Genomic DNA, 144179 nt, shown 5'->3' on the forward strand with positions numbered 1-144179 from the left:
TAAAGCATTCCCATTTTTCCTCTGTGGTCAGTGATCCCAGGGTTTGGTCCCAGTTTACCCTTTCCATCAATGAGTACAATTTTGGAAAGTCTGCCCTTCTGAAGTTTAGGGTTCTTATGTTCCCCACTTGCCTTTTTATATTGTTATTTAGACTAAATGTGATCATCCTGTGATCGCTAGAGCCCAGGTTGTCCTGGACTCCTACCTCCGAGATTAGGTCTGGGTCATTAGTGATCAATAGATCCAGGATAGCATTCTCTCTAGTAGGGGAATCCACCAACTGCGACATGTAATTATCCTGTAAGGTTTCCGTGAATAGCCGGGCCTTATGCGAGTGTGCAGTCCCCTCTTCCCAGTCAATGTCGGGATAATTGAAGTCCCCCAATATGATGACTGATCCTAGTTTTGCCGCTTTACCTATTAGTGCTAAAAATTCCAGCTCTACCTCCTCCCCTTGGTTAGGTGGCCTATAGCAAACCCCCACAACTACTTTTCCCTTATCTTCTTCCCTATCGAGTTCAACCCACACAGATTCTAAATCCATGCTCATCCCATCCGTAATGTCACTCCTTTCTATGGTGGGGAGGCAATGCTAAACAAAAACTACCATGTTTGCGAACCTGTTCCACAGGTGCACACCTTTACAATTTTTGGGCCTCCTTCAACACCAGCTCTTTGGGGTTATGGTGGGGAGGCTATGCTAAACAAAAACTACCATGTTTGCGAACCTGTTCCACAGGTGCACACCTTTACAATTTTTGGGCCTCCTTCAAAACCAGCTCTTTGGGGTTATGGTGGGGAGGCTATGCTAAACAAAAACTACCATGTTTGCGAACCTGTTCCACAGGTGCACACCTTTACAAATTTTGGGCCTCCTTCAACACCAGCTCTTTGGGGTTATGGTGGGGAGGCTATGCTATGCTCCCCCTCCCCAAAAATTGTAAAGGTGTGCACCTGTGGAACAGGTTCGCAAACATGGTAGTTTTTGTTTAGCATTGCCTCCCCACCATAACCCCAAAGAGCTGGTTTTGAAGGAGGCCAAAAAATTATAAAGGTGTGCACCTGTGGAACAGGTTCGCAAACATGGTAGTTTTTGTTTAGCATAGCCTCCCCACCATAACCCCAAAGAGCTGGTGTTGAAGGAGGCCAAAAAATTGTAAATGTGTGCACCTGTGGAACAGGTTTGCAAACATGGTAGTTTTTGTTTAGCATAGCCTCCCCACCATAACCCCAAAGAGCTGGTGTTGACTCAGTCGACCGTTTGACATTCATTAAAATGAATCAGTCATGGATATCAAGCTTTGATGCACCTGATGCAGACCATGTAGACTAGGCTATCGTTGTGATGTGGCTGCTGAGCCTCAGTTTAAGCCTGGACCATGGTGCCACCCTCAAACCCTACTCTCATTCTCTTTACGTTCACAGAACCTCATTTTGGTTATAACAAAAATACCATGTTTGCGCACCTGTTCCACAGGTGCACACCTTTACAATTTTTGGGCCTCCTTCAACACCAGCTCTTTGGGGTTACGGTGGGGAGGCTACGCTAAAGAAAAACTACCATGTTTGCGAACCTGTTCCACAGGTTCACACCTTTACAATTTTTGGGCCTCCTTCAACACCAGCTCTTTGGGGTTATGGTGGGGAGGCTATGCTAAACAAAAACTACCATGTTTGCGAACCTGTTCCACAGGTGCACACCTTTACAATTTTTTGGCCTCCTTCAAAATCAGCTCTTTGGGGTTATTTCTCTCATTCTCTTTACGTTCACAGAACCTCATTTTGGTTATAACAATTTTTGGGCCTCCTTCAACACCAGCTCTTTGGGGCTATGGTGGGGAGGTTATGCTAAACAAAAACTACCATGTTTGTGAACCTGTTCCACAGGTGCACACCTTTACAATTTTTGGGCCTCCTTCAACACCAGCTCTTTGGGGTTATGGTGGGGAGGCTACGCTAAAGAAAAACTACCATGTTTGCGAACCTGTTCCACAGGTGCACACCTTTACAATTTTTGGGGAGGGGGAGCATAGCATAGCCTCCCCACCATAACCCCAAAGAGCTGGTGTTGAAGGAGGCCCAAAAATTGTAAAGGTGTGCACCTGTGGAACAGGTTCGCAAACATGGTAGTTTTTGTTTAGCATAGCCTCCCCACCATAACCCCAAAGAGCTGGTGTTGAAGGAGGCCCAAAAATTGTAAATGTGTGCACCTGTGGAACAGGTTCGCAAACATGGTAGTTTTTGTTTAGCATAGCCTCCCCACCATAACCCCAAAGAGCTGGTGTTGACTCAGTCGACCGTTTGACATTCATTAAAATGAATCAGTCGTGGATATCAAGCTTTGATGCACCTGATGCAGACCATGTAGACTAGGCTATCGTTGTGATGTGGCTGTTGAGCCTCAGTTTAAGCCTGGACCATGGTGCCACCCTCAAACCCTCCTCTCATTCTCTTTACGTTCACAGGACCTCATTTTGGTTATAACAAAAATACCATGTTTGCGAACCTGTTCCACAGGTGCACACCTTTACAATTTTTGGGCCTCCTTCAACACCAGCTCTTTGGGGCTATGGTGGGGAGGCTATGCTAAACAAAAACTACCATGTTTGCGAACCTGTTCCACAGGTGCACACCTTTACAATTTTTGGGCCTCCTTCAACACCAGCTCTTTGGGGTTATGGTGGGGAGGCTATGCTATGCTCCCCCTCCCCAAAAATTGTAAAGGTGTGCACCTGTGGAACAGGTTCGCAAACATGGTAGTTTTTCTTTAGCGTAGCCTCCCCACCGTAACCCCAAAGAGCTGGTGTTGAAGGAGGCCCAAAAATTGTAAAGATGTGCACCTGTGGAACAGGTGCGCAAACATGGTATTTTTGTTATAACCAAAATGAGGTTCTGTGAACGTAAAGAGAATGAGAGGAGGGTTTGAGGGTGGCACCATGGTCCAGGCTTAAACTGAGGCTCAGCAGTCACATCACAACAATTTTTGGGCCTCCTTCAACACCAGCTCTTTGGGGTTATGGTGGGGCGGCTATGCTAAACAAAAACTACCATGTTTGCGAGCCTGTTCCACAGGTGGACACCTTTATAATTTTTTGGCCTCCTTCAAAACCAGCTCTTTGGGGTTATGGTGGGGAGGCTCCGCCAACACCAAAACTACCATGTTTGCGCACCTGTTCCACATGTGCACACCTTCATAATTTTTACGCCTTCATTCAACACCAGCTCTTTGGGCTTACAGTGGTATGGCTCCACCAACACCCAAACAACAATTTTTGCGCACCTGTCACACAGATGCATATCATTGTAATTTTTTTCCTTACAAAGGCAATTATTGCCTTCATGACCAGCACTTTCATAGGGTTATGGTGTCAAGGCATTGTCGGCACCACCAAAGGCCCAATTTTTAAGCATCCTTTACTTCTATTCAAAGTCAAGAGACAACAGTATTCATCCAAAACATCTCTAATCTTGTTCACTCTGCACTACATTGTGGCCCCTACCCCTAACCCTAACCCTCAATGTATCTGTGCATATATGTCTGTTTCTTGTGAGAATTCAAGTTAAAGTGCACCAAACACCATTTTACATGAAATAAAGTGCAACTACATACATCTTTGGACTTCTTGAAAACATTTGGTAATAATAACCCCATTGTGGAAATACACCCGTTAATTATATGCACATTTAAAGAGACAGCACCTTTTTCCAAAAAAAACTCTAATCTTGTTCCCAGTGCACTGCATTATGTCCCCATCATACACATTGGCTGTGCCGTTGATTAGGAGCAAAAGAAAGGTGCGGTTAAGCAAAAAAGTCATTTTTGAAGGTTTGGTATGTTATAATTCTGGTTCTGGACATGCTACAGAGCTGAAACTTCACAGGTACACCCTTTAGACCCCCCAGACACTAAATCCAAAGAAATCTCTCTTTTTTTTTTTTCAATAATTAGCTCTCTATCAAAAACGACAATTTTTAAGAACTTTTTTTTGTGTGATTAATAGTCCCTGGGGCATGACCCAGAACCCTAGGCACTTTTTAGGGGCATTTATTGGGTTTTAGGGCTTCAAAATTGTGTTTTTTGATTACCGAAGTTCGGGTCCCATTGATTTCAACGGGGTTCTGAAATCCGGGCCGAACTTTCGGGAAGTTCGGGTGTTCTGGTCGAACCGAACTTTTCAAAAGTTCGATCATCCCTACTACAGAAGGATTCCACTCCACTGTGGATTCTGCTGAGTGAAGTTCAATACTTTTCGTTTGGCAATAATTAATTCCCTTCAATTTATTACTGAATTGGTTATAGATATCACAAGGCTCCTATACCAGCTCACTAATAGCCCCTCATAGAGCATGCCAGAGCAAAAAGTCTCCTCTGCCCCATGTAAATGGCTAAAGTGTGCTTCACATCCACATAGTTGGGGTTTCCATACAATAAAACAGCAACTACAATAAAATACATTTCCAGAATGAATTGGAGTTAAAAGTTTATTTTTATTCTCTTTATACATACATAGCAAAGCTTAGCGGTTACAGTATAAAATCTCTGCACCTACAGGGAAGACATTCTTGGTGGTTTCACTGTGTATTATGACACGGGGCACAAAGCTTGGTGGTTTCTTCTGTATGTACGGGACTTGGGTCTTAGTAGGCGATGGGATGTTATGGAACACACAGTTGATCCAGAGGAAGGCAAAAACCCTTGTGCAGCATGATATAATTTGCTTCAACTGGGAAAAAATTCCTTCCTGACCCCCGAAGGCGATCGGATTATTCCCTGGATCAACCATCCATGGTAGAGTAAACATTGGCGCTCTTTATATAAAGTGTTCACCTTTTCCATCAGACAAAGTCCATGTAGTAAATTGTCCCATGATGCTAGGAGCTTCCTAAACCTAGCAATGAGGCCCAACTGGGCACCCCCTCTTTACTGGGGAACAAACTGAACTCTACTACATCCTCGCAATAGTTGATTTACGTTAATGCTGGAAGGGGCTTCAGGGGCGTGGTTAAAGTCAAGCAGCCGTGTCTGAGGAGCAGGGCCAGGATGGTGATGATCTTGTCAGGAGAGCTGTCAGGCTGTGGCACCTGTGGTCCTGATGATTTGGCTTCTCTTGTAGGGTCCCGCAGGCTGGTAGTTGGTCTGTGAGGCAGGGAGCAGGCAGCAAGCGGCTGTGTCTGCAAAGCAGCCCTGGCATGTAGTTGGGCTTGAGTAGAAGAGCTGTCACAAAGTGGTGAAGCGCAAATCGCATCCCGTGGTTGCAAGACAAAGGCTCGGAGGTTCCCAAGAATGATGTCAATATGCCCCCCAGCATGCTGATGTCATTCTCAGGAAAATATTGGAGCGTTTGCCGAAAGCCTCCGAAACTCTCGGAAGGGAGAGTAGTCAAAAAGTGGTGGAGCACAAGCCGCATCCTGTGGGTTGAGAGGCTTTTGGTAAAGGCTCAGGGATTCCCAAGGATGATGTCACCACGCCCCCAACGTGGTGATGTCATCCTCGGTGGGATGCAGATTGCGCTCCACCATTTTGTGAGAGTTTTCTTTTCATTTTATTTCATTGCTGCAACAGTCTACATATAGATGGGTGCCCCCCCTCCTGTCTGTTTTATAAGCCTGTGGATATGCTTTAATGGCCCTCTGATGGTGCTGGAAATGAAGCCATTGGCTACGGATTCAGACTTTCGCTGATGTAGGAAAAGCCTACAAAGTTCTCCTGGTCCTTCATATCTATCTTCTTCTCGTAGTTGTTGCAGATCAAAAGTTGCGCTAGATTTATTCTTCCTTTATTCACCTCTTTCTTGGGAATCTGAAATGGGAAAAAGACATTCATTAGTGTTTCTGATTGATACAGGAAAACGGTAACAAAGCTTGGTGAACCCAACCCCCGATGGGCAGTCAATTCCCCCAAGAAGGCTCCTTCAACCACATCTCCCTCTAGTGGTCAGAAGTCTTACACTGCATTATCACACCCAAGGACCAAAAGGTCACATATTCCTGTGAAGTCCTTAGATGTGGGGGCTGCATTAGCTCTCCTTGTTTCTTTCAGGCTTAGTACAGGTATAGAAAAATACCTGGTAATCCTGTCAGAAATTCAGTGTCCTTGTAAAGCAAGCTATAGATTATACAATTTTATTTCCTTCCACCACCCAAGTGCTAAAGGAGAAATCCCTCCTACTGTAGGATTGTGTTCTGCTGGTGGGGAGCCTTCCCTGCTGGCAGAACACAATGATCACTGCTGGTGGCTATAGCCGCTCTCAGTGATCTCATGCAAAATATCAGACAGGCTGGTTGTATGGATCAACTTCAGTAAAACCAGTCTGCCCATAGATGGATGGAATCTCAGCTGTTCCCTGCTGAACGGGCTGAGAATCGATCTAAGGCCGGCTTAAGTTCCTGTGCACTGAGCTGAGATCTTAAACATCATTATCAGCTTTCTCAGCTATCGTCTGTAAACTACAAAGCAACACCCCTCTATGCAATGAAGAGAAGAGGAGAGGTGCAGGTGTTTATAGTTCTAATTAGGAAGGCAGGCTGGGGTGACAACGCTTCTTCTCCATAGAGGCAGTGAGTGTGTGTTGTCACCCTAGGACAGGAAGTGTGTTAGTGGCGGGATCACAAGGTAAATAATAGCAGGTCTAAGCTGTTCGCCTGACCCATACACAATAATTATCACCAAGAATAAGCTGAATTCATTCCTGGGGCTGACCCCCCCCCCCCCCCATGTACATGGACTCCTCCATGATTTATATACTTACCATATCTGGTGGAAGCGGTGAGGGTGATTTTCCTTCCTCTATTTCCTTCCAGTCGATGGGTTTGAAGAACGGGTGCTTTCTGATGTCATGTACCTGGAATGCCCGTCTTCCCGGGTTTTTTTGTAAGAGCTGTAAAGGAGAAAGAAATATGTTTAGAAACCAGGAAAGAGCAACAGACATATGTGAACGATAGAACCCCCGTTTTAATTTTGAATTCTTACAGTGACATATTTCAACTTCCATGATTTTGCTTTGATTCCCCCTACTATGTCATGCTTGGATCGGGTCGTAGTATGGAACCTTATTGTGTAATATTGGCTCGGGAGTTTTTAAAGGAAAACTAAACATTTCACCTAAAAATAAAACAGGATATTTGGCAATGAATTGTTATGAAGAATACATTTTATAAAATGATCTTTCACTGCCAATCACTGCGCTGCACCTGAGGATTAGTGTGATAGCAGCCTAATAGTTGTTAACCATTTTATAGGTGCTAATATGGCCGTTGTATGTGTTTAATACACTGACCTCCTTTTTCCTCTTCGCTCTCTAGGCTGCTGGAAAGGTCCCAGGAGAAGTCCATTGATATCACTCTGCCTGGGACCAGGACCACTGATAAGGCAGTACAGCCAGCCCTCCTGTACTGCACCCGGGCCCCATCAGTTCAAAAGGGGGGGCCCAGGCACCTGCTGACCTGGGGGGCCGGCTGTACTGTCTTATTGCTGACACTTGTGGATCTAGTCCTAGTAGCTGAGGCTGCAGAGAAAGGAACTGATAAAACTCTGTCCTAAGTCCTTTTCTCTATCTCAATTGTCAAACATCAGGAGTTTGTTTAGAACCCTGATATTTCACCAAAGCCCCCCACCCCCCAACAGGGCAGTTAAATAATTGTAAAAAAAATTAACAAAAAATAAAATTCCCAAAAAATGTATTGTAAAAACTTTACAAACTTATTCAAATGTTTGATTTTGCCTCCCCGCTGCCTGCTTTATCCCCACTAGCACACCACTTCTGCTTGTTTTGCACGTGATTGCGGGGGACTTGCAGAGCAGCACTATTCAACTGAATAGGTATTCACGGATAAGGGTATAATTTCTGCTATGGCTGAGAAGCAGATTATCACAGCCATGTCAGTTTAGCAAAAATATAATTTTATATTTTCAGATGTGGGGGGGGGGGGGGGGGTTGTCAGGCTGTATGGGTCCACGTGACTTCTAACAGAAGGAAGCGTTGGCTTATGCGGCTCCTGCACTCTTCGTGGCTCCCTGCCCAGATTGCGTCCAACGGGTTGGTGAACCCAGGCATGCGCTTCCCTGGTTTGAGGTCACGGGACACATCAGAGGGCTCTGTGGGCCACGGGTTGAGCACCCCTGCACTAAGCAGTCAGCATGCTGACAGTACTGCTTTGACCCACATGAATGTGCAATCATGTTTACTAAAATCCTAACAAGGTATATATAACCTGGAAAGGGTTTTGTCTGTTAGGAGAAGGTAAAGCTCTGTGTATACTTACCCTAGATATGAGATCCTGGATGGGAGTCTTTATCTTCTTCTTTATATATAACGGGGTGTCGTTATCGATTGCTTTCCGAAGGTCCTTCGTCTTCTGATTCTCATTATAGTATGGATGCTCGCCCTTGGCCATCTCGTATACTATCACTCCCAGGGAGAAATAGTCTGCTATGGTGTAGTACGGTATACCTGAAAGGACCTGTAAAAACATAAGAGAGAGAAAGAAGGTTGAGCAAATTTGTAGGCCAGGCAGAGGACAGAGATGACTCCATGCTGATATATGATGACAGAAGCCTCCCAGGAGTCCTAACATTGATATCAAACTAGGGCGGAGCTTGTGAATATTGGAGGAGGGGCTTAAAGTTTATGTATAGTCACAATTTTTTTTTTTTTTGGTTTTGGATAGAGTACAAAAACAATTGAGTACTGTCCATTTATTTATTACAGGTTCTTATATAGTGCCATCAATTTTACGCAGCGCTTTACACATATATATTGATAAATTCACATTCGTGATACTTTTTTTTAATTTGCACTAACATCCAAATTTTCAGGGCTTTTGGGGTATTCCCCCTTCTTCAAGGCCAAGTACTGTTTGGGCATTGAAGAAGGGGGCACACCAGAAAGCTTGTCATGAAAATGTGGATGTTGGTGCAAAAAAAAAAAAAAAAGTATCACAGACCGTAATCAATTGTTCTTGTTGCAAGTGTACTAATATGGCTACAATGACCTCAAGCAGGAAGGGTTAATACCCCTGCTAGTTTATTTTTGCTCTCTGTGTACCATTGAGAAAAGTTTCCTTCACTTTCTGTTCCAGAGATGCAAGAGGAAGTCAAAGGAAATCACCACAGCGAGGAACTTTCTACTCTTAAGAGTCTTGTAGCCATCATCGGAAGACTTTCCCTCTATTCCTGTTCTTGGGACAGCTTTACTATTTTGCATTTCCCTTCATTTTCTCGCTATCAATGGTCACCAGTACAGATAAAGAGTGTGACTCCCCATAATGAGGACTCAGACACCAAGAAATGCCTAAGAGAGGGTCTACCTGTGCCTAGAGGTACACTTTAATTGTGCCTATTAAAGAGGGCAGATAAAGATGTACTGACCCCAATAGCTCAAATTTCACAAACTCTCACCATGGTAAAGAGAAGGAGGAGTACAGCAGGTGAGGAGCTCAGAGAACTTTTATCCCATTTATATGTGTGAATTGGGCTGGACAGATCTATCCATCTACACCCAGCCTCAATGTCCTCCACAAAGAAGCTCCAACACCGCTGTAACATAGAACTTCCAACCTTTTGTTGGATATAGACAAGAAATGGGGAAGAAAAAAATTGGGATTTTTACCCAATGGGGAAGAAAAAAATTGGGATTTTTAAGGTGCCGGTAAATTGAATATCAGAGCATTATTTAAAACATACAGGTTTTATTTTAATAGTTAAAAGAAATTAACCAAAAAATAATAGACAAACATACAATATAATATAAACCAATTATTGCAAAAATTAATATATATATATATACATATATATATATATATATATATATATATATATACGATAATGTCATGGAGTAGAATCCCAATATCAGAAAGGAGTTTCTCTGTGCATAAGGGTCAAGGCTAGAAAACCATACTGGATGGCGGTGATCTTTGGGCCCTTAGACGGCACTGCGTCACATACAGGAATGCTACTGTAATGGAAATCACAACATGGGCTCAGGAATACTTCCAGAAAACATTGTCGGTGAACACAATCTACCTTGCCATTCGCTGTTGCCGGCTAAAACTTTATAGGTCAAAAAAGAAGCCATGATACAGAAGTGCAGGCGTTTTCTCTGGGCCAAAGCTAATTTAAAATGGACTATGGCATAGAGGAAAACTGTTCTGTGGTCAGACAAATCAAAATTTGAAGTTCTTTTTGGAAAACTGGGAAGCCATGTCATCCGGACTAAAGAGGACAAGGACAACCCAAGTTGTTATTAGCGCTCAGTTCAGAAGCCTGCATCTCTGATGGTATGGGGGTTCCATGAGTGCGTGTGGCATGGGCAGCATACAAAGGAAAGGCACCATCAATGCTGAAAGGTATATCCAAGTTCTAGAACAACATATGCTCCCATCCAGACGTTGTCTTTTCAGGGAAGAACTTGCATTTCCCAACATGATAATGCCAGACCACATACTGCATCAATTACATCATCATGGCTGCGTAGAAGAAGGATCCGGGTACTGAAATGGCCAGCCTGCAGTCCAGATCTTTCACCCATAGAAAACATTTGGCCCATCATAAAGAGGAAGATGCAACAAAAAAGACCTAAGACATTTTAGCAAGAATGGGGAAACATTCCTATTCCTAAACTTCAGCAACTTGTCTCCTCAGTCCCCAGACGTTTGCAGACTGTTAAAAAAAGAAGAAGGGAGGCCACACAGTGGTAAACTTGGCCTTGTCCCAACTTTTTTGAGATGTGTTGATGCCATGAAATTTAAAATCAACTTATTTTTTCCTTAAAATGATACATTTTCCCAGTTTATACATTTGATATGTCATTTATGTTGTATTCTGAATAAAATATTAAAATCTGAAACTTCCACATAATTGCATTCTGTTTTTATTCACAATTTGTACAGTGTCCCAACTTTTTTGCAATCAGGTTTGTGTTTTGTGTGTGTGTGTGTGTGTGTATATATATATATATATATATATATATATATATATAATGTATACAGCAAACAATAATTGGTTTTAATTATGTTGTATGTCTGTATGTTATTTTTTGGTTCATTTCTTTTAACTATTGAAATGAAACCTGTATGTTTTAAATAATGCTCTGATGTTCAATTTACTGGTACCTTAAAAATTCCCCATTTTTTTCTTCCCCATTGGGGGTTGATTTTCTTGTCTATTTACATTGGGATGTGGTGCCTTTGAGTCACTCTCCAGGCATCTCCTTTTCTTGCATATCTTTGTTGGATATAGTTCCAACCTAGAGACCCACTGGACCCCATGGAGGAATTCTCTATTCATTGAACGGGGAGCCCTCTTTATCTCTTCTCTATATATCCCATAATAAGCATTACAACTAAGTCTAATATCAGGAAATCACCAATCTTACCTCTGGAGCCATGTATAATTCTGTACCCGCATATCCTGTGGTCTTTTTGGACTCGGAGACTCCAATCTCAGACACGCCAAAGTCAGCGATCCGTACGTGACCGGCGTCGTCTAGTAGAATGTTTTCCGGTTTGAGATCTCTGTGAAGAAAAGAAATGAACAGTTAGATTAGGCAGAACATGACATGAGCAGGGAGACTTCTGCAGCAGATGTAATGAGACTTTATGGGAGGCAACACAACTGGGAACTCTGGTGGAAAGTCTTCCTGATTCATTATAAAATAACAGAAGCCAAGGGGTGATTATTTGTCAGATAATCTGATACTTACCTATGGATGACTTCATTAGCATGCAGGTACTGCAGTCCACAAATAATCTCAGCAGTGAGACCTCTGAAGGAGAAAGAAAAACATAAATTAGCATTCAAAATCATTACAGACTAACAAAATCTAAAGTTGAAGTGACTTCTCACTATAGTGCATTGGGGTATGGATGGACGGGGCTCAGTTGGAGGTGCCTGGCTGCGTCATTGCCTAGTCTCAGTGGCCAGCCACCCCCGACTCCGTCATGGCCCTGTCATTGGACTTACCTTATGATGTCAACGTTAAGGGGTCTGTAAACGTCTATCAGTTTCCAAAGATCCCCTCCACCGAGGCATTCCATGACGAAGAACAGATGATTCTGTGTGAAAATAAGAGATAAAGGTTACATTAGAGACAAATAGGATTTCATTTTGTGGAGGAATATATGAAGACACACACACACAGACAGTGCAATGTGAGATTTTCCTTTAAGAGTTTGTGAAAACCAAAGAAAGAAAATACGTAGGCCGCTATGACTGGACGATCCTGATCACAATACTAGTTTTGTCTGGATGTTAGGGTAAAACCTGGTGTGGGACACAAGTGAAGCTCCCTTACACCTCCTCCAATTCATCACTTAGTGCCTAAAGGACTAATTGACGGATCTAAAGACCATCATCGGGGGAAGAGGAGATGCTTAACCACTTAAGCCCCGGAAGATTTTACCCCCTTCCTGACCAGGGGTTTTTTTGCGATTTTTTACTGCGTGAATTTAACGGACAATTGCGCGGTCGTGCGACGCTGTACCTAAACGAATTTCATGTCCTTTTTTTCGCATAAACAGAGCTTTCTTTTGGTGGTATTTGATCACCTGTGCGATTTTTTGATCATGCCCTATAAACAAAAAAAGAGCGTAATTTTTGCAAAAATAACAATATTTTTCACTTTTTTTTATATGAAATTCCCCCCCAAAAAAATGCAAAAATCGAAATTTTTTAACATTTTCGGCCAAATTGTTTTATGCTATGCTATTGTTTTAGGTTTGGTAAAAAAAATCGCAAAAAGCGTATTTTGATTGGTTTGCGCAAAAGTTATCGCGTTTACTAACAAAGGGAAAGATTTTTGTCATTTTTGGTGTTTTTTTTTTAAATGAGTAATGGCGGCGATCTGCTATTTTTTTTGCGATACTGCGACATTGCGGCGGACAGATCGGACCCTTGACTGACATTTTTGACACTTTTGGGGGTACCAGTGACATTACTGCAGTAATCAGTGCTATACATATGCACTGTTACTGTAAAAATTACACTGGCAGGGAAGGGGTTAACTGTATTGACAGGGAGGGGTTAAGTGTGTCCTAGGGGCGTGTTTCTAACTGTAGTGGGACATGGCTATTGGTGTAAAAACAAAGATCAACGGTTCTACATAGTAGAACCGTCTGATCTTCATTTTTACACAGGGGAGAATGACAGGCGGCTTGTTTACATAAGCCGCTCTGCCTTTCTCCTGCTGTACCGACGATCGGCGAGTGACCGGCGGACATCGGGTCCGCCGGTCACATGCCCGCACTCCTCCCTGAACGAGCCTCAGCGGGCGCGCGCTCGCCCGCTATTGGCTCCAATCCCAGTGACAGGCGAGCGACGTAGATCTACGTCACTCTGCCTGGCCGGGGCTGACTGCCGCAGTAAATATATTGTACGCAGTCGGCAACCGGTTAACCTTGTAATCGCGTCGACTCCCAACAAGGTTGTGATTTGAATAACTATTAGAGGGTCTGATCAGTAGTGGAGCACAGCACAGAAAAGAGATGAAAAAATGAAAGATGGAAATACTTACCTTTGTCTGAAATGTTCCAAATAGATGGGTGATATACGGATTGTTCTTGTAGTTTATCAGTATGTGATGTTCTTTGGTGGCCTGGCTGGGATCCTCATCAAGCAGTGTTCTCTTTTTAATGATCTTCACGGCCACCTTCTGTCGAATGGCGGCATGGGAGGCCAACACCACCTTCCCAAAGGAACCCTCTCCAAGTATTTTATGGAAATTAAATTTTTCCAAGGATAGTACGCATGGCTGTTTCACTGTGGCATGTCTTAATGGGACTATTGGAGCTGCCAACTGTTTTTTACTCTCAATGTTCTCTTTGAACAGGAGTTCATTTGATGAAGATTCTGAAAGTTTTTCATTCCCTCTGGTTAATGGAGGAGTTACCGGTGTATGCTGATCCTTGAGGGAGAGACCTGGTTGAATTGACTGATCCTTGGTGTTTAGAGATACCTGTGTTTGCCTGTTCTTGGTGATTGGGATCACCTCTATTTCCTGGACCATATTGAATTTAGGGACATTCACCTGCAGACTTCTGTTTTTTGTGGATCTTGTAATCTGCGTTCCCTGCTCCTTGGTATACAGTGACATATGTGCCCCCTGCTCCTTGGTATACAAAGACATATGTGTCCCCTGCTCCTTGGTATATGATGACATATGTGTCCCCTGCTCCTTGGTCAATGGGGTCACCTGTATTTCTTGGTCCATAGTGGATGCAGGCACATTCACCTGTATTTCCCTGCTCATTGTGGGTGTAATAATCTGCGTTCCCTGTTCCTTGGTGAATGGGGTCACCTGTATTTCTTGGTCCATAGTGGATGCAGGCACATTCACCTGTATTTCCCTGCTCATTGTGGGTGTAATAATCTGCGTTCCCTGTTCCTTGGTGAATGGGGTCACCTGTATTTCTTGGTCCATAGTGGATGCAGGCACATTCACCTGTATTCCCCTGCTAATTGTGGGTCTTGTAATCTGCGTCCCCTGCTCCTTGGTGGACGTTGACATACGTCTTCCCTGCTCCTTTGTGGATGGATCTACTATCACTTCTACTTCCTGGCCTTTGGTTGATGGAATCACGATCTCTTGTATTTTCTGGCTCTTGGAAGATGGAATCACTATCACTCGTGCATCCTTATCCTCGGTGGATGGAATCACTATCACTCGTGGTTTCCCGTTATGGGTGAATGGAGTAACTTGTCTTTGCTCATCCTTGGTGAATGGCATGACTTCTGTCTCCTCCGTGGTTTTAGCGTGCGATGCTTTCCCAGCTTCTGTGGTAAATGGAACCACTTGGGTTTCCTCACTGATGGAGTCAACCAGTAGAGTTGATCCCATTTCATTGGGGGTTGGGTTATTATATCCATCTGGGGAGAGAAAAAAAAAAGATTATTATTATTCCTGCTATTTCATTATATTATATATTTTCATTATATATTCATTTATTGATGTTACACAGAATGTGTGGACATTTGAGGGGGTTTCCATACATATGTAAGTGAATGTCATCTGTGTTATGGAAATGATCTTCTGTGACACGTTTCTCTTTATAGGAATTCTATATAAACATGGAGAATATGGGGGTTCACGGCCCTGGGAGTCCTTTCTCAGTGCACGGCTATCTATGCCAATACAAGTGTAAGTTGGAGTCCCTGTGGAATCTCTTACAGCTATTCACCCCGTATACCCAGACTTCAACCTTCTGTCCACCAAAAGGAAGAAATCCTAATGGGATCTCTCACTGCGCTGAGATCTTGGTGATAATGACCACCGATCTTCTACATTACACATGCAGGCTGTGCTTCCTGCTTGGTAGTGCTTGTGATTTAACCACTTCAGCTCCGGAAGATTTACAAATAGAGCTTTCTTTTGGTGGTATTTAATCACCTCTGCGGTTTTTAGATTTTGCGCTATTAACAAGAAAAGAGCGACAATTTTGAAAAAAAAAAAAAACAACAACAATATTTTTTACTTTCTGCTAAAAAATATTTCCAATAAAAAAATTTAAGAAATCCACATTTTTTTTTATCAAATATGCAAAAAGTATTGCAGCGCTCAAATAAAATAAAGTGCAAAACATATTAAAGTGCATCAGTTGTATACATTGTCCCCGTGATGGGTTGTAACATACAATATAACGATTGTTCATTCAAAATATTCAAAAGTTCATAAAAATATCCCAGTGTTTAAATGATGAATCGTAAAAGTTCCCCCGGCGGCGATCACGCCTGCTCCTCCCGCGGTCTGGCTTCCGTTGTGTTTTATCACATGCACATAATCGCATAGATCTTCGTGATCTGCCGCAGTAAATCTGCGTGGGGCGGTCAGCAAGTGGTTAAGCCAACAGGGCTGCTGTTAGGAATCATGGGGCCCCAGTCCATACAGTGGGTACCGCTGTCTGTTCAACAATGGCCGGTCTAATGATCGGCTTCCATTGAACAGTCCTGCTGGAGAAGCCGCATTGATCAGTACATGAAGCCAATGGCTGCAGCCCTAATCTGTGTGTTCCTGGGGGAGTCCCAGCCGTGGGACTACAATAAGCAGGAGACATCCCTACAGTTTTATCGCTTGTGTGGATGTGGGGATCTGTCAGTTTTTTCATCCCACTGCGGTGAATGAAATAAAACTGCGCATGAATACCCAGCTTAACTCCTCCTCCCTCTCAATGTAAGCTCATCGTTCTGCTTATCCTAATCAATAAAGATTTCAACATTTTGTATTTGGTTTTATCTCAGCATTTGCACAACAAGGGTGCGACCTGAACTCTGCTGATACTCTGGAGGCTGAAATATGTATAGTGAACTCATTAAAATGATATACTTAAAAAATATAGAGTGGTGGTTCTGCAGGAGCAGGGGGATGAGTCCGGTGGGCTGCTATGTCCTGGTCACTATATGATAGAAGGAATCTTCTTCTGCTCCTGCAGCCCCCATACAGAGCCCAGAACACGACTGTCCACATGACTACTTCCAGTTACAATGATGGGGGTGACAGTTATTGGGACAGCAGCTCTGTCAGCCTGCCATGGGCAATGCTTTAGTTGACAGTTGGGCTGCCTGTCAGGTCTGTGCATCTCCTCCACACCTGATACCTGTCACCTTCAAACCTGATTGGCTGCCCAATGGTCAACTGAAGAGTCAGGCAACTGTCACATTCTGGCTGTTAATTGCAAGCCAGTTTAGTTTATTTTCAGCCCGCCAACAGGAAGGATCCCAATGCAGAGATTTCCCTTCATTATCTGTTCTGTAAACGCAGCAAGACTTGGGAAGAAATCTCTCCAATGTGATCTCAGTCCCCATCCTAGACCGTTGTCACCGAATGCCATGTCCCCATCAGAAGATTTCCCCTCTATCCCTTTTCCATTTCTCTACTCTATCCAGTGACCCCAGTGTATATAGTATATACAGTATGTGGGGGGCATTCTGTACATTATATTCCTCTACAGTGCCTGCATTATATACCTCTATTATAATACTTACCTAAAGCATCTTTTCCCGCTCTCTCCGGTGTTGATCTCTCTTGGATGATATTCAGAGGTTCAACGCTATTTTTCATATTAGGCCGCCTATCTGCCCTTTGCTCACCCCTTTGTGGGGCAGTAACCAAGGGCTGTGCGGCTGGCTGGGGGTCCTCGGCCGAGGATCCCGCCCCTTTCTCTAATGATCCCTCTTGGTTGGTGTACAGAGGGTGAGCTTTGCTTTTTTTCTTTAAAAGCCGTCTAATTGCCCCAAACAGACCCCTTCGTGGGGCAGTAACCGGGGTCTGTGCGGCTGGCTGGTGGTCTTCCATTGGAAGTCCAGCTGTCTCCTGTGCTGGCTGATCTTGGATTATTTGCACAGGTAGATCTCGGTTTGGTTTAAACCACTTCATCTCTCAATATATGATAAGATTGAAGAGCAACACAAAACGCTTCCTTCTCTCTCAGAGTCTAAACACTCTCTGAGCTTCCAACTGCCAACTCTCCTTTTTATAGACCTCACAGGTCACATGACTTTGGCTTGCTGCCAATTTCTGGGAGTAGCTGGGGATGTCACCATGGCAACAGCAGGTAAACACCAGCTTGGGCCGTTCTATTTTTAGATCACCAACTGAAAAATTCAAATCTGCTGGCAGGAAAACAAACCAGGCAAACAGCCATTTTTTTTTTTAATGAGAATTTCTGCGGCTGAAAATAAGGATTTGTAACCACTTGAAAGCATTTTTCTGACACTCTTGTTTAAATGTAGAAATCAGCATTTTTTTGGGTAGAAAGTTACTTAAAACCCTCAAACACTATAATATATATAATATTTATTTATTTATTTATTTCTATTAGAGGCCCTAGAGAATAAAATGGTGGTCCTTGTAATGTTTTATGTCACACGGTATTTGTGTAGCGGTTTTTCAAACACAGCTTTATTTTTTTTTTTTTTAAATGCATTTTAATTAATTCTAATGCAAAAACACTATACAGGTGCATCTCATAAAATTATAATATCATCAAAAAGTTAATTTATTTCAGTAATTTAATTCAAAAACTGAATTTCATATATTTTATAAAGATGTGATACACACAGAGTGATATATTTCACGCATTTCTTTTTAGTTTTGATGATTAAGGCTTACAGCTAGTGACACCCCAAAATTCAGTATCTCAGAAAATTTGAATATTACATAAGACTACTGTAATAAAAAAAAAGGGATTTTTAATACAGAAATATTGGATTAGTGAAAAGTCTGTCCATGTACAGTACAGTATGCATTACACAGTGTAGTAAGACAACATTTCTGTATTAAAAATCCCTTTTTTTTTATTAGTCTTATATAAAATATTCAAATTTTCTGAGAAACTAAATTTTGGGGTGTCACTCGCTGTAAGCCATAATCATCAAAATTAAAAGAAATAAATGCTTGTAATTTATCACTTTGTGTGTAAGACATCTATATAAAATATAGGAGTTCACATTGTATGTTACAACCCATCACTGGGACAATGTATACAATTGATGCACTTTAATATGTTTTTCACTTTATTTTATTTGAGCACTGCAATCCTTTTTGTATATTTGACATTTTAGTGTATACAGTAAACCCCCCTCCATTGCGGGGGTTACGTTCCGGACCCAGCCGCGAAAAGTGAAATTCCGCGAAGTAGAAAAACCCTATTAAAATGCATTGTAGGCATGTTCATTTTACTATCACTGTACGTGTAAAAGCATTTTAAGGTCTTTAAACACACTTTTAAAACAATATAAACTCATTTAAACACATAAAAGATACTAAGAGACATAGCAAGAGCTATGGAAAACACAAAAATATTTCATTCTTAATGATTTATATAGTAAAATAACATTACAAAAAAAACGCGAATTACCGGGACCGCAAAAACTGAACCGCGATGGAGCGGGGGATTACTGTATATTGTGCACTTTTTTGCTAGCAGCTTTTCACTTGGATCATAAGCGCTGATTCACAATCTTACATTTTGACAATGATGGGGGTGGCAGTTATTGGGACAGCAGCTCTGTCACCCTGCCATGTGCAATGCTTTAGTTGACAGTTGGGCTGCCTGTCAGGTCTGTGCATCTCCTCCACACCTGATACCTGTCACCTTCAAACCTGATTGGCTGCCCAATGGTCAACTGAAGAGTCAGGCAACTGTCACATTCTGGCTGTTAATTGCAAGCCAGTTTAGTTTATTTTCAGCCCGCCAACAGGAAGGATCCCAATGCAGAGATTTCCCTTCATTATCTGTTCTGTAAACGCAGCAAGACTTGGGAAGAAATCTCTCCAATGTGATCTCAGTCCCCATCCTAGACCGTTGTCACCGAATGCCGTGTCGCCATCATAAGATTTCCCCTCTATCCCTTTTCCATTTCTCTACTCTATCCAGTGACCCCAGTGTATATAGTATATACAGTATGTGGGGGGCATTCAGTACATTATATTCCTCTACAGTGCCTACATTATATACCTCTATTATAATACTTACCTAAAGCATCTTTTCCCGCTCTCTCCAGTGTTGATCTCTCTTGGATGATATTCAGAGGTTCAACTCTATTTTTCATATCAGGCCGCCTATCTGCCCTTTGCTCACCCCTTTGTGGGGCAGTAACCAAGGGCTGTGCGGCTGGCTGGGGGTCCTCGGCCGAGGATCCCGCCCCTTTCTCTAATGATCCCTCTTGGTTGGTGTACAGAGGGTGAGCTTTGCTTTTTTTCTTTAAAAGCCGTCTAATTGCCCTAAACAGACCCCTTCGTGGGGCAGTAACCGGGGTCTGTGCGGCTGGCTGGTGGTCTTCCATTGGAAGTCCAGCTGTCTCCTGTGCTGGCTGATCTTGGATTATTTGCACAGGTAGATCTCGGTTTGGTTTAAACCACTTCATCTCTCAATATATGATAAGACTGAAGAGCAACACAAAACACTTCCTTCTCTCTCAGAGTCTAAACACTCTCTGAGCTTCCAACTGCCAACTCTCCTTTTTATAGACCTCACAGGTCACATGACTTTGGCTTGCTGCCAATTTCTGGGAGTAGCTGGGGATGTCACCATGGCAACAGCGGGTAAACACCAGCTTGGGCCGTTCTATTTTTAGATCACCAACTGAAAAATTCAAATCTGCTGGCAGGAAAACAAACCAGGCAAACAGCTATTTTTTTTTTTTTAATGAGAATTTCTGCGGCTGAAAATAAGGATTTGTAACCACTTGAAAGCATTTTTCTGACACTTTTGTTTAAATGTAGAAATCAGCATTTTTTTGGGTAGAAAGTTACTTAAAACCCCCAAACACTATAATATATATATTTATTTATTTATTTATTTCTATTAGAGGCCCTAGAGAATAGAATGGTGGTCCTTGTAATGTTTTATGTCACACGGTATTTGTGTAGCGGTTTTTCAAACACAGCTTTTTTTTTTTTTTTTTTTTTAAATGCATTTTAATTAATTCTAATGCAAAAAAAAAACACTATACAGGTGCATCTCATAAAATTATAATATCATCAAAAAGTTAATTTATTTCAGCAATTTAATTCAAAAACTGAATTTCATATATTTTATAAAGATGTGATACACACAGAGCGATATATTTCACGCATTTCTTTCTTTTAGTTTTGATGATTATGGCTTACAGCTAGTGACACCCCAAAATTCAGTATCTCAGAAAATTTGAATATTACATAAGACTACTGTAATAAAAAAAAGGGATTTTTAATACAGAAATGTTGGATTAGTGAAAAGTCTGTCCATGTACAGTACAGTATGCATTACACAGTGTAGTAAGACAACATTTCTGTATTAAAAATCCCTTTTTTTTATTAGTCTTATATAAAATATTCAAATTTTCTGAGAAACTAAATTTTGGGGTGTCACTCGCTGTAATCCATAATCATCAAAATTAAAAGAAATAAATGCTTGTAATTTATCACTTTGTGTGTAAGACATCTATATAAAATATAGGAGTTTACCTTTTTGAATTGAATTACTGAAATAAATTGACATTTTGATTATTATAATGTTATGAGATGCACCTGTATGACCCAATTTTTTGGTAAAATATAAAAGATGTTACGGCGAGTAAATAGATACCTAACATGTTACGCTTTAAAATTGCGCACGTTTGTGAAATGGAGACAAACTACAATTCTTTAAAAATCTCCATAAGCGATGCTCTAATAAATGTTACATGTTAGCAGTTTAGAGTTACAGAGGAGTTCTGGTGCTTAGAATTATTGTTCTCTCTCTAATGATCACATGTGTGGTGCAAACACCGTTTACATATCCGTGTGTGACTGATGTATGCGTTCACTTCTGCACGCAAGCAGATTGCGATTTTTCTACACCGTCCCTTTCACTACTTCCCGCAAACTGACGTACCTGTCCCTGTCCCTATAGAGATTTTTAACCACTTAAGCCCCGGAGGATTTGGCTGCTAAAAGACAAGGGGTTTTTTTGCGATTTTTTACTGCTTGACTTTAACGGACAATTGCGCAGTTGTGCGACGCTGTACCTAAACAAATTTGACGTCCTTTTTTTCCCACAAACAGAGCTTTCTTTTGGTGGTATTTGATCACCTGTGCGATTTTTTGATCATGCGCTATAAACAAAAAAAGAGCGTCAATTTTGCAAAAATAACAATATTTTTCACATTTTTTTATATGAAATTCCCCCCAAAAAAAATTTAAAAATCAAAATTTTTTAACATTTTCGGCCAATTTGTTTTCTGCTACATATGTTTGGTAAAAAAAAGTGTATTTGATTGGTTTGCGCAAAAGTTATCGCGTTTACTAACAAAGGGAAAGATTTTTGTCATTTTTGGTGTTTTTTAACGCGTAATGGCGGCGATCTGCGATTTTTTTTGCGGTACTGCGACATTGCGGCGGACAGATCGGACCCTTGACTGACATTTTTGAAACCTTTGGGGTTACCAGTGACATTTCTACAGTAATCAGTGCTATACATATGCACTGTTACTGCAAAAATGACACTGGCAGGGAAGGGGTTAACTGTTTTGGAGAGGGAGGGGTTAAGTGTGTCCTAGGGGCGTGATTCTAACTGTGCAGGGACATGGCTATTGGTGTAAAAACAAAGATCAACGGTCCTACATAGTAGAACCGTCTGATCTTCATTTTTACACCAGGGAGAATGACAGGCGGCTTGTTTACATAAGCCGCCTGACTTTCTCCCTTCACCGGAGCGATCGTGAGTGACCGGCGGATGATTGGGTCCGCCGGTCACACGCACTGACTTGTCAGTGAACGAGCCGGGGCGGGCGCACGCCTGCAATTGGCTTACAAGTCAGTGACAGGCGAGTGACGTACCCATACGTCACTCTGCCTGGCCGGGGCTGACCACCGCAGTATATAGTCGTGCGGCGGTCGGCAACCGGTTAAGTACTGAAGTTCTTCGCCATTCCACGAGTGTGCGTAATTTTAAACCGTAACATGTTCGGTATCTATTTACTCGGCGTGACATCATCTTTCACGTTATACCAGAAAATTGGGCTAACTTTACTGATTATTTTTTTTTTTAGGTCAGTGAAGTGCATTTTTGTTCCAAAAAAAATTGCGTTTGAAAGACCACTGCGCAAATACCATGTGACAAAAAAATAGTTCAACAAACGCCATTTTATTCTCCAGAGTCTTTGCTAAAAAAAAAAAAAAAAAAAACGATATAATGTTTGGCGGTTCTAAGTAATTTTCTAGCAATAAATACCGCTTCTCTCCTAACACACAGTCACTGAACGTTGTCACCCCAGGACAGGAAGTCTGTTGCTAGCGGGCTCAGCTGGGTAAAATAATGGAAAAAAGCCTGAAAAAAGTAAACTAATGCAGGCACCCCATGTAAGGCCTGGTAAGCTGCAGTATATTATATTTTTGCTCTTTGGTATAGATACTTTAAATGCCTCTGGGATAGATTTTAGCACAAGCTGTTATCGGGTGGAGTTCTAAATGGGAGGAAATCGCCAGCTTTATGACTATAATAAAATGGACATAAGAAGTCCTGAATGGTGTGCAGATTTTATAGAATGTTTTTATACTAATGAGCTAACAAAATGAAGGCTGAAGAAAACCTTTTTAACCACTTGCCGACCGCAGCACAACTATCTACGTCGGCGGTCAGCCCCTCACAGGCAAAGCGACGTAGGTCTACGTCGCTAGCCTGTGAGGGTCTAGGGAGCGAGCGCGCGCCGCCGGAGGCGTGCTCCCGCGTGGTCACGGACCCCCCCGCGCGTGTGACCGGTGGACCCGATGTCCGACGGTCACTCTGCGATCGTCGGGGGAGAGGGAGAAAGTCAGGCGGCTTGTGTAAACAAGCCGCCTGTCATTCTCCCCGGTGTATGAATGATGATCATACGGTTCTACTATGTAGGACCGTTGATCATTGTTCATACATCTCAAGCCACAGCCAATCACAGTAGAAAGCACGCCCCTAGGGACACACATAGCCCCTCCCTCTCAAAAAAAGTTAACCCCTTCACTGCCAGTGTATTTTTACAGTAACAGTGCATATATATACCACTGATTACTGTAGAAATGTCACTGGTACCCCCAAAAGTGTCAAAAATGTCAGTCAAGGGTCCGATCTGTCCGCCGCAATGTTGCAGTACTGCAAAAAAATCACAGATCGCCGCCATTACGCGTTTAAAAAAAAAAACAACAAAAATGACAAAAATCTTTCCCTTCGTTAGTAAACGCGATAACTTTTGCGCAAACCAATCAAAATATGCTTTTTGCAATTTTTTTTACCAAACATAGGTAGCATAAAACAAATTGGCCGAAAATGTTAAAAAATTTTGATTTTTACATTTTTTTGGGGGGGAATTTCCTATAAAAAAATGTGAAAAATATTGCTATTTTTGCAAAATTGACGCTCTTTTTTTGTTTATAGCGCATGATTAAAAAATCGCATAGGTGATCAAATACCACCAAAAGAAAGCTCTGTTTGTGGGAAAAAAAGGACGCCAAATTCGTTTAGATACAGCGTCGCACGACCGCGCAATTGTCCATTAAAGTCACGCAGTGCCGAATCGCAAAATACCCCCAGGTCAGGAAGGGGGTAAAATCTTCCGGGGGTTAAGCGGTTAATGTTGAGGACCCATCCATGTCTCACTCCTCTGACACATCAATATTTTCTTCCAGGTTCTGTTCAGCGGCCATTTCCTTTGCCTGCTGCAGACTGTCACTTCTTTCTCTGGAGACGTCCTCTGATTCCATCCCTCCGCTGTTCATGGGCAAGGTAATTCTGTACAATCGGGCCGCGAGCATTCGCAGGACAGTGTTAAATTGACTGTAAAAAATGTTTTCTATTGAAATAACAAACATGGAATACTTACCTGCTCTGTGCAGTTGGTTTTGCACAGGGGAAGCCCCTATCCTCCCTGGCTGGAGCTCCTGGCCCCTCCCTCCTGTTGAGCACCCCCACAGCAAGCATCTTGTTATGGGGGCACCAGAGCCGAGCCGCAGCTCTGTGAATTCATTTAGCATGGAGCTGCTGTTCTGCTCCGCCCCCACTACTGTGTCTCATCCAATCAGGAGAGATAGTACCGGATGAAGCACTTGGGGACATCGTTGGATAGAGATAGGCTCAGGTAAGTATTAGGGGGGGGCTGCTGCACACAGAAGGCTTTTAATCGTAATGCATAGAAGGCACCTTCTGCCTTTACAACCACTGGAACCACTTCCGGACCGCCCACCGTGTATGTCGGTACTTTGATGTTAAAAAAAGGCCTGGTCTGGAAAGTGGGTGAACCTTCCGGAGCTGAAGTGGTTAATCAATGATAATCAATGCCCCTGGTGTAACCAAACCCTAATTGTTGATTCTCCATTACTAAGAACCCATACAGGGAGCATGAAACCATCATTTGGAATGGTAATGACTAGAGCAGAGCAGAGCAGAGATCCACTGCTGACTCTGATCCACCATGAAAGCAGTTTAATTAGAAAACTTTATTCCGAAAGCAATATCTCTTATTAAAAAAACAGAATATAAAGAGAAAGCAGGACTTTAAAGGGCTAAAAAAGGGGAGGGGGATGTCTATGAATAAAGCACAATTAGTTATAAAAACAGCATTTTATTGAATTGAAAATTAAAACCTATACATGTACATAGTATAATAAAATAAAGAATTGCTTCATATTAAGATGTTGATACAAAAATACCACGTAGATAACCGTGGTCACAAATGGAGTGTAGTCTGGCGCCCCCCGGTAAGCCAACGCATTTCACACTTGGGGCTTCTTCAGGACCAAAGAAAAGACCACAGAGAGGGGGGTGAAGTATTCTCACTTTTTAAAATATATGATTCTATCTTTTCATGTGACAAAACTGAAGAAATGACACTTTGCTACAATGTAAAGTAGTGAGTGTACAGCTTGTTTAACAGTGTAAATTTGCTGTCCCCTCAAAATAACTCAACACACAGCCATTAATGTCTAAACCACTGGTAACAAAAGTGAGTACACCCCTAAGTGAAAATGTTCAAATTGGGCCCAAAGTGTCAATATATTGTGTGGCCACCATTATTGTCCAGCACTGCCTTAACCCTCTTGGGCATGGAGTTCACCAGAGCTTTACAGGTTGTCACTGGAGTCCTCTTCCCCTCCTCCATGATGACATCACAGAGCTGGTGGATGTTAGAGACCTTGCGCTCCTCCACCTTCTGTTTGAGGATTCCCCACAGATGCTCAATAGGGTTTAGGTCTGGAGACATGCTTGGCCAGTCCATCACCTTTACCCTCAGCTTCTTTAGCAAGGCAGTGGTTGTCTTGGAGGTGTTTGGGGTCGTTATGTTGGAATACTGCCCTGCGGCCCAGTCTCTGAAGGGAGGGGATCATCCTCTGCTTCAGTATGTCACAGTACATGTTGGCATTCATGGTTCCCTCAATGAACTGTAGCTCCCCAGTGCCGGCAGCCCCAGACCATGACACTCCCACCACCATGCTTGACTGTAGACAAGACACACTTGTCTTTGTACTCCTCACCTGGTTGCCGCCACACACGCTTGACACCATCTGAATCAAATAAGTTTAACTTGGTGTCATCAGACCACAGGAGATGGTTCCAGTAGTCCATGTCCTTAGTCTGCTTGTCTTCAGCAAACTGTTTGCGGGCTTTCTTGTGCATCATCTTTAGAAGAGGCTTCCTTCTGGGATGACAGCAATGCTGACCAATTTGATGCAGTGTGCGGCGTATGGTCTGAGCACTGACAGACTGACCCCCCCACCCCTTCAACCTCTGCAGCACTGCTGGCAGCACTCATACGTCTATTTCCCAAAGACAACCTCTGTATATGACGCTGAGCACGTGCTCACGCTGCACGAGCACTCCTTTGGTCGACCATGGCGAGGCCTTTTCTGAGTGGAACCTGTCCTGTTAAACCGCTGTATGGTCTTGGCCACCATGCTGCAGCTCAGTTTCCGGGTCTTGGCAATCTTCTTATAGCCTAGGCCATCTTTATGTAGAGCAACAATTCTTTTTTTTTTCAGATCCTCAGAGAGTTCTTTGCCATGAGGTGCCATGTTGAACTTCCAGTGACCAGTAGAGATGAGCTCGGGCATGTTAAAGTTCTTATGTGCCCAATCCCGCCAGGAGGTCGACACTGCACTCCACTAATCACAGGCAGTGAGACATTTCCCGATATGTGCAACTGCGGATCGGGAAATGTCTCACTGCCTGTGATTAGCGGAGTGCAGTGTCGGCTTTCTGACGGGATCGGGCACGTACGAACCTGAACACGCCCAAGCTCATCCCTGGTGACCAGTATGAGAGAGCGATAACACCAAATTTAACACACCTGCTGCTCCCAATTCACACCTGAGTCCTTGTAACACTGAGTCACATGACACCAGGGAGGGAAAATAGCTAATTGGGCCCAATTTGGACATTGTCACTTAGGGGTGTACTCACTTTTGTTGCCAGTGGTTTAGACATTAATGGCTGTGTATTGAGTTATTTTGAGGGGACAGCAAAGTTACACTGTTATACAAGCTGTACACTCACTACTTTACATTGTAGCAAAGTGTCATTTCTTTTTTTTTTTCACATGAAAAGATAGAATAAAATATTTACAAAAATGTGAGGGGTGTACTTATTTTTGTCAGATACTGTACATAGATTGGTCCAAGTTAGAACAATGTAAAAAATGCCATGTCTGGAATTTATCTGTAAAACTCAGTTAAACTCTGTAAGGAGTTAATGGAATAAAGTTTTTATTGTTGAATAGGGAGGAGCTGAACACATGATGGCGCTAGAGTACTGTATACAAAGCATTCAGTGTCTGGAGGAGAAGGGAGGGAGCTGGCTTACAACTTTCCAGCTAAAAACAGAAAAATGTAAATAAACACTAGCTGTACGAATATTGTATTTTTGTTTTTTATTACATACTATAGATCCATCTGTCAAGATTAGGAGAATTCAAATTTCTCTTACATCCTCCGACAGTCGCAGCCCACTCATACAGTCTTCACCAATGGGGTATTGACTTCATCTCCACAGGAGTAACTAGGCATAAAACTTGTTAAACAACAAAGCATCTACATAGACACACCCATGGGGGCTGTCCCACTGGTCCAATACCCCCCTGCAATCAGCCATCCCAACTCAGTTTTTCTTCTGCCTAGTTAAGGAGTAAGATAGGCTTCCCTGTGCTGGGACTTCAGTCTCAGCCTTCTTCATCGGGACAGGTTTTCGGGGGTTCTATTCGAATCTGTTCCCCGTGCCCAGAAAGGAGGGCAAGGTGCGTCCGATTCTGGACTTAAAAGCTCTGAACCGCTTTGTACGCATTCGGAAGTTCCGCATGGAATCCCTCCGCTCGGTGGTAGCCTCCCTGAGTCCAGGCGAGTTCCTGGCCTCTATCGACCTAAAGGACGTGTATCTGCACATCCCCATTTTGGAGGGTCATCAGAGTTACCTCCGATTCGCCATTGCGGAGGAACACTATCAGTTTGTGGCGTTCGGTCTCGCTTCGGGTCCAAGGGTGTTTACCAAAGTGCTGGCTCCAGTTCTGGGCCTGTTGCGGGCTCAGGGCATTGCGGTCTTGGGATATCTGGACGATCTCCTGTTAAGATCGAGTGTCAGCCAGAGCCTGCTGTGCGATCTGTCCACTACAGTTCAGACGATTCAGGAGTTCGGATGGACCATCAATGTACAGAAGTCGACTTTGTCTCCTTCAGTTCGTCTCCCATATTTGGGAATGATTCTGGACTCTGCTCAAGCGAAGGTGTTTCTGCCGGAGGACAAGCTCCGGACCCTACAGAACGAGGTCAGTGCCCTCTGGGACAACGAATCCTCATCACTCAGGACCTGTATGCGGGCCCTGGGGTTGATGGTGTCAGCCTTCGAGGCGATACCGTTCACTCAGTTTCACACAAGGTCTCTCCAAGCGGAGATCCTGAACACCACGATTATAGGCCAGGTATCTGCGCTGGCAGTCCTTTTCCAGCGCCCTGTGGCATCTGATTCTTTGATTCGCACCTTCATTCAAGGTGTGCGTCACTTGGTCCCTCCTCGAAGGGAACCCTTACCTCCATGGGACTTGAACTTGGTCCTGTCCGTATTGCAACGTTCCCCCGTTTGAAAACAATCTGTATAAACAAACTGTATCATCCCTTTTCACCACAGGATTTCACCTGGTGACTTTTCCAGTGCCCTGCCTGTGCTTTTCCAGTTATTTGTGCCTGGAAAATAAAGAACGACCATGGCGTCCAAAAAGCGTTTTTTTGCGCAAAAGCGCTTTTAGACGAACTGGAAAACAGCGACAGTGAAACGAAGTTACTTCAAGAACTGAGCGATCGCGATTGGTGGGAAAATTCGCCATCAGGTACGGAAAGTGAGGACAGCGAGGATTCTGATGTCTCTTTCTGGCACATAGATGTGGAATTCGGGAAGAATAGAAAATGATTCCTCTGAATTTCCAACGGAGCGATGTGCCAGAAAGAGACATCAGAATCCTCGTTGTCCTCACTTTCCGTACCTGATGACCAATTTTCCCACCAATCGCTATCGCTCAGTTCTTCAAGAAACTCTGTTTCGCTGTCGCTGTTTTCCAGTTCATCTAAAAGCGATTTTGCGCAAAAAAAAACTCTTTTTGGACGCCATGGTCGTTCTCTGTTTTCCAGGCACAAAGCACTGGAAAAGCACAGGCAGGGAACTGGAAAAGTCACCAGGTGAAATCCTGTGGTGAAATGGGATGATACAGTGTAATCCCATCACAGCTTTCTATCATCTCATTTGGTGGATTTACAGTTTTGAAATTGCCGCCGGTTCCACCCCCCTGCGTTGCAACGCTCGCAGGGAATGGACCCGGAAGACAGGTGACGGCATCGACTGAGGACAGCGGGAGGACGGCGGGGGAGGTGAGTTTTAAAATATAAAACAACAGATTTCCATGCAAAACAATGTAGCGCTTTTAGCACAGAAATCCGGACAAAATCAGACCGCCAGGGAGGATAAACGAGACTTTACAATCACCTTAAATATTTTACATAAAAATCTATGCTGCAGATTTGTGAAATCTATAACGTATGTTTGCCTCCAGGTTATGATCGCTGTCACTCTGATTTCATGCAGAAATATAGAAGTGATTCTGAACTTCCTGTCTTGCAGATAAGTGTCACCTCCACCAGTCTGTCTCTGAAGAGTTTATGAAGTTGCTCCCCATGGCGTTCTTCAGGTAAAGCCGGAGGATCTTTCTTTTGCTGGTGGGATGGTTTTATGAGAGGTGCCACTGCTGACTGGTTTATAAAATCGCATGCTCCAGCGCTGTCATTCTGTGTGTCACCGCTGACCTGGAACAGCCATGAAGATCAGGCGCGGTGACACTTATCTGGCGATTTTACCTGTTCCAGGTCAGCAGCTCACTAAGTAATTCAAGTGAAACTTTACCCATAACAACTTGATAAAAATAATGTTCTTTAGCAAGGAACACACATTAATAATTATGTTACAAATGTTAGTGTCCAATCACAGCGGGGGCGGGTCGCTGGCGGCGCATGCCCGCCCCAGACCCAGAAGTGTCATATCACATACTATGTACATGATCTGGCACAGAGCGGCCATCTTGCCGTAGTGTATCTGCCTGGGGCGGTCACTAAGCGGTTAAACATGTTTTTTGTAGAAGTTTGTGCCTTAGGGCAATGTTTCTCAACTCCGGTCCTCAGGGCGCACTAATGGCGCTTTTCCACTGCATGGTACGGCTCGCTTTGGTGCTTTTCCACTGCATGGTACGTGTTAGAACGGTTCGGCACGGTTTGGTACAGTGGCGCTTTTCCACTACATGGTACGGCTCGCTTAAACACTACCACCTTGGTTGAGGTTCCAAGCGGGCCGTACCTATACCATATCCCACAATCCTTTGCATGCAGCCTTGATTGTTTGCCACTACTAGCCACTGATTGGTCAGAGAATCGTTGTAATCCCACCCACTTACTACTTTAGTGGAAAAGCAAACTGAGCCGAGTAGAGCCTATACAGTGCTGAAAGGTGCCGACTCGTACCACGCAGGGGAAAAGCAAACCGAGCCGAGCTGGGCCAAGCAGTGCCGAGTGGAGCCGAGCCGGTACTCGCAGTGGAAAAGCGCCATAACAGGCCAAATTTTAAGTATTACCAGAGATGCAGACTAGAATACTGCAATCACTGAGCAGCAAATGATATCACCTGGGATGGATTTCAGTTTTCTTGCAAACCTGGCCTGTTAAGCCCCATACACACGCACAGATTGTTGGCCAACTGATCGGCCAACTTTTGTCCAGTGTTGTTTGTTGGTTGAAATGTGCTCTAGACTTGCACTGGACTTTTGTTGGCCAACAAAAACCAACTTCAGAAGTGATGTCATGTTCTGGTTGACTTTCAGTGTGTTTTTTCTTCTCTTATCATGCCCAGTCTTGCTCATCTGATTTTTGTCTGCCGAAATCTGTTCTGACTGAGGAACAATGAGCCGTTCTTTGTTGGCCAACAAAAATTTTATAGCATGCACACCAAATTTTTTTCGGCCGAAAATTCGCAGTTGGTTGTCGGAAGCATCATACTAACAAGCCTACAATCGGCAGATCGGACGTTGGCCAACAATTTACGGCCAACAATCTGTGCGTGTGTACGCGGCTTAAGTGTGTCCTGAGGACCGGAGTTGAGAGACACTGACTTAGGGCAATGTTTCTCAACTACAGTCCTCAATTACCCCCCAACAGGCCATGTTTTCAGGATTTCCCTCAGATGAAACAGATGTGGTAATTACTAAAGCTGGCCATACATGTTCAATTGTCTTATACAATTTTCCTTTAGATTTACCAAAAACCATATAATATGAGGTCAAACAAACCAAACAACTTTCATTTGTATCCAATTAGGCAGGCCCTTACGCTACAGCCTAGATCAACAAACCTAAAATCAGCGCAAATCTACTCTTCCCTATTTTTAGTATTATAATATCCAGTTATCTCACACAGAAAAGTGCAATAATCATCAAAATTTCTAATGATTAGTAAAAAAGAAAAAATAATCATATATATATAAAAACTAAAAATTCATATCAGTGAAAAAATCCAGTCAAATAGGTGTTGAAAAATTCAAAAATTCATAAACAATGTCCTTAATATTATAATATCTAATTATCTCCAACAGAAAATTGAAAGTCCAATAATCTTAATGAATAATAATAATTATCAAAATTTCTAATGATTAGTAAAAAAATGAAAACATTTAAAATAATCATATATATAAAAACAAAAACAAAAAAACAATTCATATCAGTGAAAAAATCCAGTCAAATAAATAGGTGCTGAAAAATTCAAAAATTCATAAACAATGTCCTTAATATTATAATATCTAATTATCTCCAACAGAAAATTGAAAGTCCAATAATCTTAATGATTATTATGATAATAATTTGATAATAATAATAATTTATAATAATAATAATTTGATAATAATTTTGATAATAATCAAAATTTCTAATGATTAGTAAAAAAGTGAAAACATTTAAAATAATCATATATATATAAAAACAAAAAAAAAAAAACAATTCATATCAGTGAAAAAATCCAGTCAAATAAATAGGTGCTGAAAAATTCAAAAATTCATAAACAATGTCCTTAATATTCCTGAAAGTCCCAAAGAAATCCAATAAAGTGCAGAAAAGTGCATAAATTCTGTGCAACAAATCTTCTGTGAATGAAAACCTCATGGGGCCCTTCCACCAATCACCCCAAACTGACTCACCAGATGGAGTGGCTGGTAAAGTTATAAACCAGTTAGGGCCGGTTCACATTAGTGCGATCACAGAGATCGCATGTTTATTCGGAGCGCACTGCTCCTAAATCACATGCGATCTCTGTGCAGTGCGAATTTCAGCCACACAGTTTGTAGGGCTGAATTCGCACCGCAATCGCACTAAACTCGCACAGGACCCTTTTTTTTTTTGGTCCGCAGCAGAATCGGATCGCATGGTGGTTCACAGTAGTGCGATCCGATTCTGTGCGAACTTGCAGATCGCACTGCGATATGCGATCGCAACTGGAGGTGATGTTAACTCTTAATTGACACCCCCTGCGTATCGCATATGGCAGTGTGAACTGCCTGAGGTACGGATGCGATGCGGGAACATGCAGTATATTCGCAGAGTTCCCGCATCGCACAAGTGTGAACCGGCACTTAGTTCGCCTTTTTTATAACATATCCAGCATACAGGTCCACAATCCCCTCTATGTTGTCCCCGTCATGCAGGCACTCATGGGGGCAGGTAGGGATGTGCCATGTTTTGGGAGGAAAGAGGAGTCCACATAGCGTAATTCCATAAAACAACTCACTCATTTATTAAAAGTAAATAAAACTCACATTTACCAAGTGTGTCCCCGACACCAAGGGTTCCAGCGTGTGCGTTGAAAGCTGAATATTGGCCTGGGCAGGAAAGGGATGAAAGGGGGTTATGGTGTCACACACGGGGGAGACACGTCTTAAATGGGAGTTTTATTTACTGTTAATAAATGAGTGAGTTTTTATTTTTTATATATATATATATGATTATCTTTTTTACTAATCATTAGAAGTTTTGATTATTATTCATTAAGATTATTGCACTTTCATTTTTCTGTTGGAGATAATTGGATATTATAATACTTTAAAATAGAGAAGAGTAGTTTTGCGCTGATTTAGGTTTATGATCTATTTTTTTTATCGTCACATTCCTGCAGCCAATTAGCAGCAACTACACATCACACATCGTATTCCCCAATAACAGCTTAGAGCCACTGATTGATTTTGGCGCCAGATCCTTTTTTTTTTTTTTTTTGCACATACCTTTGTTTAAGTTTCTCAAGTCTTTTTATGAACACTAGCTTCCATTAGCCACAAGGGTACACTCCTTGCTGTGCTGCTAACATTATCTATGTATATTATACACCTTCTTTTCTATAGTGAGTATTGAGGAAAATAACGTATTTATTATATTTGCCTTCTCCCTGTCACTTGTAACCAACGTCCCCTGACTATCTTTTTTGGGACCAATTTTCTCGGATTCTGCCTTTTTACTAGGTATATATTTAAAAAAATATTAGCGATTCTTTTTACTCTCGACTGCTATATGTCTCTCATAATCTATTTTCACAGCCCTGATCGCACTCTTACATTTTTTATTGCACTCTTTATAGTGCTGGAATGTTGGCTATGTCCCCTCAACCTTATATTTTCTAAAGGACAGTTTTTTCTCTTTAATGCGCCTTTTTACGCTCAAATTTAACCCCCCAGTGTTTAACCTTGGTTCTTTTATATTTGTTGCCTGCCCATTAGAATACATTAACTAATGCCATTAATTAAAATGTTCTTAAAGCACTCCCACTTTTCATCCGTGTTTTTTTCCTTTTAGAATATCTTCCCATTTAATGGTATGAAGTATGGAGCACAGTTTGGTAAAGATGGCTCTCTTGAAATTTGGTGTACATGTTCTATGCTCCTGTCTGCTTTTCCTGTTACATATAGTTACATAGTTACATAGTTTGTAAGGATGAATAAAGACACCAGTCCATTCAGTTCAACCTGTGCGGGTGTGTGTGTGTTCATGTCAACAATATTTAAAAGGTAAAAGAGATGTATGTGTTTTTAATTTATTTATTTTTTTTTTATATTTGACCCCTCATATTTTACTAACCCCTGAGGATTTCAGACATAGGCTGATGAAATGGCGTTGGGTGGTGTTTGAGATACGTTATTTCCGGTCAGCTGGAATGCAGGTGGAGCGCAAACCGGCGATTCCTATACAATACAAGCTGATCCCTGGCTTCTTTGATGTAAGTGCAATACCACCTTCTTTTTTAAATAAATGATTTAAAATACTGCACCATGAGAGTGTTCTTTCCTCTCCCTCTCTATACGGCAACACTGGAGCTTTAAACACGCTATTTATAAATATTGAATGGATGACAGCAGCGGTTGAATTCATTCCTGTGACCTCGTGTATGACATCTCCATCTTGGATTTTCTCATATCCGTAATTTGACTCCATGTAATATGGGTCAATTAAGTCTGGTGAGTGTATAGTGTGTCTGCATGCTGGTGGAGAGGAACCTTTCCTATACTCACTTAGGACAGTATTTATGTGTGGGATTTATACATGGACTTCACAATTTTTATGTATTTTCTATTATTTAAATGAAGATGTATTTATTTATTTGTTTATTCACTATTGTTTACTCACTATGGTGATATGTATTTTATGATATAAGGGCGTGTTTCCTCTGCTTCTTTTCACATTTCTACTTTAGTGTCAGTTTAGTGTGAATCTAGTGATAGTGCAGTGTGAGTGTAATGTGACCAATCATTTTTACTTTAGTGTCAGTTTATTTTGCCAAGGCAGGTTTCCTGCAGTATATTTCAATGAGTTAGTGCACGTTTAACGCAGTATATTTCAGTGAGTTAGTGCACGTTTAACGCAGTATATTTCAGTGTTTTGGTGCAGGTGTACAGCAGTATATTGCAGTGCGTTAGTGCACGCTTACCGTAGTATATTTCAGTGCGTTGGTGTACATTTACCACAGTATACAGCAGTGCGCTAGTGCACGTTTAATGCAGTATATTTCAGTGCGTAAGTGCACATTTACCACATTATATTGCAGTGCGTTAGTGCATGTTTAACGCAGTATACTTCAGTGAGTATGTGCACGTTTACAGCAGTATATTGCAGTGCATTAGTGCACGTTTAACGTAGTATATTTTCATGCGTCATTGCACGTTTACTACATTATATTGCAGTGCATTAGTGCATGCTTAATGCAGTATTTATTCAGTGTGTTGGTGTATGTTTAAAGCAGTATATTGCAGTGTGATAGTGCACGTTTAGCGCAATATATTTCGGTGCATAGGTAGGTGCACATTTACCGCAGCATATTGCAGTGGGTTAGTGCACGTTTAGCGCAATATATTTCGGTGCAGTATATTTTAGTGCATTAGTGCACGTTTACTGCAGGATATTTCCGTGCAATATATTTTAGTGCATTTGTGCTAGTTTACTGTAGTATATTGCAGTGCGTGAGTAGTGCATTTTTAACGTAGCATTTTTCAGTGCATTGGTGCACATTTAATGCAGTATATTGCAGTATGTTAGTGCACGTTTACCACAGTATATTTCAGTGCAGTATATTTTAGTGTGCTAGTGAACGTATACCGCAGTATATTGCAGTGCGTCAGTACAGTTTTACTGCTGTATATTGTAGTGTGCCAGTGGAGTGTTTGTGTCGTGAGAACTCAAGGTAAAGTGCATCAAACACAACTTTTCATTTATTAAAGTGAATCTCCTTACACATTTCCCCATCTTGATTACATATTGATAATAATCCCCCCCCCCCCCATCATGTCTGGGAGGCCAGCAAGGAGGGGCAGACGTTTCTATGGCACTGTGAAGGGGCCAGCAGCGTATGTGTCCACAGGTAAAACTGGATGTGGCCCGTGCTCAGGCAGGGCATAATTTCCTCTGTTTAGTGATGTTGCTCATGCTATCCAACCACAGCATGCAGAGGTAGTGGACTAATACTAAAAAAAAACACGCTAGAACACCTGAAAAAAAAAAATAAACAGCTGCAGCTAAAAGTGGGAAACACCTAGACAAATTAAATAAAATATAGCTGTGCTAAATTTGATGAATAGATAAATGATAAATGATATACATATATAATTAGTAGTGTTCGTACCGAATAATTGGATTTTTGTTACCCGAACACGGACCAGAAAACTTTACTGTATGTTCGGGTAAAAATCTGTGTTCGGTCATTTTATTTCCGGGTTTGTATGTATTGGCACGCTTTTAATGGCGGGCTTTCAACAGCCAATCAACAAGCGTTTAACTGGTGTGCCTTAAGCCATCCCAGCCATGCCTACAAATGTATTAGTAGCTGTGATTGGCCATCTGAAGCATGTGACCAAGTCTTTATAAGTTTGAGACCGAGCGCCGCTGCGTCATTCTGCTGTAGTTCAGGGACAGAGCACACATCATACGTGCTGGCTGCTGATTAGGGACAGACAGTCATAAATTATATTGTGTCCGAAAAGAATTCAGAATCAGGGACAGGTCGGAGTGCTGCAGGCAGGGCGAGTTGTTAGGGCATTTTAGGGCGAGGCTGGAGATAGGCAGCTGTTAGTGTTCTACAATCGATTTTGCTGTGTGGGGGGGGGTTTGCAGTGTCGGCAGTGACCGATCTTATCGATCATTTTAGGGCGAGTCTGGAGATAGGCAGGGTCAGTGTTCTACAATCGATTTTGCTGTGTGGGGGGTTTGCAGTGGTGGCAGTGACCAATCTTATCGATCATTTTAGGGCGAGTCTGGAGATAGGCAGGGTCAGTGTTCTACATCGATTTTGCTGTGTGTGGGGTGGTCTGAACACAATCTTTTTGCCCGCTGAGGAGGAGGGAGAAAAAAGTCTTTTTTATCAGTCAGTTGTGTGCAGCGTTTTTCCTTCAGTGCTGCTGACTGTGACAATAAACTGCTGTGTTCACATGTGCTATTATTGAAGGATTTCAAAATGTATACACGTTTTTCAATTCCACTATTCAATATACACCCTTTTGGGTTAAAAAAATTAAATTGTGGCATAGTCTGTACTAATCTATTTAAAAATTACAAACTTAAAAGGGGAATTTTCTTTTTTTTTTTCCCTCCATAGCCTGCAGCAGAGCTGACTGATATAAGACACTGCTGTTCACATGTGCTATTGAAAAATCACCAATTTTATATCATATTTTCTATTCCGCTATTCAATCTACACCTTTGGGGTAAAAACAATTAAATTGCGGGATAGTCTGTATCGGTCCGTGTGAGATACACCTTTACAATTTTTGGGGCGCATCTCATACCGCCGAGGATTGCAGGGTGCTTCAGTGTGCCTCCTGCCTGTTCCGAACTCCTCCTACTCATCATCCTGCCTTTGGGGGTACAAAAAATAGTAATTTGGGCCTAGTCTGGGTCTGTACGTGTGAGATACATACACCTTTTGATATCATATTTTCTATTCCGCTATTCAATCTACACCTTTGGGGTAAAAACAATTAAATTGCGGGATAGTCTGTATCGGTACGTGTGAGATACACCTTTCCAATTTTTGGGGCACATCTCATACCGCCGAGGATTGCAGGGTGCTTCAGTCTGCCTCCTGCCTGTTCCGAACTCCTCCTACTCCTCATCCTGCCTTTGGGGGTACAAAAAATAGTAATTTGGGCCTAGTCTGGGTCTGTACGTGTGAGATACATACACCTTTTGATATCATATTTCTATTCCGCTATTCAATCTACACCTTTGGGTTAAAAACAATTAAATTGCGGGATAGTCTGTATCGGTACGTGTGAGATACACCTTTCCAATTTTTGGGGCGCATCTCATGCCGCCGAGGATTGCAGGGTACTTCAGTGTGCCTCCTGCCTGTTCCGAACTCCTCCTACTCCTCATCCTGCCTTTGGGGGTACAAAAAATAGTAACCTGGGCCTAGTCTGGGTCTGTACATGTGAGATACATACACCTTTTGATATCATATTTCTATTCCGCTATTCAATCTACACCTTTGGGGTAAAAACAATTAAATTGCGGGATAGTCTGTATCGGTACGTGTGTGAGATAAACCTTCCAAATTTTGGGGGCGCATCTTCCACCGCTGAGGATTGCAGGGTGCTTCAGTTTGCCTCCTGTTCGGACCTCCTCCTACTCCTCATCCTCATCCTGCCTTTAGGGTACAAAAAATTGTAATCGGGGCCTAGTCTGTGTTTGTACGTGTGAGATACACCGTTTTGTAAAATTATTTATATTCCGCTATTCAATATACACCCTGTTTGAGTGTAAAAAATTTAATTACGGCATAGTCTGTATCGGTACATGTGAGATACACCTTTTTAAATTTGTTTGGCGCATCTCCTTCCACCGCCGAGGATTGCAGGGCGCTTCAGTTTGCCTCCTGTTCCGAACTCCTCCTACTCCTCTTCCTCATCCTGCCTTTAGGGTACCAAAAATTGTAATCGGGGCTTAGTCTGTGTTTGTACGTGTGAGATACACCGTTTTGTAAAATTTTTTCTATTCCGCTATTCAATATGCACCCTGTTTGAGTGTAAAAAATTAAATTACGGCATAGTCTGTATTGGTACATGTGAGATACACCTTTTTAAATTTGTTTGGCGCATCTCCTTCCACCGCCGAGGATTGCAGGGCGCTTCAGTTTGCCTCCTGTTCCGAACTCCTCCTACTCCTCTTCCTCATCCTGCCTTTAGGGTACAAAAAATTGTAATCGGGGCCTAGTCTGTGTTTGTACGTGTGAGATACACCGTTTTATAAAATGTTTCCTATTCCGCTGTTCAATATACACCCTTTTGGAGTGTAAAAAATTTAATTACGGCATAGTCTGTATCGGTACATGTGAGATACACCTTTTAAATTTGTTTGGCGCATCTCCTTCCACCACCAAGGATTGCAGGGCGCTTCAGTTTGCCTCCTGTTCCGAACTCCTCCTACTCCTCTTCCTCATCCTCCCTTTAGGCTAAAAAAAATTGTAATCGAGGCCTAGTCTGTATTTGTACGTGTGAGATACACCGTTTTTTATCCTTTTTTCTATTCCGCTGTTCAATATACACCCTTTTGGGGTAAAAAAAATTAAATTGCGGCATAGTTCGCATATTTGACTGTGACATACACCCGTGCGATACTGTTGTTGTTTTGTTCCGCTATTCAATAAACACCTTTCTAGGGCAAGATCATAAATTACAGAAATATGAGGAGACCGTCAAATAGGGGCCGTGGCCTGGGTCGTGGTGCTGCTGGTAGCGCTCCTGTTGCAAGGAGAGGACGTGGTCGATCTGTGCCAGCTACACGAACAAGTGAAACACCTTCCTCAAGTGTGAGTAGGCGACAGAACCTGCAGCAGTATTTGGTAGGGCATCATGCGCCTCTAGAAGTGATGAGGCCAGAACAAGTAGAGGCGATAGTAGATTTTTTTCTGACAGTGCCTCCAGTTCCTTCACATTGTCTCCCACCCAGTCTACTGCAGAAAGGTCAGAGTTGGCACCTGCAGCCAATGTCCAACCATCTTTCACCTCACCCCCTTGCAAATCAGGCAAGCAGTCTGAGCCCCAAGTCATGCAGCAGTCTCTTCTTCTTTTTGATGACTCTGTCAGCAGGGTTTCCCAGGGCCATCCACCTAGCCCTGCCCCAGAAGTGGAAGAGATTGAGTGCAGCGATGCCCAACCACTTATTTCTCAAGATGAGTACATGGAAGGACCATCGCAGCACGTCTCCGATGATGACGAAACGCAGGTGCCAACTGCTGCGGCATTCAGAATTGTGGAGACCGACAAGGAGGGCAGGGGTGAAGACTGGGTGGAAGATGATGTGGAGGACGATGAGGTCCTCGACCCCACATGGAATGAAGGTCATGCAGGTGACCTGAGTAGTTTGGAGGAAGAGGCGGTGGTCGCACAGAGCCACCAGCACAGCAGAAGAGGGAGCAGGGTGCAGAAGCGGAGTGGCCGTGCCCTAGACACTACGCCTGCTACTGCCCAACGCAGCAAGGGAATGAGCGCACCAAAGCCAGCTCAAAGGTGTTCTCTAGCGTGGAAGTTCTTCAGAAAATGTGCTTATGACAGGACACGAGTGGTTTGCACCCTGTGCAATCAGAGCCTGAAGCGAGGCATAAACCTTCTCAACCTGAGCACAACCTGCATGATCAGGCATCTAAGTGAAAAGCACGAGCTGCAGTGGAGTAGACACCTTCAAAACCAAGAAAGGTCTCTGGCTCCTCCTGCTTCCTCTTCTGCTGCAGTCTCGGCCTCTCCATCCACATCTGTAGTGATACCGGCACCTGCCACCCCGCAAACAGACGATCTGTCAGCAACACCACCACCTGGGTCACCAACCATCTCCACAATGTCCCGTGGAAGCGTTCAGCTTTCCATCTCCCAAACACTTGAGAGGAAGAGGAAGTACCCCCCTACCCACCTGTGATCCCTGGCCCTGAATGCCAGCATTTCAAAATTCTTGGCCTTTGAAATGCTGTCATTCCGTCTGGTGGAGACGCACAGTTTTAAAAGCCTTATGTCGGTGGCTGTCCCACAGTACGTCGTGCCCAGCCGCCACTACTTTTCCAGGCAAGCCATCCCTTCCCTGCACAACCAAGTGGGGGAAAAAATCAGGTGTGCACTGCGCAACGCAATCTGTGCCAAGGTCCACCTAACTACCGATACGTGGACCAGTAAGCAAGGTCAGGGGCATTATATCTCCCTAACGGCACACTGGGTAAATGCAGTGGCGGATGGGCCTGAGGCGGATAGCAATTTGGCGCACGTCCTTCCACCACCGAGGATTGCAGGGCGCTTCAGTTTGCCTCCTGTTCCTAACTCCTCCTACTCCGCTTCCTCATCCTCTACTGCCTCCTCATCCGGTCAGCGTAACACCTTCACCACCAACTTCAGCACAGCCAGGGGTAAACGAAAGCAGGCAGTTTTAAAACTTGCCTGTTTGGGGGAAAATCCACACACCGCGCAGGAGTTGTGGAGGAGCATGGAACAGCAGACAAATGAGTGGTTGCTGCCAGCGAGCCTCAAGCCCGGCCTGGTGGTGTGCGATAACGGGCGAAACCTCATAGCAGCTCTGGGCCTAGCCGGTTTGACGCACATCCCTTGCCTGGCGCATATCCTGAATTTGGTGGTGCAGAGGTTCCTTAAAAATTACCCCGATATGTCAGAGCTGCTGCAGAAAGTGCGGGCCGTCTGTGCGCACTTTCAGTGTTCTCACCCTGCTGCTGCTCGCCTGTCAGCGCTGCAGCGTAACTTCGGCCTTCCAGCTCACCGCCTCATATGTGACGTGCCCACAAGGTGGAACTCCACCTTGCACATGCTGGAAAGACTGTGCGAGCAGCAGCAGGCCATAGTGGAGTTTCAGCTGCAGCACGCACGCGTGAGTCGCTCTGCGGAACAGCACCACTTCACCACCAATAACTGGGCCTCCATGCGAGACCTGTGTGCCTTGTTGCGCTGTTTTGAGTACTCCACCAACATGGCCAGTGCCGATGACGCCGTTGTCAGCTTAACTATCCCACTTCTATGCTTCCTTCAAAAAACGATACGGGCGATGATGGAAGAGGATGTGGCACAGGATGAGGACGAGGAGGATGAAAAGGTAACATTTCCAAGGCTTTCAGGGCAGTCATTCGCAAGGGGCTCCGAGGGTGGGTTCCTGCACACACAAACACCAGGGACACAATTGTCCAGCAGGGGCACAGTTCTGGAGGATGAGGAGGATGAGGAGGAGGAGATGGAGGAGGAGATGGAACCATGTTCACAGCAGGGTGGCACCCAGGCCAGCTCATGGCCATCACTGGTGCGTGGCTGGGGAGATACAGAGGACACAGACGATACACCTCCCACAGAGGACAGCCTTTCGTTGCCTCTGGGCAGCCTGGCACACATGAGCGATTACATGCTGCAGTGTCTCCACAACGACCGCCGAGTTGCCCACATTCTAACTTGTGCTGATTACTGGGTGGCCACGCTGCTGGATCCCCGTTACAAGGACAACGTACCGTCCTTAATTCACTCACTGGAGCGCGATTGCAAGATGCGCGAGTACAAGCGCACGCTGGTAGATGCGATGCTGCTGGCATTCCCACCTGACAGCGGGACCACAGTGGAAGCACAAGGCAGAGGAGGAAGAGGTCGCCAACGCAACCAGGGCACCGCTAGCACCTCAGAAGGCAGGGTTAGCATGGCCGAAATGTGGAAAAGCTTTGTCAGCACGCCACAACAAACAGCAGCACCAGCAGCTCATATGGAACGTCTTAGCAGGAGGCAGCATTTCACCAACATGATGGAGCAGTATGTGTGCACACGCCTACATGTAGTGAATGACGGGTCTGCCTCCTTCAACTTCTGCGTCTCCAAATTGGGCACATGGCCTGAACTTGCCCTTTATGCCTTGGAGGTGCTGGCGTGCCCTGCAGCCAGTGTATTATCTGAATGTGTATTTAGCACAGCTGGGGGCGTTATCACAGACAAGCGCAGCCGCCTGTCCAGAGACAATGTGGACAAGCTCACGTTCATTAAAATGAACCAGGCATGGATCCCACGGGACTTTTCCATACCTTGTGCAGAATAGAGATGGATACCGACCTTACCCAGCCATTGTTCTATTTTTGATCTTTCTTACTGTTTTGGGGTGTACCCTCATTTAAAATGACTGAAAAAAAGCATTGTTGGCTACCTCGTCCTCCTCCACCGCCGCTTCCACCTACACCGCCCATAGGTGTGCGCAGCCTATTGCATTAGGGTGTGCACCCCAAAGTTTAAATACACATGCATGTGTTTGCCTACATGTATATGGCCCCGGTACATTACTCTCCCTGCTGGCAAAGTGAAATAGAAGTGTGTGGCACTTCTCTTATGGCAGAGCAGGTCCAAAGGAGATCTTTCCCATCTCCTCACTGGCAAACAGAGCGATAATGCTAATGTGCCCTAGGTGATTAGGGTGTGCCCAGGCACACCTAGCACACCCTGTGCGCACACCTATGACACCGCCACATCCACCACCACCTCAACCTCACTCCTACTCCACATGGGCCTCGTCCTTCAAAGATGAAGAACATTGTTTTATTTTTCTGTTTTTTTTTTTTTGTTGTTTTAAGTTATTTCCCTATCCACATTTGTTTGCAGAGCACTTGCCATGCTCTTAACTACGTTTTGCTGCCATTTGCAGCACTCTAACCCTTTCCATTGGTGTTTTAGAGCCATTTTAGTGCCTGAAGGTTCGGGTCCCCATTTACTTCAATGGGGTTCGGTGTCCGGATAAAGTCCGGGACACGGACCCGGACTTTTTTTTCAAGTTCGGCCGAACCCGCTGAACACAGACATCCAGGTGTCCGCTCAACTCTAGTTGATATCTGTTTCAGGATTACCAATGCACAGAGAAAACACACATTACCAGTCCCTGCGCAGATCCTGGAGATTGATTCTCAAGCTGGGGAATCTTGTAATATGGCCTGTGGTGAAACACATGAATGAAGCGTGGCAGCTCTCCTAACCCTCCATGGGATATGAGGCAAAGAAGCTGTACAAAAAATAAAGGAACAGAGCGCACACCGCCCTAGTGTAACACCATTTATTTGAAGTTAATAGAAGCCATAAAAACAGGTACTCACAAACAGATAGGAAGTCATGCATGGAAATAAATATCCCCCGATGATGTTTACAGGGCTCTCTCCTTCTAGCCTCGGTGGCTCAGCTGTTCGTCCTGCACTAGTCAGTGAGTATCGTACGGCTAAGCCAACCGCCTCGGATTACTCAAGGAGACTCGATGTGGTGAGCCTGCGCACGGTCCAGCCGCCGCCGCACACCCTCCAAGAGCCGGATGCTATAGCCGCTCAGAGAAACTGACAATGCGGTTAAGCAGAGGGAGACTCCACGATCGGGACCCAGAGCATGACTTGCATGGGGTTGCTAAGGACAACGTTTCGGAGGCGTAGCCTCCTTCTTCAGATCTCAACACCCCAGAGATCCTTTGCCCTCATTTATATAACAATATAGCGGCTCCTCCCCTCACTATTTCTTAAACATGTTGTCAGCATATATATATACATCTTCCTCATCTCTTATGGTCTTCTATGTCAGTGTACATATATGTTGGCATGTGTGTTCCTTTATACGCACCCAGTATCAGTATACGGGAATATTTTGAGATACATATGCGCACATATATGGTGTTTATCTTGTTTTGTTAGTCTAGTCTCCACAGTGTCATGTAGGTTTATATATGTATATTATATAAACATTTTTTTTTTTTTTTTTTTTTTAAAGTATTTATTGTATTATGAACTTATTCACTTTTATGAAAAATGTTATTAGATATGTACAATTCATGGATATATATGAATGTTTGGATATTATTGCCCCTGACTACAGGCTCTCTATTGTCATGTCCCTTTAAGAAATAGTGAGGGGAGGAGCCGCTATATTGTTATATAAATGAGGGCAAAGGATCTCCGAAACGTTGTCCTTAGCAACCCCATATATAGTTACATAGTTACATAGTAGGTGAGGTTGAATAAAGACAATAGTCCATCCAGTTCAACCTGTGTAGGCATGTGTGGCTGTAATCATCTCCCATACCCCTGAATGTTCTGATCCTTGAGATGTAAGTCTAAGAGTCTTTTGAAAGCCACCATACTACCCGCAGAAACCACCTCTTGTGGTAGAGAATTCCACAATCTTGTTGCCCTAACAGTAAAGAACCCCCCGCGTTGCCTGAGGTTAAAACGCTTCTCCTCTAATCGCATTGTATGCCCTCGAGTCCTCATGCAATCCCTTCGAATGAACAGCTTTTTTTCTAAGCTGGGATCCCCATTAAGATATTTATAAATTGCTATCATGTCCCCCCTCAGACGTCTCTTCTCCAGGGAGAATAAATCGAGCGATTGTAGACGCTCTTCATAGTCAAGGTCCTCCAATCCCCTAATTAGTTTAGTTGCCCTTCTCTGGACTCTCTCCAGCTCCAACACATCCCTCCTGAGGACTGGCGACCAGAACTGGACGGAATACTCCAGATGCGGTCGGACCAGAGTTTTATAAAGTGGAAGGATTATAGTCTTATCTCTGGAATGCATCCCTTTCTTTATGCATGCTAATATTCTGTTGGCTTTGGAAGCTGCCGCTTGACATTGCATGCTGTTTCCTAATCTATCATCAACCAATACTCCCAGATCCTTCTCCATTTTTGATTCCCCCAAGGGCTCCCCTCCTAACGTGTATTGTGATTTTATGTTTTTAGTCCCCAAGTGCAAAACCTTACACTTCTCCACGTTAAACCTCATTTGCCATGTCGTTGCCCACTCTGTTATTTTGTCCAGGTCATTCTGCAGGATATCTGCTTCATGTTGTGAAGTTATTGCCCTGCCCAATTTTGTGTCATCTGCAAAAACTGATATCGAACTACTGATCCCGACCTCAATGTTGTTTATGAATAAATTGAACAAGGTTGGTCCCAGGACTGAGCCTTGGGGGACCCCGCTTACCACCTCAGACCAGTCTGAGTATGCGCTGTTTATTACTACCCTTTGGACCCGCCTTTTTAGCCAGTTCCGTATCCAAGAGCAAACCCTGCTATCGATACCTGCAGACCTTATTTTATAAATTAAGCGCTTGTGGGGAACTGTATCAAACGCCTTAGCGAAATCCAAGTACACCACATCCACTGGTCTCCCCCTATCTAGCTCACCGCTCACCTCCTCGTAGAATGTAAGGAGATTGGTTTGACAAGAACGCCCATTTGTAAACCCGTGCTGATTACTGCTGATGATGTTGTTGTCCTTAGCAAACTCTACAATATAGTCCCTTATCATCCCCTCCAGAAGTTTACATACTACTGATGTCAAACTGACAGGCCTATAATTTCCCGGGATATGCCTCTGGCCCTTTTTGAATATTGGAATCACGTTAGCTTTCTTCCAATCCCCTGGTACATCTCCTGTCCTAATACTGTCAGCAAAGATCAGGAACAGTGGTCTCGATATAACTTTACTGAGTTCCTTGAGTACTCTCGGATGTATGCCATCCGGTCCTGGTGATTTGTTTGTGTTAAGTTTATCCAGCCTTTCCCTGATTTCCCCCTCTGTTAGCCATGGTGGCAAGTCCTGTTTATTACTACTAACCATACAGTCATGGTCAGTGTACCCCTCCTTTTCCTGTGTAAAGACTGACGAGAAAAAAGCATTTAGCACGGTTGCTTTTTCAGTGTCCTCTGTAACCATCCTCCCATCATTGTTAATTATGTGTGCAATATGCTCTGCCTTAGTTTTTTTGCTGTTGATATATTTAAAGAATTTCTTTGGGTTTTTTTTACTATCCTCCGCTATTTGTCTCTCAAAGTTGATTTTAGCCATCTTGATTTCTTGTTTACTTTTCTTATTTGCCTCCTTGTATTGCTCGAAAGCCGATACTGTGCCCTCTGATTTATACTTCTTGAAGGCCAATTTTTTCCCCCTAATAAGTTTTATGACGCTACAGTTTAGCCAGCCAGGTTTGGCTTTGTCTCTTCTAAATTTATTTCCCATAGGAATGCACTGCAAGATGCCTTTGCCTAATATGTTCCTAAAGCATTCCCATTTTTCCTCTGTGGTCAGGGATCCCAGGGTTTGGTCCCAGTTTACCTTTTCCATCATTGAGTACAATTTTGGAAAGTTTGCCCTTCTGAAGTTTAGGGTTCTTATGTTCCCCACTTGTCTTGTTATGTTGTTATTTACACTAAATGTGATCATCCTGTGATCGCTAGAGCCCAGGTTGTCCTGGACTCCTACCTCCGAGATTATGTCTGGGTCATTAGTGAGCAATAGATCCAGGACTGCGTTTTCTCTGGTGGGGGAATCCACCAACTGTGACATGTAATTATCCAGTAAGGTTTCCGTGAATAGGCGGGCCTTCTGTGAGTGTGCAGTCCCCTCTTCCCAGTCAATGTCGGGGTAATTGAAGTCCCCCAATACGATGACTGATCCCAATTTTGCCACTTTACCCATTAGTGCTAAAAATTCCAGCTCTACCTCCTCCCCTTGGTTAGGTGGCCTATAGCAAACCCCCACAATTACTTTCCCCTTTTCTCCTTCCCTATGGAGTTCAACCCACACAGATTCTAAATCCATGCTCATCCCATCCGTAATGTCACTCCTTTCTGTCACCTTTATATTGTTCTTGACATAGAGACATACCCCTCCCCCTCTTTTTCCTACCCTGTCCTTCCGGTACACCGAATACCCTTGGATATTGGCCAGCCAGTCATGTGAGGGGTCGAACCAAGTCTCTGTTATTCCCACAAGGTCTATGTCCTCCTCATGTACTAACATTTCCAACTCATCCATTTTATTAGCTAGGCTCCTGGCATTAGCATATACACCTCTTAGTTTTAAGGAAGTTAAGCGCAATTGGCGGTTATGTTTATTCCTGTTTGGTCTGAGGTTCTCCCGCACAGACCTGCCAATTGACCTTGTGGACCTACTGTCGCTGCTGACACTACAGCTGCCTTCAGTCCTCTGCTTCCTCCTGACTGAATCTACTTCTGAGCCCTCCCCCCCGTCTCCTAGTTTAAAAGCCCCTCCAACTTGGTGGCCATCTTTCTCCCCAAAAGAGCTGTACCGTCCCCATTAAGGTGCAGCCCATCCTTACTAAAGAGCCGGTAGCCGACTGAGAAGTCAGCCCAGTTCTCCATGAACCCAAACCCCTCCTTCCTACACCAATTCCTCAGCCACTTGTTAAGTTCCCTAATCTCCTTCTGCCTCTCCTGTGTGGCTCGAGGTACAGGCAGTATTTCAGAGAAAACCACCTTGGAGGTCCTTTTCCTCAATCTATTACCTAAGTCCCTGAAATCGTTCTTAAGGATCCTCCACCTACCTTTAACTTTGTCATTAGTGCCCACGTGCACCATGACCGCTGGGTCATCCCCAGCCCCGCACAACAATCTGTCTGCCAGATCTGCGATGTGCCGAACTCGGGCGCCCGGTAAACAGCAAACTGTTCGGTTCACGAGATCTTTTTTACAGATTTCCCTCTCTGTCCTCTTGATAATTGAGTCCCCCACTACCACAACCTTTCTAACCTTTCCTGAGTTACGGCCCCCCTTCTTCCTGGAGCCGTCCCTCCCCTGGCAGCTGGGGGAGGGTGCATGCTCCAGCTCTGTCACCCCTGAGCTGATATCCCCCTCAACCTGCAACTCGACAGATTTGTTAGGGTGTACCAACTCAGGATTGGCCTCCCTGGCTCTCCTCCCTCTACCCTTCCTAACAGTTACCCAGCTGCGTACCTCTGCTTCTTGCGTCTCCTCTGTTCCTCCCTCCTCTATGCTGGCCCCTACCAGCGCCTGATAGGTAATGTCCAAGCTCCTTTCCAGGTTGTTGATGCAAGTCATGCTCTGGGTCCCGATCGTGGAGTCTCCCTCTGCTTAACCGCATTGTCAGTTTCTCTGAGCGGCTATAGCATCTGGCTCTTGGAGGGTGTGCGGCGGCGGCTGGACCGTGCGCAGGCTCACCACATCGAGTCTCCTTGAGTAATCCGAGGCGGTTGGCTTAGCCGTACGATACTCACTGACTAGTGCAGGACGAACAGCTGAGCCACCGAGGCTAGAAGGAGAGAGACCTGTAAACATCATCGGGGGATATTTATTTCCATGCATGACTTCCTATCTGTTTGTGAGTACCTGTTTTTATGGCTTCTATTAACTTCAAATAAATGGTGTTACACTAGGGTGGTGTGCGCTCTGTTCCTTTATTTTTTGTACAGGATTACCAATGGAATGGTATGCTGACGCCGTAAGAGTTGCCTCCATTGGAACTAGGGGCCAAGCCCAAACCTTGAAAAACAACCCCACACCTTTGGGATGATTTCGAGCAAAGCTGCAAGCCAGGCCTTCCCTCCAACTTCAGTGCCTGACCTCACAAATGCGCTTCTGGAAGAATGGTCAAACATTCCCATAGACACACTCCTAAACCTTGTGGATAGACTTCAGAGAAAAGTTGAAGCTGCTATAGCTGTAAACGGTGGGCCAATTCAATATTGAACCCTATGGACTAAGACTGCAATGCCATTCAAGTTCATGTGCGTGTTAAGGCTGGTGTCCCAATACTTTTGGTAATATAGTGTATCTATACAGTATACTGTATATCACATTTGAAAGATGAAAGGATTGTCTTATGAATACCAAGTTTTCATAATATATACCGACCAGCCATACCACTGACAGGTAAAGTAAATAACATTGATTACCTTGTGACAATGACACCTGAAAGTAAGTGGGATTTCTTAGGCAGCAAGTGAACATGTTGTCGCTGAAGCAGAAAAAAGGCCAAGTGTGAGGATTTGAGTGACTCTGACAAGGGTCATATTGTATTGGCTAGAGGACTGGGTCAGAGTACCTCCAAAACTGCAGATCTTGTTGGATGTTCTTGGTCTGCAGTGGTCAGGACCTACCAAAAGTGGTCCAAGGAAGGAAACCTGTGAACCCGTGACAGGGTCATGGGTGGCAATGACTCACTGATGCATATGAGGAGCGAAGGTTGTCCCATGTAGTTCAATCTAATAGAAGGGCTACTGTAGCTCAGATAGCTGAAATAGGTAATGCTAGTTCCAATAGAAATGTGTCAGGACACACATTGAATCACTGTTTGTTACATATGGGACTGTGTAGCCGCAGACCAGTCACGGTGTCCATGCTGTCCAATGTCCACCACCAAAAGCACATTCAGTGGGCACATGGGCATCAGAGCTGGTCCAGGAAGCAAAGAAGGTCACTTGGTCTGATGAATCATGTTTTTTATTTTACATCATGTGGATGGCCAGGTAAATGTCTGTCACTTACCTGGGGAGGAGGTGGCCCCAGGATGCACTATGGGAAGAAGGCAAGTTGGTGAAAGAAGTGTGATGCTTTGTTTAGTGGAGCCCATACCCCACCAGGGGTCCCACTCAATATGAGGCTGCTATTACAAACATATGTCATGCTGGGTGTGTATTCCCAGGTGCTAAGATAGGACACCTGTTATTCACTCACCTAGCCATAGCTTATTGAGGAAACACCCCTTACAGCAATACAGCTCACCTTGGGCCTGAGCTCTTCCTCTTTTTTATAGAATACTAGAATACTCAAATTTTTTCAACTGTGCTACACCAAAAATTTGAAAGCTGTGATTTTCATTACTTGGTAACCCTTTTGGGTCAGTGTTGAAAGACCGGGTGTTGTTCCCCATGGGCCTGGCAGGCTATCTACTATTGGTACTACATGTGCTCTCCTTGCAGTACTTTTTAGAGGATCTGAGGCCTTGATGAAGTGGGTTCTCCCTCAAAACGTGTTGGCTAATAAACTGGATCCCAAGGCCAATATAGATACCCATGTGGATGCTCTATTTGTAAATATGTTTTTAAAACTTTTATTCTTTGTGATATCCAATAAAACTGTTATAATTGTTTTACATATTTTTGTTGTTTGTGTCTGTTACACTCCAGAACGTACAATCAAAGTCCCATACTACTTTTTGGTTTCCATGAATAAACTTTGGGGATGGTTCTAGAGGGTTGATCATACCTAACACTCTTCCCCCAAACACCAAATTTTGTCAATATTGGTCATGTTCCCCTACAGTTTTTAGTTTGGGACTTTTAGGGATCCATTTATAAAGCATTGGTATCCCCTAAAAATAAAGTAAGGCTCTGTAGGTATATTAGCCACTTGCCGACCACCGCACGACTATATACTGCAGCAGTCAGCCCCCTACAGGCAAAGCGACTTACCGGTACGTCGCTCACTCCCGCCCCTCTGGGGCACACACACACACACTTAGATAGGCACATTTAACCCATGATCGCCCCCCCAGCTAACCCCTACACCCCCTGTCACAACACACACTGTATACTGTATATAGCAGTTTCCTATATACCCGTATAAGTGTGACTTGTGACTAGGTTTAGCGCTTAAGGCCCTTCCTTTTACACTTAGGATACCCACCACCCCCCCATAAAGATTTAACCCCCTGATCCCCCCTGATCACCCCCAGTTAACCCCTTCCCCCCTGTCACATTGCACACTAATAAACAGGTAATATAGTGTTTTACTGTATTTTGTATTAGTGTGATTGTGACTTGAGTTAGCGCTAGCGAGTTAGTTTCTGTCCCAAGGAGGTTTGGGGTCCCCGCCACACTGTCCCAATAAAGATTGAACCCCCTGATCCCCCCCTGATCACCCCTACACCCCCTGTCACAACACACACTGCATACAGTATATAGCAGTTTCCTATATTCCTGTATCAGTGTGATTTGTGACCAGGTTTAGCGCTTGCGGTCGTTCTTTTTAGTGTTACGATACCCCCACCCCCAATAAAGATTTAACCCCCTGATCACCCCCAGTTAACCCCTTCCCCCCTGTCACATTGCACACTATACACAGGTAATATAGTGGTTTACTGTATTCTTGTATTAGTGTGATTGTGACTTGAGTTAGCGCTAGCGAATTATTTTCTGCACACACACATACACTTCCATTACAAGTATAGTGTTTGAACAGATCAATATCTGATCTGATCTGATCAGAACTATACTAGCTTCCCCATAGTTTAGGATTCCCAAAACGCGGTGTTTGCACGATCAGCACTGATTCCTGCCAGCACCTGCGTTTAACCCCTTCGCCCAGCCCAGCCCACCCCACCCCACCACACCCCACCACACCCCACCCCGGCAAGTGTAGTGATCAATAGATTACTGTCACTTACAAAAAAACACAACACACAAAACTGCTGTGTTAGCAGAGTCAGACCTGATCACTGCTAGCATTAGCAGTTTTTTTTGGTAGCAGTTGAAATAGTCCTTGACAACCAGGTGCTTTTTTTATCTGTGAGTCACACTACTGTACTGGTAAAGTTAGTTACTAAAATGACCAAATGTTGGTACAGCAGTGCAGAGGATTACAGTATACTGACCATGTCAGATGAGAGGGATGGGGAAGCATCACAGAAGAATCAGAAGAGAGCAGTGGCTCCCTGACAGACAGCTCTGACGACGGATGGGTCCCTTTTAGACCCAGGTGTCCCCGACCCCATTCTGGAGTTGCTGAGGTGCAGAGATCGCAGGGTGCTCGTATGGAGCAGAGTGTCGGTACTAGTGCTGCTCATCCTTCTGGCAGCCTGGCAAGCGCCAGCGGCCTAGTACATCCTGGACCTAGTACAACCAGCACTCCAGTAACACTTGGTGACGTGGCGAGTCCCATAACTGCAGTTGTAGCTGGTGCGGTGGCTAGCACAAGTAGTGGCCCGCAGCCACTGCGTATTAGAAGACAGGCCCGTAGAGCCCATAGTTCCCTCCCTGATGCACTGGCATATCCCAATTGGCAACCCACTGATTCTACAGCGCCAGTACTTCCCCCATTCACTGCCCAACCTGGAATCCACGTGGAAACAGCTGATTTTGCGCCCCTGAATTTTTATGAGCTGTTCTTCACGGAAGATCTTTTCATTGATCTATTGTGGATCAATCAAATTTATATGCACAACAATTCATAGCTGTTAACCCAAATTCGCCCCTTGGCAGACAATTCGCCTGGAAACCTATAACGGTTCCCGATTTTAAAATCTTCCTGGGCCTTTCCCTCAACATGGGCATAACCAAAAAGGGTGAATTGCGGCTATATTGGTCCACTAGCCCAATTCACCATATGCGCGTGTACTCTGCCTCCATGTCCAGGGAGAGATACGAGCAAATTCTGCGATTTATGCATTTCAACGACAATGAAATCTGTCGTCCTCGGGGAGACCCTGAATATGATCGGCTCCACAAAATTCGGCCCCTTGTAGACCACTTCAATCAGCGGTTTGCAGCCTTGTTTACCCCCGAACAAGTTGTCTGCGTTGACGAGTCCCTGATTAAGTTTACTGGCCACCTTGCTATGAAACAGTACCTTCCCAGCAAGAGTGCCAGATACGGGGTCAAACTGTACAAGCTGTGTGACAGGGCCATAGGCTGTACAGTTAGTTTCCGGGTCTACGAGGGAAGAGATAGCACTGTGGAGCCCCCCAACTGCCCAGACTACATAGGGAGCAGCGGCAAGATAGTTTGGGACTTGGTGTCACTCTTATCCGGAAAGGGGTACCATTTGTACGTGGACAACTTTTACACAAGCATGCCACTATTTAGTCACCTTCTTGAATTACAAATTGGCGCTTGTGGCACTGTGCGACCTAATCACCGGGGCTTCTCCCAACGGCTTGTAAATTCCCATCTTAGTCGGGGGGAGAGAGCCTGCTTGAAAATGGACAAATTGCTTGCAGTGAAGTGGAGGGATACACGGGATGTTTTCATTCTGTCCTCCCTTCACGCAGACACGACGATCCAAATTACTACGGCAATTACTAATTCAAACCCCTCTGTGTCCACGACTACAACCTTAATATGGGAGGGGTGGACCTTAACAACCAGCTTTTGGCGCCGTATTTAGTTGCCCATAAAACCAGACGCTGGTACAAAAAAGTGTCTGTTTATTTATTCCAATTGGCTATGCTGAACGCCTTTGTCCTATACAGGGTGTCAGGACGAACTGGATCCTTCCTAGAATTCCAGGAAGAGATCATCAATGCCTACCTGTACCCAAGAGGTGTTCCTGCCCAACTTCCCCTTCCAGATGCAGTGAGCCTGCATGAGAGGCATTTTCCGAATGTCCTCCCGAGTACCCCTACCCAACGACGCCCCCAAAGAAGATGTCGTGTCTGTAGCAGGCGCGTATTTAGGCGTGACACCCGCTATTATTGTCCCGAATGTCCTGACCAACCTGGTCTCTGCATCGGAGACTGTTTCCGTCGCTACCACACACTAGTGGAGTATTAGTGTAGGGTACAGCACGACATAGTGTAGGGCACACAAACACAGGATCTCGAAAGATGTTTGATGGCTATCGACATTTTGAGAGACCCTAAGCTGGAAAATTGCAGTTCACAAAAAAAAGTGTTAAAAAAAAAAAAATATATATAAACTAAAAAAGCCAAAAACAGTTGTCGTGTCAGTTATTTTTATGTTGTTCTACTCTTCCTACTGTACTTTTACTGTTTTCACCACTGCAGTTAAAATACCTTTAGGTATACGTGGAATATTGTCATGTATACCCACTATTAAATCAGTGGGTTTGGTTGTTGGGGGGTTAATGGTGTGTATACTACACAATATTCCTGTGGTGATTTCTGTTAAGTTCTCTTTTTTTCGTTCAGCCCACAGGCTGCATGAAAAAAAAAAAAAACCTTCACTATATGCCAAACAAGGACCAGCAATGTACTGGTACGTTGCTGGACTTTGAGTGGTTATACCAGGATGATGCCTGCAGATTTAGGCATTATCTTGGTATTGTTTTTTACAGCCAGCGGTCGCTTACATGTAAAAGTAATCCTAGCGGATAATTGGCTGCTAGACTGCTTTTTCATGCAGTGGGACGGGACCCCCCCCCTCCCGCCGCCTTCCGTGGTTTTTCTCGGGCTCTCCTGTCTCATCGGTTAACCCGAGAGTGCAGCCGGTGGTTCAATTATCTAACCGAGAACGGCTCCAATCATTTCTAAGGCCTAAGATACCGGAACTGAAGCTACGAGCATTTCATGACTTCTGTTTCGCCAGAAATAAACAGCACCATTGGGAAATTGGAAAAGCATTTTATCACACCAATTTTGGTGTGGTCAGATGGGTTAAGGTTATAGGAGAGCTCTAGAGTCTAAAAGACCCCAATTTTTTTTAAAAAAGAGTACCTGTCACTACAGATTGCTATCATAGGGGATATTTAGATTCACTGTGATAACAATAAAAATGATTAAAAAATGAAAGGAAGGGTGTCAAAATAACATAAAAAAGCAAAATAAATTTAAAAAAAAATCAAGCCCCCCCCTGTCTCCCCCGTGCTTGCGCGCAAAGGCGCATGCAAGCATTGGTCTAGTGTCATATGTAAACCGCAATTGCAGCATGCATGTGAGGTATCGCTGCGAACGCTAGGTCGAGGGCAATAATTCTTGCAGAAGACCTCCTCTGTAAGTCTAAAGTGGTAACTTGTAAAGACTTTTAAAGGCTTTTAAAAATGTACATAGTTTGTTGGCGCTGCACAGGCGTGCACAATTTTCAAAGCATGTCATGTTTGGTATCTATGTATTTGGCATAAGATCATCTTTTAAATTTTATCAAACAATTTGGAATTATATAGTGTATTTATGCATTAAATTAAAAAAGAATGTATTTTTTTCATAGAAATTGCGTTTGGAAAATCTGTGCGCAAATACCGTGTGACAAAAAAATTTGCAACATCCACCATTTTGTTCTGTAGGGCCTCTGCTTTAAAGAAATATATAATTTTTGGGGGTTCAAAGTAATTTTCTAAAAAAAACAAATTTTCATGTAAACAAAAAGTCACAGAAAAGGCTTGGTTTTCAAGTGGTTAGAAGAGTGCGTGATGTGTGGCTAAGATTGAACATAAAATGCCGGGACAGTTCAAACACCCCCAAAATGACCCCTTTTTGAAAAGTAGACACCCAAAGCTAATTGCTGAGAGGCATATTGAGTCCATGGAGTATTTTATATTTTGCCCTAAGTTTTGGGAAGGTGACAATTTGTTTATTTTTTTTACACAAAGTTGTCACTAAATGATATATTGCTCACGCATACCATGAGTATATGTGAGTTTTTTGCAGCTCTTATTTTTTTTGGAAAATGAAGAAAAATCAGGAAAATGCATTTTTTTTCCTCTTTTTCCTATTTCCAAAACTTTGTGACAAAAAGTGAGATCTGCAAAACACTCAATATGCCTCTCTGCAAATAGCTTAGGGTGTCTACTTTCCAAAAAGGGGTCATTTGGGGGGGTTTGTGCTGTCTTGGCATTTCATGACCTCTGAAACTGTGATAGGTAGTCAGGAGTGAAATCAACAATTTACGCCCTTGGAAAGCTTGAAAGTGGGGATTGGTTTTCGGGGTCCTGTACTCGGCTAAACTGCAAAAAAGTTTCACACATGGGGTATCCCTGTACTCAGGAGAAGCAGCAGAATGTATTTTGGGGTGTCATTCCACATATACCCATGGCATGCATGAGCAATTTATCTTTTAGTGACAACTTTGTGTTACCTTATCATCCCATCCAATAGTTTACAAATTACTAATGTAAAACTGACTGGCCTGTAGTTTCCTGATATGTATCTCGACCCTTGTTTGAACATTGGTACCGCATTAGCTTTCCGCCAGTTTGTTGGTACAATTCTGGTTAATAAGCTGTCATTAAAGATCATAAACAATGGTCTAGCTATGACGTGGCTAAGTTCTTTGAGGACTCTCAGGTGTAATGAAGCAAAAGGACAAACATAAAACTTTGAGGACTCTCAGGTTTAAGCCATCTGACCCTGATGATTTGTTCACATTAAAGCTTTAAAAAGGTTATGTTTATCTGTCCCATTGTATAGTTTATTGTCATTTAGCTACAGCTTATTGCTTCCTTTCCTCCTGTACAGACACAGTCTCAGGCACAGCAGGACATAGAGAAAGCTGTAAAGATATTTCAGAATACTGGCAAGATTCCAGCTAGTGTAATGGAAGCCAGGTAAGTGATTATTGTTGTTTTATGTATTTTTTGATAGTATTTTTGATGTATTTTTTGATAGATCCTAATCTTTCTCTAATATACATATAATATATATGTATAATGTACATTATATATATACATATAATATATAATATAATGTACATTAAAAGTTCATTCTTCAGTCCTGAGGAAGCAGAAGCACCTTGAAACGCGTAGACTGATCTGGACTTTGAATATTTTGTCTTTCTATGTTTATGTGTTGTATATATTTGTGTATTTCAAATACAAAATATCCTTTGTTCTTATATGTTGGGGATAGTTAAAAAAAATTGTATATAATAAAAGTGTAGACATTGTAACAAAAATTGTTTTGGCAATTGGTAATATGGAGTATCCCCGGGTTGATGTGTTTATAGTCCCATTTACGTGAAATGATGTTTGGATATGTATGAATCTGGATTATGCCCCCTACGGATTTATTACAGTTAGGTCTTTTTTTTTTTTATTGCTTCCATATATATAATATTTGTTATATAGTTACGATTTACCACTTTTATCAGCTCTGAAATTAAATTCTGTGTATTGATTTGCAGCATCTTCCGGAGGCCGTACTTTACATCGCGCTTCCTGCCTGCACTGCTCACCCCCAGAGTGGTCAGTATACACGTCTCATGTGCTCCAGTCATATGTATAGATGACATGACAACTCAAATGATGTCATTGTTTAAATGTTCATGAATGGAGATGAAAGTTTACTGATAATCTCTTCTTTTTATTTTAATGTAGCTGCCTAAGAATCCAGATTCACTCATGTTACTGATTGACTCATTAAAACGGTGAGAGAATTGGATATTCATAAGTTTGGACCTTTCAAGTTACCTCCTGATTGTATACCATTCTTTCTGATGCAGTCATTTTTTTTTTTAATATAAAAAGGGAACAGATGTAAAATTCCCATGCATTGGATATGAACAATAGACAAAGTAGGATTTCACACAGAAACACAGAAGAAAAAGTGCCATAGAGTGTAGGAGACCCATGGAAGCACAGAGAGTAGACACAAACTCACTACAGATAGTGAATGGGGTGTAAGTCAGTCCCATGAGCCTAGCACCGCAAGGCAAGATTTCCCTCCACTTAGACACCGTCCTAAAAGCAAACTTATCATTAGATGTTACCTCCTGAACCAACCTCTTCCTGTCTACAATATGTATATAAATGTTCCTCCACATGATGCCCTGTGCTGGGGATACATTACCAAATGCCATTGCTTTGTCAGCTGCTAGCAAGTGGCCGAATGTGTTGCCCACTAACAATCAGTAACCAATCACAATGGTTCCTAAAGGGGTTATAAAAGCAGACGGTACTTTCTATGCATTAACCACTTTACCACCGGAGGATTTTGCTGTCTTACGTCTGGGCCACTTTTTGCGATTCGGCGCTGTGCGACTTTAACTGACAATTGCGCAGTCGTGCGACGCCGTACCCATACGAAATTTATGTCCTTTTTTTCCCACAAACAGAGCTTTCTTTTGGTGGTATTTGATCACCTGTGCAATTTTTACTTTTTGCGCTATAAACAAAAAAAGAGTGTAAATTTTGAAAAAACAACAATATTTTTCACATTTTTTTATATGAAATTCCCCCCAAAAAAATGTAAAAATCAAATTTTTTTTTAAATTTTTGGCCAATTTGTTTTCTGCTACCTATGTTTGGTAAAAAAATTCACAATAAGCGTATTTTGATTGGTTTGCGCAAAAGTTATTGCATTTACTAACAAAGGGAAAGATTTCTGTCATTTTTGGTGTTTTTTTTTTTAACGCGTAATGGCGGCGATCTGCGATTTTTTTTCTGCGGGACTGCGACATTGCGGCGGACAGATCGGACCCTTGACTGACATTTTTGACACTTTTGGGGGTACCAGTGACATTACTGCAGTAATCAGTGCTATATATATGCACTGTTACTGTAAAAATGACACTGGCAGGGAAGGGGTTAATTTTATTGGAGAGGGAGGGGTTAATGTATGCCTGGTGCTTACTGACGTGTGTGGGGGGAGGTGACTATGTGACACAAGGACAGATCCAGGGTTCAGCTATGCTGAACCCTGCAATCTGAACCCTGCAATCTGACCCTGCCTGTCACTTAGGAGATCCGCCCGCTTGTGTTTACACAAGCAGGCGGATCTCCACACTAGATCCCCGACGATCGGGGAAGAGCAGCGGCGATCGCCGCTGCTCCTCCCCTGGCCCGACTGCCGCTGTGACTGAATACAGCGGGAGCGAGCCTCCGGCGGCGCGCGCGCGCCGCCGAGGAAGGGGAGTGTCTGACGACGTAGTATTACGTCGTCAGACAATAACGAGCCACTCTGCCGCAGTAATATTACTGCAGGCAGACGTAAAGTGGTTAAGATGAAAAAAAAAAAACCTTCTATGTGCAGTAGCCCCCCTAATACTTACCTGAGCCCATCTTTATCCAGCAATGTTGCAGGAGTTTCTCAGCTGCTGAATTTGCATCGCAGACATCGCATGTGATCTGCACAGCAATGCGGTGCGAATCACATGCGATGTCTGTGTTTGCAATTGCGTAAATCCAGACTTAGTCTGGCTAATAGTCACAGGAATTCCCCAACCTGCCTCCCTTGTCTATGTGCTGGAAAACCTATCCACATTAAGTCTTGATTCGCCAGGTTGTGCCCACCAGGATGCCCACAAACAGTTCCACATTACACCACTCGTTTCTAAATGCCCCACCCCGGATCCAGCTCGGATCTAGGTTACCAGGTGGCAACATCTTTGGGGAAATTGTATAAAAAGTTAATAATATAAAGTTGGTAGTAGCAGGGGCAAAATTGTCAAATGTTGCATTATGCAGCTTTGGAGGACCACCCGAGGCAAGATAAGAAATATGCCCAGGAAGAGTTCCGTATCCCTGAATCCCCGAATGGTGAAGGTGCGTCTGCACGGTCTGTCCACACCACTTATTTGGGGACTTCCTGGCCGCATAATCCTGGTAGATACTCCCGGCCAGTCATAGAGTTTCAGGACCGGCTCTACTTATGCTTTGACCAGGAGAAGCAGACAAAATCCCGGTCTCCTCCATGGGCCATAATCAGGTGGGTAGAAGGCTAGCCCATAGTCCCCTCCAAAAGCCCCTCCTGGTTGGGTCTGTCACAGGTGGCTTCTGGGGAGCTTATATGTAGAAAGAGAAGAGCTTGGGACTTTAAATGAGGCTACAAATACTATTGTACCTCCATCCCTAAATTGAGGTGTATAGGCATGAAGTATATATACAAAAAAGGGGATATAAAATAAAATCAAAATAAATGTTTTATTTGTATGTAGCAATTAGTAGCAATGTTGTAAGATGATAAAATCAATATATGGAATGATGACATATATGGATAGTACAATATATTCAGAACAGGCTGAAGGTAAGAAATACATTCACAATAGTAATGGTATAAATTCATGATGGAAAAATAATTGTGAAGACAGACATAGAGATGATGGTAAACAAAATCATGGAAGTTGCATCCTAATATGCTCTACGCGTTTCGTGGGAACAACTTCTTCAGGAACAGGTTCAATCCATTATCTACAAAGAAGTATATATAAATAACAATGTGTCTAAAAATGAAAACGCCCATTTGGAGCAATGCCTATCACAATTGATTCCTTAGTTACGAATAAGTTAAAGCTGTTGCCACACAGAGCCTGTGATGGAGGGTCACCTGGGATCGTCTAACCTGGGAACTGCAAAACCAAAAGGGGGCGCTTATGAACATCGGTAATCCCACTGTTCCCAATATAGGGGAGAGTGAAAAGTGTAGATACAGTACATGTATATTATGGTCCATACAGTAAGGTGAACTTGTTATCTTGTCCAGTATGGTATTACTGTAAGATAAACATTAAAATACTAACTCATGTGATATGCTCACTAAAATACACCATAATGCCATCTCAAATTTCTCTTAATCGCTGTAGAGCCGATAAGATCCCTGAAAACATACTGAGCTCGTATCTAGATGCCTGTGAACTAGAGCAGCATCGGAAGCTGGAAGGTGAGGATCCCGGGTGTTCGAGTGTCGTCAGGATGATGGTTAACCGGTCAGATTAGCTGTATTTTGTTTAATTACTTCACTTCAAAGTTGAGATCCGCGTAATAATTGAACATGACGCATTGTGATATGAAATTCAACAAACCCATCTATATTTTGTACCTAAAGCTGAAGTCTAGGCAAAGCAAACTATAATAACTCAAAGCTTTCAGACTGATGCTTTGTATGTGGTTGGAATAACAAATTAAAATTACATTGTAGAGGTAAAATATAAAACATTTAAACATAATAAAGTAATGATATCTGGAGTTCAGCTTTAAGTAGGGATTGGGTAATTCAGCCTTCTGTGCTCCATCCGTAACTGAAATGTAAAACTCACACAGACTTTATAGGTGCAAAACTGTACTTGTTTACACCCAATACAAACATTTTATTCCTGCTTCCAATGGTGTCCATAATACATTAAAAGAGAAGTGTGGGAATCAAACTAAATAAACTTACATACTCCCCTAGATGGCTGCAACAGGGATCTGATGCTGCTGCTGTCCCCTGCCGGCTCTACACCGAGAACCAATCGATCAAAGACTGACTGTTCTCGGCTCCGCTCTGAGCACAGAGCGCCGACTGTCAGACACTGCTCTGTGCTTTTCCCCTCTAGCGCTCTCTGAAGGGTTATGGAGGGGGTGGGAGCAGCTGGCTCAGGTTCTCAGCAGCGTGCGGAGAGGCTGAGCCAGCTGCCAGTCAGGTCATTTGGGCAGATCCCAACGTTATTGTCAAGATCCCTGCAGAGCCTGGACCGGCTCTGTGATGTCAGCCAGTGGTGGACTTCAGCCCCATGTAAGTTAAAGTTAACCACTCCCGCAAATCTACGTACCGGTAGATTTGCGGGAGTGGTAATCTCCCGGTACTGTTTTTTAGAGCCGGCGGTCGGCTTTCAGAAGATAACAGCCGATGCGGCTCGGGAGCTGCTCAGCCGTTATCCCAGCAAGTGGGAGGGAACCTCCCCCCACTCCCGCCGCCTTCCTCAGGTCAGCCCGGGTCTCCTGCCCCACAAGGAGACCCAAACAACCAGCCAGCACGTCCGCCGGCTGTTTGGAGTCCCAAACAAAGCCGGATTCAGCTTTGATCGGGCCTCCGATGTATTAACCACAAAGCGGCGTCATGACGCCACTTCCGGTTTACTCGGCGGATAACGGTGCCGAATTTAAAAAAGTGTCAGTATTCAAAAATGCCTATTTCAGTATTTTGAATACAATGCAGTGCAGAGGAGGGGCTTGGTGTCTTTTAGACCCCAGATCCCTCCATAAAGAGTACCTGTCACTACCTATTACTGTCACATTCCCCCCGATCCCTCCATAAAGAGTACCTGTCACTCCTATTACTGTCACATTCCCCCCGATCCCTCCATAAAGAGTACCTGTCACTGCTATTACTGTCACATTCCCCCCGATCCCTCCATAAAGAGTATCTGTCACTCCTATTACTGTCACATTGCCCCCCCCCCCCCGATCCCTCCATAAAGAGTACCTGTCACTCCTATGACTGTCACATTCCACCCGATCCCTCCATAAAGAGTACCTGTCACTACCTATTACTGTCACATTCCACCCGATCCCTCCATAAAGAGTACCTGTCACTTCTATTACTGTCACATTCCACCCGATCCCTCCATAAAGAGTACCTGTCACTTCTATTACTGTCACATTCCCCCCGATCCCTCCATAAAGAGTACCTGTCACTCCTATTACTGTCACATTCCCTCCGATCCCTCCATAAAGAGTACCTGTCACTGCTATTACTGTCACATTCCACCCGATCCCTCCATAAAGAGTACCTGTCACTCCTATTACTGTCACATTCCCCCCGATCCCTCCATAAAGAGTACCTGTCACTCCTATTACTTTCACATTCCCCCCCCCCGATCCCTCCATAAAGAGTACCTGTCACTCCTATTACTGTCACATTCCACCCGATCCCTCCATAAAGAGTACCTGTCACTCCTATTACTGTCACATCCCCCTCCCCCCCCCCATCCCTCCATAAAGAGTACCTGTCACTGCCTAATACTGTCACATTCCCCCCGATCCCTCCATAAAGAGTACCTGTCACTGCCTATTACTGTCACATTCCCCCCCAATCCCTCCATAAAGAGTACCTGTCACTCCTATTACTGTCACATTCCCCCCGATCCCTCCATAAAGAGTACCTGTCACTGCCTATTACTGTCATATTCCCCCCCCGATCCCTCCATAAAGAGTACCTGTCACTGCCTAATACTGTCACATTCCCCCCGATCCCTCCATAAAGAGTACCTGTCACTGCCTATTACTGTCACATTCCCCCCCAATCCCTCCATAAAGAGTACCTGTCACTCCTATTACTGTCACATTCCCCCCGATCCCTCCATAAAGAGTACCTGTCACTGCCTATTACTGTCATATTCCCCCCCCGATCCCTCCATAAAGAGTACCTGTCACTGCCTATTACTGTCACATTCCTCCCGATCCCTCCATAAAGAGTACCTGTCACTGCCTATTACTGTCACATGGGATGTTTACATTCCTTCTCACAGCAATAAAAGGTGATCAGATTTTTTTTTTTTTTTTTTATTTTTAAACAGTGCTAAAAAAAAAATTTAATAAAATTGAATAGGAAAAAAACAAACAATTTTAAAGCACCCTGGTCGCTGTGAGCCCGTGCACGATAGAAAACGCATACGTAAGTTGTGCCCGCAAATGAAAACGGTGTTCAAACCACACATGTGAGGCATCACCGCGATCGCCAGAGCAAGAGCAATAATTCTAAAAAAAGACCTCCTCTGTAACTCCAAACTGGTAACCACTAAAAAATTTTAAAGCGTCGCTTTTGGGGGTTTTTAAGTACCATAGTTTGTCGCCATTCCACTAGTGTGCTCAATTTTAAATCCTAACATGTTGGGTATCTATTTACTCAGCGTAACATCATCTTTCACAATCTACAAAAAATTGGGCTAACTTTACTGTTTACTTTCTTTTGAAAGGTGCCAAATGTGGCACCGGAGGGGGGGGGGGGGGTAAGCAAATGAGCGGAAGTTCTACTTTTGGGTGGAACTCCGCTTTAAGTATACAGGTCTTCAATAATCATGAAAAAACATGTGTTGTATCCAGGATCCGCTGCAGTCCTTGTAGCATACAGTGGAAACTGCTCCTTAGAGATTGCTCAGAGCACAAGAGACAATCATAGCGCAATATTGCTTAAATATATGCGTTTTTATTAAATATATATAAAATTGCCCACTCACCTTTTATAACGTCTTGTACAGTTGCTTATGATAAAAGGACATAAAGAGCTCGCCTCCTCACCGCTTACTACCTGGTTTATGAGACACCGGAAGTGACGTCAACGGCTCTGTCTGACGCGTTGCGTCACTGGTCACATGACTTTCTTAAGTCACAGTTCAAATATTCACACTTATTTACATCATTATACACATAGCAGCGCACAAGTATTTTTTATATAGTCCTTTGTAAGTGCACTTCTGTGATCCTCAAGAGAAGTACAGCCAAAAGAGGTTTGGCCATACTTCTTTAAATGGATCAGAACCCAGTCCATGGTTGTGTTGGGGTATACTTTATGTTCTTGACTACCGAACGCTGTGAAGTCTCACATCTCATGTAAGGAATTAGTACGGTGATTGATACTTGATGTTTGCTTTGGATCTCCCACCCAACATGGAGACATTTTTTATTTGTTTAAACTGATTTTCTGATCCATTAGGGAATGAGAAGATGGATGTGTCCCTGAATGAGGAGCCTATGGCGAGGTTACAGGCAGCACTTTGGGAGCTGAGACCATATATCATGGATGGCAAGCGATATGATGGTGGGTGATAAGCGGCCTACTTAAAGTACAACTATAGGCAATATTTAAAAATGAGTGTGTAAAACTCAGACTACTTTTGAACAAAATGTAACTTGCCCATTCCAGGGCAAAATGACCATGTCTGCTGATAATGTACCCCCAGCCCTATTTACTTTGCTATGGCTGACAGTGTTCTCACTGGGGAGGGCCTCCCTCTCCATTTTCCTTGGTGACAGTTATGACTGGGAGAGAAAGTGATGGGAAATCCAGCTTATTAGTGTTGTCACCAGAACAGGAAATCAGGGACACACTGACTAGTACATTGAACTCTTTACAGAGGTTTCGTCACAGGTGGCGGTGATTTCCGATAGGCTGACAGCAGTGATGGGATCCGGTAATCCAATCACCGTTCCTGAGATCCCAGAGGCACTTTTTTTCTCATAATATTGAAGAACTGGAACCTCAGGAACTGACAGTAAGTTTTAATGTGATTTTTTTGCAGTTTGCACACCATGTGCCTTCCTAACTTATTTTAATATTAATTATTTTACCTTTTGACAGGTACCCGACTTACTCCTCACATCCTTTTGTCAGTGTGTCATGGCGGCCTCCAGTACCAATCCACCTGACCGGTAGCCCACAACTGTCTATAGTGCATGTGTTCTACTGTATGGCTAAATGTTTATGGATGCCCAATCATCATAAGTCAATGAAATTATTAGAAATCCCAATCCAAATCCTTTATCCCTTTGGTGCACAAGGGTAAAACAATTTTTAATGCCTAATCACAATTCTGCAATTTTCAGGACAAATTGGGCTTTCATTTGGTGGTAATTGATATCTCCTAATTCTTTAATTCTTTTTGTTTTTTATTATTAGCAAAGGAAAATATTTAAAAATATATATATATGTTTTTAAATGTATCTGTATATTTCTTACTACTACCATAACCTTCCACCAAATAACAACTCAAATTAAATTCTCCTGCTCTTTGCAATTGTTGCAATACCACATATGTGTATGTTAGTTGTTGTTTGTACCCGCAGTACAGCCCAGAAACAATACTGCGCATTTTTTCTTTTTTTATCCTACCTAAAACACACTGACACTCATACTAATTATAAAAAAAAAAATCCTGTTAAAAAAAATAAACATTGACCCTGACCTTACACCAAACACTAACTCAATGACCTAAATCGAACCTTGATCTAGGTATTTTTTTGTATTTTATGTCTTTTATTATTATTATTTTTTTTTTTTAAACTCTGCAAGGAGAGAGAGAGATTTGATGTATCTCTCTCCTCCATTCTCTGAGCGAAAAACACAGGGGTGGTCCTTCCAGTGACTGATCACTGTGGTAGCCATTCGCAGCGATCAGGTGACCAGGAATCGGGAGTTCCGGTTCCCAATTGTTAGTACGGGGTCCAGGGCTCTCTGTGAGACCCTGGTCTCTGTGCTGGGAGAGTGCAGTGCGACGCGCTCCTAGCACAAAGGGAGATATGCAGCCCCACGGAAAAAAGCCCAGTAACACTATTTATGTTAGGTCGGTGTGATAGGTTAAAATATATATATATATATATATATATATACCATCGGTTCGACCCGAACATTGGATGTTCGATATTTGGCCGAATACCGAACTTTTTGCGGTAAAAGTTTGGTATTCGGCCACCAGAACCGCCCAAAATGCACTGGGACAGGAACTGGGCTTTAAAAGCCCGTGATTGGCCCAGAAACGTCAGCAAAAGCCAATGAGGGGGCAGGAGTCTCCTAGGAACGTGATTGGAGTGACTACGGGGACTAGAGGCCAATCAGGAGTGAATATGCCCCACAGTATATAAAATAGCCCCGTCTAAACCCTAGCACAGTGATACATAGCCTGTTGAAGAGAGTGGAAGCATTTCTCTGACTCCTGCTTTGGAACACTACATTTTCTGCATAGACGAGTGGTTCTAAAGCTCCATATAGTAGAATTGCATTCAGCTTACAGCCAGTGTAGTTGGATACAGCGATTGTGCTGGTTTTTTGAGTAACAAAAAAAAAAATAAAAATTTAAGGGACAGTGTCAGTCTTCTGCTGTATGGAGCTTTCTATTTAGTGTGAGGAAAGGGATATCTAGTGTAGTTAGGGAACTTTGTACTACATTAGTTATATTTAATTATTGAGTTTCTGTAGGGAAAGTGAAAGTGTGAGGGTTCTGTGTAGTGAGCACGTTGCACAGTGCTGCTGAATTGATATATCTACAGCAGGTATACGTGCTTGCTAGGCAGCAAAATACAGTGACAACATAACGCCTGTTCTTGAAAGCGTTAGGTCCACTGTGCAAAAGCCTTTGCAACTGTGCGTGACACGCATCTGCTGTGCTGTATCCAGCGACAACTGTGGGTCGCATAGCAGTGTCCGTTTTTCACCGCACAGAGTTGCCAAAGCCTCAGTGACAACTTAACACCTGTTGTTCAAAGCGTTAGGTCCACTGTGCAAAAGGCTTTGCGACTGTGCGTGACACATATCTGCTGTGCTGTATCCAGCGACAACTGTGGGTCGCATAGCAGTGTGCGTTTTTCACCGCACACAGTTGCCAACCCCTCAGTGACAAATATGTCACGTAGACCAAGAAAAGGCATACGTGGCCCTGCTGCGGAAAGGGGCACAGCTTCTAGGGTGTCTAGAGGCAGGGGTGGACGTGGTGGTCAGTCCTCAGCCAGGCCACCATTTGGATTGTTCCAAGCTATACGTCCACAGTACGTACAGGAGGTGGTGGACTATATGACCAAACCCTCATCATCGGCATCATCTGCAACTACAGTGACCCAGGCAGAGAAAAGTGGTCAGTCTTCTGCAGTTGTCAGAACAAATACAGATGAGTCCATGTCCACCTCACGTCCTCCCTTAGACCCAACTTCAGACATGGCAGAGGAGTCAGCTGAGCTGTTTGACCACAGTGTCGGCCATCTACTCCAGCCTGATGCTCAGTCCTTTATGGAGTCTGATGTTGGGTCTGAGGTTGAGGAGGAGGCAGAGCAAGCAAGAGGGGAGAGCAGATGGCCCGCTCCATCTAAGGCCACACCTGTTGTCTCCCGGGCCACTATACACACCTCTTCTTGCTGGGCCTTTTTTGAGACATCCCATGCAGACAAAACAGTTGCGATCTGCAAGATTTGTAAGAAGGGTATAAAACGTGGCAAAAATGTCAACCACCTGGGTACAAGCTGCCTAAACAGGCATTTGACAACCCACCACTCGGCCCGTTGGCAGGAGCATTTAAAGAACCCACAAAAGGGCCAAAGATCGGTCAGTCGGCCTCCTAGTCCTCCTCGCGCTTCTCCTCGTGCTCCACCTGCACATCAGTCTGTTCCTGGCCCTGCTATAGTCACTCGTCACCTGTTGGTAGCCTCCACTGACAGGGATGATGATATAGCAGGCAGTGTCGCATCTACCTCCAGCACACCACCAGCTGTAACATCTAGACGCCAAATTTCGATTCCACACATGCTGGAACGAAAAAAAATGTATACTCCCCGCCACCCACATGCCCAGCGTCTAAACAGTAGATTGGCAAAACTACTGGCTCTGCAACTATTACCATTTAACCTGGTAGAGTCTGCTCCCTTCCGTGACTTCGCAAAATGTGCAGTTCCACAGTGGCAGGTGCCAAGTCGGCATTACTTTGCCCGTAAGGCCCTGCCATCCCTATACCAACATGTGGAAGGCAATGTAGTGTCGTCCCTGGCCAAGTCAGTCAGCCGTAAGATACACTTGACGGCTGACACTTGATCAAGCAAACATGGGCAGGGACGGTACATTTCTGTCACTGCTCACTGGGTGACACTGCTTGCCAGCGGAAGGGATTGTAGCCAGGGCTCGGTGCTGCAGCCAGGGCTGCTTCCACATCTGCAAACAGCTGGTGGTGTCGCTGATCCGGGTAGATCGATCACTTCTACCCCCTCCTGCTCCTCCTCCTCTACCTCCTCCATGCCCTCCTCTGCAGAATGGTCCCTTGAATATGATGAGGTACCACGTAAACGTTCAAAGGGCTATTCTATGTCTCAGGCCAAAAGGTGTCACGCAGTGCTGCAGCTTGTGTGTCTAGGGGACAGGCAGCACACTGCCCCTGAGATTCTTGGGGCTCTGCAGGCACAGGCCCAGAGGTGGTTGACACCACGCCAGCTGCAGCCAGGGATGGTGGTTACTGATAATGGGTCAAACCTCCTGGCCACCCTTCGTCAGGGAAAGTTAACCCATGTGCCATGCCTGGCCCATGTCCTGAATCTCGTGGTACAGCGGTTTTTGAACTCGTACCCGGGAGTGCAGGATGTGCTAAGGATGGCAAGAAGGGTGTGCAGTCACTTCAGGCGGTCGTACAGTGCCACTGCACGTTTGGCCGAAGTGCAGCGCGAGTTTCACCTGCCGGTACACCGCCTTGTCTGTGACATGCCCACCCGCTGGAACTCCACCTTGGCTATGCTGCAGCACCTGTACACGCAGCAGAGGGCCCTCAATGAATACCTATGCGAGTACGGCACCAGCACTGGCTCTGCGCGCCTGGGCTTCTTTTCACCACGGCAGTGGCTTTTGATTAAGGATGCATGCGCTGTCCTCTCGCCATTTGAGGAGGCCACAAGGATGGTCAGCCGGGACAGCGCATGCATCAGTGACACCCTACCGGTACTGTTTTTGTTGGAGCACACTCTGCGTGGCATTATGGACAGGGCACTGGAGGCAGAGCAGCAGGAGGAAGAGGAGGACTTCCTTGCCTCTCAAGGCCCCCTTTATCCTGAGAATCCTGACCCCATTATGCCTAGCTCCCAGAGGCCTGAGCAGGATCCAGGGGTGGAAGAGGAGGAGGAGGAGGACGATTCTGCGGGAACTTTTGCAGGGTTTGAGGAGGAGGAGGAGGAGGAAGACATGCGGCAATCTGCAAGGCCTAGTTTGACTCCCTCGGGACACTTTGGAGTAGTGCGTGGCTGGGAGGAGGAGGAGCCCGTTCAAGATAATGTCGTTTTGAGTGACCCCGAGGAGTCAGCTTCTGAGGCCTTCGCTAATTTGCGACGCATGGGAAACATCATGCTTCAGAGCCTGCGAAAGGACCCCAGAATCAAGGCCATTAAACAGACTGACCACTATTGGTTAGCCACCCTACTTGACCACCGGTACAAGTCAAAAGTCTCGGAGCTTTACCCATTCACCCAGAGAGTCCACAGGATCAAATCCCTTGAGGACAGTCTCAAGAGGATTCTGGTGAACACGTTCCCCGACTCCTGTAGGGTGCAGGGGCGGGGACAACCTACCATGGATTCTACTGATGGTCACGAGAGGAGCGTTGGAGAAGGCGTGCGGTTGACGGATGCCTTTCGGTCTTTTTTTAGTCCTCACCGCCCAGGCCTCTCAGCTGCCACATCGCATCGACAGCGTCTGCATCACATGGTGGACGATTACGTCAGGGCACAAAGTGACACAGAGGGCTTTTCATGTGACGAAGCTGATCCACTGGCATACTGGGGCTTAAGATTAGACCACTGGCCAGAACTGGCCCAGTATGCCATGGAGTTGTTGGCCTGCCCTGCTTCCAGTGTCCTATCGGAACAGGCATTCAGCGCAGCAGGAGGATTCGTCACAGACCATCGAACTAGACTCTCCACCGACTCGTTTTCGACCGTTTGACATTCATTAAAATGAATCAGTCGTGGATATCAAGCTTTGATGCACCTGATGCAGACCTTGTAGACTAGGCTATCGTTGTGATGTGGCTGCTGAGCCTCAGTTTAAGCCTGGACCATGGTGCCACCCTCAAACCCTCCTCTCATTCTCTTTACGTTCACAGAACCTCTTTTTGGTTATAACAAAAATACCATGTTTGCACACCTGTTCCACAGGTGCACACCTTTACAATTCTTGGGCCTCCTTCAACACCAGCTCTTTGGGGTTATGGTGGGGAGGCTATGCTAAACAAAAACTACCATGTTTGCGAACCTGTTCCACAGGTGCACACCTTTACAATTTTTGGGCCTCCTTCAACACCAGCTCTTTAATGTTATGGTGGGGAGGCAATGCTAAACAAAAACTACCATGTTTGCGAACCTGTTCCACAGGTGCACACCTTTACAATTTTTGGGCCTCCTACAACACCAGCTCTTTGGGGTTATGGTGGGGAGGCTATGCTAAACAAAAACTACCATGTTTGCGAACCTGTTCCACAGGTGCACACCTTTACAATTTTTGGGCCTCCTTCAACACCAGCTCTTTGGGGTTATGGTGGGGAGGCTATGCTAAACAAAAACGACCATGTTTGCGAACCTGTTCCACAGGTGCACACCTTTACAATTTTTGGACCTCCTTCAACACCAGCTCTTTGGGGTTATGGTGGGGAGGCTATGCTAAACAAAAACTACCATGTTTGTGAACCTGTTCCACAGGTGCACACCTTTATAATTTTTTGGCCTCCTTCAAAATCAGCTCTTTGGGGTTATGGTGGGGAGGCAATGCTAAACAAAAACTACCATGTTTGCGAACCTGTTCCACAGGTGCACACCTTTACAATTTTTGGGCCTCCTTCAACACCAGCTCTTTGGGGTTATGGTGGGGAGGCTATGCTAAACAAAAACTACCATGTTTGCGAACCTGTTCCACAGGTGCACACCTTTATAATTTTTTGGCCTCCTTCAAAATCAGCTCTTTGGGGTTATGGTGGGGAGGCAATGCTAAACAAAAACTACCATGTTTGCGAACCTGTTCCACAGGTGCACACCTTTACAATTTTTGGGCCTCCTTCAAAACCAGCTCTTTGGGGTTATGGTGGGGAGGCTATGCTAAACAAAAACTACCATGTTTGCGAACCTGTTCCACAGGTGCACACCTTTACAATTTTTGGGCCTCCTTCAACACCAGCTCTTTGGGACTATGGTGGGGAGGCTATGCTAAACAAAAACTACCATGTTTGCGAACCTGTTCCACAGGTGCACACCTTTACAAATTTTGGGCCTTCTTCAACACCAGCTCTTTGGGGTTATGGTGGGGAGGCTATGCTATGCTCCCCCTCCCCAAAAATAGTAAAGGTGTGCACCTGTGGAACAGGTTCGCAAACATGGTCGTTTTTGTTTAGCATTGCCTCCCCACCATAACCCCAAAGAGCTGGTTTTGAAGGAGGCCAAAAAATTATAAAGGTGTGCACCTGTGGAACAGGTTCGCAAACATGGTAGTTTTTGTTTAGCATAGCCTCCCCACCATAACCCCAAAGAGCTGGTGTTGAAGGAGGCCCAAAAATTGTAAATGTGTGCACCTGTGGAACAGGTTTGCAAACATGGTAGTTTTTGTTTAGCATAGCCTCCCCACCATAACCCCAAAGAGCTGGTGTTGACTCAGTCGACCGTTTGACATTCATTAAAATGAATCAGTCATGGATATCAAGCTTTGATGCACCTGATGCAGACCATGTAGACTAGGCTATCCTTGTGATGTGGCTGCTGAGCCTCAGTTTAAGCCTGGACCATGGTGCCACCCTCAAACCCTACTCTCATTCTCTTTACGTTCACAGAACCTCATTTTGGTTATAACAAAAATACCATGTTTGCGCACCTGTTCCACAGGTGCACACCTTTACAATTTTTGGGCCTACTTCAACACCAGCTCTTTGGGGTTACGGTGGGGAGGCTACGCTAAAGAAAAACTACCATGTTTGCGAACCTGTTCCACAGGTGCACACCTTTACAATTTTTGGGCCTCCTTCAACACCAGCTCTTTGGGGTTATGGTGGGGAGGTTACGCTAAACAAAAACTACCATGTTTGCGAACCTGTTCCACAGGTGCACACCTTTATAATTTTTTGGCCTCCTTCAAAATCAGCTCTTTGGGGTTATGGTGGGGAGGCAATGCTAAACAAAAACTACCATGTTTGCGAACCTGTTCCACAGGTGCACACCTTTACAATTTTTGGGCCTCCTTCAAAACCAGCTCTTTGGGGTTATGGTGGGGAGGCTATGCTAAACAAAAACTACCATGTTTGCGAACCTGTTCCACAGGTGCACACCTTTACAATTTTTGGGCCTTTTTCAACACCAGCTCTTTGGGACTATGGTGGGGAGGCTATGCTAAACAAAACTACCATGTTTGCGAACCTGTTCCACAGGTGCACACCTTTACAAATTTTGGGCCTTCTTCAACACCAGCTCTTTGGGGTTATGGTGGGGAGGCTATGCTATGCTCCCCCTCCCCAAAAATTGTAAAGGTGTGCACCTGTGGAACAGGTTCGCAAACATGGTCGTTTTTGTTTAGCATTGCCTCCCCACCATAACCCCAAAGAGCTGGTTTTGAAGGAGGCCAAAAAATTATAAAGGTGTGCACCTGTGGAACAGGTTCGCAAACATGGTAGTTTTTGTTTAGCATAGCCTCCCCACCATAACCCCAAAGAACTGGTGTTGAAGGAGGCCCAAAAATTGTAAATGTGTGCACCTGTGGAACAGGTTTGCAAACATGGTAGTTTTTGTTTAGCATAGCCTCCCCACCATAACCCCAAAGAGCTGGTGTTGACTCAGTCGACCGTTTGACATTCATTAAAATGAATCAGTCATGGATATCAAGCTTTGATGCACCTGATGCAGACCATGTAGACTAGGCTATCCTTGTGATGCGGCTGCTGAGCCTCAGTTTAAGCCTGGACCATGGTGCCACCCTCAAACCCTACTCTCATTCTCTTTACGTTCACAGAACCTCATTTTGGTTATAACAAAAATACCATGTTTGCGCACCTGTTCCACAGGTGCACACCTTTACAATTTTTGGGCCTACTTCAACACCAGCTCTTTGGGGTTACGGTGGGGAGGCTACGCTAAAGAAAAACTACCATGTTTGCGAACCTGTTCCACAGGTGCACACCTTTACAATTTTTGGGCCTCCTTCAACACCAGCTCTTTGGGGTTATGGTGGGGAGGTTACGCTAAACAAAAACTACCATGTTTGTGAACCTGTTCCACAGGTGCACACCTTTATAATTTTTTGGCCTCCTTCAAAATCAGCTCTTTGGGGTTATGGTGGGGAGGCAATGCTAAACAAAAACTACCATGTTTGCGAACCTGTTCCACAGGTGCACACCTTTACAATTTTTGGGCCTCCTTCAAAACCAGCTCTTTGGGGTTATGGTGGGGAGGCTATGCTAAACAAAAACTACCATGTTTGCGAACCTGTTCCACAGGTGCACACCTTTACAATTTTTGGGCCTCCTTCAACACCAGCTCTTTGGGACTATGGTGGGGAGGCTATGCTAAACAAAAACTACCATGTTTGCGAACCTGTTCCACAGGTGCACACCTTTACAAATTTTGGGCCTTCTTCAACACCAGCTCTTTGGGGTTATGGTGGGGAGGCTATGCTATGCTCCCCCTCCCCAAAAATTGTAAAGGTGTGCACCTGTGGAACAGGTTTGCAAACATGGTCGTTTTTGTTTAGCATTGCCTCCCCACCATAACCCCAAAGAGCTGGTTTTGAAGGAGGCCAAAAAATTATAAAGGTGTGCACCTGTGGAACAGGTTCGCAAACATGGTAGTTTTTGTTTAGCATAGCCTCCCCACCATAACCCCAAAGAGCTGGTGTTGAAGGAGGCCCAAAAATTGTAAATGTGTGCACCTGTGGAACAGGTTTGCAAACATGGTAGTTTTTGTTTAGCATAGCCTCCCCACCATAACCCCAAAGAGCTGGTGTTGACTCAGTCGACCGTTTGACATTCATTAAAATGAATCAGTCATGGATATCAAGCTTTGATGCACCTGATGCAGACCATGTAGACTAGGCTATCCTTGTGATGTGGCTGCTGAGCCTCAGTTTAAGCCTGGACCATGGTGCCACCCTCAAACCCTACTCTCATTCTCTTTACGTTCACAGAACCTCATTTTGGTTATAACAAAAATACCATGTTTGCGCACCTGTTCCACAGGTGCACACCTTTACAATTTTTGGGCCTACTTCAACACCAGCTCTTTGGGGTTACGGTGGGGAGGCTACGCTAAAGAAAAACTACCATGTTTGCGAACCTGTTCCACAGGTGCACACCTTTACAATTTTTGGGCTTCCTTCAACACCAGCTCTTTGGGGTTATGGTGGGGAGGTTACGCTAAACAAAAACTACCATGTTTGCGAACCTGTTCCACAGGTGCACACCTTTATAATTTTTTGGCCTCCTTCAAAATCAGCTCTTTGGGGTTATTTCTCTCATTCTCTTTACGTTCACAGAACCTCATTTTGGTTATAACAATTTTTGGGCCTCCTTCAACACCAGCTCTTTGGGGCTATGGTGGGGAGGCTATGCTAAACAAAAACTACCATGTTTGCGAACCTGTTCCACAGGTGCACACCTTTACAATTTTTGGGCCTCCTTCAACACCAGCTCTTTGGGGTTATGGTGGGGAGGCTATGCTATGCTCCCCCTCCCCAAAAATTGTAAAGGTGTGCACCTGTGGAACAGGTTCGCAAACATGGTAGTTTTTGTTTAGCATAGCCTCCCCTCCATAACCCCAAAGAGCTGGTGTTGACTCAGTCGACCGTTTGACATTCATTAAAATGAATCAGTCGTGGATATCAAGCTTTGATGCACCTGATGCAGACCATGTAGACTAGGCTATCGTTGTGATGTGGCTGTTGAGCCTCAGTTTAAGCCTGGACCATGGTGCCACCCTCAAACCCTCCTCTCATTCTCTTTACGTTCACAGGACCTCATTTTGGTTATAACAAAAATACCATGTTTGCGAACCTGTTCCACAGGTGCACACCTTTACAATTTTTGGGCCTCCTTCAACACCAGCTCTTTGGGGTTATGGTGGGGAGGCTATGCTATGCTCCCCCTCCCCAAAAATTGTAAAGGTGTGCACCTGTGGAACAGGTTCGCAAACATGGTAGTTTTTCTTTAGCGTAGCCTCCCCACCGTAACCCCAAAGAGCTGGTGTTGAAGGAGGCCCAAAAATTGTAAAGGTGTGCACCTGTGGAACAGGTGCGCAAACATGGTATTTTTGTTATAACCAAAATGAGGTTCTGTGAACGTAAAGAGAATGAGAGGAGGGTTTGAGGGTGGCACCATGGTCCAGGCTTAAACTGAGGCTCAGCAGTCACATCACAACAATTTTTGGGCCTCCTTCAACACCAGCTCTTTGGGGTTATGGTGGGGCGGCTATGCTAAACAAAAACTACCATGTTTGCGAGCCTGTTCCACAGGTGGACACCTTTATAATTTTTTGGCCTCCTTCAAAACCAGCTCTTTGGGGTTATGGTGGGGAGGCTCCGCCAACACCAAAACTACCATGTTTGCGCACCTGTTCCACATGTGCACACCTTCATAATTTTTACGCCTTCATTCAACACCAGCTCTTTGGGCTTACAGTGGTATGGCTCCACCAACACCCAAACAACAATTTTTGCGCACCTGTCACACAGATGCATATCATTGTAATTTTTTTCCTTACAAAGGCAATTATTGCCTTCATGACCAGCACTTTCATAGGGTTATGGTGTCAAGGCATCGTCGGCACCACCAAAGGCCCAATTTTTAAGCATCCTTTACTTCTATTCAAAGTCAAGAGACAACAGTATTCATCCAAAACATCTCTAATCTTGTTCACTCTGCACTACATTGTGGCCCCTACCCCTAACCCTAACCCTCAATGTATCCGTGCATATATGTCTGTTTCTTGTGAGAATTCAAGTTAAAGTGCACCAAACACCATTTTACATGAAATAAAGTGCAACTACATACATCTTTGGACTTCTTGAAAACATTTGGTAATAATAGCCCCATTGTGGAAATACACCCGTTAATTATATGCACATTTAAAGAGACAGCACCTTTTTCCAAAAAAAACTCTAATCTTGTTCCCAGTGCACTGCATTATGTCCCCATCATACACATTGGCTGTGCCGTTGATTAGGAGCGAAAGAAAGGTGCGGTTAAGCAAAAAAGTCATTTTTGAAGGTTTGGTATGTTATAATTCTGGTTCTGGACATGCTACAGAGCTGAAACTTCACAGGTACACCCTTTAGACCCCCCAGACACTAAATCCAAAGAAATCTCTCTTTTTTTTTTTCAATAATTGGCTCTCTATCAAAAACGACAATTTTTAAGAACTTTTTTTTGTGTGATTAATAGTCCCTGGGGCATGACCCAGAACCCTAGGCACTTTTTAGGGGCATTTATTGGGTTTTAGGCCTTCAAAATGGTGTTTTTTGATTACCGAAGTTCGGGTCCCATTGATTTCAACGGGGTTCTGAAATCCGGGCCGAACTTTCGGGAAGTTCGGGTGTTCTGGTCGAACCGAACTTTTCAAAAGTTCGATCATCCCTACTACAGATGAGATTCCACTCCACTGTGGATTCTGCTGAGTGAAGTTCACTACTTTTCGTTTGGCAATAATTAATTCCCTTCAATTTATTACTGAATTGGTTATAGATATCACAAGGCTCCTATACCAGCTCACTAATAGCCCCTCATAGAGCATGCCAGAGCAAAAAGTCTCCTCTGCCCCATGTAAATGGCTAAAGTGTGCTTCACATCCACATAGTTGGGGTTTCCATACTATAAAACAGCAACTACAATAAAATACATTTCCAGAATGAATTGGAGTTAAAAGTTTATTTTTATTCTCTTTATACATACATAGCAAAGCTTAGGGGTTACAGTATAAAATCTCTGCACCTACAGGGAAGACATTCTTGGTGGTTTCACTGTGTCTTATGACACGGGGCACAAAGCTTGGTGGTTTCTTCTGTATGTACGGGACTTGGGTCTTAGTAGGCGATGGGATGTTATGGAACACACAGTTGATCCAGAGGAAGGCAAAAACCCTTGTGCAGCATCATATAATTTGCTCCAACTGGGAAAAAATTCCTTCCTGACCCCCGAAGGCGATCGGATTATTCCCTGGATCAACCATCCATGGTAGAGTAAACATTGGCGCTCTTTATATAAAGTGTTCACCTTTTCCATCAGACAAAGTCCATGTAGTAAATTGTCCTATGATGCTAGGAGCTTCCTAAACCTAGCAATGAGGCCCAACTGGGCACCCCCTCTTTACTGGGGAACAAACTGAACTCTACTACATCCCCGCAATAGTTGATTTACGTTAATGCTGGAAGGGGCTTCAGGGGCGTGGTTAAAGTCAAGCAGCCGTGTCTGAGGAGCAGGGCCAGGATGGTGATGATCTTGTCAGGAGAGCTGTCAGGCTGTGGCACCTGTGGTCCTGATGATTTGGCTTCTCTTGTAGGGTCCCGCAGGCTGGTAGTTGGTCTGTGAGGCAGGGAGCAGGCAGCAAGCGGCTGTGTCTGCAAAGCAGCCCTGGCATGTAGTTGGGCTTGAGTAGAAGAGCTGTCACAAAGTGGTGAAGCGCAAATCGCATCCCGTGGTTGCAAGACAAAAGCTCGGAGGTTCCCAAGGATGATGTCAATATGCCCCCCAGCATGCTGATGTCATCCTCAGGAAAATATTGGAGCGTTTGCCGAAAGCCTCCGAAACTCTCGGAAGGGAGAGTAGTCAAAAAGTGGTGGAGCACAAGCCGCATCCTGTGGGTTGAGAGGCTTTTGGTAAAGGCTCAGGGATTCCCAAGGATGATGTCACCACGCCCCCAACGTGGTGATGTCATCCTCGGTGGGATGCAGATTGCGCTCCACAACTTTGTGAGAGTTTTCTTTTCATTTTATTTCATTGCTGCAACAGTCTACATATAGATGGGTGCCCCCCCTCCTGTCTGTTTTATAAGCCTGTGGATATGCTTTAATGGCCCTCTGATGGTGCTGGAAATGAAGCCATTGGCTACGGCTTCAGACTTTCGCTGATGTAGGAAAAGCCTACAAAGTTCTCCTGGTCCTTCATATCTATCTTCTTCTCGTAGTTGTTGCAGATCAAAAGTTGCGCTAGATTTATTCTTCCTTTATTCACCTCTTTCTTGGGAATCTGAAATGGGAAAAAGACATTCATTAGTGTTTCTGATTGATACAGGAAAACGGTAACAAAGCTTGGTGAACCCAACCCCCGATGGGCAGTCAATTCCCCCAAGAAGGCTCCTTCAACCACATCTCCCTCTAGTGGTCAGAAGTCTTACACTGCATTATCACACCCAAGGACCAAAATGTCACATATTCCTGTGAAGTCCTTAGATGTGGGGGCTGCATTAGCTCTCTTTGTTTCTTTCAGGCTTAGTACAGGTACAGAAAAATACCTGGTAATCCTGTCAGAAATTCAGTGTCCTTGTAAAGCAAGCTATAGATTATACAATTTTATTTCCTTCCACCACCCAAGTGCTAAAGGAGAAATCCCTCCTACTGTAGGATTGTGTTCTGCTGGTGGGGAGCCTTCCCTGCTGGCAGAACACAATGATCACTGCTGGTGGCTATAGCCGCTCTCAGTGATCTCATGCAAAATATCAGACAGGCTGGTTGTATGGATCAACTTCAGTAAAACCAGTCTGCCCATAGATGGATGGAATCTCAGCTGGTCCCTGCTGAACGGGCTGAGAATCGATTTAAGGCCGGCTTAAGTTCCTGTGCACTGAGCTGAGATCTTAAACATCATTATCAGCTTTCTCAGCTATCGTCTGTAAACTACAAAGCAACACCCCTCTATGCAATGAAGAGAAGAGGAGAGGTGCAGGTGTTTATAGTTCTAATTAGGAAGGCAGGCTGGGGTGACAACGCTTCTTCTCCATAGAGGCAGTGAGTGTGTGTTGTCACCCTAGGACAGGAAGTGTGTTAGTGGCGGGATCACCAGGTAAATAATAGCAGGTCTAAGCTGTTCGCCTGACCCATACACAATAATTATCACCAAGAATAAGCTGAATTCATTCCTGGGGCTGACCCCCCCCCCCCATGTACATGGACTCCTCCATGATTTATATACTTACCATATCTGGTGGAAGCGGTGAGGGTGATTTTCCTTCCTCTATTTCCTTCCAGTTGATGGGTTTGAAGAACGGGTGCTTTCTGATGTCATGTACCTGGAATGCCCGTCTTCCCGGGTTTTTCTGTAAGAGCTGTAAAGGAGAAAGAAATATGTTTAGAAACCAGGAAAGAGCAACAGACATATGTGAACGATAGAACCCCCGTTTTAATTTTGAATTCTGACAGTGACATATATTTCAACTTCCATGATTTTGCTTTGATTCCCCCTACTATGTCATGCTTGGATCGGGTCGTAGTATGGAACCTTATTGTGTAATATTGGCTCGGGAGTTTTTAAAGGAAAACTAAACATTTCACCTAAAAATAAAACAGGATATTTGGCAATGAATTGTTATGAAGAATACATTTTATAAAATGATCTTTCACTGCCAATCACTGCGCTGCACCTGAGGATTAGTGTGATAGCAGCCTAATAGTTGTTAACCCTTTTATAGGTGCTAATATGGCCGTTGTATGTGTTTAATACACTGACCTCCTTTTTCCTCTTCGCTCTCTAGGCTGCTGGAAAGGTCCCAGGAGAAGTCCATTGATATCACTCTGCCTGGGACCAGGACCACTGATAAGGCAGTACAGCCAGCCCTCCTGTACTGCACCCGGGCCCCATCAGTTCAAAAGGGGGGCCCAGGCACCTGCTGACCTGGGGGGCCGGCTGTACTGTCTTATTGCTGACACTTGTGGATCTAGTCCTAGTAGCTGAGGCTGCAGAGAAAGGAACTGATAAAACTCTGTCCTAAGTCCTTTTCTCTATCTCAATTGTCAAACATCAGGAGTTTGTTTAGAACCCTGATATTTCACCAAAGCCCCCCACCCCCCAACAGGGCAGTTAAATAATTGTAAAAAAAATTAACAAAAAATAAAATTCCCAAAAAATGTATTGTAAAAACTTTACAAACTTATTCAAATGTTTGATTTTGCCTCCCCGCTGCCTGCTTTATCCCCACTAGCACACCACTTCTGCTTGTTTTGCACGTGATTGCGGGGGACTTGCAGAGCAGCACTATTCAACTGAATAGGTATCCACGGATAAGGGTATAATTTCTGCTATGGCTGAGAAGCAGATTATCACAGCCATGTCAGTTTAGCAAAAATATAATTTTATATTTTCAGATGTGGGGGGGGGGGGGGTTGTCAGGCTGTATGGGTCCACGTGACTTCTAACAGAAGGAAGCGTTGGCTTATGCGGCTCCTGCACTCTTCGTGGCTCCCTGCCCAGATTGCGTCCAACGGGTTGGTGAACCCAGGCATGCGCTTCCCTGGTTTGAGGTCACGGGACACATCAGAGGGCTCTGTGGGCCACGGGTTGAGCACCCCTGCACTAAGCAGTCAGCATGCTGAAAGTACTGCTTTGACCCACATGAATGTGCAATCATGTTTACTAAAATCCTAACAAGGTATATATAACCTGGAAAGGGTTTTGTCTGTTAGGAGAAGGTAAAGCTCTGTGTATACTTACCCTAGATATGAGATCCTGGATGGGAGTCTTTATCTTCTTCTTTATATATAACGGGGTGTCGTTATCGATTGCTTTCCGAAGGTCCTTCGTCTTCTGATTCTCATTATAGTATGGATGCTCGCCCTTGGCCATCTCGTATACTATCACTCCCAGGGAGAAATAGTCTGCTATGGTGTAGTACGGTATACCTGAAAGGACCTGTAAAAACATAAGAGAGAGAAAGAAGGTTGAGCAAATTTGTAGGCCCGGCAGAGGACAGAGATGACTCCATGCTGATATATGATGACAGAAGCCTCCCAGGAGTCCTAACATTGATATCAAACTAGGGCGGAGCTTGTGAATATTGGAGGAGGGGCTTAAAGTTTATGTATAGTCACAATTTTTTTTTTTTTGGTTTTGGATAGAGTACAAAAACAATTGAGTACTGTCCATTTATTTATTACAGGTTCTTATATAGTGCCATCAATTTTACGCAGCGCTTTACACATATATATTGATAAATTCACATTCGTGATACTTTTTTTTAATTTGCACTAACATCCAAATTTTCAGGGCTTTTGGGGTATTCCCCCTTCTTCAAGGCCAAGTACTGTTTGGGCATTGAAGAAGGGGGCACACCAGAAAGCTTGTCATGAAAATGTGGATGTTGGTGCAAAAAAAAAAAAAAAAAAAAGTATCACAGACCGTAATCAATTGTTCTTGTTGCAAGTGTACTAATATGGCTACAATGACCTCAAGCAGGAAGGGTTAATACCCCTGCTAGTTTATTTTTGCTCTCTGTGTACCATTGAGAAAAGTTTCCTTCACTTTCTGTTCCAGAGATGCAAGAGGAAGTCAAAGGAAATCACCACAGCGAGGAACTTTCTACTCTTAAGAGTCTTGTAGCCGTCATCGGAAGACTTTCCCTCTATTCCTGTTCTTGGGACAGCTTTACTATTTTGCATTTCCCTTCATTTTCTCGCTATCAATGGTCACCAGTACAGATAAAGAGTGTGACTCCCCATAATGAGGACTCAGACACCAAGAAATGCCTAAGAGAGGGTCTACCTGTGCCTAGAGGTACACTTTAATTGTGCCTATTAAAGAGGGCAGATAAAGATGTACTGACCCCAATAGCTCAAATTTCACAAACTCTCACCATGGTAAAGAGAAGGAGGAGTACAGCAGGTGAGGAGCTCCGAGAACTTTTATCCCATTTATATGTGTGAATTGGGCTGGACAGATCTATCCATCTACACCCAGCCTCAATGTCCTCCACAAAGAAGCTCCAACACCGCTGTAACATAGAACTTCCAACCTTTTGTTGGATATAGACAAGAAAATCGACCCAATGGGGAAGAAAAAAATTGTGATTTTTAAGGTGCCGGTAAATTGAATATCAGAGCATTATTTAAAACATACAGGTTTTATTTTAATAGTTAAAAGAAATTAACCAAAAAATAATAGACAAACATACAATATAATGTAAACCAATTATTGAAAAAATTAATATATATATATACGATAATGTCATGGAGTAGAATCCCAATATCAGAAAGGAGTTTCTCTGTGCATAAGGGTCAAGGCTAGAAAACCATACTGGATGGCGGTGATCTTTGGGCCCTTAGACGGCACTGCGTCACATACAGGAATGCTACTGTAATGGAAATCACAACATGGGCTCAGGAATACTTCCAGAAAACATTGTCGGTGAACACAATCTACCTTGCCATTCGCTGTTGCCGGCTAAAACTTTATAGGTCAAAAAAGAAGCCATGATACAGAAGTGCAGGCGTTTTCTCTGGGCCAAGGCTAATTTAAAATGGACTATGGCATAGAGGAAAACTGTTCTGTGGTCAGACGAATCAAAATTTGAAGTTCTTTTTGGAAAACTGGGAAGCCATGTCATCCGGACTAAAGAGGACAAGGACAACCCAAGTTGTTATCAGCGCTAAGTTCAGAAGCCTGCATCTCTGATGGTATGGGGGTTGCATGAGTGCGTGTGGCATGGGCAGCTTACACATCTGGAAAGGCACCATCAATGCTGAAAGGTATATCCAAGTTCTAGAACAACATATGCTCCCATCCAGATGTTGTCTTTTCAGGGAAGAACTTGCATTTCCCAACATGATAATGCCAGACCACATACTGCATCAATTACATCATCATGGCTGCGTAGAAGAAGGATCCGGGTACTGAAATGGCCAGCCTGCAGTCCAGATCTTTCACCCATAGAAAACATTTGGCCCATCATAAAGAGGAAGATGCAACAAAAAAGAGCTAAGACATTTTAGCAAGAATGGGGAAACATTCCTATTCCTAAACTTCAGCAACTTGTCTCCTCAGTCCCCAGACGTTTGCAGACTGTTATAAAAAGAAGAAGGGAGGCCACACAGTGGTAAACTTGGCCTTGTCCCAACTTTTTTGAGATGTGTCGATGCCATGAAATTTAAAATCAACTTATTTTTTCCTTAAAATGATACATTTTCCCAGTTTATACATTTGATATGTCATTTATGTTGTATTCTGAATAAAATATTAAAATCTGAAACTTCCACATAATTGCATTCTGTTTTTAGTCACAATTTGTACAGTGTCCCAACTTTTTTGCAATCAGGTTTGTGTTTTGTGTGTGTGTGTGTGTGTATATATATATATATAATGTATACAGCAAACAATAATTGGTTTTAATTATGTTGTATGTCTGTATATTATTTTTTGGTTCATTTCTTTTAACTATTGAAATGAAACCTGTATGTTTTAAATAATGCTCTGATGTTCAATTTACTGGTACCTTAAAAATTCCCCATTTTTTTCTTCCCCATTGGGGGTTGATTTTCTTGTCTATTTACATTGGGATGTGGTGCCTTTGAGTCACTCTCCAGGCATCTCCTTCTCTTGCAGTGTTAATTTCGTCGACTAAAACCGACTAAAACGTTTTCGTCGACTAACACAATTCAGATGACTAAAATACAACTAAAACTAAAATGGCATTTTAGTCTTAAGACTAAAATACGACTAAAACTAAAATGGCATTTTAGTCAAAAGACTATAACTAAAACTAACTCGAAATTTGCTGCCAAAAATTAAAACTGGTGCATGCTCAAAGCATAAATAATAACATATTAGATTTTTCACTCCAGGACCAGCAGTAGTATATAATGAGTTTGGAAATTGTAGAGAAATGCTTAAATAATGCATTACAAATTACAATTGAACTACACCCATTTGATTATAGATGACTAAAATGAGTTTTAGTCGACTAAAATGTAGGGCGTTTTAGTCGACTAAAATATACTGGAGTTTTAGTCGACTAAATACGACTAAAACTAAAACACTTGCAGAAGACTAAAATAGGACTAAAACTAAAATGCCATTTTAGTCTTAAGACTAAGACTAAAACTAAATTGAAATTTGCTGCCAAAATTAACACTGTTCTCTTGCATATCTTTGTTGGATATAGTTCCAACCTAGAGACCCACTGGACCCCATGGAGGAATTCTCTATTCATTGAATGGGGAGCCCTCTTTATCTCTTCTCTATATATCCCATAATAAGCATTACAACTAAGTCTAATATCAGGAAATCACCAATCTTACCTCTGGAGCCATGTATAATTCTGTACCCGCATATCCTGTGGTCTTTTTGGACTCGGAGACTCCAATCTCAGACACGCCAAAATCAGCGATCCGTACGTGACCGGCGTCGTCCAGAAGAATGTTTTCCGGTTTGAGATCTCTGTGAAGAAAAGAAATGAACAGTTAGATTAGGCAGAACATGACATGAGCAGGGAGACTTCTGCAGCAGATGTAATGAGACTTTATGGGAGGCAACACAACTGGGAACTCTGGTGGAAAGTCTTCCTGATTCATTATAAAATAACAGAAGCCAAGGGGTGATTATTTGTCAGATAATCTGATACTTACCTATGGATGACTTCATTAGCATGCAGGTACTGCAGTCCACAAATAATCTCAGCAGTGAGACCTCTGAAGGAGAAAGAAAAACATAAATTAGCATTCAAAATCATTACAGGCTAACAAAATCTAAAGTTGAAGTGACTTCTCACTATAGTGCATTGGGGTATGGATGGACGGGGCTCAGTTGGAGGTGCCTGGCTGCGTCATTGCCTAGTCTCAGTGGCCAGCCACCCCCGACTCCGTCATGGCCCTGTCATTGGACTTACCTTATGATGTCAACGTTAAGGGGTCTGTAAACGTCTATCAGTTTCCAAAGATCCCCTCCACCGAGGCATTCCATGACGAAGAACAGATGATTCTGTGTGAAAATAAGAGATAAAGGTTACATTAGAGACAAATAGGATTTCATTTTGTGGAGGAATATATGAAGACACACACACACAGACAGTGCAATGTGAGATTTTCCTTTAAGAGTTTGCGAAAACCAAAGAGAGAAAATACGTAGGCCGCTATGACTGGACGATCCTGATCACAATACTAGTTTTGTCTGGATGTTAGGGTAAAACCTGGTGTGGGACACAAGTGAAGCTCCCTTACACCTCCTCCAATTCATCACTTAGTGCCTAAAGGACTAATTGACGGATCTAAAGACCATCATCGGGGGAAGAGGAGATGCTTAACCACTTAAGCCCCGGAAGATTTTACCCCCTTCCTGACCAGGGGTTTTTTTGCGATTTTTTACTACGTGAATTTAACGGACAATTGCGCGGTCGTGCGACGCTGTACCTAAACGAATTTCATGTCCTTTTTTTCGCACAAACAGAGCTTTCTTTTGGTGGTATTTGATCACCTGTGCGATTTTTTGATCATGCCCTATAAACAAAAAAACAGCGTAATTTTTGCAAAAATAACAATATTTTTCACTTTTTTTTATATGAAATTCCCCCCCAAAAAAATGCAAAAATCTAAATTTTTTAACATTTTCGGCCAAATTGTTTTATGCTATGCTATTGTTTTATGTTTGGTAAAAAAAATCGCAAAAAGCGTATTTTGATTGGTTTGCGCAAAAGTTATCGCGTTTACTAACAAAGGAAAAGATTTTTGTCATTTTTGGTGTTTTTTTTTTAAATGAGTAATGGCGGCGATCTGCTATTTTTTTTGCGGTACTGCGACATTGCGGCGGACAGATCGGACCCTTGACTGACATTTTTGACACTTTTGGGGGTACCAGTGACATTACTGCAGTAGTCAGTGCTATACATATGCACTGTTACTGTAAAAATGACACTGGCAGGGAAGGGGTTAACTGTATTGACAGGGAGGGGTTAAGTGTGTCCTAGGGGCGTGTTTCTAACTGTAGTGGGACATGGCTATTAGTGTAAAAACAAAGATCAACGGTTCTACATAGTAGAACCGTTTGATCTTCATTTTTACACAGGGGAGAATGACAGGCGGCTTGTTTACATAAGCCGCTCTGCCTTTCTCCTGCTGTACCGACGATCGGCGAGTGACCGGCGGACATCGGGTCCGCCGGTCACATGCCCGCACTCCTCCCTGAACGAGCCTCAGCGGGCGCGCGCTCGCCCGCTATTGGCTCCAATCCCAGTGACAGGCGAGCGATGTAGATCTACGTCACTCTGCCTGGCCGGGGCTGACTGCCGCAGTAAATATACTGTACGCAGTCGGCAACCGGTTAACCTTGTAATCGCGTCGACTCCCAACAAGGTTGTGATTTGAATAACTATTAGAGGGTCTGATCAGTAGTGGAGCGCAGCACAGAAAAGAGATGAAAAAATGAAAGATGGAAATACTTACCTTTGTCTGAAATGTTCCAAATAGATGGGTGATATACGGATTGTTCTTGTAGTTTATCAATATGTGATGTTCTTTGGTGGCCTGGCTGGGATCCTCATCAAGCAGTGTTCTCTTTTTAATGATCTTCACGGCCACCTTCTGTGGAATGGCGGCATGGGAGGCCAACACCACCTTCCCAAAGGAACCCTCTCCAAGTATTTTATGGAAATTAAATTTTTCCAAGGATAGTACGCATGGCTGTTTCACTGTGGCATGTCTTAATGGGACTATTGGAGCTGCCAACTGTTTTTTACTCTCAATGTTCCCGTTGAACAGGAGTTCATTTGATGAAGATTCTGAAAGTTTTTCATTCCCTCTGGTTAATGGAGGAGTTACCGGTGTATGCTGATCCTTGAGGGAGAGACCTGGTTGAATTGCCTGATCCTTGGTGTTTAGAGATACCTGTGTTTGCCTGTTCTTGGTGATTGGGATCACCTCTATTTCCTGGACCATATTGAATTTAGGGACATTCACCTGCAGACTTCTGTTTTTTGTGGATCTTGTAATCTGCGTTCCCTGCTCCTTGGTATACAGTGACATATGTGTCCCCTGCTCCTTGGTATACAGTGACATATGTGTCCCCTGCTCCTTGGTATACAAAGACATATGTGTCCCCTGCTCCTTGGTATATGATGACATATGTGTCCCCTGCTCCTTGGTCAATGGGGTCACCTGTATTTCTTGGTCCATAGTGGATGCAGGCACATTCACCTGTATTCCCCTGCTCGTTGTGGGTGTAATAATCTGCGTTCCCTGTTCCTTGGTGAATGGGGTCACCTGTATTTCTTGGTCCATAGTGGATGCAGGCACATTCACCTGTATTCCCCTGCTAATTGTGGGTCTTGTAATCTGCGTCCCCTGCTCCTTGGTGGACGTTGACATACGTCTTCCCTGCTCCTTTGTGGATGGATCTACTATCACTTCTACTTCCTGGCCTTTGGTTGATGGAATCACGATCTCTTGTATTTTCTGGCTCTTGGAAGATGGAATCACTATCACTCGTGCATCCTTATCCTCGGTGGATGGAATCACTATCACTCGTGGTTTCCCGTTATGGGTGAATGGAGTAACTTGTCTTTGCTCATCCTTGGTGAATGGCATGACTTCTGTCTCCTCCGTGGTTTTAGCGTGCGATGCTTTCCCAGCTTCTGTGGTAAATGGAACCACTTGGGTTTCCTCACTGATGGAGTCAACCAGTAGAGTTGATCCCATTTCATTGGGGGTTGGGTTATTATATCCATCTGGGGAGAGAAAAAAAAAAGATTATTATTATTCCTGCTATTTCATTATATTATATATTTTCATTATATATTCATTTATTGATGTTACACAGAATGTGTGGACATTTGAGGGGGTTTCCATACATATGTAAGTGAATGTCATCTGTGTTATGGAAATGATCTTCTGTGACACGTTTCTCTTTATAGGAATTCTATATAAACATGGAGAATATGGGGGTTCACGGCACTGGGAGTCCTTTCTCAGTGCACGGCTATCTATGCCAATACAAGTGTAAGTTGGAGTCCCTGTGGAATCTCTTACAGCTATTCACCCCCTATACCCAGACTTCAACCTTCTGTCCACCAAAAGGAAGAAATCCTAATGGGATCTCTCACTGCGCTGAGATCTTGGTGATAATGACCACCGATCTTCTACATTACACATGCAGGCTGTGCTTCCTGCTTGGTAGTACTTGTGATTTAACCACTTCAGCTCCGGAAGGTTTACAAATAGAGCTTTCTTTTGGTGGTATTTAATCACCTCTGCGGTTTTTAGATTTTGCGCTATTAACAAGAAAAGAGCGACAATTTTGAAAAAAAAAAAAACAACAACAATATTTTTTACTTTCTGCTAAAAAATATTTCCAATAAAAAAAATTTAAGAAATCCAAATTTATTTTTATCAAATATGCAAAAAGTATTGCAGCGCTCAAATAAAATAAAGTGCAAAACATATTAAAGTGCATCAGTTGTATACATTGTCCCCGTGATGGGTTGTAACATACAATATAACGATTGTTCATTCAAAAAATTCAAAAGTTCATAAAAATATCCCAGTGTTTAACCACTTGCCGACTGCCTAACGCCGATCTACGTCGGCAGTCAGCCCCTCACAGGCAAAGTGACGTAGGGCTACATCACTAGCTTGTGAGGGTCTAGGGAGCGAGCGCGCGCCCCCGGAGGCGCGCTCCCACTCCCGCGTGGTCACGGACCCCCCCGCGCGTGTGACCGGCGGACCCGATGTCCGCCGGTCACTCGGCGATCGGCGGGGGAGAGGGAGAATGTCAGGCAGCCTGTGTAAACAAGCTGCCTGTCATTCTCCTTGCTGTTAGGATACTGATCACTCGGATCTAGTATGTAGATCCGTTGATCAGTGTCCATACAGCTCAAGCCCCAGCCAATCACAGTAGAAAGCACGCCCCTAGGGATACACACAGCCCCTCCCTCCCAAATAAAGTTAACCCCTTCACTACCAGTGTATTTTTACAGTAACAGTGCATATATATAGCACTGATTACTGTAGAAATGTCACTGGTAACCCCAAAAGTGTCAAAAATGTCAGTCAAGGGTCCGATCTGTCCGCCCCAATGTCGCAGTACCGCAAAAAAAATCGCAGATCGCCGCCATTACACGTTAAAAAAAAAAACAACAAAAATGACAGAAATCTTTCCCTTTGTTAGTAAACGCGATAACTTTTGCGCAAACCAATCAAAATACGCTTTTTGCGATTTTTTTTACCAAACATAGGTAGCATAAAACAAATTGGCCGAAAAAGTAAAAAAATTTTGATTTTTACATTTTTTTTTTGGGGAATTTCATATAAAAAAATGTGAAAAATATTGCTATTTTTGCAAAATTGACGCTCTTTTTTTGTTTATAGCGCGTGATCAAAAAATCGCACAGGTGATCAAATACCACCAAAAGAAAGCTCTGTTTGTGGGAAAAAAAGGACGCCAAATTCGTTTAGGTACAGCGTCGCACGACCGCGCAATTGTCCGTTAAAGTCACGCAGTGCCGAATCGCAAAATACCCCCTGGTCGGAATGGGGGTAAAATCTTCCGGGGCTTAAGTGGTTAAATGATGAATCGTAAAAGTTTCCCCGACGGCGATCACGCCTGCTCCTCCCGCGGTCTGGCTTCCGTTGTGTTTTATCACATGCACATAATCACATAGATCTTCGTGATTATGCACAGCCGAGCTGCCCTGCCGCAGTAAATCTGCATGGGGCGGTCAGCAAGTGGTTAAGCCAACAGGGCTGCTGTTAGGAATCATGAGGCCCCAGTCCATACAGTGTGTACCGCTGTCTGTTCAACAATGGCCGGTCTAATGATCGGCTTCCATTGAACAGTCCTGCTGGAGAAGCCGCATTGATCAGTACATGAAGCCAATGGCTGCAGCCCTAATCTGTGTGTTCCTGGGGGAGTCCCAGCCGTGGGACTACAATAAGCAGGAGACATCCCTACAGTTTTATCGCTTGTGTGGATGTGGGGATCTGTCAGTTTTTTCATCCCACTGCGGTGAATGAAATAAAACTGCGCATGAATACCCAGCTTAACTCCTCCTCCCTCTCAATGTAAGCTCATCGTTCTGCTTATCCTAATCAATAAAGATTTCAACATTTTGTATTTGGTTTTATCTCAGCATTTGCACAACAAGGGTGCGACCTGAACTCTGCTGATACTCTGGAGGCTGAAATATGTATAGTGAACTCATTAAAATGATATACTTAAAAAATATAGAGTGGGTGTTCTGCAGGAGCAGGGGGATGAGTCCGGTGGGCTGCTATGTCCTGGTCACTATATGATAGAAGGAATCTTCTTCTGCTCCTGCAGCCCCCATACAGAGCCCAGAATACGACTGTCCACATGACTACTTCCAGTGACAATGATGGGGGTGGCAGTTATTGGGACAGCAGCTCTGTCAGCCTGCCTTGGGCAATGCTTTAGTTGACAGTTGGGCTGCCTGTCAGGTCTGTGCATCTCCTCCACACCTGATACCTGTCACCTTCAAACCTGATTGGCTGCCCAATGGTCAACTGAAGAGTCAGGCAACTGTCACATTCTGGCTGTTAATTGCAAGCCAGTTTAGTTTATTTTCAGCCCGCCAACAGGAAGGATCCCAATGCAGAGATTTCCCTTCATTATCTGTTCTGTAAACGCAGCAAGACTTGGGAAGAAATCTCTCCAATGTGATCTCAGTCCCCATCCTAGACCGTTGTCACCGAATGCCGTGTCCCCATCAGAAGATTTCCCCTCTATCCCTTTTCTATTTCTCTACTCTATCCAGTGACCCCAGTGTATATAGTATATACAGTATGTGGGGGGCATTCAGTACATTATATTCCTCTACAGTGCCTGCATTATATACCTCTATTATAATACTTACCTAAAGCATCTTTTCCCGCTCTCTCTGGTGTTGATCTCTCTTGGATGATATTCAGAGGTTCAACGCTATTTTTCATATTAGGCCGCCTATCTGCCCTTTGCTCACCCCTTTGTGGGGCAGTAACCAAGGGCTGTGCGGCTGGCTGGGGGTCCTCGGCCGAGGATCCCGCCCCTTTCTCTAATGATCCCTCTTGGTTGGTGTACAGAGGGTGAGCTTTGCTTTTTTTCTTTAAAAGCCGTCTAATTGCCCCAAACAGACCCCTTCGTGGGGCAGTAACCGGGGTCTGTGCGGCTGGCTGGTGGTCTTCCATTGGAAGTCCAGCTGTCTCCTGTGCTGGCTGATCTTGGATTATTTGCACAGGTAGATCTCGGTTTGGTTTAAACCACTTCATCTCTCAATATATGATAAGATTGAAGAGCAACACAAAACGCTTCCTTCTCTCTCAGAGTCTAAACACTCTCTGAGCTTCCAACTGCCAACTCTCCTTTTTATAGACCTCACAGGTCACATGACTTTGGCTTGCTGCCAATTTCTGGGAGTAGCTGGGGATGTCACCATGGCAACAGCGGGTAAACACCAGCTTGGGCCGTTCTATTTTTAGATCACCAACTGAAAAATTCAAATCTGCTGGCAGGAAAACAAACCAGGCAAACAGCTATTTTTTTTTTTTTTATGAGAATTTCTGCGGCTGAAAATAAGGATTTGTAACCACTTGAAAGCATTTTTCTGACACTCTTGTTTAAATGTAGAAATCAGCATTTTTTTGGGTAGAAAGTTACTTAAAACCCCCAACTATAATATATATATATTTATTTATTTATTTCTATTAGAGGCCCTAGAGAATAAAATGGTGGTCCTTGTAATGTTTTATGTCACACAGTATTTGTGTAGCAGTTTTTCAAACACAGCTTTTTTTTTTTTTTTTTTTTTAAATGCATTTTAATTAATTCTAATGCAAAAACACTATACAGGTGCATCTCATAAAATTATAATATCATCAAAAAGTTAATTTATTTCAGCAATTTAATTCAAAAACTGAATTTCATATATTTTATAAAGATGTGATACACACAGAGTGATATATTTAACGCATTTCTTTCTTTTAGTTTTGATGATTATGGCTTACAGCTAGTGACACCCCAAAATTCAGTATCTCAGAAAATTTGAATATTACATAAGACTACTGTAATAAAAAAAAGGGATTTTTAATACAGAAATGTTGGATTAGTGAAAAGTCTGTCCATGTACAGTACAGTATGCATTACACAGTGTAGTAAGACAACATTTCTGTATTAAAAATCCCTTTTTTTTATTAGTCTTATATAAAATATTCAAATTTTCTGAGAAACTAAATTTTGGGGTGTCACTCGCTATAAGCCATAATCATCAAAATTAAAAGAAATAAATGCTTGTAATTTATCCCTTTGTGTGTAAGACATTTATATAAAATATAGGAGTTCACATTGTATGTTACAACCCATCACTGGGACAATGTATACAATTGATGCACTTTAATATGTTTTTCACTTTATTTTATTTGAGCACTGCAATCCTTTTTGTATATTTGACATTTTAGTGTATACAGTAAACCTCCCTCCATTGCGGGGGTTACGTTCCGGACCCAGCCGCGAAAAGTGAAATTCCGCTAAATAGAAAAACCCTATTAAAATGCATTGTAGGCATGTTTATTTTACTGTCACTGTACGTGTAAAAGCATTTTAAGGTCTTTAAACACACTTTTAAAACAATAGAAACTCATTTAACCGGTTGCCGACCGCCGCACGACTATATACTGCGGCGGTCAGCCCCGGCCAGGCAGAGTGACGTATCGGTACGTCACTCGCCTGTCACTGACTTGCGAGCCTATCGCGGGCGGGCGCGCGCCCGCCGAGGCGCGCGCCCGCCGCGGCTCGTTCACAGTCAAGTCAGTGCGTGTGACCGGCGGACTCGATGTCCGCCAGTCACACTGCGATCGCTCCTGTGAAGGGAGAAAGACAGAGCAGCTTGTGTAAACAAGCTGCCTGTCAGTTCTCCCTGTGTAAAAGTGAAGATCTGTCCGTTCTACTATGTAGAACGGTTGATCTTTGCTTTTACACCAATAGGAATGTCCCTACACAGTTAGAATCACGCCCCTAGGACACACTTAACCCCTCCCTGTCCAATAAAGTTAACCCCTTCCCTGCCAGTGTCATTTTTGCAGTAACAGTGCATATGTATAGCACTGATTACTGCAGTAATGTCACTGGTAACCCCAAAAGTGTCAAAAATGTCAGTCAAGGGTCCGATCTGTCCGCCGCAATGTCGCAGTACCGAAAAAAAAATCGCAGATCGCCGCCATTACGCGTTAAAAAAAAAAAAAAAATGACAAAAATCTTTCCCTTTGTTAGTAAACGCGATAACTTTTGCGCAAACCAATCAAAATACGCTTTTTGCGATTTTTTTTACCAAACATAGGTAGCATAAAACAAATTGGCCGAAAAATGTTAAAAAATTTTGATTTTTACTTTTTTTTTGGGGGAATTTCATATAAAAAAATGTGAAAAATATTGTTATTTTTGCAAAATTTACGCTCTTTTTTTGTTTATAGCGCGTGATCAAAAAATCGCACAGGTGATCAAATACCACCAAAAGAAAGCTCTGTTTGTGGGAAAAAAAGGACGTCAAATTCGTTTAGGTACAGCGTCGCACGACTGCGCAATTGTCCGTTAAAGTCACGCAGTAAAAAAGCGCAAAAAAACCCCTGGTCCTTTAGCAGCCAAATCCTCCGGGGCTTAAGTGGTTAAACACATAAAAGATACTAAGAGAAGAGCAAGAGCTATGGAAAACACAAAAATATTTCATTTTTAATGATTTATATAGTAAAATAATATTACAAAAAAAACCGCGAATTACCGGGACCGCAAAAACTGAACCGCGATGGAGCGGGGGTTTACTGTATAATGTGCACTTTTTTGCTAGCAGCTTTTCACTTGGATCATAAGCGCTGATTCACAATCTTACATTTTGACAATGATGGGGGTGGCAGTTATTGGGACAGCAGCTCTGTCAGCCTGCCATGGGCAATGCTTTAGTTGACAGTTGGGCTGCCTGTCAGGTCTGTGCATCTCCTCCACCCCTGATACCTGTCACCTTCAAACCTGATTGGCTGCCCAATGGTCAACTGAAGAGTCAGGCAACTGTCACATTCTGGCTGTTTATTGCAAGCCAGTTTAGTTTATTTTCAGCCCGCCAACAGGAAGGATCCCAATGCAGAGATTTCCCTTCATTATCTGTTCTGTAAATGCAGCAAGACTTGGGAAGAAATCTCTCCAATGTGATCTCAGTCCCCATCCTAGACCGTTGTCACCGAATGCCGTGTCCCCATCAGAAGATTTCCCCTCTATCCCTTTTCTATTTCTCTACTCTATCCAGTGACCCCAGTGTATATAGTATATACAGTATGTGGGGGGCATTCAGTACATTATATTCCTCTACAGTGCCTACATTATATACCTCTATTATAATACTTACCTAAAGCATCTTTTCCCGCTCTCTCTGGTGTTGATCTCTCTTGGATGATATTCAGAGGTTCAACGCTATTTTTCATATTAGGCCGCCTATCTGCCCTTTGCTCACCCCTTTGTGGGGCAGTAACCAAGGGCTGTGCGGCTGGCTGGGGGTCCTCGGCCGAGGATCCCGCCCCTTTCTCTAATGATCCCTCTTGGTTGGTGTACAGAGGGTGAGCTTTGCTTTTTTTCTTTAAAAGCCGTCTAATTGCCCCAAACAGACCCCTTCGTGGGGCAGTAACCGGGGTCTGTGCGGCTGGCTGGTGGTCTTCCATTGGAAGTCCAGCTGTCTCCTGTGCTGGCTGATCTTGGATTATTTGCACAGGTAGATCTCGGTTTGGTTTAAACCACTTCATCTCTCAATATATGATAAGATTGAAGAGCAACACAAAACGCTTCCTTCTCTCTCAGAGTCTAAACACTCTCTGAGCTTCCAACTGCCAACTCTCCTTTTTATAGACCTCACAAGTCACATGACTTTGGCTTGCTGCCAATTTCTGGGAGTAGCTGGGGATGTCACCATGGCAACAGCGGGTAAACACCAGCTTGGGCCGTTCTATTTTTAGATCACCAACTGAAAAATTCAAATCTGCTGGCAGGAAAACAAACCAGGCAAACAGCTATTTTTTTTTTTAATGAGAATTTCTGCAGCTGAAAATAAGGATTTGTAACCACTTGAAAGCATTTTTCTGACACTCTTGTTTAAATGTAGAAATCAGCATTTTTTTTGGGTAGAAAGTTACTTAAAACCCCCAAACACTATAATATATATATTTATTTATTTATTTATTTATTTATTTCTATTAGAGGCCCTAGAGAATAAAATGGTGGTCCTTGTAATGTTTTATGTCACACGGTATTTGTGTAGCGGTTTTTCAAACACAGCTTTTTTTTTTTTTTTTTTTAAATGCATTTTAATTAATTCTAATGCAAAAACACTATACAGGTGCATCTCATAAAATTATAATATCATCAAAAAGTTAATTTATTGCAGTAATTTAATTCAAAAACTGAATTTCATATATTTTATAAAGATGTGATACACACAGAGCGATATATTTCACGCATTTCTTTCTTTTAGTTTTGATGATTAAGGCTTACAGCTAGTGACACCCCAAATTTCAGTATCTCAGAAAATTTGAATATTACATAAGACTACTGTAATAAAAAAAAGGGATTTTTAATACAGAAATGTTGGATTAGTGAAAAGTCTGTCCAAGTACAGTACAGTATGCATTACACAGTGTAGTAAGACAACATTTCTGTATTAAAAATCCCTTTTTTTTATTAGTCATCAATTTAGTCTTATTAGTCTTATATAAAATATTCAAATTTTCTGAGAAACTAAATTTTGGGGTGTCACTCGCTGTAAGCCATAATCATCAAAATTAAAAGAAATAAATGCTTGTAATTTATCACTTTGTGTGTAAGACATCTATATAAAATATAGGAGTTTACCTTTTTGAATTGAATTACTGAAATAAATTGACATTTTGGTTATTATAATGTTATGAGATGCACCTGTATGACCCAATTTTTTGGTAAAATATAAAAGATGTTACGGCGAGTAAATAGATACCTAACATGTTACGCTTTAAAATTGCGCACGTTTGTGAAATGGAGACAAACTACAATTCTTTAAAAATCTCCATAAGCGATGCTCTAATAAATGTTACATGTTAGCAGTTTAGAGTTACAGAGGAGTTCTGGTGCTTAGAATTATTGTTCTCTCTCTAATGATCACATGTGTGGTGCAAACACCGTTTACATATCCGTGTGTGACTGATGTATGCGTTCATTTCTGCACGCAAGCAGATTGCGATTTTTCTACACCGTCCCTTTCACTACTTCCCGCAAACTGACGTACCTGTCCCTGTCCCTATAGAGATTTTTAACCACTTAAGCCCCGGAGGATTTGGCTGCTAAAAGACCAGGGGTTTTTTTGCGATTTTTTACTGCTTGACTTTAACGGACAATTGCGCAGTTGTGCGACGCTGTACCTAAACAAATTTGACGTCCTTTTTTTCCCACAAACAGAGCTTTCTTTTGGTGGTATTTGATCACCTGTGCGATTTTTTGATCATGCGCTATAAACAAAAAAAGAGCGTCAATTTTGCAAAAATAACAATATTTTTCACATTTTTTTATATGAAATTCCCCCCAAAAAAAATTTAAAAATCAAAATTTTTTAACATTTTCGGCCAATTTGTTTTCTGCTACATATGTTTGGTAAAAAAAAAGTGTATTTGATTGGTTTGCGCAAAAGTTATCGCGTTTACTAACAAAGGGAAATATTTTTGTCATTTTTGGTGTTTTTTAACGCGTAATGGCGGCGATCTGCGATTTTTTTTGCGGTACTGCGACATTGCGGCGGACAGATCGGACCCTTGACTGACATTTTTGAAACCTTTGGGGTTACCAGTGACATTACTACAGTAATCAGTGCTATACATATGCACTGTTACTGCAAAAATGACACTGGCAGGGAAGGGGTTAACTGTTTTGGAGAGGGGGGGGTTAAGTGTGTCCTAGGGGCGTGATTCTAACTGTGCAGGGACATGGCTATTGGTGTAAAAACAAAGATCAACGGTCCTACATAGTAGAACCGTCTGATCTTCATTTTTACACCAGGGAGAATGACAGGCGGCTTGTTTACATAAGCCGCCTGACTTTCTCCCTTCACCGGAGCGATCGTGAGTGACCGGCGGATGATTGGGTCCGCCGGTCACACGCACTGACTTGTCAGTGAACGAGCCGGGGCGGGCGCACGCCTGCAATTGGCTTACAAGTCAGTGACAGGCGAGTGACGTACCCATACGTCACTCTGCCTGGCCGGGGCTGACCACCGCAGTATATAGTCGTGCGGCGGTCGGCAACCGGTTAAGTACTGAAGTTCTTCGCCATTCCACGAGTGTGCGTAATTTTAAACCGTAACATGTTAGGTATCTATTTACTTGGCGTGACATCATCTTTCACGTTATACCAGAAAATTGGGCTAACTTTACTGATTATTTTTTTTTTTAGTTCAGTGAAGTGCATTTTTGTTCCAAAAAAAATTGCGTTTGAAAGACCACTGCGCAAATACCATGTGACAAAAAAATAGTTCAACAAACGCCATTTTATTCTCCAGAGTCTTTGCTAAAAAAAAAAAAAAACGATATAATGTTTGGGGGTTCTAAGTAATTTTCTAGCAATAAATACCGCTTCTCTCCTAACACACAGTCACTGAACGTTGTCACCCCAGGACAGGAAGTCTGTTGCTAGCGGGCTCAGCTGGGTAAAATAATGGAAAAAAGCCTGAAAAAAGTAAACTAATGCAGGCACCCCATGTAAGGCCTGGTAAGCTGCAGTATATTATATTTTTGCTCTTTGGTATAGATACTTTAAATGCCTCTGGGATAGATTTTAGCACAAGCTGTTATCGGGTGGAGTTCTAAATGGGAGGAAATCGCCAGCTTTATGACTATAATAAAATGGACATAAGAAGTCCTGAATGGTTGCAGATTTTATAGAATGTTTTTATACTAATGAGCTAACAAAATGAAGGCTGAAGAAAAAAAACATGTACCTTTTTAACCACTTGCCGACCGCAGCACAACTATCTACGTCGGCGGTCAGCCCCTCACAGGCAAAGCGACGTAGGTCTACGTCGCTAACCTGTGAGGGTCTAGGGAGCGAGCGCGCGCCGCCGGAGGCGTGCTCCCGCTCCCGCGTGGTCACGGACCCCCCCGCGCGTGTGACCGGTGGACCCGATGTCCGACGGTCACTCTGCGATCGTCGGGGGGAGAGGGAGAAAGTCAGGCGGCTTGTGTAAACAAGCCGCCTGTCATTCTCCCCGGTGTATGAATGATGATCATACGGTTCTACTATGTAGGACCGTTGATCATTGTTCATACATCTCAAGCCACAGCCAATCACAGTAGAAAGCACGCCCCTAGGAACACACATAGCCCCTCCCTCTCAAAAAAAGTTAACCCCTTCACTGCCAGTGTATTTTTACAGTAACAGTGCATATATATAGCACTGATTACTGTAGAAATGTCACTGGTACCCCCAAAAGTGTCAAAAATGTCAGTCAAGGGTCCGATCTGTCCGCCGCAATGTTGCAGTACTGCAAAAAAATCACAGATCGCCGCCATTACGCGTTTAAAAAAAAAAACAACAAAAATGACAAAAATCTTTCCCTTCGTTAGTAAACGCGATAACTTTTGCGCAAACCAATCAAAATATGCTTTTTGCAATTTTTTTTACCAAACATAGGTAGCATAAAACAAATTGGCCGAAAATGTTAAAAAATTTTGATTTTTACATTTTTTGGGGGGGGAATTTCCTATAAAAAAATGTGAAAAATATTGCTATTTTTGCAAAATTTACGCTCTTTTTTTGTTTATAGCGCATGATCAAAAAATCGCATAGGTGATCAAATACCACCAAAAGAAAGCTCTGTTTGTGGGAAAAAAAGGACGCCAAATTCGTTTAGATACAGCGTCGCACGACCGCGCAATTGTCCGTTAAAGTCACGCAGTGCCGAAACGCAAAATACCCCCAGGTCAGGAAGGGGGTAAAATCTTCCGGGGGTTAAGTGGTTAATGTTGAGGACCCATCCATGTCTCACTCCTCTGACACATCAATATTTTCTTCCAGGTTCTGTTCAGCGGCCATTTCCTTTGCCTGCTGCAGACTGTCACTTCTTTCTCTGGAGACGTCCTCTGATTCCATCCCTCCGCTGTTCATGGGCAAGGTAATTCTGTACAATCGGGCCGCGAGCATTCGCAGGACAGTGTTAAATTGACTGTAAAAAATGTTTTCTATTGAAATAACAAACATGGAATACTTACCTGCTCTGTGCAGTTGGTTTTGCACAGGGGAAGCCCCTATCCTCCCTGGCTGGAGCTCCTGGCCCCTCCCTCCTGTTGAGCACCCCCACAGCAAGCATCTTGTTATGGGGGCACCAGAGCCGAGCCGCAGCTCTGTGAATTCATTTAGCATGGAGCTGCTGTTCTGCTCCGCCCCCACTACTGTGTCTCATCCAATCAGGAGAGATAGTACCGGATGAAGCACTTGGGGACATCGTTGGATAGAGATAGGCTCAGGTAAGTATTAGGGGGGGGGGCTGCTGCACACAGAAGGCTTTTAATCGTAATGCATAGAAGGCACCTTCTGCCTTTACAACCACTGGAACCACTTCCGGACCGCCCACCGTGTATGTCGGTACTTTGATGTTAAAAAAAGGCCTGGTCTGGAAAGTGGGTGAACCTTCCGGAGCTGAAGTGGTTAATCAATGATAATCAATGCCCCTGGTGTAACCAAACCCTAATTGTTGATTCTCCATTACTAAGAACCCATACAGGGAGCATGAAACCATCATTTGGAATGGTAATGACTAGAGCAGAGCAGAGATCCACTGCTGACTCTGATCCACCATGAAAGCAGTTTAATTACAAAACTTTATTCCGAAAGCAATATCTCTTATTAAAAAAACAGAATATAAAGAGAAAGCAGGACTTTAAAGGGCTAAAAAAGGGGAGTGGGATGTCTATGAATAAAGCACAATTAGTTATAAAAACAGCATTTTATTGAATTGAAAATTAAAACCTATACATGTACATAGTATAATAAAATAAAGAATTGCTTCATATCAAGATGTTGATACAAAAATACCACGTAGATAACCGTGGTCACAAATGGAGTGTAGTCTGGCGCCCCCCGGTAAGCCAACGCATTTCACACTTGGGGCTTCTTCAGGACCAAAGAAAAGACCACAGAGAGGGGGGTGAAGTATTCTCACTTTTTAAAATATATGATTCTATCTTTTCATGTGACAAAACTGAAGAAATGACACTTTGCTACAATGTAAAGTAGTGAGTGTACAGCTTGTTTAACAGTGTAAATTTGCTGTCCCCTCAAAATAACTCAACACACAGCCATTAATGTCTAAACCACTGGTAACAAAAGTGAGTACACCCCTAAGTGAAAATGTTCAAATTGGGCCCAAAGTTTCAATATATTGTGTGGCCACCATTATTGTCCAGCACTGCCTTAACCCTCTTGGGCATGGAGTTCACCAGAGCTTTACAGGTTGTCACTGGAGTCCTCTTCCCCTCCTCCATGATGACATCACAGAGCTGGTGGATGTTAGAGACCTTGCGCTCCTCCACCTTCTGTTTGAGGATTCCCCACAGATGCTCAATAGGGTTTAGGTCTGGAGACATGCTTGGCCAGTCCATCACCTTTACCCTCAGCTTCTTTAGCAAGGCAGTGGTTGTCTTGGAGGTGTTTGGGGTCGTTATGTTGGAATACTGCCCTGCGGCCCAGTCTCTGAAGGGAGGGGATCATCCTCTGCTTCAGTATGTCACAGTACATGTTGGCATTCATGGTTCCCTCAATGAACTGTAGCTCCCCAGTGCCGGCAGCCCCAGACCATGACACTCCCACCACCATGCTTGACTGTAGACAAGACACACTTGTCTTTGTACTCCTCACCTGGTTGCCGCCACACACGCTTGACACCATCTGAACCAAATAAGTTTAACTTGGTGTCATCAGACCACAGGAGATGGTTCCAGTAATCCATGTCCTTAGTCTGCTTGTCTTCAGCAAACTGTTTGCGGGCTTTCTTGTGCATCATCTTTAGAAGAGGCTTCCTTCTGGGATGACAGCAATGCTGACCAATTTGATGCAGTGTGCGGCGTATGGTCTGAGCACTGACAGACTGACCCCCCCACCCCTTCAACCTCTGCAGCACTGCTGGCAGCACTCATACGTCTATTTCCCAAAGACAACCTCTGTATATGACGCTGAGCACGTGTTCACGCTGCACGAGCACTCCTTTGGTCGACCATGGCGAGGCCTTTTCTGAGTGGAACCTGTCCTGTTAAACTGCTGTATGGTCTTGGCCACCATGCTGCAGCTCAGTTTCCGGGTCTTGGCAATCTTCTTATAGCCTAGGCCATCTTTATGTAGAGCAACAATTCTTTTTTTTTTCAGATCCTCAGAGAGTTCTTTGCCATGAGGTGCCATGTTGAACTTCCAGTGACCAGTAGAGATGAGCTCGGGCATGTTAAAGTTCTTATGTGCCCAATCCCGCCAGGAGGTCGACACTGCACTCCACTAATCACAGGCAGTGAGACATTTCCCGATATGTGCAACTGCGGATCGGGAAATGTCTCACTGCCTGTGATTAGCGGAGTGCAGTGTCGGCTTTCTGACGGGATCGGGCACGTACGAACCTGAACACGCCCAAGCTCATCCCTGGTGACCAGTATGAGAGAGCGATAACACCAAATTTAACACACCTGCTGCTCCCAATTCACACCTGAGTCCTTGTAACACTGAGTCACATGACACCAGGGAGGGAAAATAGCTAATTGGGCCCAATTTGGACATTGTCACTTAGGGGTGTACTCACTTTTGTTGCCAGTGGTTAAGACATTAATGGCTGTGTATTGAGTTATTTTGAGGGGACAGCAAAGTTACACTGTTATACAAGCTGTACACTCACTACTTTACATTGTAGCAAAGTGTCATTTCTTTTTTTTTTTCACATGAAAAGATAGAATAAAATATTTACAAAAATGTGAGGGGTGTACTTATTTTTGTCAGATACTGTACATAGATTGGTCCAAGTTAGAACAATGTAAAAAATGCCATGTCTGGAATTTATCTGTAAAACTCAGTTAAACTCTGTAAGGAGTTAATGGAATAAAGTTTTTATTGTTGAATAGGGAGGAGCTGAACACACGATGGCGCTAGAGTACTGTATACAAAGCATTCAGTGTCTGGAGGAGAAGGGAGGGAGCTGGCTTACAACTTTCCAGCTAAAATCAGAAAAATGTGAGTAAACACTCGCTGTACGAATATTGTATTTTTGTTTTTTATTACATACTATAGATCCATCTGTCAAGATTAGGAGAATTCGAATTTCTCTTACGTCCTCCGACAGTCGCAGCCCACTCATACAGTCTTCACCAATGGGGTATTGACTTCATCTCCACAGGAGTAACTAGGCATAAAACTTGTTAAACAACAAAGCATCTACATAGACACACCCATGGGGGCTGTCCCACTGGTCCAATACCCCCCTGCAATCAGCCATCCCAACTCAGTTTTTCTTCTGCCTAGTTAAGGAGTAAGATAGGCTTCCCTGTGCTGGGACTTCAGTCTCAGCCTTCTTCATCGGCACAGGTTTTCGGGGGTTCTATTCGAATCTGTTCCCCGTGCCCAGAAAGGAGGGCAAGGTGCGTCCGATTCTGGACTTAAAAGCTCTGAACCGCTTTGTACGCATTCGGAAGTTCCGCATGGAATCCCTCCGCTCGGTGGTAGCCTCCCTGAGTCCAGGCGAGTTCCTGGCCTCTATCGACCTAAAGGATGTGTATCTGCACATCCCCATTTTGGAGGGTCATCAGAGTTACCTCCGATTCGCCATTGCGGAGGAACACTATCAGTTTGTGGCGTTCGGTCTCGCTTCGGGTCCAAGGGTGTTTACCAAAGTGCTGGCTCCAGTTCGTGGCCTGTTGCGGGGCTCAGGGCATTGCGGTCTTGGGATATCTGGACGATCTCCTGTTAAGATCGAGTGTCAGCCAGAGCCTGCTGTGCGATCTGTCCACTACAGTTCAGACGATTCAGGAGTTCGGATGGACCATCAATGTACAGAAGTCGACTTTGTCTCCTTCAGTTCGTCTCCCATATTTGGGAATGATTCTGGACTCTGCTCAAGCGAAGGTGTTTCTGCCGGAGGACAAGCTCCTGACCCTACAGAACGAGGTCAGTGCCCTCCGGGACAACGAATCCTCATCACTCAGGACCTGTATGCGGGCCCTGGGGTTGATGGTGTCAGCCTTCGAGGCGATACCGTTCGCTCAATTTCACACAAGGTCTCTCCAAGCGGAGATCCTGAACACCACGATTATAGGCCAGGTATCTGCGCTGGCAGTCCTTTTCCAGCGCCCTGTGGCATCTGATTCTTTGATTCGCACCTTCATTCAAGGTGTGCGTCACTTGGTCCCTCCTCGAAGGGAACCCTTACCTCCATGGGACTTGAACTTGGTCCTGTCCGTATTGCAACGTTCCCCCGTTTGAAAACAATCTGTATAAACAAACTGTATCATCCCTTTTCACCACAGGATTTCACCTGGTGACTTTTCCAGTGCCCTGCCTGTGCTTTTCCAGTTATTTGTGCCTGGAAAATAAAGAACGACCATGGCGTCCAAAAAGCGTTTTTTTTGCGCAAAAGCGCTTTTAGACGAACTGGAAAACAGCGACAGTGAAACGAAGTTACTTCAAGAACTGAGCGATCGCGATTGGTGGGAAAATTCGCCATCAGGTACGGAAAGTGAGGACAGCGAGGATTCTGATGTCTCTTTCTTGCACATAGATGTGGAATTCGGGAAGAATAGAAAATGATTCCTCTGAATTTCCAACGGAGCGATGTGCCAGAAAGAGACATCAGAATCCTCGTTGTCCTCACTTTCCGTACCTGATGACCAATTTTCCCACCAATCGCTATCGCTCAGTTCTTCAAGAAACTCTGTTTCGCTGTCGCTGTTTTCCAGTTCATCTAAAAGCGATTTTGCGCAAAAAAAAACTCTTTTTGGACGCCATGGTCGTTCTCTGTTTTCCAGGCACAAAGCACTGGAAAAGCACAGGCAGGGAACTGGAAAAGTCACCAGGTGAAATCCTGTGGTGAAATGGGATGATACAGTGTAATCCCATCACAGCTTTCTATCATCTCATTTGGTGGATTTACAGTTTTGAAATTGCCGCCGGTTCCACCCCCCTGCGTTGCAACGCTCGCAGGGAATGGACCCGGAAGACAGGTGACGGCATCGACTGAGGACAGCGGGAGGACGGCGGGGGAGGTGAGTTTTAAAATATAAAACAACAGATTTCCATGCAAAACAATGCAGTGCTTTTAGCACAGAAATCCGGACAAAATCAGACCGCCAGGGAGGATAAACGAGACTTTACAATCACCTTAAATATTTTACATAAAAATCTATGCTGCAGATTTGTGAAATCTATAAAGTATGTTTGCCTCCAGGTAATGATCGCTGTCACTCTGATTTCATGCAGAAATATAGAAGTGATTCTGAACTTCCTGTCTTGCAGATAAGTGTCACCTCCACCAGTCTGTCTCTGAAGAGTTTCTGAAGTTGCTCCCCATGGCGTTCTTCAGGTAAAGCCGGAGGATCTTTCTTTTGCTGGTGGGATGGTTTTATGAGAGGTGCCACTGCTGACTGGTTTATAAAATCGCACGCTCCAGCGCTGTCATTCTGTGTGTCACCGCTGACCTGGAACAGCCATGAAGATCAGGCGCGGTGACACTTATCTGGCGATTTTACCTGTTCCAGGTCAGCAGCTCACTAAGTAATTCAAGTGAAACTTTACCCATAACAACTTGATAAAAATAATGTTCTTTAGCAAGGAACACACATTAATAATTATGTTACAAATGTTAGTGTCCAATCACAGCGGGGGTGGGTCGCTGGCGGCGCATGCCCGCCCCAGACCCAGAAGTGTCATATCACATACTATGTACATGATCTGGCACAGAGCGGCCATCTTGCCGTAGTGTATCTGCCTGGGGCGGTCACTAAGCGGTTAAACATGTTTTTTGTAGAAGTTTGTGCCTTAGGGCAATGTTTCTCAACTCCGGTCCTCAGGGCGCACTAATGGCGCTTTTCCACTGCATGGTACGGCTCGCTTTGGTGCTTTTCCACTGCATGGTACGTGTTAGAACGGTTCGGCACGGTTTGGTACAGTGGCGCTTTTCCACTACATGGTACGGCTCGCTTAAACACTACCACCTTGGTTGAGGTTCCAAGCGGGTCGTACCTATACCATATCCCACAATCCTTTGCATGCAGCCTTGATTGTTTGCCACTACTAGCCACTGATTGGTCAGAGAATCGTTGTAATCCCACCCACTTACTACTTTAGTGGAAAAGCAAACTGAGCCGAGTAGAGCCTATACAGTGCTGAAAGGTGCCGACTCGTACCACGCAGGGGAAAAGCAAACCGAGCCGAGCTGGGCCAAGCAGTGCCGAGTGGAGCCGAGCCGGTACTCGCAGTGGAAAAGCGCCATAACAGGCCAAATTTTAAGTATTACCAGAGATGCAGACTAGAATACTGCAATCACTGAGCAGCAAATGATATCACCTGGGATGGATTTCAGTTTTCTTGCAAAACCTGGCCCCATACACACGCACAGATTGTTGGCCAACTGATCGGCCAACTTTTGTCCAGTGTTGTTTGTTGGTTGAAATGTGCTCTAGACTTGCACTGGACTTTTGTTGGCCAACAAAAACCAACTTCAGAAGTGATGTCATGTTCTGGTTGACTTTCAGTGTGTTTTTTCTTCTCTGAGCATGCCCAGTCTTGCTCATCTGATTTTTGTCTGCCGAAATCTGTTCTGACTGAGGAACAATCAGCCGTTCTTTGTTGGCCAACAAAAATTTTATAGCATGCACACCAAATTTTTTTCGGCCGAAAATTCGCAGTTGGTTGTCGGAAGCATCATACTAACAAGCCTACAATCGGCAGATCGGACGTTGGCCAACAATTTACGGCCAACAATCTGTGCGTGTGTACGTGGCTTAAGTGTGTCCTGAGGACCGGAGTTGAGAGACACTGACTTAGGGCAATGTTTCTCAACTACAGTCCTCAATTACCCCCCAACAGGCCATGTTTTCAGGATTTCCCTCAGATGAAACAGATGTGGTAATTACTAAAGCTGGCCATACATGTTCAATTGTCTTATACAATTTTCCTTTAGATTTACCAAAAACCATATAATATGAGGTCAAACAAACCAAACAACTTTCATTTGTATCCAATTAGGCAGGCCCTTACGCTACAGCCTAGATCAACAAACCTAAAATCAGCGCAAATCTACTCTTCCCTATTTTTAGTATTATAATATCCAGTTATCTCACACAGAAAAGTGCAATAATCATCAAAATTTCTAATGATTAGTAAAAAAGAAAAAATAATCATATATATATATATATATATATATAAACTAAAAATTCATATCAGTGAAAAAATCCAGTCAAATAGGTGTTGAAAAATTCAAAAATTCATAAACAATGTCCTTAATATTATAATATCTAATTATCTCCAACAGAAAATTGAAAGTCCAATAATCTTAATGAATAATAATAATTATCAAAATTTCTAATGATTAATAAAAAAATGAAAACATTTTAAATAATCATATATATAAAAACAAAAAAAAAAACAATTCATATCAGTGAAAAAATCCAGTCAAATAAATAGGTGCTGAAAAATTCAAAAATTCATAAACAATGTCCTTAATATTATAATATCTAATTATCTCCAACAGAAAATTGAAAGTTCAATAATCTTAATGAATAATAATAATTATCAAAATTTCTAATGATTAGTAAAAAAATGAAAACATTTAAAATAATCATATATATAAAAACAAAAAAAAAAAAACAATTCATATCAGTGAAAAAATCCAGTCAAATAAATAGGTGCTGAAAAATTCAAAAATTCATAAACAATGTCCTTAATATTATAATATCTAATTATCTCCAACAGAAAATTGAAAGTTCAATAATCTTAATGAATAATAATAATTATCAAAATTTCTAATGATTAGTAAAAAAATGAAAACATTTAATATAATCATATATATAAAAACAAAAACAAAAAAATTCATATCAGTGAAAAAATCCAGTCAAATAAATAGGTGCTGAAAAATTCAAAAATTCATAAACAATGTCCTTAATATTATAATATCTAATTATCTCCAACAGAAAATTGAAAGTCCAATAATCTTAATGATTATTATGATAATAATTTGATAATAATAATAATTTATAATAATAATAATTTGATAATAATTTTGATAATAATCAAAATTTCTAATGATTAGTAAAAAAATGAAAACATTTAAAATAATTATATATATAAAAACAAAAAAAAAAAAAACAATTCATATCAGTGAAAAAATCCAGTCAAATAAATAGGTGCTGAAAAATTCAAAAATTCATAATCAATGTCCTTAATATTCCTGAAAGTCCCAAAGAAATCCAATAAAGTGCAGAAAAGTGCATAAATTCTGTGCAACAAATCTTCTGTGAATGAAAACCTCATGGGCCCCTTCCACCAATCACCCCAAACTGACTCACCAGATGGAGTGGCTGGTAAAGTTATAAACTAGTTAGGGCCGGTTCACATTAGTGCGATCAAAGAGATTGCATGTTTATTCGGAGCGCACTGCTCCTAAATCACATGCGATCTCTGTGCAGTGCGAATTTCAGCCACACAGTTTGTAGGGCTGAATTCGCACCGCAATCGCACTAAACTCGCACAGGACCCATTTTTTTTGGTCCGCAGCAGAATCGGATCGCATGGTGGTTCACAGTAGTGCGATCCGATTCTGTGCGAACTTGCAGATCGCACTGTGATATGCGATCGCAACTGGAGGTGTCGTTAACTTTTAATTGACACCCCCTGCGTATCGCATATGGCAGTGTGAACTGCCTGAGGTACGGATGCGATGTGGGAACACGCTGCATATTCGCAGCGTTCCCGCATCGCACAAATGTGAACCGGGACTTTGTTCGCCTTTTTTATAACATATCCAGCATACAGGTCCACAATCCCCTCTATGTTGTCCCCGTCATGCAGGCACTCATGGGGGCAGGTAGGGATGTGCCATGTTTTGGGAGGAAAGAGGAGTCCACATAGCGTAATTCCATAAAACAACTCATTCATTTATTAAAAGTAGATAAACTCACATTTACCAAGTGTGTCCCCGACACCAAGGGTTCCAGCGTGTGCGTTGAAAGCTGAATATTGGCCTGGGCAGGAAAGGGATGAAAGGGGGTTATGGTGTCACACACGGGGGAGACACGTCTTAAATGGGAGTTTTATTTACTGTTAATAAATGAGTGAGTTTTTATTTTTTTTATATATATGATTATCTTTTTTACTAATCATTAGAAGTTTTGATTATTATTCATTCAGATTATTGCACTTTCATTTTTCTGCTGGAGATAATTGGATATTATAATACTTTAAAATAGAGAAGAGTAGTTTTGCGCTGATTTAGGTTTATGATCTATTTTTTTTATCGTCACATTCCTGCAGCCAATTAGCAGCAACTACACATCACACATCGTATTCCCCAATAACAGCTTAACCACTTTACCACCGGAGGATTTTGCTGTATTACGTCTGGGCCAGTTTTTGCGATTCGGCACTGTGCGACTTTAACTGACAATTGCGCAGTCGTGCGACGCCGTACCCAAACGAAATTTATGTCCTTTTTTTCCCCACAAACAGAGCTTTCTTTTGGTGGTATTTCATCACCTGTGCGATTTTTACTTTTTGCGCTATAAACAAAAATAGAGCGTTTATTTTGAAAAAATAATAATATTTTTAACATTTTTTATATGAAATTCCCCCCCAAAAAAATGTAAAAAATCTAAATTTTTTAAATTTTTGGCCAATTTGTTTTCTGCTACCTATGTTTGGTAAAAAAAAATCACAATAAGCATATTTTGATTGGTTTGCGCAAAAGTTATTGCGTTTACTAACAAAGGGAAAGATTTCTGTCATTTTTGGTGTTTTTTTTTTTAACGAGTAATGGCGGCGATCTGCGATTTTTTTTGCGGGACTGCGACATTGCGGCGGACAGATCTGACCCTTGACTGACATTTTTGAGACTTTTGGGGGTACCAGTGACATTACTGCATTAATCAGTGCTATATATATGCACTGTTACTGTAAAATTACACTGGCAGTGAAGGGGTTAACTTTTTTTGAGAGGGAGGGGTGGTGTGTGTCCCTAGGGGTGTGATTCTAACTGTGACTGGCTGTGGCTTGAGGTGTAGGAACAGTGATCAATGGTCCTACATAGTAGAACCGTATGATCACTGTTCCTACACAGGGGAGAATGACAGGCGGCTTGTTTACATCAGCCGCCTGCCTTTCTCCCTCTGCACCGACGATCGCCGAGTGACCGGCGGACATCGGATCCACCGGTCACGCGTGCAGGGGGGTCCGTGACTGCGCGGGAGCGCGCCTCCAGCAGCGTACGCTCGCTCCCCAGAGCCTCACAGGCTAGTGACGTATATATACGTCACTTTGCCTGTGAGGGGCTGACCGCCGCAGTATATGTACTTGTGGCGGTTGGCAAGTGGTTAATAAATGAGTGAATTTTTCTTTTTTAATATATATGATTATTTTTCTTTTTTTTTTTACTAATCATTAGAAGTTTTGATTATTATTATTCATTAAGATTATTGCATTCATTTTTCTGTTGGAGATAATTGGATATTATAATACTTTAAAATAGAGAAGAGTAGATTTGCGCTGATTTAAGTTTATGATCTATTTTTTTTTTATCGTCACATTCCTGCAGCCAATTTGCAGCAACTACACATCACACATCGTATTCCCCAATAACAGCTTAGAGCCACTGATTGATTTTGGCGCCAGATCCTTTTTTTTTTTTTTTTGCACATACCTTTGTTTAAGTTTCTCAAGTCTTTTTATGAACACTAGCTTCCATTAGCCACAAGGGTACACTCCTTGCTGTGCTGCTAACATTATCTATGTATATTATACACCTTCTTTTCTATAGTGAGTATTGAGGAAAATAACGTATTTATTATATTTGCCTTCTCCCTGTCACTTGTAACCAACGTCCCCTGACTATCTTTTTTGGGACCAATTTTCTCGGATTCTGCCTTTTTACTAGGTATATATTTAAAAAAATATTAGCGATTCTTTTTACTCTCGACTGCTATGTGTCTCTCATAATCTATTTTCACAGCCCTGATCGCACTCTTACATTTTTTATTGCACTCTTTATAGTGCTGGAATGTTGGCTATGTCCCCTCAACCTTATATTTTCTAAAGGACAGTTTTTTCTCTTTAATGCGCCTTTTTACGCTCAAATTTAACCCCCCCAGTGTTTAACCTTGGTTCTTTTATATTTGTTGCCCATTAGAATACATTAACTAATGCCATTAATTAAAATGTTCTTAAAGCACTCCCACTTTTCATCCGTGTTTTTTCCTTTTAGAATATCTTCCCATTTAATGGTATGAAGTATGGAGCACAGTTTGGTAAAGTTGGCTCTCTTGAAATTTGGTGTACATGTTCTATGCTCCTGTCTGCTTTTCCTGTTACATATAGTTACATAGTTACATAGTTTGTAAGGATGAATAAAGACACCAGTCCATTCAGTTCAACCTGTGCGGGTGTGTGTGTGTGTTCATGTCAAAAATTATTTCCTGTCAGGTAAAAGAGATGTATGTGTTTTTTATTTTTTTATTTTTTTTTTTTATATTTGACCCCTCATATTTTACTAACCCCTGAGGATTTCAGACATAGGCTGATGAAATGGCGTTGGGTGGTGTTTAAGATACGTTATTTCCGGTCAGCTGGAATGCAGGTGGAGCGCAAACCGGCGATTCCTATACAATACAAGCTGATCCCTGGCTTCTTTGATGTAAGTGCAATACCACCTTCTTTTTTAAATAAATGATTTAAAATACTGCACCATGAGAGTGTTCTTTCCTCTCCCTCTCTATACGGCAACACTGGAGCTTTAAACACGCTATTTATAAATATTGAATGGATGACAGCAGCGGTTGAATTCATTCCTGTGACCTCGTTTATGACATCTCCATCTTGGATTTTCTCATATCCATAATTTGACTCCATGTAATATGGGTCAATTAAGTCTGGTGAGTGTATAGTGTGTCTGCATGCTGGTGGAGAGGAACCTTTCCTATACTCACTTAGGACAGTATTTATGTGTGGGATTTATACATGGACTTCACAATTTTTATGTATTTTCTATTATTTAAATGAAGATGTATTTATTTATTTGTTTATTCACTATTGTTTACTCACTATGGTGATATGTATTTTATGATATAAGGGCGTGTTTCCTCTGCTTCTTTTCACATTTCTACTTTAGTGTCAGTTTAGTGTGAATCTAGTGATAGTGCAGTGTGAGTGTAATGTGACCAATCATTTTTACTTTAGTGTCAGTTTATTTTGCCAAGGCAGGTTTCCTGCAGTATATTTCAAGGAGTTAGTGCCCGTTTAACGCAGTATATTTCAGTGTTTTGGTGCAGGTGTACCGCAGTATATTGCAGTGTGTTAGTGTGCGCTTACCGTAGTATATTTCAGTGCGTTGGTGTACATTTACCACAGTATACAGCAGTGCGCTAGTGCACGTTTAATGCAGTATATTTCAGTGCGTAAGTGCACATTTACCACATTATATTGCAGTGCGTTAGTGCATGTTTAACGCAGTATACTTCAGTGAGTATGTGCACGTTTACAGCAGTATATTGCAGTGCATTAGTGCACGTTTAACGTAGTATATTTTCATGCGTCATTGCACGTTTACTACATTATATTGCAGTGCATTAGTGCATGCTTAATGCAGTATTTATTCAGTGTGTTGGTGTATGTTTAAAGCAGTATATTGCAGTGTGATAGTGCACGTTTAACGCAGTATATTTCAGTGCATAGGTAGGTGCACATTTACCGCAGCATATTGCAGTGGGTTAGTGCACGTTTAGCGCAATATATTTCGGTGCAGTATATTTTAGTGCATTAGTGCACGTTTACTGCAGGATATTTCCGTGCAATATATTTTAGTGCATTTGTGCTAGTTTACTGTAGTATATTGCAGTGCGTGAGTAGTGCATTTTTAACGTAGCATTTTTCAGTGCATTGGTGCACATTTAATGCAGTATATTGCAGTATGTTAGTGCACGTTTACCACAGTATATTTCAGTGCAGTATATTTTAGTGTGCTAGTGAACGTATACCGCAGTATATTGCAGTGCGTCAGTACAGTTTTACTGCTGTATATTGTAGTGTGTCAGTGGAGTGTTTGTGTCGTGAGAACTCAAGGTAAAGTGCATCAAACACAACTTTTCATTTATTAAAGTGCATCTCCTTACACATTTCCCCATCTTGATTACATATTGATAATAATCCCCCCCCCCCCCCATCATGTCTGGGAGGCCAGCAAGGAGGGGCAGACGTTTCTATGGCACTGTGAAGGGGCCAGCAGCGTATGTGTCCACAGGTAAAACTGGATGTGGCCCGTGCTCAGGCAGGGCATAATTTCCTCTGTTTAGTGATGTTGCTCATGCTATCCAACCACAGCATGCAGAGGTAGTGGACTAATACTAAAAAAAAACACGCTAGAACACCTGAAAAAAAAAAATAAACAGCTGCAGCTAAAAGTGGGAAACACCTAGACAAATTAAATAAAATATAGCTGTGCTAAATTTGATGAATAGATAAATGATAAATGATATACATATATAATTAGTAGTGTTCGTACCGAATAATTGGATTTTTGTTACCCGAACACGGACCAGAAAACTTTACTGTATGTTCGGGTAAAAATCCATGTTCGGTCATTTTATTTCCGGGTTTGTATGTATTGGCGCGCTTTTAATGGCGGGCTTTCAACAGCCAATCAACAAGCTTTTAACTGGTGTGCCTTAAGCCATCCCAGCCATGCCTACAAATGTATTAGTAGCTGTGATTGGCCATCTGAAGCATGTGACCAAGTCTTTATAAGTTTGAGACCGAGCGCCGCTGCGTCATTCTGCTGTAGTTCAGGGACAGAGCACACATCATACGTGCTGGCTGCTGATTAGGGACAGACAGTCATAAATTATATTGTGTCCGAAAAGAATTCAGAATCAGGGACAGGTCGGAGTGCTGCAGGCAGGGCGAGTTGTTAGGGCATTTTAGGGCGAGGCTGGAGATAGGCAGCTGTTAGTGTTCTACAATCGATTTTGCTGTGTGGGGGGGGGTTTGCAGTGCCGGCAGTGACCGATCTTATCGATCATTTTAGGGCGAGTCTGGAGATAGGCAGGGTCAGTGTTCTACAATCGATTTTGCTGTGTGGGGGGTTTGCAGTGGCGGCAGTGACCAATCTTATCGATCATTTTAGGGCGAGTCTGGAGATAGGCAGGGTCAGTGTTCTACATCGATTTTGCTGTGTGTGGGGTGGTCTGAACACAATCTTTTTGCCCGCTGAGGAGGAGGGAGAAAAAAGTCTTTTTTATCAGTCAGTTGTGTGCAGCGTTTTTCCTTCAGTGCTGCTGACTGTGACAATACACTGCTGTGTTCACATGTGCTATTATTGAAGGATTTCAAAATGTATACACGTTTTTCAATTCCACTATTCAATATACACCCTTTTGGGTTAAAAAAATTAAATTGTGGCATAGTCTGTACTAATCTATTTAAAAATTACAAACTTAAAAGGGGAATTTTCTTTTTTTTTTTTTCCCTCCATAGCCTGCAGCAGAGCTGACTGATATAAGACACTGCTGTTCACATGTGCTATTGAAAAATCACCAATTTTATATCATATTTTCTATTCCGCTATTCAATCTACACCTTTGGGGTAAAAACAATTAAATTGCGGGATAGTCTGTATCGGTCCGTGTGAGATACACCTTTACAATTTTTGGGGCGCATCTCATACCGCCGAGGATTGCAGGGTGCTTCAGTGTGCCTCCTGCCTGTTCCGAACTCCTCCTACTCATCATCCTGCCTTTGGGGGTACAAAAAATAGTAATTTGGGCCTAGTCTGGGTCTGTACGTGTGAGATACATACACCTTTTGATATCATATTTTCTATTCCGCTATTCAATCTACACCTTTGGGGTAAAAACAATTAAATTGCGGGATAGTCTGTATCGGTACGTGTGAGATACACCTTTCCAATTTTTGGGGCACATCTCATACCGCCGAGGATTGCAGGGTGCTTCAGTCTGCCTCCTGCCTGTTCCGAACTCCTCCTACTCCTCATCCTGCCTTAGGGGGTACAAAAAATAGTAATTTGGGCCTAGTCTGGGTCTGTACGTGTGAGATACATACACCTTTTGATATCATATTTCTATTCCGCTATTCAATCTACACCTTTGGGGTAAAAACAATTAAATTGCGGGATAGTCTGTATCGGTACGTGTGAGATACACCTTTCCAATTTTTGGGGCGCATCTCATGCCGCCGAGGATTGCAGGGTACTTCAGTGTGCCTCCTGCCTGTTCCGAACTCCTCCTACTCCTCATCCTGCCTTTGGGGGTACAAAAAATAGTAACCTGGGCCTAGTCTGGGTCTGTACATGTGAGATACATACACCTTTTGATATCATATTTCTATTCCGCTATTCAATCTACACCTTTGGGGTAAAAACAATTAAATTGCGGGATAGTCTGTATCGGTACGTGTGTGAGATAAACCTTCCAAATTTTGGGGGCGCATCTTCCACCGCTGAGGATTGCAGGGTGCTTCAGTTTGCCTCCTGTTCGGACCTCCTCCTACTCCTCATCCTCATCCTGCCTTTAGGGTACAAAAAATTGTAATCGGGGCCTAGTCTGTGTTTGTACGTGTGAGATACACCGTTTTGTAAAATTATTTATATTCCGCTATTCAATATACACCCTGTTTGAGTGTAAAAAATTTAATTACGGCATAGTCTGTATCGGTACATGTGAGATACACCTTTTTAAATTTGTTTGGCTCATCTCCTTCCACCGCCGAGGATTGCAGGGCGCTTCAGTTTGCCTCCTGTTCCGAACTCCTCCTACTCCTCTTCCTCATCCTGCCTTTAGGGTACCAAAAATTGTAATCGGGGCCTAGTCTGTGTTTGTACGTGTGAGATACACCGTTTTGTAAAATTTTTTCTATTCTGCTATTCAATATGCACCCTGTTTGAGTGTAAAAAATTAAATTACGGCATAGTCTGTATTGGTACATGTGAGATACACCTTTTTAAATTTGTTTGGCGCATCTCCTTCCACCGCCGAGGATTGCAGGGCGCTTCAGTTTGCCTCCTGTTCCGAACTCCTCCTACTCCTCTTCCTCATCCTGCCTTTAGGGTACAAAAAATTGTAATCGGGGCCTAGTCTGTGTTTGTACGTGTGAGATACACCATTTTATAAAATGTTTCCTATTCCGCTGTTCAATATACACCCTTTTGGAGTGTAAAAAATTAAATTACGGCATAGTCTGTATCGGTACATGTGAGATACACCTTTTAAATTTGTTTGGTGCATCTCCTTCCACCACCAAGGATTGCAGGGCGCTTCAGTTTGCCTCCTGTTCCGAACTCCTCCTACTCCTCTTCCTCATCCTCCCTTTAGGCTAAAAAAAATTGTAATCGAGGCCTAGTCTGTATTTGTACGTGTGAGATACACCGTTTTTTATCCTTTTTTCTATTCCGCTGTTCAATATACACCCTTTTGGGGTAAAAAAAAATTAAATTACGGCATAGTTCGCATATTTGACTGTGACATACACCCGTGCGATACTGTTGTTGTTTTGTTCCGCTATTCAATAAACACCTTTCTAGGGCAAGATCATAAATTACAGAAATATGAGGAGACCGTCAAATAGGGGCCGTGGCCTGGGTCGTGGTGCTGCTGGTAGCGTTCCTGTTGCAAGGAGAGGACGTGGTCGATCTGTGCCAGCTACATGAACAAGTGTAACACCTTCCTCAAGTGTGAGTAGGTGACAGAACCTGCAGAAGTATTTGGTAGGGCATCATGCGCCTCTAGAAGTGATGAGGCCAGAACAAGTAGAGGCGATAGTAGATTTTTTTCTGACAGTGCCTCCAGTTCCTTCACATTGTCTCCCACCCAGTCTACTGCAGAAAGGTCAGAGTTGGCACCTGCAGCCAATTTCCAACCGTCTTTCACCTCACCCCCTTGCAAATCAGGCAAGCAGTCTGAGCCCCAAGTCATGCAGCAGTCTCTTCTTCTTTTTGATGACTCTGTCAGCAGGGTTTCCCAGGGCCATCCACCTAGCCCTGCCCCAGAAGTGGAAGAGATTGAGTGCAGCGATGCCCAACCACTTATTTCTCAAGATGAGTTCATGGAAGGACCATCGCAGCACGTCTCCGATGATGACGAAACGCAGGTGCCAACTGCTGCGGCATTCAGAATTGTGGAGACCGACAAGGAGGGCAGGGGTGAAGACTGGGTGGAAGATGATGTGGAGGACGATGAGGTCCTCGACCCCACATGGAATGAAGGTCATGCAGGTGACCTGAGTAGTTTGGAGGAAGAGGCGGTGGTCGCACAGAGCCACCAGCACAGCAGAAGAGGGAGCAGGGTGCAGAAGCGGAGTGGCCGTGCCCTAGACACTACGCCTGCTACTGCCCAACGCAGCAAGGGAATGAGCGCACCAAAGCCAGCTCAAAGGAGTTCTCTAGCGTGGAAGTTCTTCAGAAAATGTGCTGATGACAGGACACGAGTGGTTTGCACCCTGTGCAATCAGAGCCTGAAGCGAGGCATAAACCTTCTCAACCTGAGCACAACCTGCATGATCAGGCATCTAAGTGCAAAGCACGAGCTGCAGTGGAGTAGACACCTTCAAAGCCAAGAAAGGTCTCTGGCTCCTCCTGCTTCCTCTTCTGCTGCAGTCTCGGCCTCTCCATCCACATCTGTAGTGATACCGGCACCTGCCACCCCGCAAACAGACGATCTGTCAGCAACACCACCACCTGGGTCACCAACCATCTCCACAATGTCCCGTGGAAGCGTTCAGCTTTCCATCTCCCAAACACTTGAGAGGAAGAGGAAGTACCCCCCTACCCACCTGTGATCCCTGGCCCTGAATGCCAGCATTTCAAAATTCTTGGCCTTTGAAATGCTGTCATTCCGTCTGGTGGAGACGCACAGTTTTAAAAGCCTTATGTCGGTGGCTGTCCCACAGTACGTCGTGCCCAGCCGCCACTACTTTTCCAGGCAAGCCATCCCTTCCCTGCACAACCAAGTGGGGGAAAAAATCAGGTGTGCACTGCGCAACGCCATCTGTGCCAAGGTTCACCTAACTACCGATACGTGGACCAGTAATCACGGTCAGGGGCATTATATCTCCCTAACGGCACACTGGGTAAATGCAGTGGCGGATGGGCCTGAGGCGGATAGCAATTTGGCGCACGTCCTTCCACCACCGAGGATTGCAGGGCGCTTCAGTTTGCCTCCTGTTCCTAACTCCTCCTACTCCGCTTCCTCATCCTCTACCGCCTCCTCATCCGGTCAGCGTAACACCTTCACCACCAACTTCAGCACAGCCAGGGGTAAACGAAAGCAGGCAGTTTTAAAACTTGCCTGTTTGGGGGAAAAACCACACACCGCGCAGGAGTTGTGGAGGAGCATGGAACAGCAGACAAATGAGTGGTTGCTGCCAGCGAGCCTCAAGCCCGGCCTGGTGGTGTGCGATAACGGGCGAAACCTCATAGCAGCTCTGGGCCTAGCCGGTTTGACGCACATCCCTTGCCTGGCGCATATCCTGAATTTGGTGGTGCAAAGGTTCCTTAAAAATTACCCCGATATGTCAGAGCTGCTGCAGAAAGTGCGGGCCGTCTGTGCGCACTTTCAGCGTTCTCACCCTGCTGCTGCTCGCCTGTCAGCGCTGCAGCGTAACTTCGGCCTTCCCGCTCACCGCCTCATATGTGACGTGCCCACAAGGTGGAACTCCACCTTGCACATGCTGGAAAGACTGTGCGAGCAGCAGCAGGCCATAGTGGAGTTTCAGCTGCAGCACGCACGCGTGAGTCGCTCTGCGGAACAGCACCACTTCACCACCAATAACTGGGCCTCCATGCGAGACCTGTGTGCCTTGTTGCGCTGTTTTGAGTACTCCACCAACATGGCCAGTGCCGATGACGCCGTTGTCAGCTTAACTATCCCACTTCTATGCTTCCTTCAAAAAACGATACGGGAGATGATGGAAGAGGATGTGGCACAGGATGAGGAGAAGGAGGATGAAAAGGTAACATTTCCAAGGCTTTCAGGGCAGTCATTCGCAAGGGGCTCCGAGGGTGGGTTCCTGCACACACAAACACCAGGGACACAATTGTCCAGCAGGGGCACAGTTCTGGAGGATGAGGAGGAGGAGATGGAGGAGGAGATGGAACCATGTTCACAGCAGGGTGGCACCCAGGCCAGCTCATGGCCATCACTGGTGCGTGGCTGGGGAGATACAGAGGACACAGACGATACACCTCCCACAGAGGACAGCCTTTCGTTGCCTCTGGGCAGCCTGGCACACATGAGCGATTACATGCTGCAGTGTGTCCACAACGACCGCCGAGTTGCCCACATTCTAACTTGTGCTGATTACTGGGTGGCCACGCTGCTGGATCCCCGTTACAAGGACAACGTACCGTTCTTAATTCACTCACTGGAGCGCGATCGCAAGATGCGCGAGTACAAGCGCACGCTGGTAGACGCGATGCTGCTGGCATTCCCACCTGACAGCGGGGCCACAGTGGAAGCACAAGGCAGAGGAGGAAGAGGTCGCCAACGCAACCAGGGCACTGCCAGCACCTCAGAAGGCAGGGTTAGCATGGCCGAAATGTGGAAAAGCTTTGTCAGCACGCCACAACAAATAGCAGCACCAGCAGCTCATATGGAACGTCTTAGCAGGAGGCAGCATTTCACCAACATGATGGAGCAGTATGTGTGCACACGCCTACATGTAGTGAATGACGGGTCTGCCTCCTTCAACTTCTGCGTCTCCAAATTGGGCACATGGCCTGAACTTGCCCTTTATGCCTTGGAGGTGCTGGCGTGCCCTGCAGCCAGTGTATTATCTGAATGTGTATTTAGCACAGCTGGGGGCGTTATCACAGACAAGCGCAGCCGCCTGTCCAGAGACAATGTGGACAAGCTCACGTTCATTAAAATGAACCAGGCATGGATCCCACAGGACTTTTCCGTACCTTGTGCAGAATAGAGATGGATACCGACCTTACCCAGCCATTGTTCTATTTTTGATCTTTCTTACTGTTTTGGGGTGTACCCTCATTTAAAATGACTGAAAAAAAGCATTGTTGGCTACCTCGTCCTCCTCCACCGCCGCTTCCACCTACACCGCCCATAGGTGTGCGCAGCCTATTGCATTAGGGTGTGCACCCCAAAGTTTAAATACACATGCATGTGTTTGCCTACATGTATATGGCCCCGGTACATTACTCTCCCTGCTGGCAAAATGAAATAGAAGTGTGTGGCACTTCTCTTATGGCAGAGCAGGTCCAAAGGAGATCTTTCCCATCTCCTCACTGGCAAACAGAGCGATAATGCTAATGTGCCCTAGTTTTTTGCTGCCATTTGCAGCACTCTAACCCTTTCCATTGGTGTTTTAGAGCCATTTTAGTGCCTGAAGGTTCGGGTCCCCATTGACTTCAATGGGGTTCGGTGTCCGGATAAAGTCCGGGACACGGACCCAGACTTTTTTTTCAAGTTCGGCCGAACCCGCCGAACACAGACATCCAGGTGTCCGCTCAACTCTAGTTGATATCTGTTTCAGGATTACCAATGCACAGAGAAAACACACATTACCAGTCCCTGCGCAGATCCTGGAGATTGATTCTCAAGCTGGGGAATCTTGTAATATGGCCTGTGGTGAAACACATGAATGAAGCGTGGCAGCTCTCCTAACCCTCCATGGGATATGAGGCAAAGAAGCTGTACAAAAAATAAAGGAACAGAGCGCACACCGCCCTAGTGTAACACCATTTATTTGAAGTTAATAGAAGCCATAAAAACAGGTACTCACAAACAGATAGGAAGTCATGCATGGAAATAAATATCCCCCGATGATGTTTACAGGGCTCTCTCCTTCTAGCCTCGGTGGCTCAGCTGTTCATCCTGCACTAGTCAGTGAGTATCGTACGGCTAAGCCAACCGCCTCGGATTACTCAAGGAGACTCGATGTGGTGAGCCTGCGCACGGTCCAGCCGCCGCCGCACACCCTCCAAGAGCCGGATGCTATAGCCGCTCAGAGAAACTGACAATGCGGTTAAGCAGAGGGAGTCTCCACGATCGGGACCCAGAGCATGACTTGCATGGGGTTGCTAAGGACAAAGTTTCGGAGGCGTAGCCTCCTTCTTCAGATCTCAACACCCCAGAGATCCTTTGCCCTCATTTATATAACAATATAGCGGCTCCTCCCATCACTATTTCTTAAACATGTTGTCAGCATATATATACATCTTCCTCATCTCTTATGGTCTTCTATGTCAGTGTACATATATGTTGGCATGTGTGTTCCTTTATACGCACCCAGTATCAGTATACGGGAATATTTTGAGATACATATGCGCACATATATGGTGTTTATCTTGTTTTGTTAGTCTAGTCTCCACAGTGTCATGTAGGTTTATATATGTATATTATATAAACATTTTTTTTTTTTTTTGATTTTTTTAAAGTTTTTATTGTATTATGAACTTATTCACTTTTATGAAAAATTTTATTAGATATGTACAATTCATGGATATATATGAATGTTTGGATATTATTGCCCCTGATTACAGGCTCTCTATTGTCATGTCCCTTTAAGAAATAGTGAGGGGAGGAGCCGCTATATTGTTATATAAATGAGGGCAAAGGATCTCCGAAACGTTGTCCTTAGCAACCCCATGCAAGTCATGCTCTGGGTCCCGATCGTGGAGTCTCCCTCTGCTTAACCGCATTGTCAGTTTCTCTGAGCGGCTATAGCATCCGGCTCTTGGAGGGTGTGCGGCGGCGGCTGGACCGTGCGCAGGCTCACCACATCGAGTCTCCTTGAGTAATCCGAGGCGGTTGGCTTAGCCGTACGATACTCACTAACTAGTGCAGGACGAACAGCTGAGCCACCGAGGCTAGAAGGAGAGAGCCCTGTAAACATCATCGGGGGATATTTATTTCCATGCATGACTTCCTATCTGTTTGTGAGTACCTGTTTTTATGGCTTCTATTAACTTCAAATAAATGGTGTTACACTAGGGCGGTGTGCGCTCTGTTCCTTTATTTTTTGTACAGGATTACCAATGGAATGGTATGCTGACGCCGTAAGAGTTGCCTTCATTGGAACTAGGGGCCAAGCCTAAACCTTGAAAAACAACCCCACACCTTTGGGATGATTTCGAGCAAAGCTGCAAGCCAGGCCTTCCCTCCAACTTCAGTGCCTGACCTCACAAATGCGCTTCTGGAAGAATGGTCAAACATTCCCATAGACACACTCCTAAACCTTGTGGATAGACTTCAGAGAAAAGTTGAAGCTGCTATCGCTGTAAACGGTGGGCCAATTCAATATTGAACCCTATGGACTAAGACTGCAATGCCATTCAAGTTCATGTGCGTGTTAAGGCTGGTGTCCCAATACTTTTGGTAATATAGTGTATCTATACAGTATACTGTATATCACATTTGAAAAATGAAAGGATTGTCTTATGAATACCAAGTTTTCATAATATATACCGACCAGCCATACCACTGACAGGTAAAGTAAATAACATTGATTACCTTGTGACAATGACACCTGAAAGTAAGTGGGATTTCTTAGGCAGCAAGTGAACATGTTGTCCCTGAAGCAGAAAAAAGGCCAAGTGTGAGGATTTGAGTGACTCTGACAAGGGTCATATTGTATTGGCTAGAGGACTGGGTCAGAGTACCTCCAAAACTGCAGATCTTGTTGGATGTTCTTGGTCTGCAGTGGTCAGGACCTACCAAAAGTGGTCCAAGGAAGGAAACCTGTGAACCCGTGACAGGGTCATGGGTGGCAATGACTCACTGATGCATATGAGGAGCGAAGGTTGTCCCATGTAGTTCAATCTAATAGAAGGGCTACTGTAGCTCAGATAGCTGAAATAGGTAATGCTAGTTCCAATAGAAATGTGTCAGGACACACATTGAATCACAGTTTGTTACATATGGGACTGTGTAGCCGCAGACCAGTCACGGTGTCCATGCTGTCCAATGTCCACCACCAAAAGCACATTCAGTGGGCACATGGGCATCAGAGCTGGTCCAGGAAGCAAAGAAGGTCACTTGGTCTGATGAATCATGTTTTTTATTTTACATCATGTGGATGGCCAGGTAAATGTCTGTCACTTACCTGGGGAGGAGGTGGCCCCAGGATGCACTATGGGAAGAAGGCAAGTTGGTGAAAGAAGTGTGATGCTTTGTTTAGTGGAGCCCATACCCCACCAGGGGTCCCACTCAATATGAGGCTGCTATTACAAACATATGTCATGCTGGGTGTGTATTCCCAGGTGCTAAGATAGGACACCTGTTATTCACTCACCTAGCCATAGCTTATTGAGGAAACACCCCTTACAGCAATACAGCTCACCTTGGGCCTGAGCTCTTCCTCTTTTTTATAGAATACTCAAATTTTTTCAACTGTGCTACACCAAAAATTTGAAAGCTGTGATTTTCATTACTTGGTAACCCTTTTGGGTCAGTGTTGAAAGACCAGGTGTTGTTCCCCATGGGCCTGGCAGGCTATCTACTATTGGTACTACATGTGCTCTCCTTGCAGTACTTTTTAGAGGATCTGAGGCCTTGATGAAGTGGGTTCTCCCTCAAAACGTGTTGGCTAATAAACTGGATCCCAAGGCCAATATAGATACCCATGTGGATGCTCTATTTGTAAATATGTTTTTAAAACTTTTATTCTTTGTGATATCCAATAAAACTGTTATAATTGTTTTACATATTTTTGTTGTTTGTGTCTGTTACACTCCAGAACGTACAATCAAAGTCCCATACTACTTTTTGGTTTTCATGAATAAACTTTGGGGATGGTTCTAGAGGGTTGATCATACCTAACACTCTTCCCCCAAACACCAAATTTTGTCAATATTGGTCATGTTCCCCTACAGTTTTTAGTTTGGGACTTTTAGGGATCCATTTATAAAGCATTGGTATCCCCTAAAAATAAAGTAAGGCTCTGTAGGTATATTAGCCACTTGCCGACCACCGCACGACTATATACTGCAGCAGTCAGCCCCCTACAGGCAAAGCGACGTACCGGTACGTCGCTCACTCCCGCCACTCTGGGGCACACCCACACACACTTAGATAGGCACATTTAACCCATGATCGCCCCCCCCCCAGCTAACCCCTACACCCCCTGTCACAACACACACTGTATACTGTATATAGCAGTTTCCTATATACCCGTATAAGTGTGACTTGTGACTAGGTTTAGCGCTTAAGGCCCTTCCTTTTACACTTAGGATACCCACCACCCCCCCATAAAGATTTAACCCCCTGATCCCCCCTGATCACCCCCAGTTAACCCCTTCCCCCCTGTCACATTGCACACTAATAAACAGGTAATATAGTGTTTTACTGTATTTTGTATTAGTGTGATTGTGACTTGAGTTAGCGCTAGCGAGTTAGTTTCTGTCCCAAGGAGGTTTGGGGTCCCCGCCACACTGTCCCAATAAAGATTGAACCCCCTGATCCCCCCCTGATCACCCCTACACCCCCTGTCACAACACACACTGCATACAGTATATAGCAGTTTCCTATATTCCTGTATCAGTGTGATTTGTGACCAGGTTTAGCGATTGCGGCCGTTCTTTTTAGTGTTACGATACCCCCACCCCCAATAAAGATTTAACCCCCTGATCACCCCCAGTTAACCCCTTCCCCCCTGTCACATTGCACACTATACACAGGTAATATAGTGGTTTACTGTATTCTTGTATTAGTGTGATTGTGACTTGAGTTAGCGCTAGCGAATTATTTTCTGCACACACACATACACTTCCATTACAAGTATAGTGTTTGAACAGATCAATATCTGATCTGATCTGATCAGAACTATACTAGCTTCCCCATAGTTTAGGATTCCCAAAACGCGGTGTTTGCACGATCAGCACTGATTCCTGCCAGCACCTGCGTTTAACCCCTTCGCCCAGCCCACCCCACCACACCCCACCACACCCCACCCCGGCAAGTGTAGTGATCAATAGATTACTGTCACTTACAAAAAAACACAACACACAAAACTGCTGTGTTAGCAGAGTCAGACCTGATCACTGCTAGCATTAGCAGTTTTTTTTTGGTAGCAGTTGAAATAGTCCTTGACAACCAGGTGCTTTTTTTATCTGTGAGTCACACTACTGTACTGGTAAAGTTAGTTACTAAAATGACCAAATGTTGGTACAGCAGTGCAGAGGATTACAGTATACTGACCATGTCAGATGAGAGGGATGGGGAAGCCTCACTGGCAGAATCAGAAGAGAGCAGTGGCTCCCTGACAGACAGCTCTGACGACGGATGGGTCCCTTTTAGACCCAGGTGTCCCCGACCCCATTCTGGAGTTGCTGAGGTGCAGAGATCGCAGGGTGCTCGTATGGAGCAGAGTGTCGGTACTAGTGCTGCTCATCCTTCTGGCAGCCTGGCAAGCGCCAGCGGCCTAGTACACCCTGGACCTAGTACAACCAGCACTCCAGTAACACTTGGTGACGTGGCGAGTCCCATAACTGCAGTTGTAGCTGGTGCGTTGGCTAGCACAAGTAGTGGCCCGCAGCCACTGCGTATTAGAAGACAGGCCCGTAGAGCCCATAGTTCCCTCCCTGATGCACTGGCATATCCCAATTGGCAACCCACTGATTCTACAGCGCCAGTACTTACCCCATTCACTGCCCAACCTGGAATCCACGTGGAAACAGCTGATTTTGCGCCCCTGAATTTTTATGAGCTGTTCTTCACGGAAGATCTTTTCATTGATCTATTGTGGATCAATCAAATTTATATGCACAACAATTCATAGCTGTTAACCCAAATTCGCCCCTTGGCAGACAATTCGCCTGGAAACCTATAGCGGTTCCCGATTTTAAAATCTTCCTGGGCCTTTCCCTCAACATGGGCATAACCAAAAAGGGTGAATTGCGGCTATATTGGTCCACTAGCCCAATTCACCATATGCGCGTGTACTCTGCCTCCATGTCCAGGGCGAGATACGAGCAAATTCTGCGATTTATGCATTTCAACGACAATGAAATCTGTCGTCCTCGGGGAGACCCTGAATATGATCGGCTCCACAAAATTCGGCCCCTTGTAGACCACTTCAATCAGCGGTTTGCAGCCTTGTTTACCCCCGAACAAGTTGTCTGCGTTGACGAGTCCCTGATTAAGTTTACTGGCCACCTTGCTAAGAAACAGTACCTTCCCAGCAAGAGTGCCAGATACGGGGTCAAACTGTACAAGCTGTGTGACAGGGCCATAGGCTGTACAGTTAGTTTCCGGGTCTACGAGGGAAGAGATAGCACTGTGGAGCCCCCCAACTGCCCAGACTACATAGGGAGCAGCGGCAAGATAGTTTGGGACTTGGTGTCACTCTTATCCGGAAAGGGGTACCATTTGTACGTGGACAACTTTTACACAAGCATGCCACTATTTAGTCACCTTCTTGAATTACAAATTGGCGCTTGTGGCACTGTGCGACCTAATCACCGGGGCTTCTCCCAACGGCTTGTAAATTCCCATCTTAGTCGGGGGGAGAGAGCCTGCTTGAAAACGGACAAATTGCTTGCAGTGAAGTGGAGGGATACACGGGATGTTTTCATTCTGTCCTCCCTTCACGCAGACACGACGATCCAAATTACTACGGCAATTACTAAGGCAAACCCCTCTGTGTCCACGACTACAACCTTAATATGGGAGGGGTGGACCTTAACGACCAGCTTTTGGCGCCGTATTTAGTTGCCCATAAAACCAGACGCTGGTACAAAAAAGTGTCTGTTTATTTATTCCAATTGGCTATGCTGAACGCCTTTGTCCTATACAGGGTGTCAGGACGAACTGGATCCTTCCTAGAATGCCAGGAAGAGATCATCAATGCCTACCTGTACCCAGGGGGCGTTCCTGCCCAACTTCCCCTTCCAGATGCAGGGAGCCTGCATGAGAGGCATTTTCCGAATGTCCTCCCGAGTACCCCGACCCAACGACGCCCCCAAAGAAGATGTCGTGTCTGTAGCAGGCGCGTATTTAGGCGTGACACCCGCTATTATTGTCCCGAATGTCCTGACCAACCTGGTCTCTGCATCGGAGACTGTTTCCGTCGCTACCACACACTAGTGGAGTATTAGTGTAGGGTACAGCACGACATAGTGTAGGGCACACAAACACAGGATCTCGAAAGATGTTTGATGGCTATCGACATTTTGAGAAACCCTAAGCTGGAAAATTGCAGTTCACAAAAAAAAGTGTTAAAAAAAAAAAAAAATATATATAAACTAAAAAAGCCAAAAACAGTTGTCGTGTCAGTTATTTTTATGTTGTTCTACTCTTCCTACTGTACTTTTACTGTTTTCACCACTGCAGTTAAAATACCTTTAGGTATACGTGGAATATTGTCATGTATACCCACTATTAAATCAGTGGGTTTGGTTGTTGGGGGGTTAATGGTGTGTATACTACACAATATTCCTGTGGTGATTTCTGTTAAGTTCTCTTTTTTTCGTTCAGCCCACAGGCTGCATGAAAAAAAAAAAAAACCTTCACTATATGCCAAACAAGGACCAGCAATGTACTGGTACGTTGCTGGACTTTGAGTGGTTATACCAGGATGATGCCTGCAGATTTAGGCATTATCTTGGTATTGTTTTTTACAGCCAGCGGTCGCTTACATGTAAAAGTAATCCTAGCGGATAATTGGCTGCTAGACTGCTTTTTCATGCAGTGGGACGGGACCCCCCCCCCTCCCGCCGCCTTCCGTGGTTTTTCTCGGGCTCTCCTGTCTCATCGGTTAACCCGAGAGTGCAGCCGGTGGTTCAATTATCTAACGGAGAACGGCTCCAATCATTTCTAAGGCCTAAGATACCGGAACTGAAGCTACGAGCATTTCATGACTTCTGTTTCGCCAGAAATAAACAGCACCATTGGGAAATTGGAAAAGCATTTTATCACACCAATTTTGGTGTGGTCAGATGGGTTAAGGTTATAGGGGAGCTCTAGAGTCTAAAAGACCCCAATTTTTTTTAAAAAAGAGTACCTGTCACTACAGATTGCTATCATAGGGGATATTTAAATTCACTGTGATAACAATAAAAATGATTAAAAAATGAAAGGAAGGGTGTCAAAATAACATAAAAAAGCAAAATAAATTTAAAAAAAAAATCAAGCCCCCCCCCTGTCTCCCCCGTGCTTGCGCGCAAAGGAGCATGCAAGCATTGGTCTAGTGTCATATGTAAACCGCAATTGCAGCATGCATGTGAGGTATCGCTGCGAACGCCAGGTCGAGGGCAATAATTCTTGCAGAAGACCTCCTCTGTAAGTCTAAAGTGGTAACTTGTAAAGACTTTTAAAGGCTTTTAAAAATGTACATAGTTTGTTGGCTCTGCACAGGCGTGCACAATTTTCAAAGCATGTCATGTTTGGTATCTATGTACTCGGCATAAGATCATCTTTTAAATTTTATCAAACAATTTGGAATTATATAGTGTATTTATGCATTAAATTAAAAAAGAATGTATTTTTTTCATAGAAATTGCGTTTGGAAAATCTGTGCGCAAATACCGTGTGACAAAAAAAATTTGCAACATCCACCATTTTGTTCTGTAGGGCCTCTGCTTTAAAGAAATATATAATTTTTGGGGGTTCAAAGTAATTTTCTAAAAAAAAAAAATTTTCATGTAAACAAAAAGTCACAGAAAAGGCTTGGTTTTCAAGTGGTTAGAAGAGTGCGTGATGTGTGGCTAAGATTGAACATAAAATGCCGGGACAGTTCAAACACCCCCAAAATGACCCCTTTTTGAAAAGTAGACACCCAAAGCTAATTGCTGAGAGGCATATTGAGTCCATGGAGTATTTTATATTTTGCCCTAAGTTTTGGGAAGGTGACAATTTGTTTATTTTTTTTACACAAAGTTGTCACTAAATGATATATTGCTCACGCATGCCATGAGTATATGTGAGTTTTTTGCAGCTCTTATTTTTTTTGGAAAATGAAGAAAAATCAGGAAAATGCATTTTTTTCCCTCTTTTTCCTATTTCCAAAACTTTGTGACAAAAAGTGAGATCTGCAAAACACTCAATATGCCTCTCTGCAAATAGCTTAGGGTGTCTACTTTCCAAAAAGGGGTCATTTGGGGGGGTTTGTGCTGTCTTGGCATTTCATGACCTCTGAAACTGTGATAGGTAGTCAGGAGTGAAATCAACAATTTACGCCCTTGGAAAGCCTGAAAGTGGGGATTGGTTTTCGGGGTCCTGTACTCGGCTAAACTGCAAAAAAGTTTCACACATGGGGTATCCCTGTACTCAGGAGAAGCAGCAGAATGTATTTTGGGGTGTCATTTCACATATACCCATGGCATGTGTGAGCAATATATATCATTTAGTATTTTTGTATAAAAAAAACAAAAAACAAAACAAATAATATTCCATGGACTCACCATGGCTCTCAACAAATAGCTTGGGGTGTCTACTTTGCAAAATGGGGTCATTTGGGGGGGGGGGGGGGGTTGTGCTATCTTGAAATTTTAGGGCCTCCAAAACTGTGACATGTAGTGCGGAGGTGAAATGCACAATTTAACAATTTACACCATTAAAAAACCTGAAAGTGGTAATTGGTTTTCGGGGTCCCGTACACAGCTAGGCTCCCAAAAAGTCTCACACATGTGGTATCCCTGTACTCAGGAGAAGCAGCAGAATGTATTTTGGGGTGTCATTCCACATATACCCATGGCATGCATGAGCAATTTATCTTTTAGTGACAACTTTGTGTTACCTTATCATCCCATCCAATAGTTTACAAATTACTAATGTAAAACTGACTGGCCTGTAGTTTCCTGATATGTATCTCGACCCTTGTTTGAACATTGGTACCGCATTAGCTTTCCGCCAGTTTGTTGGTACAATTCTGGTTAATAAGCTGTCATTAAAGATCATAAACAATGGTCTAGCTATGACGTGGCTAAGTTCTTTGAGGACTCTCAGGTGTAATGAAGCAAAAGGACAAACATAAAACTTTGAGGACTCTCAGGTTTAAGCCATCTGACCCTGATGATTTGTTCACATTAAAGCTTTAAAAAGGTTATGTTTATCTGTCCCATTGTATAGTTTATTGTCATTTAGCTACAGCTTATTGCTTCCTTTCCTCCTGTACAGACACAGTCTCAGGCACAGCAGGACATAGAGAAAGCTGTAAAGATATTTCAGAATACTGGCAAGATTCCAGCTAGTGTAATGGAAGCCAGGTAAGTGATTATTGTTGTTTTATGTATTTTTTGATAGTATTTTTGATGTATTTTTTGATAGATCCTAATCTTTCTCTAATATACATATAATATATATGTATAATGTACATTATATATATATACATATAATATATAATATAATGTACATTAAAAGTTCATTCTTCAGTCCTGAGGAAGCAGAAGCACCTTGAAACGCGTAGACTGATCTGGACTTTGAATATTTTGTCTTTCTATGTTTATGTGTTGTATATATTTGTGTATTTCAAATACAAAAGATCCTTTGTTCTTATATGTTGGGGATAGTTAAAAAAAAATTGTATATAATAAAAGTGTAGACATTGTAACAAAAATTGTTTTGGCAATTGGTAATATGGAGTATCCCCGGGTTGATGTGTTTATAGTCCCATTTACGTGAAATGATGTTTGGATATGTATGAATCTGGATTATGCCCCCTACGGATTTATTACAGTTAGGTCTTTTTTTTTTTTTTATTGCTTCCATATATATAATCTTTGTTATATAGTTACGATTTACCACTTTTATCAGCTCTGAAATTAAATTCTGTGTATTGATTTGCAGCATCTTCCGGAGGCCGTACTTTACATCGCGCTTCCTGCCTGCACTGCTCACCCCCAGAGTGGTCAGTATACACGTCTCATGTGCTCCAGTCATATGTATAGATGACATGACAACTCAAATGATGTCATTGTTTAAATGTTCATGAATGGAGATGAAAGTTTACTGATAATCTCTTCTTTTTATTTTAATATAGCTGCCTAAGAATCCAGATTCACTCATGTTACTGATTGACTCATTAAAACGGTGAGAGAATTGGATATTCATAAGTTTGGACCTTTCTAGTTACCTCCTGATTGTATACCATTCTTTCTGATGCAGTCATTTTTTTTTTTTAATATAAAAAGGGAACAGATGTAAAATTCCCATGCATTGGATATGAACAATAGACAAAGTAGGATTTCACACAGAAACACAGAAGAAAAAGTGCCATAGAGTGTAGGAGACCCATGGAAGCACAGAGAGTAGACACAAACTCACTACAGATAGTGAATGTGGTGTAAGTCAGTCCCATGAGCCTAGCACCGCAAGGCAAGATTTCCCTCCACTTAGACACCATCCTAAAAACAAACTTATCATTAGATGTTACCTCCTGAACCAACCTCTTCCTGTCTACAATATGTATATAAATGTTCCTCCACACGATGCCCTGTGCTGGGGATACATTACCAAATGCCATTGCTTTGTCAGCTGCTAGCAAGTGGCCGAATGTGTTGCCCACTAACAATCAGTAACCAATCACAATGGTTCCTAAAGCGGTTATAAAAGCAGACGGTACTTTCTATGCATTAAGATGAAAAAAAAAAAAACCTTCTATGTGCAGTAGCCCCCCTAATACTTACCTGAGCCCATCTTTATCCAGCAATGTTGCAGGAGTTTCTCAGCTGCTGAATTTGCATCGCAGACATTGCATGTGATCTGCACAGCAATGCGGTGCGAATCACATGCGATGTCTGTGTTTGCAATTGCGTAAATCCAGCCTTAGTCTGGCTAATAGTCACAGGAATTCCCCACCCTGCTTCCCTTGTCTATGTGCTGGAAAACCTATCCACATTAAGTCTTGATTCGCCAGGTTGTGCCCACCAGGATGCCCACAAACAGTTCCACATTACACCACTCGTTTCTAAATGCCCCACCCCAGATCCAGCTCAGATCTAGGTTACCAGGTGGCAACATCTTTGCAGAAATTGTATAAAAAGTTAATAATATAAAGTTGGTAGTAGCAGGGGCAAAATTGTCAAATGTTGCATTATGCAGCTCTGGAGGACCACCCGAGGCAAGATAAGAAATATGCCCAGGAAGAGTTCCGTATCCCTGAATCCCCGAATAGTGAAGGTGCGTCTGCACGGTCTGTCCACACCACTTATTTGGGGACTTCCTGGCCGCATAATCCTGGTAGATACCCCCGGCCAGTCATAGAGTTTCAGGACCGGCTCTACTTATGCTTTGACCAGGAGAAGCAGACAAAATCCCGGTCTCCTCCATGGGCCATAATCAGGTGGGTAGAAGGCTAGCCCATAGTCCCCTCCAAAAGCCCCTCCTGGTTGGGTCTGTCACAGGTGGCTTCTGGGGTGCTTATATGTAGAAATAGAAGAGGTTGGGACTTTAAATGAGGCTACAAATACTATTGTACCTCCATCCCTAAATTGAGGTGTATAGGCATGAAATATATATACAAAAAAGGGGATATAAAATAAAATCAAAATAAATGTTTTATTTGTATGTAGCAATTAGTAGCAATGTTGTAAGATGATAAAATCAATATATGGAATGATGACATATATGGATAGTACAATATATTCAGAACAGGCTGAAGGTAAGAAATACATTCACAATAGTAATGGTATAAATTCATGATGGAAAAATAATTGTGAAGACAGACATAGAGATGATGGTAAACAAAATCATGGAAATTGCATCCTAATATGCTCTACGCGTTTCGTGGGAACAACTTCTTCAGGAACAGGTTCAATCCATTATCTACAAAGAAGTATATATAATAACAATGTGTCTAAAAATTAAAACGCCCATTTGGAGCAATGCCTATCACAATTGATTCCTTACTTACGAATAAGTTAAAGCTGTTGCCACACAAAGCCTGTGATGGAGGGTCACCTGGGATCGTCTAACCTGGGAACTGCAAAACCAAAAGGGGCGCTTATGAACATCGGTAATCCCACTGTTCCCAATATAGGGGAGAGTGAAAAGTGTAGATACAGTACATGTATATTATGGTCCATACAGTAAGATGAACCTGTTATCTTGTCCAGTATGGTATTACTGTAAGAAAAACATTAAAATACTAACTCATGTGATATGCTCACTAAAATACACCATAATGCCATCTCAAATTTCTCTTAATCGCTGTAGAGCCGATAAGATCCCTGAAAACATGCTGAGCTCATATCTAGATGCCTGTGAACTAGAGAAGCATCGGAAGCTGGAAGGTGAGGATCCCGGGTGTTCGAGTGTCGTCAGGATGATGGTTAACCGGTCAGATTAGCTGCATTTTGTTTAATTACTTCACTTCAAAGTTGAGATCCGCGTAATAATTGAACATGACGCATTGTGAAATGAAATTCAACAAACATATCTATATATTAAAATTATTAAAAAACCCTCCAAGGTTTAGAAAGGCTGGATTCATCTCTTTTTCATGGATAGTGTAGGACCCACTGATAATGGGGTACTTTGACGCAGTAGTGGGCTTGAGCACGATATGACCATATGGTGGGACCAAATCCCCATTTTTATTTATGGATTGTCTTCAGATTTGGTAGTAATTTCTTTTGCATTTGCGCGCTATTCTTTTTTAATATACATGTCTTTTGGTTCATAGCTGCAGCAGCTTTAGAAATACATGGGTATGCTCCCCCAAATTTTTTGCCTGTTTATTATATATCTATATATTGTACCTAAAGCTGAAGTCTAGGCAAAGCAAACTATAATAACGCAAAGCTTTCAGACTGATGTTTTGTATGTGGTTGGAATAACAAATAAAAGTTACATTGTAGAGGTAAAATATAAAACATTTAAACATAATAAAGTAATGATATCCGGAGTTCAGCTTTAAGTAGGGATTGGGTAATTCAGCCTTCTGTGCTCCATCTGTAACTGAAATGTAAAACTCACACAGACTTTATAGGTGCAAAACTGTACTTGTTTACACCCAATACAAACATTTTATTCCTGCTTCCAATGGTGTCCATAATACATTAAAAGAGAAGTGTGGGAATCAAACTAAATAAACTTACATACTCCCCTAGATGGCTGCAACAGGGATCTGATGCTGCTGCTGTCCCCTGCCGGCTCTACACCGAGAACCAATCGATCAAAGACTGACTGTTCTAGTCTCCGCTCTGAGCACAGATCGCTGACTGTCAGACACTGCTCTGTGCCTTTCCCCTCTAGCGCTGTCTGAAGGGTTATGGAGGGGGTGGGAGCCGCTGGCTCAGGTTCTCAGCAGCGTGCGGAGAGGCTGAGCCAGTTGCCAGTCAGGTAATTTGGGCAGATCCCAACGTTATTGTCAAGATCCCTGTAGAGCCTGGACCGGCTCTGTGATGTCAGCCAATGGTGGACTTCAGCGCCATGTAAGTTAAAGTTAACCACTCCCGCAAATCTACGTACCGGTAGATTTGCGGGAGTGGTAATCTCCCGGTACCGTTTTTTAGAGCCGGCGGTCGGCTTTCAGAAGATAACAGCCGATGCGGCTCGGGAGCTGCTCAGCCGTTATCCCAGCAAGCGGGAGGGAACCTCCCTCCACTCCCGCCGCCTTCCTCAGGTCAGCCCGGGTCTCCTGCCCCACAAGGAGACCCAAACAACCAGCCAGCACGTCCGCCGGCTGTTTGGAGTCCCAAACAAAGCCGGATTCAGCTTTGATCGGGCCTCCGATGTATTAACCACAAAGCGGCGTCATGACGCCACTTCCGGTTTACTTGGCAGATAACGGTGCCGAATTTAAAAAAGTGTCAGTATTCAAAAATGTAGATTTCAGTATTTTGAATACAATGCAGTGCAGAGGAGGGGTTTGGTGTCTTTTAGACCCCAGATCCCTCCATAAAGAGTACCTGTCACTACCTATTACTGTCACATTCCCCCCGATCCCTCCATAAAGAGTACCTGTCACTACCTATTACTGTCACATTCCCCCACGATCCCTCCATAAAGAGTACCTGTCACTGCATATTACTGTCACATTCCCCCCGATCCCTCCATAAAGAGTACCTGTCACTCCTATTACTGTCACATTCCACCCGATCCCTCCATAAAGAGTACCTGTCACTCCTATTACTGTCACATTCCCCCCGATCCCTCCATAAAGAGTACCTGTCACTCCTATTACTGTCACATTCCACCCGATCCCTCCATAAAGAGTACCTGTCACTCCTATTACTGTCACATTCCCCCGAATCCCTCCATAAAGAGTACCTGTCACTCCTATTACTGTCACATCCCCCCCCCCGATCCCTCCATAAAGAGTACCTGTCACTGCCTAATACTGTCACATTCCCCCCGATCCCTCCATAAAGAGTACCTGTCACTGCCTATTACTGTCACATTCCCCCCGATCCCTCCATAAAGAGTACCTGTCACTCCTATTACTGTCACATTCCCCCCGATCCCTCCATAAAGAGTACCTGTCACTGCCTATTACTGTCACATTCCCCCCCGATCCCTCAATAAAGAGTACCTGTCACTGCCTATTACTGTCACATTCCCCCCGATCCCTCCATAAAGAGTACCTGTCACTGCCTATTACTGTCACATGGGATGTTTACATTCCTTCTCACAGCAATAAAAGGTGATCAGATTTTTTTTTTTTATTATTTTTTTAAAACAGTGCTAAAAAAAAAAAATTAAATAAAATTGAATAGGAAAAAAAAAAACAATTTTAAAGCACCCTGGTCGCTGTGAGCTCGCGCACGATAGAAAACGCATACATAAGTTGTGCCCGCAAATTAAAACGGTGTTCAAACCACACATGTGAGGCATCACCGCGATCGCCAGAGCAAGAGCAATAATTCTAAAAAAAGACCTCCTCTGTAACTCCAAACTGGTAACCGCTAAAAAATTTTAAAGTGTCGCTTTTGGGGTTTTTTAAGTACCATAGTTTGTCGCCATTCCACTAGTGTGCTCAATTTTAAACCCTAACATGTTGGGTATCTATTTACTCAGCGTAACATCATATTTCACAATCTACAAAAAAATTGGGCTAACTTTACTGTTTACTTTCTTTTGAAAGGTGCCAAATGTGGCACCGGAGGGGGGGGGGAGGGGAAGCAAATGAGCGGAAGTTCTACTTTTGGGTGGAACTCTGCTTTAAGTATACAGGTCTTCAATAATCATGAAAAAACATGTGTTGTATCCAGGATCCCCTGCAGTCCTTGTAGCATACAGTGGAAACTGCTCCTTAGAGATTGCTCAGAGCACAAGAGACAATCATAGCGCAATATTGCTTAAATATATGCGTTTTTATTAAATATATATAAAATTGCCCACTCACCTTTTATAACGTCTTGTACAGTTGCTTATGATAAAAGGACATCAAGAGCTCGCCTCCTCACCGCTTACTACCTGGTTTAAGAGACACCGGAAGTGACGTCAACGGCTCCGTCTGACGCGTTGCGTCACTGGTCACATGACTTTCTTAAGTCACAGTTCAACTATTCACACTTATTTACATCATTATACACATAGCAGCGCACAAGTATTTTTTATATAGTCCCTTGTAAGTGCACTTCTGTGATCCACAAGGGAAGTACAGCCAAAAGAGGTTTGGCCATACTTCTATAAATGGATCAGAACCCAGTCCATGGTTGTGTTGGGGTATACTTTATGTTCTTGACTACCGAACGCTGTGAAGTCTCCCATCTCATGTAAGGAATTAGTACGGTGATTGATACTTGATGTTTGCTTTGGATCTCCCACCCAACATGGAGACATTTTTTATTTGTTTAAACTGATTTTCTGATCTATTAGGCAATGAGAAGATGGATGTGTCTGTGTCCCTGAATGAGGAGCCTATGGCGAGGTTACAGGCAGCACTTTGGGAGCTGAGACCATATATCATGGATGGCAAGCGATATGATGGTGGGTGATAAGCGGCCTACTTAAAGTACAACTATAGGCAATATTTAAAAATGAGTGTGTAAAACTCAGACTACTTTTGAACAAAATGTAACTTGCCCATTCCAGGGCAAAATGACCATGTCTGCTGATAATGTACCCCAAGCCCTATTTACTTTGCTATGGCTGACAGTGTTCTCACTGGGGAGGGCCTCCCTCTCCATTTTCCTTGGTGACAGTTATGACTGGGAGAGAAAGTGATGGGAAATCCAGCTTATTAGTGTTGTCACCAGAACAGGAAATCAGGGACACACTGACTAGTACATTGAACTCTTTACAGAGGTTTTGTCACAGGTGGCGGTGATTTCCGATAGGCTGACAGCAGTGATGGGATCCGGTAATCCAATCACCGTTCCTGAGATCCCAGAGGCACTTTTTTTCTCATAATATTGAAGAACTGGAACCTCAGGAACTGACACTAAGTTTTAATGTGATTTTTTTGCAGTTTGCACACCATGTGCCTTCCTAACTTATTTTAATATTAATTATTTTACCTTTTGACAGGTACCCGACTTACTCCTCACATCCTTTTGTCAGTGTGTCATGGCGGCCTCCAGTACCAATCCACCTGACCGGTAACCCACAACTGTCTATAGTGCATGTGTTCTACTGTATGGCTAAATGTTTATGGATGCCCAATCATCATAAGTCAATGAAATTATTAGACATCCCAATCCAAATCCTTTATCCCTTTGGTGCACAAGGGTAAAACAATTTTTAATGCCTAATCACAATTCTGCAATTTTCAGGACAAATTGGGCTTTCATTTGGTGGTAATTGATATCTCCTAATTCTTTTTGTTTTTTATTATTAGCAAAGGAAAATATTTAAAAATATATATATATATGTTTTTAAATGTATCTGTATATTTCTTACTACTACCATAACCTTCCACCAAATAACAACTCAAATTAAATTCTCCTGCTCTTTGCAATTGTTGCAATACCACATATGTGTATGTTAGTTGTTGTTTGTACCCGCAGTACAGCCCAGAAACAATACTGCGCATTTTTTCTTTTTTTATCCTACCTAAAGCACACTGACACTCATACTAATTATAAAAAAAAAATCCTGTTAAAAAAAATAAACATTGACCCTGACCTTACACCAAACACTAACTCAATGACCTAAATCGAACCTTGATCTAGGTATTTTTTTGTATTTTATGTCTTTTATTATTATTATTTTTTTTTTTTTTAAACTCTGCAAGGAGAGAGAGAGATTTGATGTATCTCTCTCCTCCATTCTCTGAGCGAAAAACACAGGGGCGGTCCTTCCAGTGACTGATCACTGTGGTAGCCATTCGCAGCGATCAGGTGACCAGGAATCGGGAGTTCCGGGTCCCAATTGTTAGTACGGGGTCCAGGGCTCTCTGTGAGACCCTGGTCTCTGTGCTGGGAGAGTGCAGTGCGACGCGCTCCTAGCACAAAGGGAGATATGCAGCCCCACGGAAAAAAGCCCAGTAACACTATTTATGTTAGGTCGGTGTGATAGGTTAAAATATATATATATTAATATAGAGTAGGGATGATCGGACGGTTCGGGTCGACCATCGGTTCGACCCGAACATTGGATGTTCGATATTTGGCCGAATACCGAACTTTTTGCGGTAAAAGTTTGGTATTCGGCCACCAGAACCGCCCAAAATGCACTGGGACAGGAACTGGGCTTTAAAAGCCTGTGATTGGCCCAGAAACGTCAGCAAAAGCCAATGAGGGGGCAGGAGTCTCCTAGGAACGTGATTGGAGTGACTACGGGGACCAGAGGCCAATCAGGAGTGAATATGCCCCACAGTATATAAAATAGCCCCGTCTAAACCCTAGCACAGTGATACATAGCCTGTTGAAGAGAGTGGAAGCATTTCTCTGACTCCTGCTTTGGAACACTACATTTTCTGCATAGACGAGTGGTTCTAAAGCTCCATATAGTAGAATTGCATTCAGCTTACAGCCAGTGTAGTTAGATACAGCGATTGTGCTGGTTTTTTGAGTAACAAAAAAAAAATAAAAATTTAAGGGACAGTGTCAGTCTTCTGCTGTATGGAGCTTTCTATTTAGTGTGAGGAAAGGGATATCTAGTGTAGTTAGGGAACTTTGTACTACATTAGTTATATTTAATTATTGAGTTTCTGTAGGGAAAGTGAAAGTGTGAGGGTTCTGTGTAGTGAGCACGTTGCACAGTGCTGCTGAATTGATATATCTACAGCAGGTATACGTGCTTGCTAGGCAGCAAAATACAGTGACAACTTAACGCCTGTTCTTGAAAGCGTTAGGTCCACTGTGCAAAAGCCTTTGCAACTGTGCGTGACACGCATCTGCTGTGCTGTATCCAGCGACAACTGTGGGTCGCATAGCAGTGTGCGTTTTTCACCGCACAGAGTTGCCAAAGCCTCAGTGACAACTTAACACCTGTTGTTCAAAGCGTTAGGTCCACTGTGCAAAAGGCTTTGCGACTGTGCGTGACACATATCTGCTGTGCTGTATCCAGCGACAACTGTGTGTCGCATAGCAGTGTGCGTTTTTCACCGCACACAGTTGCCAACCCCTCAGTGACAAATATGTCACGTAGACCAAGAAAAGGCATACGTGGCCCTGCTGCGGAAAAGGGGCACAGCTTCTAGGGTGTCTAGAGGCAGGGGTGGACGTGGTGGTCAGTCCTCAGCCAGGCCACCATTTGGATTGTTCTCCGGCAGTGGCCAAGCTATACGTCCACAGTACGTACAGGAGGTGGTGGACTATATGACCAAACCCTCATCATCGGCATCATCTGCAACTACAGTGACCCAGGCAGAGAAATGTGGTCAGTCTTCTGCAGTTGTCAGAACAAATACAGATGAGTCCATGTCCACCTCACGTCCTCCCTTAGACCCAACTTCAGACATGGCAGAGGAGTCAGCTGAGCTGTTTGACCACAGTGTCGGCCATCTACTCCAGCCTGATGCTCAGTCCTTTATGGAGTCTGATGTTGGGTCTGAGTTTGAGGAGGAGGCAGAGCAAGCAAGAGGGGAGAGCAGATGGCCCGCTCCATCTAAGGCCACACCTGTTGTCTCCCGGGCCACTATACACACCTCTTCTTGCTGGGCCTTTTTTGAGACATCCCATGCAGACAAAACAGTTGCGATCTGCAAGATTTGTAAGAAGGGTATAAAACGTGGCAAAAATGTCAACCACCTGGGTACAAGCTGCCTAAACAGGCATTTGACAACCCACCACTCGGCCCGTTGGCAGGAGCATTTAAAGAACCCACAAAAGGGCCAAAGTTCGGTCAGTCGGCCTCCTAGTCCTTCTCGCGCTTCTCCTCGTGCTCCACCTGCACATCAGTCTGTTCCTGGCCCTGCTATAGTCACTCGTCACCTGTTGGTAGCCTCCACTGACAGGGATGATGATATAGCAGGCAGTGTCGCATCTACCTCCAGCACACCACCAGCTGTAACATCTAGACGCCAAATTTCGATTCCACACATGCTGGAACGAAAAAAAATGTATACTCCCCGCCACCCACATGCCCAGCGTCTAAACAGTAGTTTGGCAAAACTACTGGCTCTGCAACTATTACCATTTAACCTGGTAGAGTCTGCTCCCTTCCGTGACTTCGCAAAATGTGCAGTTCCACAGTGGCAGGTGCCAAGTAGGCATTACTTTGCCCGTAAGGCCCTGCCATCCCTATACCAACATGTGGAAGGCAATGTAGTGTCGTCCCTGGCCAAGTCAGTCAGCCGTAAGATACACTTGACGGCTGACACTTGGTCAAGCAAACATGGGCAGGGACGGTACATTTCTGTCACTGCTCACTGGGTGACACTGCTTGCCAGCGGAAGGGATTGTAGCCAGGGCTCGGTGCTGCAGCCAGGGCTGCTCCCACGTCTGCAAACAGCTGGTGGTGTCGCTGATCCGGGTAGATCGATCACTTCTACCCCCTCCTGCTCCTCCTCCTCTACCTCCTCCATGCCCTCCTCTGCAGAATGGTCCTTTGAATATGATAAGGTACCACGTAAGCGTTCAAAGGGCTATTCTATGTCTCAGGCCAAAAGGTGTCACGCAGTGCTGCAGCTTGTGTGTCTAGGGGACAGGCAGCACACTGCCCCTGAGATTCTTGGGGCTCTGCAGGCACAGGCCCAGAGGTGGTTGACACCACGCCAGCTGCAGCCAGGGATGGTGGTTACTGATAATGGGTCAAACCTCCTGGCCGCCCTTCGTCAGGGAAAGTTAAGCCATGTGCCATGCCTGGCGCATGTCCTGAATCTCGTGGTACAGCGGTTTTTGAACTCGTACCCGGGAGTGCAGGATGTACTAAGGATGGCAAGAAGGGTGTGCAGTCACTTCAGGCGGTCGTACAGTGCCACTGCACGTTTGGCCGAAGTGCAGCGCGAGTTTCACCTGCCGGTACACCGCCTTGTCTGTGACATGCCCACCCGCTGGAACTCCACCTTGGCTATGCTGCAGCACCTGTACACGCAGCAGAGGGCCCTCAATGAATACCTATGCGAATACGGCACCAGCACTGGCTCTGCGCGCCTGGGCTTCTTTTCACCACAGCAGTGGCTTTTGATTAAGGATGCATGCGCTGTCCTCTCGCCATTTGAGGAGGCCACAAGGATGGTCAGCCGGGACAGCGCATGCATCAGTGACACCCTACCGGTACTGTTTTTGTTGGAGCACACTCTGCGTGGCATTATGGACAGGGCACTGGAGGCAGAGCAGCAGGAGGAAGAGGAGGACTTCCTTGCCTCTCAAGGCCCCCTTTATCCTGAGAATCCTGACCCCATTATGCCTAGCTCCCAGAGGCCCGAGCAGGATCCAGGGGTGGAAGAGGAGGAGGAGGAGGAGGAGGACGATTCTGCGGGAACTTTTGCAGGGTTTGAGGAGGAGGAGGAGGAGGAAGACATGCGGCAATCTGCAAGGCCTAGTTTGACTCCCTCGGGACACTTTGGAGTAGTGCGTGGCTGGGAGGAGGAGGAGCCCGTTCAAGATAATGTCGTTTTGAGTGACCCCGAGGAGTCAGCTTCTGAGGCCTTCGCTAATTTGCGACGCATGGGAAACATCATGCTTCAGAGCCTGCGAAAGGACCCCAGAATCAAGGCCATTAAACAGACTGACCACTATTGGTTAGCCACCCTACTTGACCACCGGTACAAGTCAAAAGTCTCGGAGCTTTACCCATTCACCCAGAGAGTCCACAGGATCAAATCCCTTGAGGACAGTCTCAAGAGGATTCTGGTGAACACGTTCCCCGACTCCCGTAGGGTGCAGGGGCGGGGACAACCTACCATGGATTCTACTGCTGGTCACGAGAGGAGCGTTGGAGAAGGCGTGCGGTTGACGGATGCCTTTCGGTCTTTTTTTAGTCCTCACCGCCCAGGCCTCTCAGCTGCCACATCGCATCGACAGCGTCTGCATCACATGGTGGACGATTACGTCAGGGCACAAAGTGACACAGAGGGCTTTTCATGTGACAAAGCCGATCCACTGGCACACCTTTACAATTCTTGGGCCTCCTTCAACACCAGCTCTTTGGGGTTATGGTGGGGAGGCTATGCTAAACACAAACTACCCTGTTTGCGAACCTGTTCCACAGGTGCACACCTTTACAATTTTTGGGCCTCCTGCAACACCAGCTCTTTGGGGTTATGGTGGGGAGGCAATGCTAAACAAAAACTACCATGTTTGTGAACCTGTTCCACAGGTGCACACCTTTACAATTTTTGGGCCTCCTTCAACACCAGCTCTTTGGGGTTATGGTGGGGAGGCTATGCTAAACAAAAACTACCATGTTTGCGAACCTGTTCCACAGGTGCACACCTTTATAATGTTTTGGCCTCCTTCAAAATCAGCTCTTTGGGGTTATGGTGGGGAGGCAATGCTAAACAAAAACTACCATGTTTGCGAACCTGTTCCACAGGTGCACACCTTTACAATTTTTGGGCCTCCTTCAACACCAGCTCTTTGGGGTTATGGTGGGGAGGCTATGCTAAACAAAAACTACCATGTTTGCGAACCTGTTCCACAGGTGCACACCTTTAGAATTTTTTGGCCTCCTTCAAAATCAGCTCTTTGGGGTTATGGTGGTGAGGCAATGCTAAACAAAAACTACCATGTTTGCGAACCTGTTCCACAGGTGCACACCTTTACAATTTTTGGGCCTCCTTCAACACCAGCTCTTTGGGGTTATGGTGGGGAGGCTATGCTAAACAAAAACTACCATGTTTGCGAACCTGTTCCACAGGTGCACACCTTTACAATTTTTGGGCCTCCTTCAACACCAGCTCTTTAGGGTTATGGTGGGGAGGCAATGCTAAACAAAAACTACCATGTTTGCGAACCTGTTCCACAGGTGCACACCTTTACAATTTTTGGGCCTCCTACAACACCAGCTCTTTGGGGTTATGGTGGGGAGGCTATGCTAAACAAAAACTACCATGTTTGCGAACCTGTTCCACAGGTGCACACCTTTACAATTTTTGGGCCTCCTTCAACACCAGCTCTTTGGGGTTATGGTGGGGAGGCTATGCTAAGCAAAAACTACTATGTTTGCGAACCTGTTCCACAGGTGCACACCTTTATAATTTTTTGGCCTCCTTCAAAATCAGCTCTTTGGGGTTATGGTGGGGAGGCAATGCTAAACAAAAACTACCATGTTTGCGAACCTGTTCCACAGGTGCACACCTTTACAATTTTTGGGCCTCCTTCAACACCAGCTCTTTGGGGTTATGGTGGGGAGGCTATACTAAACAAAAACTACCATGTTTGCGAACCTGTTCCACAGGTGCACACCTTTATAATTTTTTGGCCTCCTTCAAAATCAGCTCTTTGGGGTTATGGTGGGGAGGCAATGCTAAACAAAAACTACCATGTTTGCGAACCTGTTCCACAGGTGCACACCTTTACAATTTTTGGGCCTCCTTCAAAACCAGCTCTTTGGGGTTATGGTGGGGAGGCTATGCTAAACAAAAACTACCATGTTTGCGAACCTGTTCCACAGGTGCACACCTTTACAATTTTTTGGCCTCCTTCAACACCAGCTCTTTGGGGTTATGGTGGGGAGGCTATGCTAAACAAAAACTACCATGTTTGCGAACCTGTTCCACAGGTGCACACCTTTACAATTTTTGGGCCTCCTTCAACACCAGCTCTTTGGGGTTATGGTGGGGAGGCTATACTAAACAAAAACTACCATGTTTGCGAACCTGTTCCACAGGTGCACACCTTTATAATTTTTTGGCCTCCTTCAAAATCAGCTCTTTGGGGTTATGGTGGGGAGGCAATGCTAAACAAAAACTACCATGTTTGCGAACCTGTTCCACAGGTGCACACCTTTACAATTTTTGGGCCTCCTTCAAAACCAGCTCTTTGGGGTTATGGTGGGGAGGCTATGCTAAACAAAAACTACCATGTTTGCGAACCTGTTCCACAGGTGCACACCTTTACAATTTTTTGGCCTCCTTCAACACCAGCTCTTTGGGACTATGGTGGGGAGGCTATGCTAAACAAAAACTACCATGTTTGCGAACCTGTTCCACAGGTGCACACCTTTACAAATTTTGGGCCTCCTTCAACACCAGCTCTTTGGGGTTATGGTGGGGAGGCTATGCTATGCTCCCCCTCCCCAAAAATTGTAAAGGTGTGCACCTGTGGAACAGGTTCGCAAACATGGTAGTTTTTGTTTAGCATAGCCTCCCCACCATAACCCCAAAGAGCTGGTGTTGAAGGACGCCCAAAAATTGTAAATGTGTGCACCTGTGGAACAGGTTTGCAAACATGGTAGTTTTTGTTTAGCATAGCCTCCCCACCATAACCCTAAAGAGCTGGTGTTGACTCAGTCGACCGTTTGACATTCATTAAAATGAATCAGTCATGGATATCAAGCTTTGATGCACCTGATGCAGACCATGTAGACTAGGCTATCGTTGTGATGTGGCTGCTGAGCCTCAGTTTAAGCCTGGACCATGGTGCCACCCTTAAACCCTACTCT

The 144179-nt window shown here is 43.8% G+C and overlaps 2 protein-coding genes across 2 annotated transcripts; both read left to right on the top strand.

Moving 5' to 3' along the window:
• Nucleotides 1-17520: 17520 nt before the first annotated feature.
• LOC309569180 (Fanconi anemia group A protein-like) lies at nucleotides 17521-65056 on the top strand (the record flags this gene model as incomplete). Its single annotated transcript, XM_082274940.1, has 8 exons — nucleotides 17521-17541; nucleotides 56418-56539; nucleotides 57115-57175; nucleotides 57308-57357; nucleotides 60511-60587; nucleotides 64341-64445; nucleotides 64762-64899; nucleotides 64986-65056. The coding sequence occupies 7 exons, from the start codon at nucleotides 17521-17523 to the stop codon at nucleotides 64866-64868; spliced, it is 543 nt and encodes a 180-aa protein (XP_082131066.1). The 3' UTR covers nucleotides 64869-64899; nucleotides 64986-65056.
• A 41111-nt stretch (nucleotides 65057-106167) lies between these two features.
• LOC309569181 (Fanconi anemia group A protein-like) lies at nucleotides 106168-136620 on the top strand (the record flags this gene model as incomplete). Its single annotated transcript, XM_082274941.1, has 7 exons — nucleotides 106168-106203; nucleotides 129387-129508; nucleotides 130089-130149; nucleotides 130282-130331; nucleotides 132456-132532; nucleotides 136065-136175; nucleotides 136492-136620. 7 exons carry the CDS (start codon nucleotides 106168-106170, stop codon nucleotides 136596-136598), a joined length of 564 nt encoding a protein of 187 aa, XP_082131067.1. The 3' UTR covers nucleotides 136599-136620.
• Nucleotides 136621-144179: the final 7559 nt, after the last annotated feature.

This window comes from Pelophylax lessonae, assembly GCF_965119305.1.
Source record: "Pelophylax lessonae genome assembly, chromosome: 13".
In the NCBI taxonomy this organism is placed as follows: domain Eukaryota; kingdom Metazoa; phylum Chordata; class Amphibia; order Anura; family Ranidae; genus Pelophylax; species Pelophylax lessonae.